This window comes from Triturus cristatus, chromosome 7 (assembly GCF_964204655.1).
Source record: "Triturus cristatus chromosome 7, aTriCri1.1, whole genome shotgun sequence".
Classification (NCBI taxonomy): Eukaryota; Metazoa; Chordata; class Amphibia; order Caudata; family Salamandridae; genus Triturus; species Triturus cristatus.
In genome coordinates, this window is record NC_140590.1 from 468176467 (window position 1) to 468320645 (window position 144179).

Here is a 144179-nt window from a genome sequence, read left to right on the forward strand (position 1 = left end):
AGGTAAGGCATTCCAAGGTATCAAAGGCCTTGGTTGCAACCAAAAAACCAGCAGCAGCAGGGAAGGAGTGATCCACCATTTGCATGGTTGCAAAAAAGGTGCGGAGGTTGTGAGAGGTGCTCCATCCAGGAACGAAGCAGCATTGATCCAGCCTTAGCACCGCTGGCAGGAGGGGGAGCAGTCTGGTTGCCAACAGCTGAGCAAGTATTTTATTGTTGAGATTGATCATCGACAGCGGCCTGTATGAGTCACACAACTGCAGATCTTTATCCGGTTTAAGAATGGTGGCAATTAACGCCTCCCAGAGGGATGGGGGTAGCATGCCCTGGTCCATTGAGTTCTCATTCATGTTGAGAAGATGAGGCACCAGAAGCGGTGCATATTCTTTGTAAAATGAAGCTGTGAGGCCGTCCAACCCACGGCCCTATCTCCGAGCATGACCCTGATGATCCCGATTACCTCCTCCGTCTCGGAGAACGGCTTGTCGAGATAGCTACGCTGTCAGTTGCTAAGCCAGGCAAGCTCTATCGATTCAAGGAGGGGGATCAAATCCAGGTGCGCAGCCGACTGTCTTGCCGAGTACAACGAAGTGTAGAATGTCAGCATTTCTTCCTGTACTGCCTCATGGCCGGTAATCACCTCATCGTCATCATTATGCAATTCACTAATATAATCACTAGCCCATGGTTTCCACAGGAGGCCTGCCAGCGTTTTCCCAGCCCGGTCCCCTTCACCGCAATGTCGGGCCTGTGCCTTTTTGCCCAGAAAATTTGTCTCTCTGTGTGCGGCCTCCTCAAATTCTGCTATTTTCTGTTTAATACGCCCCAAGGTTGCCGGTGAGTTTGACTCAAAGTACTCCAATTTGTGTCCTCGAATCTCCCCCTCCAAGCGCCAGAGATCCCCCCTGAGTGAGTGGAGCACACTGGCCTGCTTGGCAATGCATTTACCGCGAATCATTGACTTGAATGCCTCCCATACAACTGAGGGGGAGTCCACAGTCCCGCTATTGAGATTGAAATATTCGGTTATGTCAGGTCTAATTGCCTCCCGGAAAACCTAATCCTAAAGTGCACAAGGTGGAAGCCTCCAGCTGAAAGGCCTGTGCGCCCCGTTGGGCAGTGAGAATTCCAACATCGGAGCGTGGTCGGAGAGAGTCCTGGCAAGATGGGCCACCTTAAGCACCCAAGTGTCCACGTTGCACAACACAACCCAATAGGGGCTCATGTTTCCTGGCAAGCCGTGTGCATTACTGCATCAAACTGCTGTTGTGGGGGAACCAGAGAGAAAAAAAGATAGAAAAGAGGGAGAAAATATATAGTGCTTTTCGATGCATGAAAGCTAGCTCATTCCCAACAACTCCGCCCCCCACCCACTACAGCCCCCAACCTGTCTGATAGACAGTACGCCTACCCCGAACTGGCCAACAGTGGCCAAAAGTCAGAGCGAACATAGGACTTATCCTGGGGGAGGCTCCAGGTGCCTATCGGTAGTGTGCTGGGCGGTTGGACAAGGTGTCTGTGAGGTGTCTGTGAGAGGAAGGGCATCTCAGGCATTCAGGCCGGGAGGGTAGATCCCAGATAGTTGTTCTCAAAGTAAGCAGTCCGCTTTGTGGGAAGAGTATATAAGTCGTGGGGCATGATCCCCCCGGTTCAGCAATAGTGCTGCTTCGTCAGCCTGTTGTGATTCTTCCACAGGCTCAGTCGTTTTCATCAATAGGGTCTCCTGCTGCCAGGCCTCCGTCCGCCCATGCGGTCTGCGTGGGATGCCTGAGGGAGCGAACGTACTTGGTAGTAAGCTTAGGGTCAGTAAAAAACATAGTCTTGCCTGAATGAACAATGCGTAATTTGGCCGAATATAGGAGGGAATACTTGATGTCTTGCTGCTGCAACATTCTCTTCACCGGCACAAATTCTCTCTTCGCAGCCTGCACCGTAAGGGTAAAAATCGGGGGAAAAGGAGACTGCGTTGCCCTGGAATCTTGAGTCCTGCAGATCCCTGGCCCAGCACAGCACTGCATCAAGGTCCCTATAATTCAACAAGCGTGCGATTATTGGTCTGGCCGGGGCCCCAGGCGGCGGCCCCGAGGCCAAACAATCTGTGGGCTCGCTCCACGATGCAGAACGGTGAAAGTACATCCCCAAACAGCGCATTAAGCATTTCCTCGACATAGTCTTCGACTCATGTCATGACAGTGCACTCAGGGATACCCACGATGCGCAAATTGTTGTGGCGTGATCTCGCTTCGAGGTCTTCAGTCTTGCTGCGTATCGCCTCCAACACCTTTTCCATGTGGAGCAGCTTCTCCTGGGTGGCGGTACTCTTGTCCTCCAGCGTGGAGGTGCGTTGCTCGACCTCCGCCAGGCGCTCGTCGTGATTTGAGACTTTATCCCTGAGCCGGTCAAGGCAATCCGACATTGAGTCTATTTTCAAGTCTATAGCCGATAGGGAGTTCTTTAGCTCAGTGTACATTTCACATATGTTGGGTTCGTGTGCCACTGTGGGGTTCAGGACAGCCACCAGCATCTCTTCTACTGGAGGGTTCCCCCCCCAGAGGGCCCTGCGTTGTTCAAATTAGATCTTGGGCTGCTTGGCATCTGGCTTACCCAGGGCGCACAGTTGTCTCTGACCGCTCGGGATTGCCCAACAACCACAGCTCCCCACTCACAGTGTCTAGGTTTGAGGCAAGCTTCTCTCCTGCTTTCACCCCGCAGGCCTTGCCATCTGCCAGGGCCTCTTCTGTCTCAGTCTACTTGCCTGAGTGCTCCGGTCCCCCACCTCCGCACGGTCTGCGTGGGGCCACACACTCATCACCCCGTCCGGGGGGGGGTTTCTGCTCATTGGCCGTACTCCACAGGGCCACCGCCTCCTCATTAACTAGGGCACAGGGAGATGTCTACCAACGTGTGTCCCTGCAGGCGGGGGGCACAAATCAGTAGCGGTCACCCCCCACCCCTCGCAGCCGTTCTCACCGTCTCTGTTGCCCAGTTAGCAAGGGGAGGGTCGAACCGGATGGAGTTAGTCCCTCCATGACAGTCCATCTTGATACAGCCGAGCTGATGGCCAGTTCCCCCGTGTTGGGCCGATTACAGTGCCTGCCACCTTCACAGGCAGCGCTCTGTAGTTCCCCACACTCAAGGGGGATCAGTTGCACCCAGCCGCTTGCTTCACCGCGATCACGGCCTCTGCGGTCCTTCTCTGCCCTGCACCCGGTGGGCCCCACCTGCAGCCCCAGGCCTCTTCTGTACCAGGCACAGCTGTGGGTCCCGTGCTCGTGCAGCGCGTCTCAGGTCAACAGCCAGTTGAGGCGACAGCTGCCCTGTCACGTGTCCGTGCCTGCGACTCTTCAACAGTTTCAAGGTCAAGTGTCTGCTAGGCACCTCCTCCAGTCGCACTGCCGCTCTCAGGTCCCAGCGCGCTGGCCGCCTTCTTGCTCATTAAGGGGTGCACCACTCAGCAACGATTACTTCGTTCAGCAGGCAGTTCCATCGGGCCGATTACAGTGCCTACCATCTGCACAGATAGCGCTCGGTAGTTCCCCACTCTCGGGGGGGAGCAGGTTAACCCCGCGGCCTGTGCGGTCCTTCTCTGCCCTGCACCCGATGGGCCCCGCCAGCAGCCCTGGCCTCTACTGTACCAGGTCCAGCGGTTGGTCCTGTGCTCGTGTGGCTCATCTCTGGTCACCAGCAAGTTGAGGTGCCAGCTGGCCTGTTGCGTGACTGCGCCAGGCACTTTTTTACAGTTTCCAGGCTAAGGGTCCGCCGGGCACCTCCTCTGGTTTCACCGCCGCTTTCAGCTCACAGCATGCGGGCTGCCATCTTGCTAATTCTGGGCCGCATCACTTAGCATTGATTCCTTCGGTCAGCAGGCAGTTCACGCTCCCCAGGTTGCATCTATTTGCTGCCGGGGAGTTCAGGATTCCTTCCTTTACGGATTGGGTCAGGGATGTCTGCCCGTACCACCGGTTTAATGCCGGATCGTCTGTCCCGCCAGAAGATACTCACTATGTGATGGCCATTTTGCAGCTGGCACTCTAGCGCCCCCTGGGTTGGCACGATCCTTTGAGTGCACTGCAGAGTTGAAAGTTTTTCTTAGGAGTCCAATACTGTCTGTCAAATGCCGGGGTTGTTGCATACCAAAGCTTTTTAGTCTTTGTTCCACTTCTTGTCTCTTATCCCAAATGGATGTCCAACTATCAGTAGATTTCTAATAGCTTTACACTAAATGAATCGTTCCACCACCTTCCTGAGAGCATTATCCAGGGGTTCCCCACTAACCCAAATAATTATTTCTCTTACAGTTTCTCTTTTTCTCTCTGATTCTCCCTGTCTCCAATCTCTCTCTCTCTCTCTCTCTCTCTCTCTCTCTCTCTCTCTCTCTCTCTCTCTCTCTCTCTTTCTCTTTCTGCCTGGGCAGCTTCACTGGCCTCTTCATAGCAGCCCAGCTTCTTTGACTTTCCATTGTAAATGCATGGAACATCCTTGGTTCCAGCCTAAATGTTCTGGCATTTCACTTACATAGCACTGTCTAAAATAAATGAAAAAACACAACAGTGCCCAAGATGAGAAAAATGTGCAGATCTAAACTTCTTTCCTGTGACTTCCTGACCCATGCTCCTCTCCTCAACACCAACAATATCTGTGCCAGTCACCTTTCTTACTGTGCTGACCCTGGAAAAGGCAATCTAGCCCCTTTGCTCTCAGACATTTATTCTCCCCACATATTACTTGCTGTATAGAACACTGCACAAGGTTTAAACAAAAGCATTTTACTTATTACCATCATTTGAGAACGGAAAGAGTTGTATGAGTTATCTAAAAGTAATATAACTTGCTGCCCCATGAGGGTCAATGTAAGAGTTATTTCGGCTCCTTGCTCCATCGTCTTTGCTAGAGACTTGAAGAAGTGTAATTTTGATCCCATCTGGAGAAAATGTAGTAGTGCATCATACTCACGCAAAGTCAGCACTCAAATATATTCTGTTGTAACTAACATACTAAAAAGGGCAGAACAGTTTATACTAAAGGATGTTTTGTTTGAAATATGTATTTAGAATATGATTAATAACGTTATGTGACAATTTGAGTATTAATGTGACATGGAAAGAATAACTTAAAATGTCGTATTTTTAAGTACTTAATTAGGATGTATGCAACTAATGTTTAACATTTATACATGTAATTTGAATTCATTATGTGCAAATGCATTTCGTACCTTGAGATGTTGCATTTATGTTAGAAGGGTGCACATAATCTGTAACCCTGTGCATTTGTTAACTTATCAAACTAGTCCTCCAGTAGAAAACATTGAATGTATGCTGCTGCTGAGTTGTTAATGTGTGGATTAGCCTAATTATTTAGAATAATAAAGTTTTTGTTAATAGATAATAAAGCATGAGAAAGAAGAGTCTTCCAAAGGAATCACAGTAACATGTGAGGAGAGGAGTTCACTTGAGAAAGGAATGGCAAATGACGAGAAGAGATAAGGTGCTATCTGAATGAGAAGGGAAGCTGAATTATCCAGTTGTACCAGAGCTATGGAAGTTTCCCAAGGAGGAGCCACATGAGTCAACGGCAGATGATATTAGTGTTATGTTTTAGTTAGGGAGAGAGTCCATCTTGGGCTTCCCCAGGGAGGAAATGTATGCTATTGCTTGCGTGGGTTTATGCTACTTGACTCATTGTCTGAGTGTTTCTACTGAAGACTCTGATAGCTGACACCTTTCTATTTCCTTATTTGTTTTTGTCCTTGCTCAAATGCTATTAGTTTAAGGTTGCCCTTATTAAGGTAGTGTTGCAAAAGTTAGGCTATTCATGCTTGTTAAAGAGAATCAACTGATGCAATTTAACCTTAATTTCTTCTGATGACATACATCATTTTCTTAGAGTTAGTCATTTGCTCTGTATTATGTAGGGTACATCGCTTAAGGAGATTTGGACTTACTTTGATCTTTTTGTACTTTTATACAATTTGAGAATAAGCAATATTGACTTGTTTCTGAACTTATAAATTAAACCTACAAAACTCAAATCAAAGAGTCGAGTGGATTAATGTGTAGCCACATTGGTTGCACTGCATTTAAAAGATAAAATGTGATTTAATTTGTTTCACTGCTCACTCTGCCAGAAAGGCCTAACCACTCGGGAGAGAAATTGTGTAGATGGGCATGGACTTTAACAGACAAAAAACCCTTAATGGGAGACTGTATGGAATAAGAGAAATAAGCGGTGGCTCTTAAAGCATAGTTTTTTACCACAAAAGTATGTTTCACTGCCATGTCCACCCTATTATCTACTGCGTCTGCAGGAGTTGTGTCTTCTGAAATGATCATCCCCTGTGAGGCCAAGCCGACATCAATGAGTCAACCTTCACCATTGTCAGGAACTCATCCACAAAGTTCAAGATAGGGCACCCTTGAAAGAAATCTTGAAAGCAAATGTTTATCAGTCTCCTTCTACTCTGTTTCCAATTCAGGTTTTATAGAGCAGCGCACATAAAGTGATTCTGGCTCTCCTTTAATATCCTTCCTGACTCCCGCTGGGTGAGACTGCTTTTCCTCGCTGGATTTGTGTTCGCGGGACTGCGAGGACCAGCTTCCTTTGCGCATCCCCACCTACGGCACAGCTGGGTCCTCTTCCCGCCCTCCTCCTGCATCAGTGGAGCAACGACTCGCGTCCCCCGCTACGCGGGTGCTGCTCGCCGCCTATAAAACCTGCCTTGCTTGTGAACTCTGGTGGCTGTTACGAATCCTTCCTGACTCCCGCTGGGTGAGACTGCTTTTCCTCGCTGGATTTGTGTTCGCGGGACTGCGAGGACCAGCTTCCTTTGCGCATCCCCACCTACGGCGCAGCTGGGTCCTCTTCCCGCCCACTTTCATCCACCTATTTAAGGAATTACTTCCTCTCTCGCGTCAGCGGGACGCGTGCGGGACAACGACCGGGGCGAAGACCGGGCTAAGAGCGGGCCGTTTGAGGCCGTTCGAGACTGTACGAGGTAGGGTAGGGCTCTCTTCTTGGCTGCCACGCTCCCAAAGGTAACACCATTATGGCTACTGGACTATTGAGGCTGGCCCCCAAGGGGTGTAACGTTGTGGGGACTTTGGACAATTTTATAACCCGGGCTAGTAATGTTTTGGCTTATGAGATTGCTGCCACAGAACGTAGACTATCCCTAGACCCCATGCTAGGGAAACGATCCTCATTGGGAGCCATTATGTCCATTCCTTCTCCTGACAAATCCGTTCCCCAGTCTTCAACTCGTCCGCTAGGTGAGGTTTTGTTAAGTGAGTCACCTTCCACTGTCACCCCCACTCTAATTAACTCTTCGGTCGAAAGGCCAACTGAGGCTGATTTAGAATTAGTTGAACATCTCTCCCCAGCTTCTATTTTTAACTGTGCAAAAACAAGGTCCATGACGGACCGGTCTGTCAGAAGTAAACGCCTGGGGGCGAACCCATCAGCCTCAAAAGGGAAGAAGCGTGAAGGGGCCCCAACGAGATGTCCCCCCCCAAAAGAAACAGAAAAATATAACGCCTCTCACTAATCCAGACCCTAATATCCCCACGAAAGTAATTGATACACATAATATCCCCATTCGAGACCCTGTAGTATCCCCTATTTCCACAGCCACATGTGAGGAAGCTCTGGGGGGGATTGACCCCCAGCGCTTTTTGGGATAGAATGGTCGCGATTATCGATGGGAGTTTATCTCCTTTAGTTAAGCGCTTATCTTCATTGGAAAGTAAAATATCACTGCTAATAGATACCATCCAGCCCAATACAGTGGCAACAGCATATCCACCCTTGAAGATACCCTGTCACCAACCTGTTATATTACCTTCCAATAGGCCATGCGAGCAAGCCGTCGATCATTCCTCCCTTCACAATCAAGCCCTAACTGAAAGGGACCCATTAATTAAAAAAGACGGTAGGCTTGCTTCTCCTCCTCTCCCTCAACAGGCTCAAGTACTAAGCGAAGTTGGCTGTGCGGCAAGGCCTCCACCCCAACCCCCTCTCCTTCCCCCGGCCAACCCCAGCTCTGATATTTTTTCTAATACTAGGAATTCTTCAAGAATCGGCCTACCACCAGAATCTAGCCCATACGTGGTGGTTCTAACAGGTGTACCTGAACTTCCCCAAGACAGAGTTGAACCTTATTTGTCCTTGAAACATAAGGTAATTAATTGGTTGAATGCTAATAGACCTTTGCCATCCAATCTAAATGGGGAAATCTTGATGGTACGAAGAGTTTCCTGGGTAGGCCGGGGTGTGAAGACCATAAGGGGAGATTGTATTGTTGTAAATTTTAGAGATCCTAGGGTGGTAAAATATCTGGGGGAGGGGGGGGCGGCCTAATATGGCTGATGGAATTCATACTCGCTTTCTATCCTATTTTTATCCGCTAGGAGTACCCAATCATAGGAGGGACATAGTTAACTCTCAATGGGGAAGAGCGGGGATGGGATCTGGCCCCAGTGGAACCAAAGAGGCTGATACATATTCCATACGTTATAATATACCTTGCCATAATAGGTTTAGCCTCTTGGACTGCATTGATTGACTGATGCCCGATCTTGATTATGGGAATATTGCCCCAACGCAGATGGAGCCTAGGTTGAGTCGGGTTCCTTTTTCATACCCCCAGGTATCCCTGGGCTATGAAAAGTGGAGGACCCGGGAAGTTGGGAATGCTTTGAGAGTTGGGGGGGCACTCTCAAGACTGTCTGTAGCTACTCCTGAATGTCGAAAGTCTCAGAAAGAAGGGAACACTTCGAGATTAGACGTTGGTTTGAGAACTTCCCTTGCTTTGACCTCGACTCCCAACCGGGGCGGAAGCTGTAAAAAAGGGATAACCCACCAGATTCAGTTGAAGCCAGTGGAGACATTACCTTCTAAGCCAATTGTGTCCTATCCTGCTATTTCCCTCACCAACACGTTGCCGCCTGAGCCCCCCATAGAACTAGGGCTAGTATACAATACTAGGAACAATTCAAGCACCACCCTGGGAATTGTATCTACCCCCCACCGGCTACACCCCGTTAAATCATCCACCATGCGGGTTGAGGGGCTAAAACTTTTATACTGGAATGTGGTGGGATTATCTCGCCTATTAGAACTCCCCGATTGGGGGGAATTCATTGACAAACATGACCTTTGCCTATTTCAGGAAACCTGGGCACTGAAGTCTTACCATCGTTTAGGGTTCGCTACTTTCTGGGAACCCGCTGTAAGGCCAAAAGGGGGAAGGCCATCGGGAGGTTTGTCCATCTGGGTACGAACACATTTGGGATGTTCAACCAGGAAAATTAGCACTGACTCTCCGGACATTATGTGCTTAGCTATCACCTTTCGGGATAATCATGAGCTGTGCCTGATAAACATCTATTCCCGTCCAGTGAATTATGGCCAAGTGTCCCCTGCTTTGACTAGTTTAGAGGTATTTTTGACGTCAATTACCAACACTGATCAACTTATAATTGGTGGAGATTTCAACTGCCACTTTGAACCCCTGAATGGGTTGATTACACCAGTATCTCAGGAAGAGGACGAAGTGAGGGCAATCCCTCCATCTAACACCTATCCCACGAAGGCTTGGACTCCACTGGTTCTCCAGCTCACTTCAATTACACTTACCTTCTCGCTACAGGCATGTAATGGCAGGCTCCCAGCAGACAATCCAGATAACCCAACATTTGAAAGAAATGGCCAAACCTCCATTATTGACTATATTATGCTCAGCATGGGCCTGTGGCCAAGGATTATGGACTTTCAAGTTAATAAACGTTGCGAAAGTGACCACAATCCCATTGCTGTAACCATGGAGGGTTTCACCAATTGCCATATCTCTGTAAATGATTTACCCATATTAGCACCCTTGGTGATAGCCTGTGGTGCTCGAAGAGTTAGATGGGAGAAGATGGCCCAATCCCAAAGGAATCTTTGTGCCATGTACACTGATATTTATCCCCTTTTGGAGAAATCTATGAGAGAAGCCAACTTGCCAAAGGCTCACATGGATTTGGATCTGATCGGAGCAACTCATCTAGAACTCTGTGGTACTCTAGAAACCCATTTTAGTCGGGAAATCAGGAGAAATCCGGCATCTATGAGGGGGAACATCACCTGGTTTAACAAATCTTGCAGGGAAGCAAAGTCATCGCTCCTGATAACCATTAAGAATGGGGACAAGCCACTAATTAAGGAAGCGAGGGCTTACTTTAAGAAAATCACTAACGAGGCAAAAAAAGAATGGGAAATAAGTAGATGGGAGGAGATCTCTCTAGCACTTAAGAATAGGGACTCAAGATCGTTCTGGAGTTTAGTGAAAACAGGATCGTCACGTCCTAACCAAGCTTTTCAACCTAATCTTGGGGAAGAAATATGGCGTGGTTACTTTGAAGCCCTGTATGCTTCTAAGCCTCCGGTAGCAAACAATCTCTTTCCCAACCCTAACGCTTGTCCATCCCCTACTTCGGGTCTGGCCCAGAGGTGCACCCTTAGAGAGGTTAGAGTGGCTCTTAGTAAAGTCCTACCAAATAAAGCGCCAGGCCTAGACAAGATCCCAGGCGATCTCTATAAAAGCGAGCCTGACATCTGGGTTCCATATCTATATGGTCTCTTTAATGCAATCTTAGCTGGAATGCCGCTACCTTCTACATGGGCTGGTGCCGAGATCATACCAATACACAAAAAGGGTTCTCCACTGGATCCGGCAAACTATAGGCCTATTGGCCTAATTGACGTCGCCCAGAAGATTTTTGCGCGCATTCTTTTGGGGAGACTGCAAACCTGGATGGAGGACTTCAATATTTTAACCCCTCTGCAGGTGGGCTTTAGAGCCAAAATGTCAACTGTGGACCAACTGTTTAGGCTGCAAATGATCCACTGGAAAACTATTATTCTAGAAGGGGGCAGCCTTTATCTCACGTTTGTTGACCTAAAGTCTGCCTTCGACACGGTGGATCGTAGCCAGTTGTGGGAGCTACTAAAAGGGATGGGAGCACCTCTCTATCTCTGTGACCTACTCGAGCGGTTACATAAAGATACTTTTGCTAGAGTCAGGTTAGGACTTAATGGAGAACTTACGCACCCCTTTAGAGTTGAGAAGGGAGTAAGACAGGGGTGCGTCTTAGCCCCAACTCTTTTTTCCCTCTTCTTAAATGGGCTGGTTGAGGATATTCTGGCTCTAAGAGACATAGATGCTCCCAAGCTGGCATGTAGGAAAATTCCTGCATTAATGTTTGCAGACGACACTCTGCTTCTCTCCAGGACTCCCATGAGGATGGAAAGAGTCCTGGATGGATTTGCGACATTTTGCAGGAAAAGGAATTTAGTCATTAACGTGAGTAAGACCAAATATATGGTCCTCCACGCAGATACTATTAACCGCCCTATCCCAAAATTGGACGGTTTGCCCTTAGAACGGGTGAACATCTTTGACTACCTGGGCTTGACACTCAATAATAAAATGACCTGGGGCCCCCAGATTTTAAAAATAAATTTAAAACTTGCGCAGATATCAGGGGGAATCATAAAGATGTATAAAAATAGTCAATTAAAACTAATTAGCCCTTTGGTGGAGATTTATAAAACCCAGGCTAGGGGGGTGGTAGTTTATGGAGCTGAACTATGGGGCCATAATTCAGCCCAGATTTTATCCAAGTCAGAAAATCTATTTTTAAGACAACTATTTGCACTTCCAATGAGTACTCCCATCCAGCCGCTTAGGATGGACCTAGGTATTAATCCCATTGCGGACCTGGTCGCTTCCAGACCAGTAATGTATTGGCGCCGAATATGGAGCACCCCTGAACTCGCAAATTTTCAGGAGGAAATAAAATCCATCCTGCTGATATCAAAGGAAGGTGCCATTCCTTGGCTAGCCTACGTAAAAAAATTGTTGAGGGAGATAGGAAGAGAAGACCTCTGGCTTACACCTGAGGATTCTTGCCCTTCTCTTTCAAAAAGATCACTGGCAAAAACCTTGGAGGAACATTAACTGACCCAGGCTATTCGATCAGTTAACACTGCTAATTTGACCTCGGCTTTTTTCGAGGTAAAAACCGCCTATAGCTTTGAGCCAGTAATAGACCTGATCCACCCGGTTACTGCCAAAAAATTATTCTTGCAATTCAGGCATGGTTCTCTCCCGCTACACTCAAGAACGAATAAGTGGGCTGGCTCTGTTTGGAAACCCTGTCCTGGGTGTAGTGCTTCTGATGAAACCGAGGTCCACGCTATACTTTTCTGCCCAGCCTATAAAGTCCCCCGTCGAAGATGGATTATCCAACTCGCAAAAAACACGGGGGCTAGGAATTACAGGGATTTGTTCAGGCTGCTGAAATACGATTCTTCTCCCTTATATGTTACGGTGATTGCCAAATTCTTGTTTTCAATGTGGTTGATTAGAAGACGACTATTATCACATTAAGGCAACCCATGTGTTATTAACTATTCTAATCATTGTTTTTTTTATTTAACACTTATATTTAAAACTATGTATTATTCTTTTTAACACGGTTGGTACTGTTTTATGTGGCTCAACTTTTATGGCTTGTAGCCGAAATAAAGTTTTCTGACTGACTGACTGAATGAATACTAAAAGAAGAAATTATAATTTTCCTCTGCATTCCTCTACATGCTGCTGGACTTCCTTCAATTCCCCCCTTTGCAGATATCTCCCTCTGCCATGGTCCTCCTCTCTATCTGGGCCATCAGGTAAAGCAGTATCCAAACAATACCTCTTACGGGATGGATGGTGCACTCTGTCCTGAAAGCCAGCAAAACTGCTGTCATTGATGGTACATCAGCAGAAGTGCCTGGATTTTCCGCAAGATTGTTTCTCTTCTCCTTCCCTTTTCCTGAGCTCTCCATTTTGAAAGCTGAGTGAAATAAACACAAGAGAGCAGCACTTCCTGCTTCTTTATAATTACCAGAAAACGGACTATAATGTGACAATTGCACTTTCTCCATTTCCTAGTAACTAGGAAGCCACATCGATAATGCCACACCCATTCACAGAAGACGCAGCATCAGGAGAGTCTACACAGGAGGTATTCTTACTCCCTAGAAACAAATGGTAAGCAAAGACATGTGTTGTAATGTAATAAGTCCAGTAGCCGAGGAGTAGAATAAAGATGAAGGTTTATTGATCTTGGTTCTTAGGTGGTCTAGAAGTAGATCCGTATTCAGCCCCACCAGGTGCAGCCTCCATGCTGCTCAGGGCATACGCCAACTGACACTCCTCATCCAGACTTCCTCACATTCCACTACATCACCATGCACACCAACATTCCACAGCACATTCACACTGGCTGAGCAGTAAGGGCAGAGAAGCAGGAAAGATGCATTATACCATAAACCAGATACAACAACATGCTTCATTTTCTCCCAGCACAATGAATCCAGCCAGCTGGACTTCTCACCAATTACCCCTCTGAGCTTGCTAAAGCAGGGCTGTGAGTCACAGAAATAAATCAGCTCACACGGCCGGATATAAACACACCATCTCAATCTGCTATGGCAAGATCTCAAGCAGGGGTGTCATGAACCCTCCCACTTTAGCAGCCTGAGCGGGGTGGGTGCCATTGAGAAGTTCTGATTACTACAATACATTTTGGTTTACCACTTCTATAACTTTGATCAAAGACTGGTGGTATCCAAGCTGTAGCACATAAATACCACTATGAGAGGATAGTATGATGGAGCTGCGGTGGGTGGGGGGGCCGAGGGAACAAATGGACCAAGTGAGCATGACATAAAAGAAGTTTGGAAGGAGGGAGGACAGACGGCTGGCTTAGTGTATGGATAGAAAATAATGAAAGATGGAAAGACGGAAGGAATAATGAATAGGTGAATAAAAGGACAAAGACCAATGAAGAGAAGGAAGAGAAGGAAGATAGCAAAATTCCAAAACGAGGAAGGAAGGAAAGATTGAAAAAGATTGAAAGAAGGATGAAGAGAAGGAAAGAAATTTCATATTGTCCTTGAGCGGGGGAGAAATCATCCAGGATCACTCACGTTTACCATTTGGAGTATGATTTAAAGAGGGGATATTTTATTTTTATAGCTACTCCCTTGATCTCAGGACTTGGTATTCATTCTACTGTAGCTAGACGTTTACCCTCATTGGTGGTATTTAAATATCATTTAACATTTGACTTACCTGATAGTTGATTGGAGATCTACTCGTGCACAGAAACGGAAACAGCACTAAAGGAAAAGGAAGTCGTCTATCTTGGAGAATTGGCAATCTAGCTTGACAACCTTAGCTTTACGTCTGTCCGTACGAGCCATCTATCATCAAATGAGTGTGGCGAGGAAGATGGGCACGGAGGTAAAGACCTCTTTCATGCTTCTACGATTGTTTGAGGTCACATACTGTCAGTGCTTAATTTGAGCCGGTGGTTTCCGGTGCTCGACACCAGCACTTAATTGTCAACACCGGCACTTATGACAGTCTGCCACATGGTGGTGTTGTATATCTAGTTTAGAGATGAGGACTACAACAGTTGTTTAGTCATTCAATATACAGTGCAATTGTCTAATAACTGCCACCCAAGCCATTCTTATAGCATTGGGGCTTGGAAGAGTCTGAATTTTCACACTTGTAGGAGTATGATGGCTCGTAGTTATGTTGATACTGTCATTTGCAGCGCTAGAAGGGGCAATATGTGTCGCAAGCTGCAGGTGCCTCCTGACGAGGGCCCTGGCACTTATTTTATTCACAAATTAAGCACTGTGCCAGATCCAGTAAACTGCACCATTCTTCAATGAGGCAGTGACATGACAATATGGCCCCTCACTATCAGTGTGTTAAGTTAACGCGCTGTGGGAGTGTATTTTGGTTGTAGAGAGTCCCCATAGTGCAGCTTTATGAGTGATCTCAAGGTGAAAGATACCGTTTTCGCAGCTGCCTATAGGAAAGTAAACAAGATTATGGAATGAAAAGACGTCATGAGATTTACTCTCTAATCTCGCGATGTTGATGAAGACCAGTGAAGACACCGTCCTTGACATATTTTCATGGCAGAAGCAGAAGACAAAACATCCTGCAGAGGCTAAAGAATGTGAAATACAGTGAACCTCCCACGCCCTCTCAAAATCCCCCTTTCTCTCTTCTCTTTGCACATTTCACAACAATACCAGAGTGGAGATGCAAAATGTCTTTTTGTTCCTTTCCAGTTTTCTTTGCGTGTTCCTATTTTCCAATCGAAGTGTACTACCTTGACTCATTTATTTCAAATATATAAAATGTTTTTTAAAGCAGTACTAAATGTAAAAGCTTGTGTCCCCAAGGAGTCCTCTGGACGCAGACACTAGGGAGGACTGGGGAATGCTTCCTTGTTCACTTTTCAGGAGTAAACATCAGGACCTGGAGTATGGTTATGTCACATAGAGGTCGCCCCACCAGGATCGAGGCACTTGGCTGCTCGATTTCCTTGCCCAATTTTAATTCCCATTTCATAGTCTCTGTAACATACTTTTTTTCCATGCGCAACATTATCACGTTTTGAAAGGAAGTGGCTAAACTATCGCAGTATGTAAAAGACATTTCATAAATGTAGTTTTCTACACATTTGCATTGCAAAATGTTTATATTACATTAAATATAAAAATGTGCTTAGAATTTCTATATCACTTGAACATTTAACATGAGAAAAAAATTGATTAACAATTTAAATATTAATTAATTGTAACAATTTAGAGATAAATATTAGGATAAGGGTTTGGGTAGAGGATGGCAAAGAGTGAGATTTAGGATTATGATTAAATTCTAAATTCAATTGAGGGCACTCATCGCCAATACTCTATTCTGTATGATTCACTTGCACTGCTCTCACAAATCAATCTGAGGATACTGACAACTTTTAGCCTCGAATTTAAAATTTCTTCACATTTACAGAACATTTTAAACTTTAAAATTGTACATTGTGCTTCTTTATTTAACTACACTGTATTAATCTGCTAATATTATTTAATTTTCTAAGTAAAGTCGGACCCCCTCAGTAGTCATCGCAGATCACCAGGGGTCCCCGGACCACAGGTTGGGAATCACTGGTGTAAGGGGTAGGTTTGTGGTTAAACGTGGGGTTAGTACTAATGGATAGGACAAAGGGTAAATTGTGGTAGAGAGAGATAGGAGATTATTTCAATTTTGTATCAATACATGTAATACTTGTAATTGAAATACGTATAAATCACAACATTTTTGTGACAACCGTCACCTCAGACGTGTGCAAAGTTAACATTTTTCAGCCTTTGAGAAGCCCTATGGAAAACTTTGAACTTGATTTTTTGGTAGATTGCTACTTTGCCGCATCTGACTCAAACCCGTGAAGTGTGCTACAATTTATGCAGTGGTGTATCTTAATGCCCCTGCGGCCCCCGCAGTGTGGGTAGGGTCCTCAAGCTCCTGGGGACCCCCTCAGCAAAAGTGGTAAGTGGTGGGCCGGAGAGGGAGGGCCCCACGCGTGCACTTTGCAGGGGGGCCCTCTCATGTTTTGTTACACCACTAAATTTATGTAGCATATCATTTTATTTAACACTATTATAGGAGTTTGAAAACATATTTTGTATGTTATTCCTGTGACCAAAAATATCAAGAAACATTAATCTTACGGAGTCAAAATCTACATATATTTTCCAACATGACTGAGTTTGGATAGAGGAATAATTTATCCTCTACTGTGGGGAAAATGTTATTGCAACTTGAAAAACATTGCCATGAATGAAGGCCCAGGTCAACTAAGAATTTCATAAAGGGGAAAACTGGGTAGCTTGGAAAAACCTTTAAGGCAAAATATAATTTCACACACCTTTTCTGTATAGATCTGCATTTTTACATGGTACTTGATTACAATACATCTATAATGGCTACCAGATGCCTCCATGTAGGTTTAAATACTTTATGTCGGTTGAGGACCATAAAAGCAACACAGAATAGAATATACAGTGTGATATTAAACAAATACATGCATACTCAGATTTTCAAATAAAAGACCTACAATGTTAAAAATGTGTAGGTAGGGTAAAATCTGTGCATGAGGTCAATTTTAGGAATAATACACAATTTTAAAAACAGAGGTACTTTAAAGCATTTTATGTTTACTAATGTAAATGTGAAGTATTTGTATAGCGCACAGCTACCCTGAGGCATCCCGGCGCTTGTACTCATACCGCATTATTTCCTGTGAGATGTCCACTCCTGGGCACCCCAAGCTGAAAGCCAGGCATCCTTAGCACTGTGGGGGCCGTTGTGGAGATTAAGCAAGCTATTGCCCAGAGTTGCAGCGTGGGACCCATGATTAGAATAGGCACCGAGGCGAGAATTAACATGTCCGATGGAAATTGAATCCAATACCCGCCGAGGCGGGGGATTGAACTCTGGTCCCAGGCCAGAACTCTGCATCAGAGTCTGCCGCTCTAACCATTGAGCCACACTTCTCCACTGTTTACTAATCAGCTAGATAAAAATGTACAATAGCAGCTATCATAATTAAGTAAATTCCTGTACTCAGTGTTTAGCTGCTGACATCTGTGTGAGTATCCTGACACCAATAGGCCAAATTGCGTCAAAGAATTTGTCTATAGAAAAGACCACACAAGACCCAGTGTCTGACGTGCAGATGGCCAGAGCTTGTTTATGGAGCCGTATTCCAAAAAGTCTACACAGGGGTACTACCCAGTGTCTCCGTTGTCTGGTGTATGCTGGGCAGAAGAAGAGCAGGTGGGCATCTGTATCCTCAACTGCTCCGCAGGCCAGAGAAACTGCACTACTCTCTGGGAGAGACCTCCATTTACAGGTGAAAGAAGCGAGTGGCAGAGTACCCAACCTGAATTTTATATACAAACATCTGTTGAATGGCGGGTTGATCGCATCCAAATAGGTTTCAAACCTGGGCTCGCATTTGTGGCACAGCAAAAAGTTGGATCGACCACCACTACTAGTGGATGTCAATACCTCCCTCTGCTCATTTGTCCAGAAAGCCTAGCTGACCCCTTCTATGGAAGAAGTAGAGTTGCGCTCTGGGCATTGCTAAAGATCAGAGGCCCCCAATGCAAGTAGAAATTGCTTAACATAGCTTAGTCACTGCAAAGTATTAACACACCTGGGCTTAGGAGGACATTCTTTAGTCTATTCTTAAAACATTCCAGCTCGGGGACCAGTCACAGTCTCAGCCAGTATAAGACTGGTTTTAGTCTCGCTATGGCATCAATTGGGTGAACATTTAAGTTCACTCTGAAAAAAGCCAGGGGTGTTCCTTAGGGAAGTGATTTGATGTTACTATGGCCCTATAGTTCAGAGCCATAGGTAGCCGCAGCCACGGCTTGGGCTCTCCAGATTTTCAGCCGTGGGGACATTGGGTGAAAGGATGTATTTTTAGCAAAATTCAACATGGTAGCAGTCCTATGGTTAAGAAGTAACCCACTCTTGACAACCTGGCAATTCAATTAACTGGTACTGGACAGATTCATACCCAAGTAATCGAAGTCTGAGACTCGCTCCAGACTAATTCTGTTAACCTAATTATTCCTCTGAATTCTAGGTGGGGATGAATAGCCCTGGATTTTGTTTTATCAGCATTTATGGCTAGCCCATTAGTGGTTCAAAACATGTTACATCTTTCAAATAGTAATTCCAAGCCGATAGGGATTTTTGACACCATGAGGGTATCATTGGCAAATAACAGTGCCGGAACTGGGGAGTCATTTACACAACCCAGTAGGCATTTGACGCATCGGTTAATAAAAAGTAGAAAAGAGTTGGGGCAAGGACAAATCCTTGCCTCACACCCTTATATACTGAAAGGCAGTCTGTTGCTTAGGCCGTAGGGCCCCATTTATTTGGGCATAGTTTCCGGGTTGGAGTCGAACAATAATTTCCAGAAGCGCAGGGGGAGATACCTATGTCCCTCAAGGCTGCCCAGAGTTGATCTCTGGGGACCATGTCAAAGGCAGCCATAAGGTCCACTAATGCTATGTAAAGGCTCCCTCCATTGAGATCTTCAGTTTTCCACCTCAGCATCAAGGACCTAAAAACTTGGTCTATAGTACTTATTTTTGGGCAATATCCTGCCTGAAAAGGGGACACAATGTTATTATTTTCCAACCAACTATTTCAGTGGCCCAGGACTTGTTTGCAGAAGATTTTCTGAGCTATATCTATCAGACTTATTGGCTGATGATTTGCCGGTACCAATCACACAACTTTCTTGTACATTGGGAGTATTTCTGCTCCCTTCCAAGAATCTGGGATAGGTGCCCCTGCTGCAAGGGCATTACAGATATGATTAAAATATGGTGACCAAATCACTGGTGCAGATTTAAACAGATTACTGGGGAACTTGTCTGGCCCGGGGGCCTATCCAGTTTTCAATTTCGAGATAGCCAGTTGGGTGAATACCAATTTATTATTTGCGGACTCTTGCCGGGGCCTGGGAGAATCTCAACCAATGCTAGATTGGTCCTTGGGCGGCAGCTGCTGGGCGGGCAGATCCTGCTCGATAGTGGTTAGATTGCCCTTACCATAAAGAGATTGAAAATGGACCACCCAGTCCTTGGGTAAGATGGTAGCTTCAGGTCTAATTGTATCCAACTTGCTTCCATGGCTAAATACATGCCAAAAGGTAGCTTGATTTTTGATTTGTATGGATTCTAAGGCATCCCCCCCAAATTAGGGAATCCCAAGTTCTCTTGGCATTTTTAAGGATAACTTTATACTTGGTTCTTGCTTCTTGAATTAAGGATTGTTGCGCATTTTCGATAGATTTAATCTGGGAGGTTTTGGCTTCTCCACACTCTTTATTATACAAAGAGCGATTGTTAGTATGCGCATGATTAATATTTGCTATAGGCTTGGTAAAACAAATAGTCCTAAGTGCTGTGAAAAAATCACTGTGGAGCTTCATTACATCCAGGTGGGTAAGATCGTGATCGCTCAATGATGCCAATGCGGGCTCTAAATAAGTATATATTTGTCAAAGAGCATCAGGGTTAGAAGCAACAGTATCCCATCTAACATTTCTCCTGTTGTTATTAACAACCAAGGCCCAGCTGGACAAATTTGTGACACAATCTACTGGAACGAGGCTGCCCTCAAGAGATGAGAGCAGGGGAAAGTGGTCCCATCTGTTCTTGGCCCTCATATCAATCAATGCAGCCAATGAATAGAGGTCTAGAAGAAAGCAGTTGATGTTGCTTCTGTAATGTCCCCTTTTAACTGTAGGCTGCCTATTTAGGTCCAAAGGGTTGCAGCCATTGCATGTTCTCATTTGGCATGAGAGGGAAAGATCTATCAAATGAAGTGCAACCTTGGAGGTGGTTGGGATAGAAGCTCCTTGCTGCTGGGGCAAACCGTGATGGCCATCTTCGTTGCTAGCTATATCTCTGATTAATTCTGAGGGTTCAAAAGATATGTTAAAATCGTAACAGTGGTATTTCTACTAGGAACAGGTATGCATTCTCTCATTTTAGTTAAAACCTCTGAGTCTATAGTGACAGAGGATTTCCTACTGTACACATTACACAAGAATAGATTTTTGCCATTCCACGGCCCAATTTCATGCCCCAGAATATCTTTGGAATTAATGCTTAGCTGTTTCACCTGGCACCCAATCATAATACTGACCCATATTGTAAGGCCCCCTGAGGCTCTGTCGGATCGAGTTTTTTCTGTCTTGGGGTGAAAAAGCTTTTTAATCCATGCCTATTAGAAGCTGTGAAGTCTCAAGTCTCTAGAAACATGATAATATCAGCCTTGTCAATTAAAACCCCCCAATCCATTTGGAGACAATTTACCTTTTAAGTTAGCAATATTCCAAGATATTATCATTAAGTTATGAACCCCCTCCACATTAGGAGATTGAGCCCCGTCACTTGATGGAGTTAGTGTTGACAGGAGACCAACCTGAAGAGCACCTGAGGGTGCGACACCATTCCTTAAAACAAGGGGGGAAATGGTAACAAGCTGGGGTAGTTCATTTGGTGGTTCAAGAAAGGGACTGCCTTAGGCCCCAGTCAAACCAACCCATCAAGATTGCTTAAAGCGGAGAACCTGTTACTCTGTGGAAAACTGTGGCGATCAGTTTCATTGGTTGTAAGAACACAGTTAGATATCTGGTGCGTTGGGTTTATAGGAGTACCCTAATGGGAGCGAGCATATGTTGGTGTTCATTTGGCCAAAGGTCTCCTGTGGTCTCAACAATTTTCTTTCAGATTGGGGTCTGCAAATATTCCACACAATACAGGCTCCCACTACGTCTTTCGTTGACCTGCCCAACCAACCCACCCTTCGCACCATTATTACCTCTAATTTCTTTGTAATTGGCGATCCATCGCAGATTATATGGATAAGACATCAGAACTCAACTATTATAAGTTATTACAGTTGAGTTCTGGCGTCACAATGAATTCTGCCGGAGCTAGCTGCCAAGGTGAAAGGCAGGTCAGGCCACCGAGCATAACTGAAGCAGTTGTTTAAAGCAACAGTAAGTACTTTGCTCTAGAATACAATGACAAGCAGAGAGAACAATTTTATTTTTTGTACTCCTTAGACAGTTAGAGAAAAGATAGAATCTTTCTGCATATTTCTACACAATCCATGCTACTGCTTCTTTTTTTTTTTTAAACTGACTCGTATTGTACTGTTTCTACTACCTGTTTCCATCAACTAACAGGTTTTTGCTGTGTTTAATTTTGCGCTAGAGGTTTTTTCTTTATTCTTCATGTTTGCAAACATGCTCACTCTTTCACATGAAAGAGCTATGCAGCAAGTTTTTAAGTAGTTTTAAGTAGTTTGTTACAAAGGTGATGGTGTGACCATGTATTATAGGGGATAAAGTACCCCTTGGCGTACATGATAAGGCTATTGCAAGTCATCTCGGTGTTCCATACCCTGGTAAAGGAACTCAACCCTCAGCCTCATCCCTCTATATGGTTATGGAACTCCTCGGTGACATGCAATAGGCATATAATGTACGGCAGGGGATACTGTATCCCTTTTATAATCAACAAGTGCATGTCTCGTAACAAAAAAAGCTCCTTGCTTCCTAACAAAAATCATATTCACAAAACAAAATAAATTTTGGATTACAAAGAAAAATGCAATATTTTATCTTCAAATCTGGATGTAGAGAGCAAATAAATTCGATATGTTCTTGTTTTTATATCATTTAAGGGCCCACCGCTGCTTAAAGGGTGTCTAGAGCTTCCCTCGCTATTAGCAATGCTGCTGATTAATTTTATGCGATGCTATAAATATTAACAGTGTTTATGAAGTAAGGGCCAGCGGTGGTATCCTGTTCCAGGCACAGCATGGCATATCTCTAAAGGGTTTACAGCCTACAACACTATGTATACACACTGTCCCTCGCGTTTACTTTAGCAGGAAGCAGGCGAAATACTTCTGAGGATAGGATTTCAGACTTCTCGGGGGTGGCGGGTTAGGGCAGACTGTACTTCCTTTTTGCTGGGATAACCGAAGCACAGTGAGAAAGGAAACCTTATGGAAACTTTTAATGCCACTGATGCTGTGTGCCAGGGGCTATGTCAATTTCATGAAACTGTTGAGCGAGTATAGAACGTTAATTTCATTTTCACAACCCCTGTGTGATCATAAAGCACCGATTTTACTCCAGGTAAGGAAAAGGGACAGCGTTAGACTAGAAAGCTTCCTTTTAGTCTTTTGCAGTCCTCAAGTTTCTTATTTCTTTCCGGGACTCCAAGCCCCAGAATGCATTGTCCAGTAAATGAGACAAGCGGGTCTCTAAGGCAACGCAGGATAACATAGACCATTAGGGTCGAAGCACCAGTTTCCCAGACAGTCATTGTTAACCCAAAAAGTGGTGCCACAGTTCACTAAAACCGCAAATGTTTTTTTTGATGGGCTGAAATTGACCTGTTGCAAATGTATTGTTTATGAATAAGTGATAGTAGTAAGGGCAAGGCGTAGTTTCAGGGTTCGGGGGGGGGGGGGGGGACTGGGTGAGGGGGAGGAGCTGTTACACCCCAATAACTTCATTTTCTGGTAAGTAGTTGGGTACAGGTGCTTTCAGTCAGGTATGGTGAGGAAGGTTGGCTATTTTACTAAATACTGTGTTTTCTCTCTTAATACTCCTCCCATACATCGGTATTCTCCTTTGCATGCATTTTGCTTGTCGTATAACGTATTTTAACATTAAATGCCAGCGTGACTGTTAGAAATCTGAAGCTCCCCTCCCCCAATCCTACTGAGAAAGCTACGCCCCCGAATAAGAGGCAATCTATGAGCTCAGTTACGGATGAAACGTTAAGGCTGCAACCAGCAAAAGGAAAGGTGAGTACAAGCAATGGCACCGCATGGAAAATACTGCAAGATTACTGGGGGGATTAGAAGGGTGCTGGTACGGCCAGTGGTAATATTGCTTCATTTCTCACTGATGCATGTAATGTTGTGTGGGATTGAAGAAACAGAGGCGTGATCACTCAGGGAAAGTTGTGGCGGGGAGGATTTTGATGACTGGAGGCCGGTAACTTTGACCTCAATAGCACAAAAATTGATATTGCCTTTTTCTCTGGACCCCTCTCCTTCATGCAAAATTAAATCAGATTGAATATTTCACAAAAATGCTTCATTCCTTTCTGAACCTTCCCTTACCTATTGGAAAGTTCCATCTCCTTCCAGAATATTGACTTAACAGTGAACAAACACACTCAGCTGGACGGTGGGAAGAAACACTAACCCCAGTGGCTAAAGGAGGCGGCTGTGTATAATTGACAGTCCCTATGAAGGGAGCAGCGCCTTTAGGAACCCTCAAAAGGATCACTGAAGAGATTCAGCTTCATGAATGTCCTACTCCAGAGATGTTCCTCTCAATATGTCCCACTGAGGCAGCTGCAAAAAATCTGGAGGGTCCCTGGGAAGAATCGTGGTTATTTGCAGCCTGCAGTGATGCACTAGTCACTGCACACTCCAATTTGCAGGTCAATGGCTCATTTGCTTTTATGGCACTTGGCGCTTTAATTACCTTGATTGCCTAAATAACGTATTTCAAATTGAATTGGCTGGTTTGCTTCTCCATTCAGCCTGCATCACCAATGCCTGCTTGCCAACAGATCATTCTGCTTCCCAAAAGTTGCTGCTCCGCAAACTGTACGCCTATTCAACCCCCCTCACCACTCTTTACTGGGAGGCCCTGTGGGCGAGGGAGACCCAAGGCAGGGTTGTCCTACTGTCATTTAGGGCCAAGGTATGATTTCAGAAAACAGCTTTGAACTGCTTTGATTAGGTTTCCATATAGAATCATTATTCTTTAATTCGAAGTATTCTGGTGCGGTGTAATGCAATTTATCGATTACTTTCTGACCTACTGGTTGGACAACACGTTAAAGACATTAAGTTAACCTTTCAGCCAGCAGACTGCTTTAAACTGCTGCATCTTGCTGCCACACCCTTCATCTGCTCTTACTCCTGCCTCAGCACTGCTCATGGAATTGGCTCATCACTTAAAACTGTTCCTCCCCATTGTAGGGCTTTCCCAACAGTGCAGGAGAGTGACAGACCTAGTTTTGCATCTCCTGACAGAATACCTCACTGGTTCGTCCAATGTGCTGCACACATACACATTTACAGAATTATGAACACGTGACTCTTTTACCCCAGCTTGGATGCGTCCAGTACTCCTGTCACTTATGGAAGAGAACCTACTATCTAACACAATACTAATTAGAGGGCTTTTAAGCCTCTCATAACAAACTGTTATTGGATGTGTTCTATGAGGCCATGGTGCCAGGGTTTGAATATTCTATGATCCAGGTGGTGGCAGAAAACCACTTTCCTAAATCGCCTGTAATTTTTCCTTCTCTGCTACCACAGCCCTCAGAGAGCCAACAACGGGTCCAGGGCACTCGAGACATTGATCCTTCAGAGTCACCATCAGGCTGTGTTAAACTATTAGGTAACCAGGAGGCCAATGTGGTTCTTTATTGACAAAGCCTGTATTCTGCCACTTCATAAGGATAGTATACATATATAACGGGCACACAATACCCAACTTTGTGCTGAAGGCCGGCTGAAGATGTCTGGGCACTCTTACCGGTGGCCGGGCTGCAAAAGCAGTTACTGCCACGGGCAGCATAAGGTCTAGCTAAGCCACTGCTGGGAATCGCCACCTAGATGTCTCCAACGTCCCCTTATGGCTGCAGTCTGCATCCCATTTCCATATTGGACACACTAGAAACCCTACCCTTGTTTCAATGGACTACAGATGCCAAAATGCAAAGCCAATATTCACGATGCCTGTGAAACACTATGCAATGTTCTTTCAGTAGTGTTTGTCCTGCTACTCCTCAGCTCTGGATTCTCTCATCCAGGGGGTATGAGCAGGTGGGAATACACACACTGGTGCTAGTTTTAAACATTTGTGCAGCCAATTCATGTGACTCCACCTCGTGCTTGCAGCTGCATGTAACTGCTTGTAAGCTGCCATTGTTTAAAACTCCTTGTTCATGTACTGGTGCTAGAACCTTTGGGTAATACAACTCTTAATCCCTGTTTGGTGACCAAAAGCCTGCTTTGCTTCTGCTGTCCTGGTCCAGCATTAGGTGCAGGTATCGTTTGCCTTTTTGTGAATAAGGAAAAAAGCATCCAAGTGCTAGGCACCTCAGTGATTTAGAACTTATTCTATAGGTGCTAATACGCACTACACCGATAAACAGAAATGTTTTACAGTTTCACAGTATTGTGTTAAGATGAAAACACATTTACAGTTGACAATTGCTGCTACTTCATAGGTTGGTAAATTAAGGCATCATACGTGGCTGAGGACCAACTTTGGAGGATCAATGTCATGATTTCAAACAGCGAGGCTATCCCTCTGTCAACTTGACTCAAGCTGTGTCAAAAATTCAGAAGTTACAACGTCAGGATTTACTTTTATCTAAACCCAAGTCAACAGAATTTCGTTTGGTTTTTGTATCTAAATTCTCAACGAGATCATCCACCATCAAAAAGATCATTAAAACAAGATGGGAGTTGCTCAATTTTGAACCAGATTTCAACGGACTATATGATCAAGAACCCTTGTTTGCACATACAAGGAGTAGAAACATCAAACAGATGCTCACGTGACCAAGCCCATTAAAGATAGAGACACTGGTATGCGCAAGTGCTACAATTGTGTCAGTTGTAATAACATAATACCTGGCAACATAATCAACCATCCTCACTCCGGCAAAGAAATTCATCTCAGATATGCTGGAGATTGTAATTCGTCGTATGTCATCTACTGTATCAAATGCCCGTGTGGTTTATTATATGTAGGCAAAACTGAACACAAAATCAAGGTCAGAATCACAGAACACAAGAGCACAATCCGAACTTGTAGTCTAAAATCACACCTAGTGACACACTGGATAAAACACAAGCACACTATTGCACAATTGAGATACACGATTCTTGAAATGTTAACCTGCAGCACTGGCAGAGACAGTGCCAAATTACTTTCTCAATGAGAAGTGTGGTGGATTAAGTCACTACAGACGATGATCCCCGAAGGTTTAAATGATAAACTTGACATGTCTTGCTTTCTCTGATAACGCTGGTTGTTCCATGTTCGTCCCTTGGGATGACATTTTTGACATTATTAACTGTAACTCTCGAATCTTTCAGGTAGTTTGTAAAATGTGTCTTACTAATGGCAAAACTTTAATTTTATTTCATTTTTTACTTTCACTTTGAGGTTGCTATTACACTTTTGATGCACAACCTTCCATCACTCGTTCTTATGCTGTTCGCACCTTTTATACACAGGCTCATTCTCACATACATCATAAAGTCAGAAAGTGTGCGATTACATTGATTGAGGCAAGATCTCAGGTCAGTGTGGGGGATCCTCGGTATTTCGGATTATCATGGCCATTCATTACGTGTTCATTGTAGTGGCTCACTTGGTTGTTTTTAGGTCTTGCCTGGCGAAAAGCAGCGCATGCGCTGCTCTCGTCAGAGAGACCTTTTGGAATCAATTCTCCCCAACGCTTGCATGCACGCGCCTGCATGGACAAAGATGGCTGCTCTCGCCATCTGTCCAATGCAGACAGCATGCGTGTGTCCCTACGGACTGTGGACAGTCCGACGCCATCTTGTCTAAATAGCACATGCACCACGCTGCCGCGCTCACTGCCCCCGCTTCCCCCACCCACTCCCACCGCGATGACACACGGCGCGTGTACTCTGCCTGACTCCCCCCACTTCCCCCCACCCACTTCCACTGCGACGACACACGGCACGTGTACTCTGCCTGTGCAACCGAGATCTTGTTTGAAAAGCTGTGTGTAATAGGGGCCTGAACATTTTCAGGGGGGATAGCTAGGAATTAGTTCACAATAGCAAGGCAGCTTTCAAGTTTACTTCATGCCCTAGAGCGAATTCTATTTGCGCGCATGAGAATGTCATAGAAGCAAGGAGAACGGCAACCATGCATTGATTGGGTCAGTGCGCATGCAAGGCCGCCCATACCTCTGCGAGCTGACCTCCTCATTATAAAATGGCAGCAACTAAATCTGCACACACGCAGGCATATCATGATGCCGCTTTCTTTGCCCTCGCAAAAGATGTCTGTGCATCTTAACCACATACATTAACTCGAAATGTCTCAGAGGTAATGCATGTTTTGCTTACATCGGAGCTCGGAAAAACAGGGTGGGTACTGACTGTTTCCGATCTCTGCTATCGGATAAATCTGCATTAGCTTGGAGATAATTTCAGTTAATGATTGCACTCAAAAGGCTGCAGAGGCAACTGCGCAGGCGCAGTGCAGAAAACGACATCCTAGTACGGCCCCTGGAACGTCAGGTCTGAGACGAACATTTGTAGCAGGTCACAGTCAAATTCAAAGCATGTGTTCTGGATGGGAATGAAAGTCTCAGCTGCTACTGTCTGTTCCTTTAAGCCAGATGAGTGACCAGGATGGTTTAACACGCTGTTCCAGACAAAAGTTTCCACAGAGAGGCATTCTTTTGCAGGCTTTCAGTATGTTATTGGGTGGCGCAGCAAGGATGCCATTTACTCTAATGCAAGCACGATAAATGCCACCCAGCCTCTGTTTTTAAAGAAAAAAACGCCATTATTGGGGGTCACATGGGTCCCCTATATCCTGGTGCAACTGTACCTGTTGTACTATTGTTAGCTACTTTCCTGCAGGTATGCCACATTAACGGATACTTTTTGGTGATTTGTAGCGTTTTGCGTGACTCTGTCACATTGGGTTACACTTTGAGCCAATTCAAATGCCCAAGGACACAAGGTGAACCATGATATTGACAAAGTTGGACAATTCCATGATTTTGCGAAATACATCGATTTGGTATTCCATCACTCCTGGGTCAAACCAGGCAAAACTGAAAATCAAAATCAGGCTCTGCAAAAATATTCAAGCCACCTCCACACTGCACGATGCTGTGCTTAAAACTGGACTTTTAAGATATGGTTACGGCTATTGGCATTGTAAATGTAAAAGACAATGTAAATGACAATGCCTTTTATTTATGATTTAAAAACGAAAACAAAAAAAAGGCATTGTCATTTACAATGTCAATCGCTCAAACTCTCGTAATTGCGAGACCTATTGCATTGCAAATGCTTGTTTCATTTTGTCAGTACAGCTGGTTGCTTCGAAAGTCGAGCGATAGACAGCCTACGGTGACCCTGATCATAGTCAGCATCTAGGTAAGGGCGGCGTATTCAGTCCCTTGCACACCTCTTATAACCATTCATTGGGGGGGGGGGGGGGGTAGGGGGGGGGGAGTGTTTTGCATGGTCTATTAGTCCGTCCTGTTTTTCAGAGATACAGGCAACACAGTCTTCGTGTCAACAGCACAGCTTTTGACGTTCATCTTTCGCTTTCAAACTCCTCAATTGCAGGTAACGCTGCAATATCTAGATTACACTAGGGAGTATATAAATTGAACACGCCCATGGTGTACTGGGCTCATTGTTGCCATTGTCATTCCTTACAGGACGTCGGTTCTTGATACACAGGTCCATCGTGCACAAGGCATTCAGTGCTTCATCTGCTGCTGACCCTGGCACTAGTGGTTCCACTATATAGACGCCACGAGAGGTCATCATTTATCCTGACACCAGTTTTCTCGTCATTGGTTTGTCTTTCTATATATAGCATGCTGAGAGGGGTTTTTATTCTCTGCAGCTCAGACTGAGATCTGTCTCGGATATACTACTGCTAGCGGAGTCTGATCGGCACTACACTCAGTAAGCTTCTCTATTATCACACAATTTTTGTGTTTGCACCGGGATTTTGAGAGTTTTCACCAGGTTATGTTGCACTTGGGTTGACATTTTTCTTGGGTTATTTTTGTTGTCTGGATTCATCACTTTATCCTTTTACACTCATGATTTACGGGTGAGATTACACATCTTAAATCTTTGCTTCTCTTGATTTTGATTTATTCATGATTTACTTCTACAGCTTTCACTTCACTTGATGCCATGTGTAAGCACATTCAGATGGTTCTAGTATTTTGCCTCTTCTGTACGTTGTTGTCTAAAAAATTAGAATATTATTACCTTTGTTTATTCTAGTTTTGTTGGTCTATTCACATCTTTACAGTGGCCCCTGAAGAAGGGATGCATTAATTCCGAAATGCATTGGGCATACTATCCGAAGAAGATCAGACAACTTTGTTTGTTTTTCAATTACATTATCAAGTATAAAAATTGATGTTTGTTTTTGTGTATGCATTTGATGATTTTTCAATAATCAAATTGGATATCATGTGAAGAAAAGCCATATAAAGGCTTCATTGGTGATTTTGTAACAACACGATTTAGTTGTTTAGATGTTTCATTGTAATGTGTTTATTTGTACTACATTTTGTGACTAAGTGAATTAATACATCACTTTGTGCGCCCAGTATACAAGTGAACATACTCTTGCGGACATTGAGGACCAGGAATGAGCACAGGAATCTCCACCATGGACTTTGGGTCATGTCTGACCTATTGCCTGTCTCCTCACCGGCGTAGGAGCCCTATCAGTGATGACGTGCAATGCACCATCTTCTTACAGCACTACAGGAGCCTGGATTGTCTGTTAACTCTTTGAACTCCTTCCCACTTTCAACTCATCACTAGCTGAAGAAATGTGGTGAAACCATGAGAATTGTGGGGAATCAGCACATAACTCTCTTTTAAGCTGGAGCCATTTTGCGCCTGTTTTTCTTGCTGCCCTTGAGGCAGCTGCCTTGTTATAGCATCGGCCATGGGGATGGCTGATTGTGGTCCTGAAGCCTTTTTTTTTTAAATTTAGTTTTGCATTTTGAGAATAAAAAAAACAAACCCCATATACAATCAGTTAAGCTGTAGCAGTTGATGGGACACATACAGTTCTTACAATTTAAAAGCAGGATACAACGACCATAAAATAGATTACTTTACAGACAGACAATCTCTTGACAGTAATCAAACCCGTAATCAATTGTGGAACCAAATTTGTACAGTTCAACAATGATATGGGCAATCAATTATCATCTACAGTCAGCAGATATGCAGTAAGTGCGCCCCAGATATCGCGGGTCTTGGAGGAGCTAGGCAAATCCTCAGCATAGCACGTGAATTGATCTCGGCAATATACCAGGTCTTGTAACCTTTGTTTAGTTGTTGGTGCTGGCCTACCACCCCAGCATATCGAAACTCTGCGTTTAGCAATCAGCAGCGCCACTGCTACTAATTTCCTATGAGACGCTTTAATATCATTAACCTTTCCCAGTAAGCATAAGTGGGGGGTACAGGATATAGGTAAACCTACCATCAATTGTATGGTGCTTGTGACTGATTCCCAGAATGAGAAAACCCTTGGACAGGCCCAGGCTAAATGGTGGAAGTCAGAGTCGGGGGAACTGCATCTTGTGCAATCGACAGTGTCCCGCAAACCATACTTATAAAGTTGGGTTGGTGTGTAGTACATTTGATGTAGATATTTAAAATGCACTAGTCTTAAGTTCCCATTCGCTGTGAGTTGGCCTGTCATTTGGCAGCAGCTAAACCAGTCTTCCTCCGATAGCGGATCAGATAGGACTGCGTTCCATTTGTCCCTTACCGTTGTCTCCGCAGTAGCCGCTTCTTTCTGTGAAGCATGATATAGATGTGTGACCAGTCTAGCACGTGAAGGCATGGTATATAGGAGTTGCAGCGCTTCTAATGTCGGGGGTTCTGCCGGAAAGTGAGGGTATAGCACACGTATAGCGGATCGCAGCCGTGTGAACACAAACATTCGCATTGCAATATTGGACCCTTCAGTGAGCTTAGTTTTCGCCTCCACAAATTTGCCCCTGAAAATACATCTCCCATGGTGGACATGTCCATTTCCTTAAGAGTTTTCAGTGCACCTGGTTCCCCGGTGACCGAGAGATCAGTGTGGTGTATTAGTGGCATGTTTGGTGCATAAAGCAGTAGTTTGTGCGCCCGCCTCCCGAGCTCTTGCCATGCCCTAGTAGTAATTTGCACCATGTCTGTTTCCCCTTTCTCTCAGACGATATGCTTGTTGACTATCATGGCCTTCAGCGGTATCGGATGTGCGGCCCCTGCTTCCACTGCTACTTGGGGAATGTGGGATGGCTCCTGTTGCTATTAATAAGCATAATGGGTCTGCGCACATAGATAATATAAATGGAAGTCAGGGGCTGTGAAGCCCCCCTGCTCGTAAGGCAATGTCAGTGTTTCCCATTTAAGTCTTGGTTTTTGCCCGCCCCATGCAAGTGTGACTAATAAACACCGAAGTGTGTCAAAGAAGTGGCGTGTTAAGTGTACAGGAATGTTCAGGAATAAATATAAAAATCGTGGAAGGACCACCATTTTCATTAGTACTATCCTATCCGCGAATGACAACAGTAGTTTTATCCAGCGGGTTATTTGTTCTTCGAGGCACGAGATGGCGCCACCGAAATTGGATTGGACCACCACCTGTGCGTCTCGATGGAGCCACACTCCCAGGTATTTCACGGAGTCTCTGCACCAAGCCAGCGGGTAATCCAAGCCCACCCTGGGTGAGCTATCCATGAGGGGTAAGATGACTGATTTCGACCAGTTTATCCCAAGTCCTGAGGACCATTCAAACCGGATATACTCCCTAATGAGTTGCGCTAAATGCGTATTGGGATCACTCACATATAACACCATATCGTCGGCGTACATGGAGACTGTCAGGGGTAGCTGGTAAAATCGTAGTGCTGCTTGCGCATGACGCTGTCGCAGAATAAATGCCAATGGTTCAAGCATCAACGCAAACAACAAGTGTGATAGCGGACACCCTTGCTGCATGCCCCGCTGTATCTGAAAAAATCCGACAGTTGACCATTGACTCTCACACGTGCCACCGGGTCCGTATAAATCAATTTAATCCAATTTGTAAAAATGAAAGGCACACCCATGCAATGCAAAATAGCAAACATATATGACCAGGAGATGGAGTCGAAGGCCTTAGCGGCGTCGAGGAGGACTGCCACTGCCGGCAGGGTGTGTTCAAGGACATGTAATACCGCAAATAGTTGGAGCTGTGAGGCCTGCTCCATTGATCACTCCTGTCTTCCTACTGTGCACCGCTGAGGAAGTTTTTTGCTGTATGTATGTAATATGCTTTTGATGCTCTAGCGGCCGGCCGTGTGGTTGTAGGCCCATACCTGTAACTTCTATAAACTGCAATAAACGGTTTCAAAAAAAAAAAAAAATAAAATAAAAAAAAAATACCGCAAATAGTGTACGCAGATTATGGGACGTGGAGCGGGTAGGGATAAACCCGATTGATCAGGGAGCACCATAACTGGAAGAAGTAGTTTTAGCCTATTCGCCAGTACTTTCGCCAATATCTTTACATCAGTATTTATCAAAGACAAAGGTCTATATGATTTGCACCGGTCCAGAGCTTTATCAGGTTTTAACAGAGTTATTACAAGTGCTTTCCGTAGAGTGGGAGGCAAACTGCGGGTATCATATGCCTCCATATACATCTCCAGAAGGTAGGGGGCCAGAAGGTCGATATATTCTTTATAAAACTCAGCTGGTAGGCCATCTGTACCCGCCGCCATTCCGTTGGGCAATGCAGCAATGGCCTCATGAATTTCATCGAGTGTTAAGGGATGCATTAAAAATTCTTGCTGATGGTGCGAGAGCCACACTAGTGCGATGTCGTCTAGGTATTGTGCTAATTCTGCCTCATCTGCCGACTCTCATAAGTCCTGGTGTAGAATGCACAAAGATTCTAAGTATGTTAGGTGTGTCGCAGTGTGTGGTGTCCTCCTCTGTGATGGTTTTAACCATATCATTCTTTCCCCAAGGGTCTACTATTCTGCCAGCCAATGCTTTTCCTAGGCCTGCCTCCCTTCCCGTAGTATCTGGCTTTGCTTCTGTGTGACATGTGGTGTATTTCCTGGTCAGCCATGTCATTATACTCTGTAATCTTCATTTTAAAAGATGCTAGTGTGACAGGGTTAGCCATAGCGCCATATTCTCGCTCAAGATCGCCCAGCTCCCGCTCCAACCTAGTCATAGTGCCACGTAAGGATTTTAAAACGCCCGACTGTAACCCCATACATGCACCCCGAATAGTTACTTTAAATGCCTCCCATAGGGTCCCTATAGATTGCACCGATCCGGTATTATGCAGGAAATATTCCGATATAGCCTCACAAATCCCCTCGCAAAACACCTGATCAAGTAGGGAGGAAGAATGCAGGCGCCATTGAAATTGGGAGGAGGTATATGTCGGTAACGCTATGCTTAAAAGTACCGGGCATGATCAGATAGGGTCCTAGGTAGGTGCTTGATCTGTACAGTCCATGTATTGACATCTGTCGTGACCAGCCAATAGTCAATACGGGACCAGAATTGACGTGCATATGAATGACATGTACCCTCCCGAGTGTCCTCGTGTCTCAGTCGCCGAATATCAAGCAGCCCTAGATTCAGCATACCGTGATGCATGGCAGTTGTTGCTTTTTTCCGTGTGGGATCGGCTAGTGAACTCTATCTATTGCTGGGTGTAACACCGCATTAAAGTCCCCGCCACATATAATGGTAGATGGGTCAGCTGGCATACTATCCCCCATAGTGTTTCATAGAAAGGAGGGTCGTCAGTGTTGGGACTATAGATATTTACGATGAGGCTCATTTTGCCGTGTAGTGTACCTTGTACCAGTATATACCGACCCAACTTATCTTCCTCCACATGCACGTGTTCATCCCTCTGCGTCAGCATCCATGCCAACCTCCGCCTCCCGTGCCGATTCCTTCCGCTCGATCTGTCGCACATATTGCAGGGCTTCTTTAGGCGTCGAGAAGACGCGAACTTTTCCTGCATGTTGTATTCTCAGTCATGCAGGATATAACATTGCATATTGTATGTGCAGTATTTGTAGCTTTTTCTTTACGGAGTGGAATTCCCGCTGTGCCTGCTGCACAGCCAAGGTGAAATCAGGGAACAGCTCAATTTTCATGCCTTGATAAATTTTGGCCCCCTTCTCCCGGGCAAGACGCAGCGCCGTGTCACGATCTCTATAGTTTAGAAGGCGAGCTATAATAGGATGTGGTGGTGCCCCTGGTATAGGTCTGGCTGCTAAGGACTGATGAGCTCTCTCCACAATGAGCACAGTAGAGAAGGGTTCAGGTCCCAGCATTTCTTTGAGCAGAGTTTCTACGTATGTTTCCATGGCTCTGGTGTTGGTCGATTCGGGGATGCCCGTAATTTGTAGATTGTTCCAGCGTGAGCGGGCCTCGAGATCCTCGTTCTTCGCTTACATCACTTCCAGTATTTTTTCCATGCTGGAGCACGATGCGCTAACGACCTCCATTTTGTCTTCTGTTCTGGAGATACGTTGTTCAGCCTCAGCTATCTTTGCACCATGTTTGTCAAGTTTCGCCGCCATGTTGTCCATACGCAAGTTAAGATGGTCGATTTTCGCATCATTAGTGTGCAGACTTCGTTGCATACTGAGCATCAGGCGTTCCAGCTTGGAATTTGCGCCAGCTTCCAGTTCTGGATCAGTGTCCGAAGCAGCTGGGGCTTGAGACTCCGTGAGTCGGCGCGCTTCGAAATTGCGTTTGGCCTGGACTGTTCCCATGAGGCACAGGGTCAGACTGATTTGCATATGGCCATGTCTGAACTGGGGTGGCAGAGTGGGCTAAAGAACGGTGATGGATTAAACCCAGATCAGTTGACTGGGGGTGAGTGCTTGCAATGTTCAACACTCCGTCCATCATTTCCTTTGGTTTTTGCTTTGTTCGCCATAAGTTGGCAGGGTATGCTCAGACGTGAGTCCCTTGCTCACTTTGCCACTGGATTCAAGCAAGCCTGGCTGAAGACGGCTGAAATGCCAGAAACCGGTCCTAGGAAGCTTGTTTTCGGTCCAGGGAAGACATGGCTTGGCAGTTCGGGCTGGACTGTTCCCATGAGGCACAGGGTCAGACTGATTTGCATATGGCCATGTCTGAACTGGGGTGGCAGAGTGGGCTAAAGAACGGTGATGGATTAAACCCAGATCAGTTGACTGGGGGTGAGTGCTTGCAATGTTCAACACTCCGTCCATCATTTCCTTTGGTTTTTGCTTATCAGTTCTTCCCATGATTGTGCTTAATATTGGCTGGGCGGTGTGCACAACAGAGTCAGAATGTATTGGTGGCTGTTACCTTGCAGAAACAATGCGATGGAGAGCCATTGTTGTAGTGCGTCACTCGGTGCAGCGAGTGTGTGACCGCATTGCACACCGTGTTAGCGACGTTCTCTGCGCTGTTCTGTGGCGGCAGGGTAGCTGTTGGTTATCGACTACAGCTAAGCAGTATGACAATGCGGTGCTGATCAAGGAGCCTGTGCCCCCCACAGTGTTAGCACTGCCCAGTCTGCGCGTGATGGCGCCCTCAGCACCCAGCCAGTATAGTCATTCACGGTTAAGCGCAACTGTCCACATCAGCAAGCGCAACGGGTGCGGGGCGATTACAGGGTCTTGCACAAATTATTTGGCATGCGACTTCTAGGCGGTGTCGTGTCAGGCCTCCAGACCGTCAGCTTAAGTCGAACAGGTGGGTGCCATTTTACACTTTCAAATCCAAAGGAGAATACAACCGGGAAAGAAGAGAATGAAGCTCCTGAAAGGCTGATCTGATAGTGTTAGATAGTTTGTAAAAAACGGTCTGGCATGGATTCAGGGGGAAGCAGATCAACTAGATGCGAGACAGTTCAGTAACTGTGACCAATAATAACCATGTGTCTTTAAATAATGATGGCAAACCAAATGTGCGGTGGCTCTACCGTTGTTGCAAGTGAGCCTATATTTGTGGGAGAAAAAGGCAATGCGGTTTCCCCGATGGGATCTTCAATGTTTCAACTCCCCTGCATTAGCGTTCTGACCATACATTCAAGAAGCACTCTGGTGGAGGGGCGTACAGCCTTAGGGACGAGAGGACTCAGAAGCACGCCACCAGCCGCAGCCAGACGAAGCCCCGCCAAGCCAGGCACCAGCAGCAGCGATAACAGGGGACGTACAGGCACCCCCGCGATGAGTAAACAAAGCACCGATCCACGGCACTAGGTCCTGGCAGGTTAAGGCTCCTCACGATGCACTAAGGGGCTATGGCGTCCACCGCGGGCCATGTGTGACACGCCGTGGGGTCCAACATCCACAGTGTAACGGTGGCGGCCGTGGATGAAGTAGGTATGCCGCACGTTGATTCAGCTGCGCTGTGTAGATGGCGAACGTGTCGTGCAGGGAGTGCAAGCCGCAATGCACTAGCCTTACCGCCGATCACTGGTGGGAGTGGGTGCTCGCGTGTATCACTGAGGCCACTGCGATCCCCCGGGAGGAATCCCAGCCGCTGGGCAGCAGACGGCGGGCGCTGGGAGTTGCACACCGTCAGGCTTCAGCGCCAAGAGCACTCCGGTGCCGCCATTTTGTTGGGAGGTAAGGCGATGTTGTTTATGGCGAGTAGCAGCGCAGAATGGCAAAAACAACTGCACCGTTGTGATCCTCACTGGTTAAGGGCTCAGAAAATGTGTAGGTTGCCTAGGGATGGCGCCGTTGTTGCAGGATATTTGATGGATTGATTCCTCGACCAGCAGAGCAGCACTAGAAGGCGGCCATCTTGCTCTGGGCTCTCAAGCGCCCCCCCCGTGGTCCTGAAGACTTCCACTGCATTCTGTCATCAGAGTAAATTCATTTAAAACTATTGAGAGGAAGGAACGTGGATGAGAGAGGGGAAGAAGGATCACAAAGAAACTTAGAGAAATCCCGGACATGAAGAGATGGGTTCTTGGTGTGTAAATACATTTTAAGGAGAGAGATGGCTAAAGGTTGCATGTAAAAAGAGGATGTTTCTGGTAAGTGATGTAGTTAGGATACACTTGCTTCATCATGATGCTTTGGGCGATTACACTTTTATTAAGTAGATGTAGAAATTATGTGCAGAGTTTACCATGAATGAATGACCATAAAGATATCCCGTGATAGATGGTGATGAGACAATCCAAGACGTGCCTAAAGGTGGTATTAAAAAGTGTGTGTTCATATATATATATATATATATATATGTTAACACCGCACTTCAATGTGCTTGCAGTCCTCATGTCGGTGATCACAGCCTGACGCGTTTCTGGGCATCTTGAAGTGCGGTGTTTAGCCTTACCTGGACAGGCGCTGCAAGTGAGTTGCTGGGGAGTGCGGCCTTGCCTGCGGGTACCTTGGAGCCTAGATATATATATATATATATGTATATATATATATATACAAATAAAACAAAAAAACATTAACAATTCAACTGCAAAATTGCAAATCATTAAATAAATTACCAAATTAATTAAATATAAACAGCCATAAAATCCCCAAAAAGACATTTACTAAAAATATTCTAACAACTACATTCTCTCTCTCTGTCTCTCTGTGTCTGGGTCTCACTCTCTCTCTCTCTGTATATATATATATATATATATATATATATATATATATATATATATATATACTATACAGACACTCCATGTGAACTACACCTACCAGCATGCATTTGCTCAGCAAGGTGAGAGCTCAAGGGGCTAACACACCTTCTATTGGAGGAGGAGTGACGACATCACAGAGGGAGCGGTCTATTTCACAGCTGCATCTCGTTGGACCCCCTTACAGAGCACAGAGTTCGTGAAACCGGCACTGAAGAGAGCCATTGGAGGCTTGAAACGCGTCTGCCTGAGCGTTTCAGGAACTATGAGCATTACGCGCCTTTGAAAAATAAAGCCTTTGTCATTTTACCCCGGAGCTGTATCGCGCTTTTTCTTCAATGGGAGGAAGCTTTGGTTTGGATGTTAGAGTCAGCAAGCAGGTCGCTGACTAGCGATACACCCTCTCGTTCTGGAGCACCGTGAAGAGACCAGCACGTTGTGGATATCTTGCATGGACTGCATCAACACGGCGCCCTCCCAGCTGCCTAGATGCCCACATGGTTTGACAAGCGGCAAGGGGAGAGAGTAGGCGAAACGTTTCGCCTGATAAGGGGCTGGCAATAGACTTTGTCTCATCCCGCTGGGCTCCTGAGCTGACGTGTGGAACACAACCAACTTTGTTGGGGCATCACTTGTTAGGAGAAACGCTGTTACTATACAGACACTCCATGTGAACTACACCTACCAGCATGCATTTGCTCAGCAAGGTGAGAGCTCAAGGGGCTAACACACCTTCTATTGGAGGAGGAGTGACGACATCACAGAGGGAGCGGTCTATTTCACAGCTGCATCTCGTTGGACCCCCTTACAGAGCACAGAGTTCGTGAAACCGGCACTGAAGAGAGCCATTGGAGGCTTGAAACGCGTCTGCCTGAGCGTTTCAGGAACTATGAGCATTACGCGCCTTTGAAAAATAAAGCCTTTTTCTTCAATGGGAGGAAGCTTTGGTTTGGATGTTAGAGTCAGCAAGCAGGTCGCTGACTAGCGATACACCCTCTCGTTCTGGAGCACCGTGAAGAGACCAGCACGTTGTGGATATTTTGCATGGACTGCATCAACACGGCGCCCCCCCAGCTGCCTAGATGCCCACATGGTTTGACAAGCGGCAAGGGAAGAGAGTAGGCGAAACGTTTCGCCTGATAAGGGGCTGGCAATAGACTTTGTCTCATCCCGCTGGGCTCCTGAGCTGACGTGTGGAACACAACCAACTTTGTTGGGGCATCACTTGTTGTTAGGAGAAACGCTGTTACTATACAGATACTCCATGTGAACTACACCTACCAGCATGCATTTGCTCAGCAAGGTGAGAGCTCAAGGGGCTAACACACCTTCTATTGGAGGAAGAGTGACGACATCACAGAGGGAGCGGTCTATTTTACAGCTGCATCTCGTTGGACCCCCTTACAGAGCACAGAGTTCGTGAAACCGGCACTGAAGAGAGCCATTGAAGGCTTGAAACGCGTCTGCCTGAGCGTTCCAGGAACTATGAGCATTACGCGCCTTTGAAAAATAAAGCCTTTGTCATTTTACCCCGGAGCTGTATCGCGCTTTTTCTTCAATGGGAGGAAGCTTTGGTTTGGATATATATATATATATATATATATTACCTACTGGCGGTCGCCAGTAGGTAGTTATAGTTAGGACCACGTTTCCATAGGAAAACCTCAACATTCTATTTTGAATAACTTTGGCGCCGGACGACGAATCCTCACGAATTTCTCAAAATAGGTGGGGCGCTACGCTCCGCTCCTACCCTGAAAGTCTCGGGGGGATCCGTCAAGCGGGGGCTGAGATAAAAGGGGGGTCCCAAAACACGTTTTTCCCATGCATTTTTCCATAGGACCTTTAGAACGAGCTACAGCCCGAACGGCTGAACAGAATTACTCAAAATTTGGCAGAGAGGTAGTCCCTAGGTCAAGGAAGTGCCTTTTGTAGGTTTGGTGTAAATATGTTCAGTAGATTCTGAGAAAATAGCCTTTAAATCAATATATATATCTGAGCCAGCTTACGGTACGCTTACCGTACGCTTACGGTAAGCGTACGGTGGCGTGCGCGAGCGCGATTCTGATTGGCTCTTAGATCTTAGTAAACATTCGAATCGGCCGAAACCAGGAAGCGGCGGCCGCCATTTTGTGTATTTCACTCTGAAAAAAAAGAGTGAAAACAAAGAAAGGGGGCAATGAGGAGAGTTACAGACCCCCTAACAATTGTAAGGGGGTCAAAGAAGGACAGAAAAGTACAAAAAAAACATTTATTGATTTTAAAAAAAATCACGGGGTACGCGTACGGTAAGCTCACGGTAAGCGTACGGTAAAAAAAATAAAAATAAATAAATGAAAATCAGATTTAAGAGTTTAGAAATTAGGGAGCTCTAAAAAGAGCTGTTGTGTTTATGGAGTCATTTTTTTAGTGGTACTTACAAGTAAGTACCGATGCAGAGTCTAAGGTTCAAGAGGAAGACTCTGTTCCCTTCATCATTGAAGTGCACACCATCTCCTCTATAAATGTCTTGCATGTCGTAACGCAAGTTGTTGTGGTAAATGGCACCCATACCATAGTCACGGAGGAAAGCAGAAACAGATTTCTTGACGTGCTTTCTTGCTTTGTCAATCTGTGGACAGAAATGATTGGACCAGTTCCATTTTTGCCTTTGGCATATGTTGGAAAACACAAAGGCAGTTTTAGGGAAAAGTGTAAACAGTTGTGCAAAGGTGTCCTTCATAAGCATTTCCAGACCTACCCCAGTCAAAGTGCCTAGGTCATTGCCACCACAGTGCACTATTATGAGGTCAGGGTGTTGGATTTGCATGAAGGATTTCACCAATGGCATCAATTGGTGCCACTTTAACCCTCTCTGACCAATCCATTTAATGTCTACATTTGGCAAAGCAAGGTCTCTCACCATATCTGTTTTCTCTGCAAACTTTTCACTCCAGAAGACATAGCTGTGCCCTACAATCCACACTGTGAACATCTTCAAAGGAGAACTGGATGCACTCAGGAGGTGTCTTTCAGTAGAATGGCAATATGAAAATAAAGACAGTTTGGAAATGGAGGCATACATATTTTTTACAAAACAAAAAGAACTGATTGGCTGTTTCATACCATTCTAGAATAAAAACTAGGCTGTATGTGAAAATTAATAGAAGCATGTTTTGTATTGGTACAAAAAAATGTGTAACCAAAGAACAGTACTATGGATTTGCAGTTAGGATTGAAAAGTCAAGCACTCTTGCTCTGTGGAATTGAAACATTGTGTGTCGAACTTCTGACCTAACTGCACACAGCAGTGTTCCATGAGCTGTTGCTATGGTAGCAGGCAGAAGTCAAGTTGGGGGAAGGGTACTAGGCAGAAGTCAAGTTGGGGGCAGGGTACTTTTGGAAAAGGGTTGGTTTTCAACCAATAGAAATGTGTCATTACATTTGAAAAAAAGGGGGAAGCACTGAGATTTGAAACTTACATGTATATGTGTGGAAAAATAGAGGGAAAGTTTGCCATTATCTGGTTCTGCTGAGAGGAGAGAGGTGTACAGAACAGAGATCCTGGCTCTGATAATCTGCTGTTTGAGTGACACATTTCTTTCACAACTAACTAAATTTAAAGGTGAGTTTACAGTTTGAGAGGGGATGTATGTGGTAACTTAAGAAATGAATAATAGAAATGGGAATTGTTTTTGTTGTAGTTACACATGGTGGATTCATAATGTGTCAGTCTGTAAAAGAGATTTTCACTTGGCCCGAAAAAAAAAGAGCAGTAAGTGTGCTTTCAAATTGGCAAAGAAATTTCGTTTTGGCACTTATGTGAAAACATGACTCTGTGTGCATAGAAGAATTATAGGCAGAAATGTATTGCGTCTTGCTCTGGTGATTTCACAGTTGCAGTAGATGGAAAAGAGGAGCGAATTTTTGGGGGAAGAAGCAGAGGCTTAGCACACACCCATGTGCTTGCCATGTATAGTCATGCACAGTAATTAGAAGCGAGTGGGGTTTTCAGGTTTAAGTCTGTAATGCAAATACATTCAGCATCACTAAGGCTGGTTGCCCCTGCTGGAGTGTAGGCAGTCACAGAGAATACACACGGTGGTGGTCTGAAAAAAAAACAGCTTGGACATGTGCATTTAAATAAATTTAAAAAAAAGGTTTCAGAATGTGTCAGTCTGTAAAAGTGATTTCAAAGTGTAAAAAGAGATTTTCACTTGGCCCGAAAAAAAAAGAGCAGTAAGTGTGCTTTCAAATTGGCAAAGAAATTTCGTTTTGGCACTTATGTGAAAACATGACTCTGTGTGCATAGAAGAATTATAGGCAGAAATTTATTGCGTCTTGCTCTGGTGATTTCACAGTTGCAGTAGATGGAAAAGAGGAGCGAATTTTTGGGGGAAGAAGCAGAGGCTTAGCACACACCCATGTGCTTGCCATGTATAGTCATGCACAGTAATTAGAAGCGAGTGGGGTTTTCAGGTTTAAGTCTGTAATGGAAATACATTCAGCATCACTAAGGCTGGTTGCCCCTGCTGGAGTGTAGGCAGTCACAGAGAATACACACGGTGGTGGTCTGAAAAAAAAACAGCTTGGACATGTGCATTTAAATAAATTTAAAAAAAAAGGTTTCAGAATGTGTCAGTCTGTAAAAGTGATTTCAAAGTGTAAAAAGAGATTTTCACTTGGCCCGAAAAAAAAAGAGCAGTAAGTGTGCTTTCAAATTGGCAAAGAAATTTCGTTTTGGCACTAATGTGAAAACATGAGTCTGTGTGCATAGAAGAATTATAGGCAGAAATTTATTGCGTCTTGCTCTGGTGATTTCACAGTTGCAGTAGATGGAAAAGAGGAGCGAATTTTTGGGGGAAGAAGCAGAGGCTTAGCACACACCCATGTGCTTGCCATGTATAGTCATGCACAGTAATTAGAAGCGAGTGGGGTTTTCAGGTTTAAGTCTGTAATGCAAATATATTCAGCATCACTAAGGCTGGTTGCCCCTGCTGGAGTGTAGGCAGTCACAGAGAATACACACGGTGGTGGTCTGAAAAAAAAACAGCTTGGACTTGTGCATTTAAATAAATTTAAAAAAAAGGTTTCAGAATGTGTCAGTCTGTAAAAGTGATTTCAAAGTGTAAAAAGAGATTTTCACTTGGCCCGAAAAAAAAAGAGCAGTAAGTGTGCTTTCAAATTGGCAAAGAAATTTCGTTTTGGCACTTATGTGAAAACATGACTCTGTGTGCATAGAAGAATTATAGGCAGAAATGTATTGCGTCTTGCTCTGGTGATTTCACAGTTGCAGTAGATGGAAAAGAGGAGCGAATTTTTGGGGGAAGAAGCAGAGGCTTAGCACACACCCATGTGCTTGCCATGTATAGTCATGCACAGTAATTAGAAGCGAGTGGGGTTTTCAGGTTTAAGTCTGTAATGCAAATACATTCAGCATCACTAAGGCTGGTTGCCCCTGCTGGAGTGTAGGCAGTCACAGAGAATACACACGGTGGTGGTCTGAAAAAAAAACAGCTTGGACATGTGCATTTAAATAAATTTAAAAAAAAGGTTTCAGAATGTGTCAGTCTGTAAAAGTGATTTCAAAGTGTAAAAAGAGATTTTCACTTGGCCCGAAAAAAAAAGAGCAGTAAGTGTGCTTTCAAATTGGCAAAGAAATTTCGTTTTGGCACTTATGTGAAAACATGACTCTGTGTGCATAGAAGAATTATAGGCAGAAATTTATTGCGTCTTGCTCTGGTGATTTCACAGTTGCAGTAGATGGAAAAGAGGAGCGAATTTTTGGGGGAAGAAGCAGAGGCTTAGCACACACCCATGTGCTTGCCATGTATAGTCATGCACAGTAATTAGAAGCGAGTGGGGTTTTCAGGTTTAAGTCTGTAATGGAAATACATTCAGCATCACTAAGGCTGGTTGCCCCTGCTGGAGTGTAGGCAGTCACACAGAATACACACGGTGGTGGTCTGAAAAAAAAACAGCTTGGACATGTGCATTTAAAAAAATAAAAAAAAAAAGGTTTCAGAATGTGTCAGTCTGTAAAAGTGATTTCAAAGTGTAAAAAGAGATTTTCACTTGGCCCAAAAAAAAAAGAGCAGTAAGTGTGCTTTCAAATTGGCAAAGAAATTTCGTTTTGGCACTTATGTGAAAACATGACTCTGTGTGCATAGAAGAATTATAGGCAGAAATTTATTGCGTCTTGCTCTGGTGATTTCACAGTTGCAGTAGATGGAAAAGAGGAGCGAATTTTTGGGGGAAGAAGCAGAGGCTTAGCACACACCCATGTGCTTGCCATGTATAGTCATGCACAGTAATTAGAAGCGAGTGGGGTTTTCAGGTTTAAGTCTGTAATGCAAATACATTCAGCATCACTAAGGCTGGTTGCCCCTGCTGGAGTGTAGGCAGTCACAGAGAATACACACGGTGGTGGTCTGATAAAAAAACAGCTTGGACATGTGCATTTAAATAAATTTAAAAAAAAGGTTTCAGAATGTGTCAGTCTGTAAAAGTGATTTCAAAGTGTAAAAAGAGATTTTTACTTGGCCCAAAAAAAAAAGAGCAGTACGTGTGCTTTCAAATTGGCAAAGAAATTTCGTTTTGGCACTTATGTGAAAACATGACTCTGTGTGCATAGAAGAATTATAGGCAGAAATTTATTGCGTCTTGCTCTGGTGATTTCACAGTTGCAGTAGATGGAAAAGAGGAGCGAATTTTTGGGGGAAGAAGCAGAGGCTTAGCACACACCCATGTGCTTGCCATGTATAGTCATGCACAGTAATTAGAAGCGAGTGGGGTTTTCAGGTTTAAGTCTGTAATGCAAATACATTCAGCATCACTAAGGCTGGTTGCCCCTGCTGGAGTGTAGGCAGTCACAGAGAATACACACGGTGGTGGTCTGATAAAAAAACAGCTTGGACATGTGCATTTAAATAAATTTAAAAAAAAGGTTTCAGAATGTGTCAGTCTGTAAAAGTGATTTCAAAGTGTAAAAAGAGATTTTCACTTGGCCCAAAAAAAAAAGAGCAGTAAGTGTGCTTTCAAATTGGCAAAGAAATTTCATTTTGGCAATAAAGTGAAAACATGACTCTGTGTGCATAGAAGAATTATAGGCAGAAATTTATTGCGTCTTGCTCTGGTGATTTCACAGTTGCAGTAGAAGGAAAAGAGGAGCGAATTTTTGGGGGAAGAAGCAGAGGCTTAGCACACACCCATGTGCTTGCCATGTATAGTCATGCACAGTAATTAGAAGCGAGTGGGGTTTTCAGGTTTAAGTCTGTAATGCAAATACATTCAGCATCACTAAGGCTGGTTGCCCCTGCTGGAGTGTAGGCAGTCACAGAGAATACACACGGTGGTGGTCTGAAAAAAAAACAGCTTGGACATGTGCATTTAAATAAATTTAAAAAAAAGGTTTCAGAATGTGTCAGTCTGTAAAAGTGATTTCAAAGTGTAAAAAGAGATTTTCACTTGGCCCGAAAAAAAAAGAGCAGTAAGTGTGCTTTCAAATTGGCAAAGAAATTTCGTTTTGGCACTAATGTGAAAACATGACTCTGTGTGCATAGAAGAATTATAGGCAGAAATTTATTGCGTCTTGCTCTGGTGATTTCACAGTTGCAGTAGATGGAAAAGAGGAGCGAATTTTTGGGGGAAGAAGCAGAGGCTTAGCACACACCCATGTGCTTGCCATGTATAGTCATGCACAGTAATTAGAAGCGAGTGGGGTTTTCAGGTTTAAGTCTGTAATGCAAATACATTCAGCATCACTAAGGCTGGTTGCCACTGCTGGAGTGTAGGCAGTCACAGAGAATACACACGGTGGTGGTCTGAAAAAAAAACAGCTTGGACATGTGCATTTAAATAAATTTAAAAAAAAGGTTTCAGAATGTGTCAGTCTGTAAAAGTGATTTCAAAGTGTAAAAAGAGATTTTCACTTGGCCCAAAAAAAAAAGAGCATTAAGTGTGCTTTCAAATTGGCAAAGAAATTTCGTTTTGGTACTTATGTGAACACATGACTCTGTGTGCATAGAAGAATTATAGGCAGAAATTTATTGCGTCTTGCTCTGGTGATTTCACAGTTGCAGTAGATGGAAAAGAGGAGCGAATTTTTGGGGGAAGAAGCAGAGGCTTAGCACACACCCATGTGCTTGCCATGTATAGTCATGCACAGTAATTAGAAGCGAGTGGGGTTTTCAGGTTTAAGTCTGTAATGCAAATACATTCAGCATCACTAAGGCTGGTTGCCCCTGCTGGAGTGTAGGCAGTCACAGAGAATACACACGGTGGTGGTCTGAAAAAAAAACAGCTTGGACATGTGCATTTAAATAAATTTAAAAAAAAAGGTTTCAGAATGTGTCAGTCTGTAAAAGTGATTTCAAAGTGTAAAAAGAGATTTTCACTTGGCCCGAAAAAAAAAGAGCAGTAAGTGTGCTTTCAAATTGGCAAAGAAATTTCGTTTTGGCACTAATGTGAAAACATGAGTCTGTGTGCATAGAAGAATTATAGGCAGAAATTTATTGCGTCTTGCTCTGGTGATTTCACAGTTGCAGTAGATGGAAAAGAGGAGCGAATTTTTGGGGGAAGAAGCAGAGGCTTAGCACACACCCATGTGCTTGCCATGTATAGTCATGCACAGTAATTAGAAGCGAGTGGGGTTTTCAGGTTTAAGTCTGTAATGCAAATATATTCAGCATCACTAAGGCTGGTGGCCCCTGCTGGAGTGTAGGCAGTCACAGAGAATACACACGGTGGTGATCTGAAAAAAAAAAAAAGCTTGGACATGTGCATTTAAATAAATTTTAAAAAAAGAGCAGTTTGTGTGCATTGAAAATGGCAAAGAAATTTCGTTTTGTGACTATTGTGAAAAGAAATGTAGTAATATATTTAAATACAATAAAGGATTTTTTTTTTAGTTTTTTTCAGGTATTGCTGAAGAACAGTGAACAAAATTTAAGATGCCTACAAAATCTCGAGTTCAAAAAACGCTAAAAAAAAAACTATATTTGAGGACAACTGGAGGACCAAAGTTAGTAGAAGATGCTGATGTTGGGAAAAAGAAAAAATCTTCTGGTAAGCAAAAAAGACAATTCCTAAACAAAATATTGAAAACAAACAAAAATGTACAAAATGTCTGTTCTCGGAAAAATGTAACAAAACCTACAGAACAGCAAAAAATTGAGGATTTAGTTAATGCAAATATACCTTCTGCAATTGAAAAGTTTAACATAAACAGAAAAACAGCATTTAAAGAGATACGTAGAAAAATGTTTCAGAGAAGAGTTATGTCCAATTTGATAAAGGATATAAAGAAATATAAGCAAAAGGCTAAATATTATAAGAGAAAAAAAGAAATTGAAGCCATTGCAGCAAAAGCATTAGAATTAAAAAGGAAACTATTCATATTAATTTTGAATAGGATGCGTACATTAGATAAAATGGTTAATGTACTGAAATCACAAAGCAAAAGCAAAAGAGTAGTGAACAGAACAAACTTTTGTAAAGTGTTTTTAGGAAAGTGGATGCATAGTTCAAGTAGTGAACCTTTTTTTAATGAAGAAAGCTATTTTCAAAGTAATAGTTTGCTGCATGCAGTTGACACCAGAGGTCGTTCATACGAAGTAAAAAATGGTTGCATAATGGAGAAGGAGATAATGGTTCCAAGAGATGAGGTACAAGTGATGGCAGATGAGGCAATGGGGAGACGTCCTAAAGCCCCAGTGTACACTTGGAATTGTAGTAGTATTTGCACTGTGCGTCAGGAATCTATTGACAGATTTCGAGAGTTTCTAAGAGAATATAGTAAAAAAAGTGTAAAACAAAAGATTAAGGTGCTTCAAAGTCTGGATCCATGCAGAGTGAGAGAGAATACTGGTTTGCAGGGTCATTCTCTTGCTTGTCTATCTAGAAAAGTGTGCAATAGTGTTTTCCATCATTTTAGGATGCTGGCTGTTCATCATACTGAAATGAGAAAGTTTGTGAGACGGTTGTATTTTGCCAAAAGTCCAGCAATAAAGTTAAATGAATTGAATAGGGCTCTGTTCCGAGGAACGGTATCAGATGTAGAGAAGGTTGTTGATGAAATTCAGTTTTGTTACTTTGGTCCTGAACAAAACAGTGCAGAGAAGGACACAATAAATGAGGCAGAAGTGGAAGAGAATGTAGAACCCTCTGTAAGTAACACATTTAATGATCACATAACAAAATTTGCAATAGTCTCTAATGAAAGACCAAATGTTACTTGTATTTGTTGCCGCAGAACTCATTATAGAAAACAAACTAGGAATGTTGATCTCTACAGAAAGAGTGAAAATGAAGATAATTATAAGTGGATGGATTTTGCCACATATATATTTCTTGAAAATTGTTTTGAATTGGGTGAAGATCAGCGTATTTGCAAATACTGCTACAACAAGTTAGAGGAAAATAGAATGCCAACCAGAGCTGTACATAATAATTTAGAATTGGATGCTATTCCTGCTGAACTTTCTGAATTAAATACATATGAGTCTATACTCATTCAATGTGTTCATCCGTTCCAGACCATAGTACGTATGGAGCCCAAAACTGGTAAATTACCTCCTTCAGATTTACTGAGAGGTTTAAAAGGTAGAGTGGTGTATTTGCCCTTGGATTTGAAAAAAAATATGGAAACTATTGATGCAGATACTTTGGAAACTGAACCATTAATTATTCTGGTTAATGGTGTCCCTACAAAGAATAAGAAGATTTGGCAGGAGCTGGTAGATGTGCGGAAAGTACAAAGAGCAAATTTGTATTTGAAAAAAAATAACAAATGGTATGAATCAATTTATATAGAAGAAGAAGAAGAAGAAGAAGATTTACAAGGAGACACAGAAACACCAACTGGACAAATTGAAAAAGTGGACAAGTCAAAGGAAGAAGAAATTTATGAACATTTTAGCATACATCCTCTCCATTCGAAAGAAGCTATGGGAGACAATATTGATCTCTTTCAGATGAAGAAAGCAAAAGGAAATCCTGTGAGTGTATGGGAGGAGAGCTTGGAAGCTCGATGTTTTCCCCAGCTGTTTCCTAAAGGAAAAGGAGGACGATACGATGAACGTCCGGAACAGATTCCAGCTTCTGAGTATCGGACTACAAGACTATATGCTGAAGATCCCAGATTTCGACAAAGTATCCCTTATTTGTTCCATCTTTTATTTGAAAGCGACTTGTCTGCACTGTCTTATGCAGTAAATCACATTTTAAAAAGTGGAGTACATTTACAAAATGTGTCTGCTAAGGATTTTATGGAGAAAGTGCAGCACCGAGATGATCATTTGGAAACACAACTGATCAATCTGATGGCTTGTCAGCGTGGGACAAATGAATATTGGTACCGACGCCATGGTGAACTAAAATGCATGTTACGCAACTTAGGAACACCAACATGGTTCCTTACCCTAAGCTGCGCCGAGTACGCTTGGGATGATTTACTGGATTTTCTACGAGAGGCCAATTCAAACATTGAAAACATCGAATACAAGACAGCAGGAGAACTGTGCTCATTGGATCCGGTTAATGTTTGCAGATATTTCAATCATAGATTTGAGGCTATGATGTCCTTCATCTGCAATAAAAAAAATCCACCCCTTGGAGAAGTAGTGGATTTCTTTTGGAGAAAAGAGTACCAGGCAAGAGGTGCTCCTCATATTCATATGCTGCTGTGGATCAAGGATGCCCCAAAGTTTGGAACAGATACTGATGAAGCAGTGTTATCTTACATTGAAGAATATGCAACATGTGCTATACCTAAAAACACAGAAGAGAACAAGTTAAAGGAGCAAGTTCTACGTTTCCAAAGTCATCGGTGTGGAAAATACTGTCGACGGAAATACAAGAGCAAAGAAAAATACTACACTAAATGTCGATTTGGATTTCCTAGACCTGTTCTTACAAATGGAAGAGTCAACAGTTTTATGTCAGCTGTGAGACATACTATCACAAGAAAATCACCTAAGAATACCTACAACCTTAAAAGAAAAGAAGAATCAAAAAATATAAATGACTACAACCCAGTCATTTTATCCATGTGGAACGCTAACATGGATATACAGTATGTTGCTGACAATTCCATTGCTGTTGCTCGATATGTAACGTCTTACATTACGAAATCAGAAAAAACAGAATTGAAGGAAATGTGGGAAGAGATTTCTCACGAGAAGACTGTCAGTAAGAAGCTGTACAGTTTTAGTTTGAAGATGTTATCGCATCGAGAAATTGGATCCTACGAATGTTCAGATAGGTTATCTTCTGCAAGTCTCTACTCGAAGTCAAGAAGAATAATTTGGGCAAGTTTAGGCCTTGCAGCAATGAGAAATCGGGTACTGAAATCTGTTGGAGAAATTGAATATTTGGCCGAGAATGACCCAGAAAGTACAGACATATTGAAAACAAACATGTTGGACACATATTATCCCAAGAGAAGTCATCATCTGGAGAACATGTGTCTCTATGAAGTGCTGCAGAACTACATTTATTCACGGAAAGCTGCAGAAGACATCAACAGTGGAAAATATAAAGTTGTTGGTGAAGAAGGATGTTTGGTGAAGCAAACCAAAGGAAGTTTGATAAATCACCGGAAGCTGAGTTGCGACACTACCGACAAGAAAGAATTTTACTACTTGGCTCTTTTACAGTTGTTTAAACCATGGCGTACAGAGGATGAACTACTGGGAGAATTCCAGAGCTATGAAGATTCTTTTAATGCTTGCAAAGACAGCATACAATGCAGTACATTCTCAACTTATCTGCAAATGTTAAATGAAGAAATTGAACAGGAAACTACAATTGCAGCAGAAATAGCTAGAGACAGTTCTCAGGACAGCCAAAGTTCAGGAACATACAGTCAAGATCCCCTAGGACAACCAATCGTTGAAAATGAAGCATCAATAGCCATGAATGAAGTGGAAACGGCTATGAATCAAGCTCAAGAAGAATTTATAGACTTAGAAAATTTGGAAAGACAACTGAATCAAGAGCAGCAACAAATTTATGAAGAGATCAAAAACAAAATTGATCACGGATTTCTACATATCAAAAAAGAGTGCTCATGCACATCATTTCATCCAATCAGGATGTATGTAAGCGGACAAGCTGGCACTGGAAAAAGTTTCCTAATTAAAGTCATCAGAAGCTACCTAAAGCAAAAAACGGATTCTACTTTGTCTTGTGTGGTTACTGCTCCAACTGGGTTAGCAGCATATAACATAAAAGGAATCACCTTACATCGTTTGCTAATGTTACCAGTGGAGCATGAGAACAAAATACAATTCAACAAGCTAACTGGAGAAGCATCCTTAGAAGTGTCAAGAGTATTGAAGAAGATGCAAGTTCTCATTATTGATGAGGTGAGCATGGTATCAAACTTAATGCTTGCCTTTGTGCATTTAAGAATGCAGCAAATTTTGAAGACAGACTATGACGTGTTATTTGGTGGAAAACACGTCATAGTTTTTGGGGATCTTTTGCAACTTACTCCAGTTAAAGGACAACCAGTGTTTAATACTGTGACACATGAAGACACGAAGAAGTCATTGGGAAGCATTGGAAATACAAATATTTGGTCCTTCTTTGAGTACAAGGAACTTACAACTAATATGAGGCAAGCAAACGATGAAGAATATGGAAGTATTCTGAAAGATATCAGAATTGGACTACTCACAGAAGTTGGCAAAAAAGCATTACAGAGTCGGCTGCTACATAACTTATTTCCAAAGGAAGAAATAGTTGCAGAGAAAATATACAAGAATATTGCAGAAAACAAAAGTGTCATCTGCTTAATGCCAACTCTACGTGAATGCTCAATATTTAATGAGGAGCTTTTGAAATTGGAAAATGAAGACATCATGAAATTGGAAGCAGTGGACAAAATTGAGGATGGAAGAATTACTGTCACAGTAACAGGCAAACTGAAAAATAAATTGGACTCACTAGAGAAGAATATCTCCAAAACAGCAGGATTAGAAAAAAATCTATATGTTTGCATGAACTGTAGAGTGTTTTTAAGGAGAAATTTGGATGTTGAAAAAGGCTTAGTGAATGGAGCGATGGGAAGAGTTGTGGGTTTTATTAATTATCAGAAAAAAGATGGAATTGAATGTTTAAAAATAAAATTTGATCAGATAGAGGAAGTTAAAGACATTTGTCGTTGTTCAGTTCGTTTCATGCTTGTGAAAGACTTATATGTACGTAGGAAGCAGTTTCCGTTTTCACTAGCATATGCTGTAACTATCCACAAGTCTCAAGGATTGACTGTAGATTGTGCATTTGTGAACATTGGTTCAACTGTGTTCAAAGAAGGTATGGCATATGTAGCTTTGTCACGAGTCAAAACATTATCAGGTTTATTCATGATTGACTTTGATGATTCAAAAGTTAGTGCTGATACAAACTGTGTAAAGGAGTATAATAGATTAAGAAGAACCTATGCTCCTCATTTAGGTCAGTATCCTGTGTTGGAGAAACGTGTAGTTTCTCGTAAAAGGAGAAATGAGAATATCTGTAATGAAGATGTAGAGAAGAGGAAAAAAAAGAGGAGTGATGTAATTGCAAGCAAAAAGAATAAGGAAAATGAAGAACAGGTTGTAGGATGTCATTTTGAAAATAGCTCTGGTGTCAACTGCTACGCTAATGTAGTGCTGAATGTTGTATTTTATCTGGAAAGTTTGCAAGAGCAGATAATAGTAAATCAGGGAAAAAGATTCTGTTCAGAGCTCAGTCTCCTTTTTCAAAAGCTGAGTAAAGATAAAACTCAAATAGAAAGTGCTACTGACATTAGAAAACTTTTAGATGTATGTTCAGGACGAACACAGTTTTCTCAAAATGTACAGCAAGACGCACAGGAATTCTTGTTGTTTTTTCTTCAGGTAGTGGAAGAAGAAGGAGTTCCCATTGACATTTTTTTTGGTCTCTCTTATAAATGGGAACATAGTTGTGAAAATTGTTATAATATATGTGGCTCTATTGTTGATAATGAAAGGTTTATTTATTTGACATTGCCAGAGAGTAAAACAGTCACTTTTGCAAAATTAGTTAAAGATGCTAATCATAGCATGAAATGTGGTGAGTGTAATTCTGACATGTTTTCAACATTAATTTTAAGGGAATACGGACAGTATGTAATTTTAATGATGCAACGATGTAGAGCTGATGGTTCAAAATTGGATACTTTAATAAAGAAGTTTACAGGACAGCAATTATCAATTTCAGGAAAAACTTTTGTAACTGTTGCAATAATTTTCCATGATGGACCTACTGTTACTTCTGGACATTACACAGTTTATCTAAAATGTGAAAAAGGCTGGACACTGTGTAATGATTCCCAATTGATTTTCAAACAACGTTTGCCTTTTGATTTAGCAAATTCCTATCTAATCTTTCTGAAACCTAAATTTTAGAGAGACTTGGCAAGATGTGGACAAAATAATTTTACCATTTTACTGGATTACCATTGCAATTTTGTAGAAAAAATATTTTTTAAAATTATCATTTGGCCTAAAGGAAAGATAACCAATTGTAATGTGGACTTTTTAAATTTTTCATGCAATTTTGAAAAACCAATAATTTAGAGATAAACGGTAACTTCTGCACATTTTAAATTTTGGAATGCTATTGGACTGCCATTGGAAATTTTTACAAAAATGATTTAAAAAATTACTATTTGGCCATGTGGAAAAGTAAGCAATTCTATTGTGGACTAAATAAATAATTCAAAAAATTTTTGTGAACCAAAATGTTACAGAGAATCGGTGAGATCTGGACAGATTAAACTTTAGAATTTTAATGGTTTTCCCTTGGAAATTTATTCCAGGGAAAAAAAAAATACAATTTGGCCTAAAGGAAATAAAATCAGATGTATTTTTGAGTTATTTGAGATATAATATTGTGATTATACTCCTGAAACAAAAATATCAGACGGTATTTTAAAGAAAAAAGTATTGTTTTTAGATGATATTTTTTAAGAATAATATGCATTTCTGTAATGATAAGTTTAAGTGAGAAGAGATTCTGGGCTTTTTTAATACAATCTTTGAGATTGTTATTTTTTTTTGCCCGCTGTAAAATGATGAATGCAATTGCTTTCACAATTTATAGTGAAATGCAATATATTCTGAAAACAGCAAAAATAAGGCAAAAATATTTTTTGGAAAAAAATGTAAATATGTGTACTGTATTATAAAATGTTTTAAAAATATTAATACTTTTTTCTTTTTTTTCAGATCGATATAGAAAATTTTCGTAAACTACAACCATTTTAAAAACTATTTTTTAAAAAAACAAATGAATAAATATTTTTTTCAGTTAGTATGGTAAGTCAATAGTAATAATTGTAGTCTTTCAAGGACCTTGTAATGTGAAAAATGATTTTTAGTGTTTTTTTTAAAAAATAAAAAAAAGGTACGCTTACCGTACGCGTACGGTAAAAAAAAAAAAAAAAAGTTTTTTAAAAAAAATGTAAAAAAAAGATGAAAGATAAGGTTGGCTCTTAAAAGAACCGTTGTGTTCATGCAGGGACAGAGGAAAGGAACCATGGGAAAATCATTCAAAGCTACAAATGTGCTGATCTATTTTGTTATTCACTAGGGAAACACTGGTCTCCCTATAACAAATTAGAGCTTTACAAAATGTGCAATGAATATCAACCTTCCGAAATCGAGGGTTCATTTCCAGAGGGCCAGCAAAAGGAGATTCTCCCCCCACAGATGAAGGGCTCACCTGAGCTGCAGAAGAAGGAGTAAGCTCTGCAGGTGATGGTCCAGGCTGAGCTGCTGTGGATGTACTGGCTCGTCTTTCTGAAGAGTTACCTCCAAAAAGTTGAGCATGTGTCCTTTTGTGTACATCCTTGAGGTGCCTCATCATGGTGTGATTCCCAAAGGAATACTTCCTGTCAGGATTACCTCTAGAAAGTACACGCTGACACAGCTTGCTTGCAAGTAACTAAGGGTGCATTCACCTTTTGCTGGCCTTCTGGAAAAGTAAAATAATCCCAAACATAAGAAGGTTTTACTTTCCTCGCTCTCTGCCTCAAGACAGTGCTGCTGGTGCTAGCCTCACTCTCAGAAGAGCTCTGCTGTTCTGCCATCGTATCCCAAAGACAAACCAGCTCCTTCTCCCAAGGGATCACAAGCAGAAATGAGGGGAATGGGTGTGGTGTAGGAGAGTTCTAGAACTGAAAGTAGTTTCAACCAATCAAAAGTTGTGTTTCAAGATCACATGACCTACCGTACGCTTACGGTACGCTTACGGTACGCTTACGGCAAAAAGTACGCGTGCGCGTAAAAAAGACACGCGCTTGCGCGCATGCGCATAACAGTCATTTCCCGGCACTTCCGCGTAACGTGCGCGTGTTGCGTAAGCGCGCACGCGTCCCACGCGCAGTACGCGCGCTACGCAAAGTACGTAACTATACGCAAGCAGCGTAGATAGATTACGGACGGTGCGTAAACCGTACGCTTACCGTGAGCTTACGGTACGCGTACTATAAAAAAAAAAAAAAAAAAAAAAAAAATCTGGAAATAAATGTCACTTGTTTATTTTAAAAAATTTATATAAAATAAATATTTAATGATTTTAAAAAAATAAACATAGTCTTTATAAAAGGTAAAAAATTAAATTAAAAATATGTTTGAAAAAAATGAAGTTAAAAAACAAAAAATAGCATTTAAAAAACCTTGCAAATTCACTGAAAAAAACATGGGTTTCACACACGTTATAGTTAGGAATTAGCATTTAAAAAACCTTAGAAATTCACTGAAAAAACCATAGGTTTCACACACGTTATAGTTAGGAATTAGCATTTAAAAAACCTTAGAAATTCAGTGAAAAAACCATAGGTTTCACACACGTTATAGTTAGGAATTAGCATTTAAAAAACCTTAGAAATTCAGTGAAAAAACCATAGGTTTCACACATGTTATAGTTAGCTGGACATTTTACTCGTAAAAAACCAATGAAATTGCCCCGTTATAGTTAGTTCAGCTAACTATAACTCGCGCGCCCGCAATGCACTGCTGATGACGTCACATATTACATCACTCATGACATGGTCAGTGACATCACTCATGACATCACTGATGACATCTCAAATGACATCACTGATGACATCATCCTTGTGATAGAGTGGCAGACCTCCTCTCACCTTAATATAAGCTTTGATACACACATTCAAAAATAGAGACTAAAAATTTCAAAAAAATGGACATACCAATACCAGTTACAACAACCTCTTCAGTAATTCTAAGATCCACATACACATCCACTCATTCACCAACAGTCCTATACAGTCACTCATACATGTACTCACTCATCATATGTACTCATACATCTATACATCCTGTTACACAATGCCACTCATCCATAGAGTTACTCACACACATAGTCACTCATGCTAATAAAGAATAAAACATACATTTACTTGCATATACAGTAATACACACACCACCATACTTACTTCTACGGAAACTAACACATAGTTAGTCTTTTAAACAATCACTTATAGATACACATACTTATTCATACAGGAACTCTTTCAATCTCTCCCTCTCATATATACTCACATATATACACCAATACTCACATATACTAGTTTAAAACATATGTAGTTACTCCTGAAGACACTATTGAGACAGTCATTCACTCACTAACACACCCATACACACACTCATCCACCCATACAGTCCTGCACACATGCTGTCTTCAACACATACAAACAGTGAGTCACTCATTCATGCATCTATGCACTACGTAATACCCCCCACCGTACCATACAGACACTCAGACTGATACTCAAAAAAACAACTAATAACCTATATAGACAACCATGTAGCTACTCACCAACCCATGCAGCCACTTATACACAAAGTGAGAGATACACTTAATCAGTCAGTTACACAATCAATTTTTCAAAAACAAATCATCCATTTAGACACTTATATACCCATTTATTCTTCCATCGACCTTGAGATATACATATATAAAACATATGTAATTTTCAGAATAACACACATTCACTGGATGATGTCATCAGTGATGTCATCAGTGATGTCATTTGAGATGTCATCAGTGATGTCATGAGTGATGTCACTGACCATGTCATGAGTGATGTAATATGTGACGTCATCAGCAGTGCATTGCGGGCGCGCGAGTTATAGTTAGCTGAACTAACTATAACGGGGCAATTTCATTGGTTTTTTACGAGTAAAATGTCCAGCTAACTATAACATGTGTGAAACCTATGGTTTTTTCACTGAATATATATATGTATGTATATACATATGTATTCACTGAAAAAAGCAAAGGTTACAGGGACATTAGTTTGGGCCCAGATTTCACTTGTACAAAACCAGAGAAATTCGTCAGTTATAGTTACCTGAGCTAACTATAACTTACACCTCTACAGTGCACTGCTTATGACCTCACATATAACATCACTGATGACATGGTCGGTTAGATCACTCATGACATCACTGATAACATCTCAAATGACATCACTGATGACATTATTCACAGAACCTCTCACACACCTACTCACACCCCATATAATCTGTTGTACGCCCATTCACACACCCGTACAACCACTGACATACCCGATATTTCTGCATCACAATATTTTTGTTTCACAATATTGGTGATCTGAACTGGGTAGTGTCAAAAGGCATTTGAGGAACTGAAGAAGGCACTTTGCGCCTATAGTGACAGTCAGCCTTTCATTGTACAGATGGATGCCTCTGACAAGGGCGTTGGAGCTGTGTTAGCTCATCTGGATGACAAAGATAGAGAACATCTGGTAGCCTTTAATAGTAGGAGGTTACTACCCAGTGAACAGAACTAGGCGGCTACTGAGAAAGAGTACTTTGCCATAGTGTATTCCTTGTGTACGTTCCACCCTTACTTGTTTGGCACCAGGTTTGTAGTGCAAACAGATCCTAGGCCATTGAAGTGGTTGATGGCTACAAAGGGAGAATATCCGAGGTTGTTGATATGGTCTATTTCACAGGGAGAGTTAGATTGTGTAGAAGACCACAGAGCTTGGTTGAGCCACAGGAAAGCTAATTCGCCTGATAAGGGGCTGGCAATAGACTTTGTCTCATCCCGCTGGGCTCCTGAGCTGACGTGTGGAACACAACCAACTTTGTTGGGGCATCACTTGTTGTTAGGAGAAACGCTGTTACTATACAGATACTCCATGTGAACTACACCTACCAGCATGCATTTGCTCAGCAAGGTGAGAGCTCAAGGGGCTAACACACCTTCTATTGGAGGAAGAGTGACGACATCACAGAGGGAGCGGTCTATTTTACAGCTGCATCTCGTTGGACCCCCTTACAGAGCACAGAGTTCGTGAAACCGGCACTGAAGAGAGCCATTGAAGGCTTGAAACGCGTCTGCCTGAGCGTTCCAGGAACTATGAGCATTACGCGCCTTTGAAAAATAAAGCCTTTGTCATTTTACCCCGGAGCTGTATCGCGCTTTTTCTTCAATGGGAGGAAGCTTTGGTTTGGATATATATATATATATATATATATATATATATATATATGTATGTTTATACATATGTATTCACTGAAAAAAGCAAAGGTTACAGGGACATTAGTTTGGGCCCAGATTTCACTTGTACAAAACCAGAGAAATTCGTCAGTTATAGTTACCTGAGCTAACTATAACTTACACCTCTACAGTGCACTGCTTATGACCTCACATATAACATCACTGATGACATGGTCGGTTAGATCACTCATGACATCACTGATAACATCTCAAATGACATCACTGATGACATTATTCACAGAACCTCTCACACACCTACTCACACCCCATATAATCTGTTGTACGCCCATTCACACACCCGTACAACCACTGACATACCCGATATTTCTGCATCACAATATTTTTGTTTCACAATATTGGTGATCTGAACTGGGTAGTGTCAAAAGGCATTTGAGGAACTGAAGAAGGCACTTTGCGCCTATAGTGACAGTCAGCCTTTCATTGTACAGATGGATGCCTCTGACAAGGGCGTTGGAGCTGTGTTAGCTCATCTGGATGACAAAGATAGAGAACATCTGGTAGCCTTTAATAGTAGGAGGTTACTACCCAGTGAACAGAACTAGGCGGCTACTGAGAAAGAGTACTTTGCCATAGTGTATTCCTTGTGTACGTTCCACCCTTACTTGTTTGGCACCAGGTTTGTAGTGCAAACAGATCCTAGGCCATTGAAGTGGTTGATGGCTACAAAGGGAGAATATCAGAGGTTGTTGATATGGTCTATTTCACAGGGAGAGTTAGATTGTGTAGAAGACCACAGAGCTTGGTTGAGCCACAGGAAAGCTAATTGACTTTCCCGTGGGTTTTAGTGATATGACGACCCAACCTATCAAGGTTAGGAGTTGATTTGGGGTAGTCTGACCTGGGAAGGGTGCCTTTTGGAATGGAAAAGTCCCTTAAATGGTGGCAGCTGTGTCCCCCTGCCCTGAGTTCCCCAGCTGCAACAATATCCGGATCCATGGTGCTGATTTTTGGTCATGGGTGAGCACAGATCATGCATGTGTGCCATGACCTAGACCTGTCTCATAGAATGAGGTCTTGCTTAGACTGGGAGGGGCACCCAAAGTACTACCCTCATTAGTAGTACAGGACTGCTGCCCTTACCAAAGTGACAAGTAGCATCAGCGCGATGGTGGCAGTGTACTGTGTTTTAATAAAGATGAGTAGTGTGAACAGGCCTTTTTACCTGTGTCACTGGAGTGGGACCTACCAGCCTACTCATATAAAGTTCCGCAGTTCTGTGCTTACCTTACCCTTGGCCCACATGGTTTTAGCATGTAGCATTGTGCAGCGCATGTGTGTGTTTGTGTGCTGTGATGTCTGTGTGCCTGTGGGTGTTACAATAGGCCTGTTGGTTCCATATTGACGTCCCAGGGTCTTGAGGGAGGCATATGGAGGTGGAGGAGGCACCGAGACAGATCTGTGGTTTACCACTTTTCTGAGAGCTGAGTTGGATACACACTGAAGGAACTGAGAGGTAGGGCCTCCTGTCCATTTCAAAGGGACTCTTTGATTCTGAAAAGGTCACTGGTCAGTTGAGACTGGGCACATCTCTGGAAGGAGATGGGCTGCTAAGGGAATCTTATAGAGTAGAGCTGGGAAGCCGTTGTAACCTTTTGTTAGGCATATTTCAGGAAGGCTGATGATCAGGCATGATCCAGTTACAGTTGCACCTCTGTGCAGACAAAAGTCAGTGACCAACCCGAATGCCAGAGGGGCCGCCATGAAAAAACTGCTGTTGCACCAATTGGGCTGTTGTCCACATGCAGACTTAAGTCAACGACCCCATATGCCAGGAGGCGTTCCCTAAAATAAATTAGTAAGGTGCTGTTGCACTGATTTGGCCAGTAGGGGCCACCGTGAAGAGCAAATGCCGTCATCCTGGTGCAGCATATGCCAAAAAGAGCTATCACTGGTGCATCTTGTAAATGCGAGGAAGCAGCACGTTCTAATCAGTGACAGCGGTGCCTCATCTGAAGCATCGGATGCCAAGTGACTGCACCCGACCTGCCAGCGGGACTAGAGGAACTTACAGCATCATCTGAGGTAGCACCCCAGACCACCAGCTGCTTGGTCTTCAGCAACAAGACTACTGCTCAATATTGGCAGCTGCTCCAGTCCACTGCAACACCAAAGTTCTGATTGCTCCCTGGGTATTCTGTATTGCAACACCATCAGATTCATGTAAGACTAACTATCAGGCCAGACACCCCAGGGGGAACTTGTTCTACATCATAGCGCTATACGTGGAACACTTTGAAATCTGAAAGCCATGGTGGGACTTCAAAGCTCTGACTCATAGCGTAGCCTAAGTAGAATTTTGCCCATTGTAAATTGGGAATAACCACTGCATGTAGACAGGGGACTCAGGACTCTGCTGGAAAACACTAGCTTGTCGGCCTTAGGAGGGCTGTGTACATTGTTTGTGTCTGTCGTATTTCACTTTGTGTTTGTATATAAATACTACTTTTTTTTAATAAAAGCTAGTATCTGGCTGATCATTCATTTATTGTGGTTGCTGAATGAGTTTTGAGTCTTGAACCTGTGTTCACCTTGCACCTCCCCTCCCCTACACCAAAGCCCCACACCTGACAAGCTTTGGACTGCTCAATCTGCACTACCACTAAGAGAGCCAGGCGCTGAATGGGTACTTGACCCATTGTAGGTCAGACCCAGGGATCAGGAGTAAAAGGCCACAACCACCACAGTTGGGTCCAGTAGCTTCTGCTTGCCTCATGGCCCTCTGAATGGGGTTCTGACAAGCCTGTGATTCCTGGTGAGTTGAGAGAAGATAAAGGTGAAGGATGGTCAATGGTGTCAAAGGCTGCTGATATATCTAGGAGTATGAGGATGCAAGACATTTAATCATGTTGGTGTTTGGCGATGAATCTGGATGCATGTCAAAATGCTATTTCAATTGAGTGGACGGTATTTAAACCAGGTTGCAGGCTATTCAGTAGGATATCAAACTATAAATATAGAGTGTGGCAGTTGAAGACCTGATTCATAAAGCCATTTAAATCTGATTGTGTTTCATAGCAAATGGTTTTACTACTGGGTAATTGTTTGACATGATTATGTAGCATAATGCAGTATTAAACCCCACAAAGGGGACTGAGAGCGGAGGAATGAGGTGTGATTTGCCTTGTTAATTTGCTGTTTAAACTACAAACTTGTGAAGTTGTGGACATTCAGAAACTCCAGCCTAGATACCCCAGGGGGTTTATGTGCATTATTACATGTTAAGTTTGTGTGTGCCAAAAGTTTATGCATGGGAGTGTCTCTGCACATGTATGAGTGCATATGTATATGAGCTTGTGAGTGGGTGTGTCTGCATGCCAAAATGGCTGGGGTAGCAGCCAGCAGTTCAGAACTGAGTACATTGGCAAAACTGTTATTTTAGTACTTGGATTCTAAAGGTAAGCAGTTAAGTGTGTTGGCACATGTGCATTCATGGGTATGTCAATCCAGAATTGAATCGAATGGGTTGCTGCACATTAAGAGACTGCTGGAAAAGCTCCTTGTGAGTTACAGACGTATGGAATGCAGTTTTGCCCATTCGTTCTGCTTGTTCCGATTGCAGAAGAAGTGCCTGAAGTAACAGGCGCATCCCCACATGAGGCAATCAGTCCTGGAATGTCCACACACTGCACCCTGGAGACTGCAAAACTGATCCAATGGTCCAGGGGAGAATGTCAACTACGGTCTATAAAAGTGTAGGTGATGAGTTCAAGAGTCATGACTCTCTCTGGTGAGCTTGTTACCCTGCATCAGTGAGAATACCTTTGAAGAGACTTTAGAGTTTGGTGGTTGCAATATAAATCACCAAATTGGGGAATGTCCTCACCACTTTATTTAGGCATATACATGTCTATATTTAGAATTCATACATTTTTAAAGATGCCACTCTGAATAACCACTTTTGCCTTCCATGTGCCAACAAGATTCCTTTCCTATGTCACAGTTTCCTTACCTGCCTTCATCATACAGCGCATCATGCCTAGGAATCCAGATCTTCTCCATTGTGGGCTTTGAGGGTGCATTAAGATACCTAGGATTTTATAAAAACTTTAGGAAAATAGAAATTACAACATTAGTAACCTCCTGCAAGCCCTTAACTGGAGATGCCTGATTCCCTTCTGGTAAGTCCATGTTCTCCTTCCTTGAAAGTCACTAAATCTATCCAAAAGTGTACCATGAACCCTTCTAGATCCACAGATAAAATAATTGTTCTGTATTACAGCTGGTTCCCAAAATATTTGGCTTTGATATATTGCCTGCAGGCCCACCAGCAGTAACTGGAAAACATGGACCCCTAGACTCACAGGGCATTAAATTCTAGTCGCTTTAATATTCCATGTTCTGTCTATCGTGTACACTGCCTTCCAAAGCAAAGGACCACACTACCTTCTTATTTATCAACTACAAACCACAGAGGATGTGACTCCCTAACAATCTGCCAATCAATATCACAAAAATATAGGAACAGGTTTGATAAGAATGCAGGGATTGGAACCGTGGGTTGCTCTTGAACAATCCCTAAGAGAATAGCCAAGGTGCCTTGCTCTTTAGGAAACTCTTGAACACTGATTGTTCAAACAAGCTTTTAGCTTTATTATGCTCTTCAATAAAGAAACAGACCACATTCAGGGGCATCCCTCCAGCCCCCACTATGGCCAGGTGGAGTGCCCCTAATGCATGCAAGATAAAAATCTGGTAAGATGAAAAGTTGTTAATTAAGGACAAAAATATTTCCCCCTGAAAATAATAAGCTATCGTTTGGGAGAATTATGTTTTGTTTTGCCAACATGAAAACATGGCATTTGATAGCAAAATATATGAATTTTCATAAACGAAACAGCTGATGTTTGGGTAAAAAATGTTGCACTAGTCCTATCTTAAACTTTAACCTCTAAGAACTATTTGACCCATCTGCTAAATAAACCTGGAAGTTTTTCATGAAACGGGCGACACTGCTACTGAGTTTACAAGGGTTCTCTATGCCTCACGTAATGCCTGAGATTGCGAGATGTTTGTAACTTTTTTATTCTTCTAACATTTCTGTGACATTGTCACTTTAAGGTTTAGGAATTATTAGTCTGTGTTAATTCTAATTAGAATGTTATTTGTGTAACAAGTGAGAATTCTGTTGGGGGGCAGTTGGTATCTACTTGTTGATGGCTGAGGTGATTAAATCCTAACTTGATACAGACTACGCGTTTGAAGAAGCTTTCTTCCGGTGAAGTGACAACTTTACATTGGCGACGATCGTGGGATCATAAAGGAACATCACCTCAACATCCAGAGCATTCGATTCATACCTGCAGATCTTTGTGTGCAGCACATCCGTTTCATCGCAGTGAACTCTTGCTTTGCTTCTTCTTTGACGATCGTGAGGAGGAGATTTCTCGTCCGACGTCTTTTGACGATACCCCGAGGGCTAATCTAAACAGGATTAGGGGTGTGAAGTGCTGGCGGAGTTCGTCTGTTACAAGCGTTTCAGTGACGGAGTAGTAACGGCTTGGTTTGCGTTCCAGTGACGATGTGCCATTGTTCTTCAAGGGGGCGCGGCAACCAGTGACGTCGTCTGTTCAAGGAGGCTTGTAAAGAACCTCATCTGCGTTCCAGTGACGCTCACCGCTTTGTTTGCGCATGCCAAAAGAACAAGTACTCTGAAGGGCGTCTCTCACGCATGCGCGAAGTGAGAGGAGCGTGTACACTTCAGTATCGTTCGAAAGGTGTTGGCTGCCTCTCACGCGTGCGCAGTGAGAATACAAAGGACGCTTTACAATCTCTGGTTGCGCAGAGGTTTGAGCAGGCTGGTAATTGAGGAGAGAAAACAAAAGACGTTTTACAGTCTCTGTTTGCGCAGATCGAGTGGGCGAGATTCTTCAGTGTGGCATTTTCTTGTGGAGGAGTGTTACATGCAATTATATTTTTGAAAGGTGGGCTACATATACTATTTTTTTGAAAAAAACATTACTTTATTTATATTTTATTGGCCATTTGCAGAAGTCAGCATACCTAATTAATTATTTTTTTTCAACGCTGGTATCTGTTGGAAGTGGTTTGAGTTTTTTTTAGGCACTAAAAAAAAAAAGGTAATTTAACATGCAGAACGTTACACAACCCCCATTTTTTTTGTCAAGTCCGGGTGAACCAAGTATTAAATGGCAAAAGTGGAAGAAAATATTCGTGAACTACGCCAGAGTTTGTGGAACTAATCTAAGTGCGGAACGTAAGCATTCTCTCTTACTGCATTGTTTAGGTGGAGAAGGTCAGGAGGTTCTGGAACATTTACCTGACCTTACTGTTGCAGAACAGAGAAACTTGAATGAATATGAGATTTGTATGGAACAGTTAGATCGGCATTATCTTCCACGTCTAAGTACTATCATGGAGAGGTATCATTTTGGACTGCGTGAACAAAAAAAGGATGAGTCTGTGGAGGAATTTCTTTCTGCTTTAAGAAAGTTAGCATCTTCATGCAAGTTTGGGGGTGCTACGGAAGAAAGGATAAGAGACCAGTTTGTTTTGAAATGTGCTCATGATAACATAAGGAAAGAACTTTGGCTGAAAGATGAGCCACCTTTACATGAAGTAATTACTATTGCAAAACAGGTGGAACATATGATGAAATGTGTTGATGAGTTGAGTGGGGAGAAAAACAAACCTAATGCAAATAATACTAGTGTCGAAGAGGTTGTATGTCAAGTAGTAAAAAAAGATTTAGATGTAAAAGAGAAAGTTAGCATAACGCAGGGTAATGAGAGCGCTCAAGGGAGTTTTAATAAGGCAACGTGCTATAGGTGTGGGAGGCTAGGTCATCTAGCTAATGCACCCTTTTGTCCTGCTTTAAAGATAACGTGTTCTACGTGTGGTAGGAAAGGAAATGTTGCAAAGTGTTGCAGAAGTAAGGCAAGGAAAGGGGATCAAGTAAAAGTGCAGCCTCAGGTCAAAGTAGTAACCTTTCAAGTGGATGTTCGGGAAGCTGTTCATCCTTCACACCCAGTAAGTATAGAAGGTGTGGAATTAGAATTCAAATTTGATTCTTGTTCTCATTTGACGATGATGAATGAAGATGTCTTCATTAAGCATTTTGGTAGCTCTGTGAAGCTTTTCAAGAGTGATGTGTCTCCACAAGGATACGGTGGGGCGACCATTAAAATGTTAGGGTATTTTTTAGCAACTATTGAGTTGTGTGGACGAATGATTGCTGGGAAGGTGTATGTGGCCAAATCTGGTGATGCGCTTTTGGGTTGGCCTCATCAACGCCTTTTGGGTGTTACTCTGAATCCTAACATGGTTCCTCAAGTTCAAGTACAACAGGTGGGTGATGTTGGCTCGATGTTTGCTGAGCAATTTCCTGAGGTGTTTGAAGACAAACTAGGTTGTCTCAAGGGATACAGACATTGCATCCGATTGAAAAAAGGAGCAATTCCGGTTGTGGCAAGGTGTAGAAGGATACCCTTGAATGAACAAGCTGGTGTGCAAAAAGAGATTGAACGGTTGGTCGATTCGGGTGTCATTGTGCCAGTGGAAGCAACAGAGTGGTTGGCTCCCATTGTTGTAGCCAAGAAGGCTAGTGGAGAGCTTAGGCTTTGCATTGATTTGCGCTCTCTAAATAAGGAGGTGATAGTAGATCATTTCCCGTTACCTAATATAGATGAGATGATTGGGACTTTGGAGGGTGCAAAGTTCTTTACCACGCTGGATTTAGCATCGGCCTATCACCAGGTTGAACTGGAAGAGTCTTCACAGGAGTTAACGGCGTTTGTGACACCTATGGGCACATATAAATTTTGTAGGATGCCTTTTGGTTTGGTTTCTGCGGCTGCAGTTTTTCAACGAATCATGAATAGGATTTTGAAAGGCGTTGGAGGGGTCAGGTGCTATCAGGATGATTTGCTGATTTATGGAAGATCAAAGGTGGAGCATTACTCGAGGGTGTGTGCCGTGTTAAAACGTTTGAAGGAATCAGGTTTGACATTAAAGAGAGAGAAATGCAGGTTTGGTGTCGAGGAGGTGAATTATCTGGGACATTGCATTACTGGTCATGGTGTGTTTCCAAAGAAGGAGTTGGTGGATACTATTGTGAATATGAAGGAGCCTACCAACAAGGAGGAACTGTTATCTTTCCTTGGTATGGTAGAATTCTATAGTAAATTTATTCCTGGTTACGCTGACAAGACTCAGAGTTTAAGGAGTCTTACGGGCAAGAGTGTTATTTTTCAGTGGTCTGCAGAATGTGGGAATGAGTTCTGTTTGTTAAAAAAGGAGTTGATGAAAGCACCTTCGCTACAGGCATTTGTTCCGGGACAAGATACGTTTATTTTTACTGATGCTAGTATGAAGGGACTAGGAGCTGTGGTGGTCCAAAAGCATGATGGTGCAGAGAGGTTAATTGCGTGTGCTTCGAGGTGTTTGAGAGGTCCTGAGTTAAATTATTCGGTGATTGGAAAAGAGTCATTGGCCATTTTTTGGGCTCTGAGAAAATTTAAGAATTTGATCTGGGGAACCAGGGTGAAGGTCTTGTCGGATCACAAACCACTTAAAGAGGTATTTTCAAAGAAAGGTTTGGATTCTATCTCTTCAAGGATTAGGAGATGGATCATTGCTCTCCAAGAATTTAATTTTGAAGTTGACTATATTCCTGGAGTGGTCAATAAGTCTGCAGATTGTCTGTCTAGGCTGGTTGATTCTAATGAGTCTGTGGTCAGTGATGATGTCAGTAAAGAAGAGGACTCTGTTAATGTTTGTGAAGTGACATCAGGGGCTGTAAGTGAATCTGATTGGAAAGAGGAATTGGAGAAAGATGGAGAGATAAAGAAGGTGATGGAAACTTTGAGATGCAATGGTCGGTTGGAGAAACCATGGGCTCTGGTTGGAGATGAACTCTCAGTTAATGAGGGTCTACTTACTCGTGGTACTAGGCTTGTTCCTCCTGCAGGTGTAAGGGGCAAACTCCTTGGGTTAGCTCATTCTGGACATCTTGGGATTGTTAAAACGAAAGAGTTTATAAGGTTACAATTTTGGTGGCCAGGCATGGATCTAGAAATTGAAAGGATGGTTAGAGATTGTCTGGAGTGCTGTGCGAGTGATAAAATGTTGAAGACTAGGCATATTCCTATGGTATGTAGAAAACTACCGAAATACCCTTGGGATGAGATAGCCATTGACATTGTGGGCCCCCTACAAGATGTGAGTGACACTCCCTATCTAATAGTTGTGTTAGATCTGTATTCTAGATGGATCGAAGTGGGTGCTGTGAGAGAAATCTCATCGGGATGTGTCATCAAATTTTTGGAAGGGATTTTTAAAAGGGAGAGTTTTCCCAATAGTATTCTTTCTAATAACGGACCACAATTCTGTTCTAGAGAGTTTTTAAGTTTCTTGGGTGAGTGTGGGATTGTCCAAAAAAGAAGTGCAATTTATCATCCAGAAACTAATGGGGCTGTGGAACGAGTAAACAAAACTCTAAAGGAGAGTATACAGCTTGCGAGGGTAAACAATCTAAACTGGAAGGAGGTTTTGCAAGAAAGAATAACAGCTTACCGCATGTCTCCTCACATGACTACTGGGAGATCACCTTTTGAACTTTTCAGAGGTAGGGTGCCAAATTCTAAGTTGTGTCCAGGTTGGATGAAGCTTAACAAAGGTTTGGTTGATAACCAAATTGGTTCCTGGAGAGAGAGGGAACTGGATAAACAGGTAGAGAGGAAAGTTTATTTTGATAGGAGGAAATCTGTACAACCTAATGTGGTAAAAGTGGGTGACTTAGTGAAAATATGAGCTCCGGTTGGATCTCAACCTGGTTCTAAGTTTTCTAGGTGCATGTCAATAGTCAAATTGTTCAAAAATGCTGTTAAAACTGATGATGGCCGGATTTGGAACAAAAATCGTGTTGTGACTGTTAATCACAATTTGTCTTCCTTCAATGAGCAGGGGGTTTCTAACGACTCGTCAGGTTCTTTGGCGAGTTCGTCGGTTTCCACCTCAGTTAGGTCTCCTAGGACAGTTACAGGTGTTAGAGAAAGGAGTCAGAGGTTGCGGAGACTTCCGGTATACATGAAAGACTATGTGTGATTTATTTCCTTACTTTGTATACTATATTGTTATCCTGTGTATGTAGAGATGTTTATTGTTTATTATTATAAAGGGGGGAAGATGTGTGACATTGTCACTTTAAGGTTTAGGAATTATTAGTCTGTGTTAATTCTAATTAGAATGTTATTTGTGTAACAAGTGAGAATTCTGTTGGGGGGCAGTTGGTATCTACTTGCTGATGGCTGAGGTGATTAAATCCTAACTTGATACAGACTACGCGTTTGAAGAAGCTTTCTTCCGGTGAAGTGACAACTTTACAATTTCCCCTTCCAAGAGGATTTTCAGTCACAAAATACGATTGAGAATCTCTTTGAAAGAGCAGGAAAGGAAGTGAATGGTGGAAGTAAAACTAGATGCTAAGATAAATAATAGACCATATGACATTGCATTTAATGAACTCCCGCAGTTAACTATAGCGTCCACTAATCCAGCGCAGAGTGCAAAATCCCTCCCTACTGCCACGGACTAAAGGATCACACACACACATACACTCATACACATACACACATACATTCTCTGGTGGAGCCCATAACACCAACGTACACTTACCATTAGTCTGTGCGAGAGGCGATTTATCCTTCCAAGCGCTGGATAATGAGGGAGGAAGATACCACTTTACCCTAATGAGCAAGACACCTACAAATCCTTCTAATACTCATTAGGCCCTAGATTCCACATTTGGTATTATCCTCCTAAAACCGGGATGGATCTGTTAGTTGAAGGTTTTAGTGAAACCCTAATTCCCTAATTAACCTTTACATTAACACATTTCAATGAATAAACAACCCAACTCATTTCTGTTGTTATTCAAATAAAATTTTATATTAATATTGCAAATTAAATCATGCATTCGATCAAGTTGCCATTCATATTTACCTATTCTGGCTAAAGTCATCCTCTATGTCAAATCTGGCAGTCTCGCAAATCTATGCCCATCAATTTAGCAGGTTAAGTTCATCAGGAATTTGGGCATTAATTCTGTCCGTCAGAGATTTGGGCTAACAGCTGTCCTGCAGTGTCACCGTCCTCTCCGTCAGCATATCATCAGGAAATCGATGGAGCGACTCTCGACCTCTCTATTCTACCATAATTTATAGTAAAAATCACATTCCAAAAGTATCGAATATTATTTTAGAATGTCTCTGATTGGTCAGTTAAATTTGTTCAACAGGGTTACCATACGCAAAATGTCTCTTTAGATGTAGTTCATAATTTTCCCGGTCCAATGTATCTTTTTATTGTTTCTTTCAGGGCATCTGGCTTGTAGCCCAGAGCGTCCTTGAGGGGCACAGCCGAGTTAGGGTCACAGGAAGGCCACTGTATATCTTGTCAGTGCAGGCGCACTTCACCCAAGCCTTTTTCAGCGTTGGCAGTCGGGTTAGGCACCAAAGTCAGCCATCTTTAGGCAGGCCAAAATGGACAATTTAGGCAAAGAAACACAAAAACGTAATTAATACATAGAAATGACTAATTAAATGTTATTCCCTCGCTAATACCCATATGTGTGTGTATTTATCTAGCAAAGCAACACTCATTGCGGGTTATACTTACAAAATAAAGCACGAATCACAATTACATCACCAAAGCGACATATATCATGCAATGTTCTATTTATCTACCATTAGTATGCGTACGGAATTTAGTTCACTTAATTAATTAGGCCATGCAGATGCAAATCCCACGTGTATTTCGGTCATTAATAAGGCTGGTTAGTTATTTCCACATCACTCCAAACCATTAGTACGATTTTAATTAATTAATTAATCTAATTAATAAAACGACATGCAAAATGGGGTGGGTATACAAAATTTTGCATAACCCGCTCCAGCACCACCATGTAAACTTTTTCATTGGGACCCTGTAATGATTGGCTGTTTTACCATCAGACTTGAATCTTGGAGGCAGACAGCCATTGAGTCAGACAATTGTAGAGTTCCCTGTCTAACCTACTTTTGTGTTTTCAATATTTGATAGGACTAAATGGTTAGTGCATTACTTAGGGTTCATACAGGAGATGGTGTTGTCATTGTAAAGGCATCAAAGATTAGGTGCCATTTGTACTTACTGCATTTCTTTAGGTTTATTGTTTGTAAGCATGCCAATGTATGCCATGTGAATGAGCATTACATTGTGCCACTTTGTAAAGCGGCACTGTGGGTTGAGTTGGCGCCTGCCCCATTCCGCCATTGCTGCTTTGCCGATTGCGCAGAGAATGGAGACAACCTTCCCACTTCCCTCACTTCCCACTTCCCACTTCCCTCAATTCCGGTCACCAATCATTTCCGGTGGGTCGCGCTCCAGTCCTTCACCAGCGCCAGTGTATTTAGGGGCTAGATGGTGCGGACGCGCAGCAAACTCAAGTAAGCCCTGCTCGCGCATCGCCCGAGATTTCCGACCTCACTTGAAACCTTTTTAACTTTATTTTACGCTGCTTGCGAGTGTTTTATTCCTTTTAAATATTTTAAACTTTATTCACTAACCTTAGTTGTTGGGAGAGTGTTCTGATCTGGGCAGCACCTGGATTCGCCATCCTCGCTACGCTTACTCGCACTGCTGGGTTGAGTTGGCGCCTGCCCTGTTTCGCCACGGCTGCTTTGCCGATTGCGCAGAGGGTGGAGTCAACTCTCCCACTTCCCTAACTTCTGGACAACAATCATTTCCGGTGGGTCACGCGCCGGTCCTTCACCAGCGCCACTGTATTTAGGGGGTAGATGGTGCGGACGCGCAGCGGACTCAAGTAAGCCCTGCTCGCACCTCGCCCGAGTTTTCCAACCTCACTTGAAACCTTTTTAACTCTATTCATTAACTGTAGTTGTTGGGAGAGTGTTCTGATCTGGGCAGCACCTGGGTTTGCCATCCTCGCTACGCTTACTCGCACTGCTGGGTTGAGTTGGCGCCTGCCCCGTTCCGCCACGGCTGCTGTGCCGATTGCGCAGGGTGGAGCCAACTCTCCCACTTCCCTCACTTTCAGCCACCAGTCATTTCCGATGGGTCGCGCTCTAGTCCTTCACCATCGCCACTGTATTTAGGGGCTAGATGGTGCGGAGCACAGCGGGCGTGCCATTGGTGCGCCAAAGGTGCGCCTAAGGCAAGCCCGTCTGTGCCCGTCCACGCCTGGACCGGGCCCAGGGCTATAACCACTGGTCCACTTGCTTCCCTGGTCCACAGATACACAACTAAGGAACTGCTACAGTTTACAAAGGCCAATAATAGTTGTTGTATTTTGACTCCTTGTGGAGATAGGGCAGATTGCTCTGTGGTTTTTCACTCCCACAACAACAGACTATTAGAGCGCTCCACTCTCCCCCGCTTCCTCTGAGCAATGATTCGCTGAAACACTCAGCGATGATGGACATACACTGCGGTCTCGCCAATGTCAGGTCCCTCGCTAAGCACAAGTACGAAATTGCACACATGATTTCCAGTTTTAAATTAGATATGCTTTTTATTACAGAAACCTGGGCAGATGCTGCCTCGGACCCGTACTTTGTTACATCAACCCCTACGGGATTTCGTTCTTTTAGAGTTGATAGGCCGATCAAAAGAGGGGGCGGAGTAGCGATCATTTTTTAGGGAGCAGTTTGCAGCAACTTTTTATCCAACTTCCACCCCCTTTTATGAGGCCCTACAGTTTGCCTTCGAACTCAGCCCTAGGAAAACCTTTAGAGGCATATTACTCCATCGCCCTCCTGGCGCTAGAAGCGCATTTAATCAGAATTTAGACAGTCTTCTAGAACCAACTTTCACCAGTAACGAGTTCACAATTCTGGGAGATTTACATTTTTATCTCGAAGATATTGGGAACAAGGAGACTGTCGCCGTACTAGATACACTGGGGGCCTTGGTCATATCTCAGCTAGTACAAACACCCACCCACGAGGCAGGGCATACACTGGATGGTATTTTTACCTCGGTGCAGGGACTAACACTAAAAGAAACTCTCCCATTGACATGGACAGACCACTTATTAATCAAGTTCGACTTAGCAGTCCCCCTTGTCCGGCAGGGTAGGACCACAATAACCCACACTCTCACCTACACAGCCTGGAAGAAAGTAGATAAAGTTACTCTCCAAACATATTTGGAGAATATACGACCACTGCTGAATGTCCCCCCGGAGTTAGCTGTCTGTCACGACACAGGCCAGGTGACCATGAACCTTGTCAGCCGGATACAGCAGGAGCGATGAGATGATGCTTGATTACCCTTTCCTCAAGCGTGGAACCGCCTGCGAGTATTATAGAATCGCTCCACAGGCAACTCCACCCAGGGAAAGGGAAAAAAGGGATAAAGAAACAATAAAGGTGCAGCTCCGAAACCATCAATGGGGTACTGACCCAGAGTTGAAGACCTCACTCCTCCGCTAGCCCCGTGTTTCCTGCAAGTGAGACAAAACACTACAAGCATAAGACACCCCCCCCCACACACACCCTAGACATATATATCTATCTGCCGTATGTGTATCCACTTACTGCTAACACTGCTGCACTTGTCCAGATGTAAGCCAACCATAAAAAGTTAAAATAAAGTAAATAAATCAAAACATGGCTTCTATGAGGTTTCTGCGCTAAAGCGTGATTAACCATACAGTTTCAGGCCTTTTTCTTCTTTAGGGTAAGGGTAAAGTACTTAGCTCAGGGCAGGCAGTCTTCTAGTATCCACAAGAAGAGGCTCCAGGCTCCACAAGAGCTGATCAGCAAGAGGCGCGCCAACACGGATCCTTGTAGTATTCCGCTGCAGGCACTAGCGCTCCAGCGCGGGAGAAACAAAATATGGCCTGGCCCGGGGGGGTCAAAGAGAGTTTCGGTTGTGCACAACCGATACGCGCTTCAGCGAGGCTGACTCAAAGAAAAGTTCTGCAGAGGAGGCGCGGATTTCCAGCGCGGCTCAGAACAGCACTGCTGCACAAGGACAACAAAAGCAGCTATACGCGTCTCTCTCTCACCATCCTCCTCGACTACAGAAGTGGCCAAGGCGGAGAGGAGACGGTGTAACATGGATTTTCGAAACAGGAGCTTGGCAAATAGGCTCAATTCCCTTCCAAGACCATCGGCAGGAAATCAGGTGACAAGCATTGAGTCGAGTGCAGGAAGAGATTAATAGACAGCGAGGCAGGACAAGCAAGCTACGCCCTAGGCATTATGGGAGATGAAGTCCCAGAACGTGCATGCTGCATTCCCTTCCCATTCACACATTTGTGCTCGCTACTGTGATTTTCTAGCTAACCTACGCCCGTACGTGACACTGTCACTAAATACACAGACTGGCTTAACGAAGTGATTAAGGTCTTGGTGCCTACTAAGAAAACTTCAGGGAATCGGAGTGCTCCTTCGGCCCCCTGGTTTTCTGACACTATGCGGAAGGAAAAACAAAAGTGCCGTCGTTTGGAAAGACGCTGGAGAGTGAACTACGAAACAGCGGATAAAGAGGTCTATAAAATTGCACTAACCCAATATAAAAACCTACTGATAGCTGAGAAAAATGATTTTTTCACTAGGCAGATTAAGAAAGCTAAAAACTCCTCCAAAGAATTATTTGGGGTAGTAGACAAGTTGGCCTCTCTATCTAAGAATGTAGGTATTAAGGGCGATCAAAGGTTTTGTGATAGGATCACAGTAGAAAAACACCCTCTATTGTTTCTCCCCAACATCATCGGAGGCAGTGGAAAAATACATAAGAGACGCTAAGTCGGGCTCTCCTTTTGACCCTTGCCCACCTGCTTTTTTTAAAGAGATAGCTGAAGTGGTGAGCCTTGAGCTCACAGAAATCTTTAACTCTATGTTCAGCTCAGGCAACTTCCCATCTAGATGGAAAGATTCCTCCATCCTCCCATTGTTAAAAAAAAACAACCTGGATGTGTCTAACCCGAACAACTATCGTCCCATAGCGTGGCTGCCACTCCCAGCCAAAATAGTCAAAAACATTATGAATACACAACTATCCTAATTCATCCAGGAAAACGAACTGCTGGATCACTCTCAGTTTGGCTTCCGTTACGATCACAGTACGGAAACGGCACTCATTAAAGCCACTGAGGAAATCAGGGCTGTGATGGATAGAGGGGGCACAGCCGCCCTGGTCCTCCTCGACTTATCAGCCGCATTTGATACTGTTGATTCCATTCTCCTGCAGCAGCGGCTGGAGACGTTGGGGGTCAAGGGAGCGGCACTAGCCCTGCTTTCCTCCTTTCTGAAAGATAGGAGACTAACAGTGACGGTAGATAGGTATCAATCAGAGCCATATGTCCTCCCGTGCAGAGTTCCTGAGGGATCTTCGCTGAGCCCATCTCTTTTTAATGTCTATGTCTCGGAACTTGCCCCTTTGATGCGAGAATTTGGGTTTAGCTTGATGTCTTACATTGACGAAACCCAGATAGTAGTAGCAGCATATAGACGTCATGCCTCTCCTGCTCTACAGTTTCATAACTGTATGAGAGAAATAAATAGATGGATGGGAACACATTGTCTTAAACTCAACTCTGAAAAGACCGAGGTCATAATCTTCGGTAACCTGCAACCCAGTTGGGACAACCTGGGGTGGCCAGTGGAGATGGGTGAACCACCAAAACCAGCACAAAAGGCAATAATTTTGGGAGTGTGGATTGACAACAAACTATCACTCTCATACCAGACTAATGCCATCGTCTCTGCTTTCCACTTTCTCAAAAAGAAATTAAAGAAGATCCTACTTTACATCCCTCTTGACACTAGAAAGACTATGGTAACAACGGTAATCTAGTCAAAACTGGATTATTGCAATGGGCTCTACTTGAGAATACAGAAGCAATATCTGAAAAAGCTTCAGACTGTTCAAAACACAGCTGCTCGGTTGTTGGTAAACATCCCTAAGTACAAATTCGTTTCTAAAGAGATCCGCAGACTTCACTGGCTCCCGGTAGCACAACAAATCAAATTTAAGGCACTATGTTTAGCATATAAGGCAATGAGCTACACGGGACCTTCCTTTCTCAGAAATCTCTTTGTCTGGCACGAATCGGCCAGACACCTACGCTCCACAGGGGCTAGACCATGAAAGTACCGAGAATTCGATCTGCAGGCTGGGGCGTCCATAGTTTCTCCTATGGCACCGCAAAACTCTGGAATATTCTGCCTATTGAGCTCAGAAGTGCAAGATCCTTCACCATCTTCAGGAAAGGTAAAAAAATCTAGCTATTCCAGAATTAGACACCGGGCTAGGCTTACTGCGTTCATAGCGCCAAGACACCTCCGGGTATTCACGTGTTCAATAAATCTCACTAACAATAACATTAACATTAACACAAAGAAGTCAAAGCAAGGATTTTTTATATGACACCTGACAGCATAAATGCATTATTTATTTTTGGTTGCAGAAAAGAAACAATGAGAGAAAAAAGTGGTCAAAAAGAGTGCGCATATGTGGAATTTCAACAGAGAAAGGAAGGAGGCAATAGATGTTTTAAATATATCTTAATTACTACAGAGAAGCCTATCTGTTACATTTATTATACAACATAAATATGATCTTGTTAATACAGGGTAATTGTTTAATTCATAATTGCCCCTTTATGGACCAAATATTCAATCCAGCCTATGTGAGGTGTCAACATTTCGACCCAGCGAAAGGAAGAAGGGCCAATCAAAGCCTCACCAGTGGGTCTTCATCATGAGTGAATGATTGGATAGAAGAGAAGCAACTTAGAGATATCAACCATCCATGAGTAATCTGTAGAATTATTCTTATACCAGATGAAGGCCAGCCGGCTCCTCATCTGCACGGAATGTAATCAAGGCCCTTAAGTATAGTGGCCTTCCTTCCTATTGTCCCAATAAATCTACCTACACACGCAGCGTAGATAGGTGCCTCTTAATGCAAAAGTTCCTCAAGCACTCTGTCACCTGCCAAGTATCTCATTGTTTCTTTGGAGTGACTTCGTAAATAATATATTTATGCTGTAAGTTTTCATATAAAAAATCCTTGCATTGACTTCTTTGTGTGTGATAAGAGTTGATATTATTATATAAGCTCTGCCGGATTGATAGAAATAATATTTCACCCCTTTCCTCAGAGTAAGAGGATGGTGTTTGGGATAAATGAAAGTAGGATAAGTTTATTTAGCTTTGTGCTTTCTGTTTGTCTCTACAATTGGACCACTGTTGTTACATATCAACTACAGGATGGACCAGCTATTGATGGGAGGGGAATTTCTAGCCGGATAGCTGTATGGTCTGAAAAACAATTAGGGATATGCGTGGTCATTTCTTTGGATACAGAGTTCAATATAAGAAAAAAAATCAATCCTTGAAGTTTAGTGCTCATCAAGGATCTTTTAGACCTAGCTATTTCTTTAGTCTATTAATGGCCTTCACCACTTTTGGTTGTCGTTGAATGCACTTTGGGGAACTTATCCCTAACTCCAAAGATTGAACAAAGTTGAAATCGCCTCCAATTATGATTGTTTTTGAAAACTAAGCTAGCTGAAAGGACAATTAATCGATGGAACCTGGCTCATTCAGGATTGAGTCATATAATAAAACAAGCATAATCAATGCTGGCCTATTAACATTTTCCACAATGACCCATCTTCCAGCTTCACTTGACATTGATTTAACTGTGCTGCCAATAATCCTTTTGCTTGGCAACACTGCGACCCCCCTAAGGGACACCGAACCAGACGAGAGCTGCAGCAATTCAAAGGGGGCCCATTTAAACAGCTTTCTATTACTCTTGCTAATGAGTCCTTTGAACAAACACTATAGATGGTTCATGCTCTTCCAGCCAGCCCAACATTGCTTTCTGCTTCCTTGAAATATATATACACCATTGACATTTGTAGATATAACACTTAATTTAAACACACCTGTAAAAGTCGTCTTCTATAAGGGTATTCCTGCCCATCCCTGTACCTGTATCCTTCTCAGCCTTTCTAGACATCAACCAGTCCTTAAACAAGCATTGGCAAAGCCAATTGGTCTCGTCTATGAGTAAACTATTGGGTTTGCCAGTGACTCTTCCATGTTTTAGAACAGCGTGGCTGCTGTGCAGAATGGCTATGAGTTATAAGCAAAGGCTGATCAAAACACATTCACTGTAACAACTGCGAAGTGGCCCAAATTGCATACAAAATAATTGCTGCATGTATTTGACACTGAATGGAAAAATGTTTTTTTCTGGAGCAAGTCCCTTCAGATTACATGCCGCTAAATTACAACAAGCAGCAAACAACGAGCATACCAATAGTGAAACCCTGTCCAACAGTATGCAGGGCAGGGGTTCATCACAAATGCAATGCACTTTATCATAACTAACTTGCCCAGAATCTTCTTGCAGTCATCCCTGCTCAGATGCAGGATTGTTGGCCATCCCTGCATTCAGGTTACAGAACTACCCCTTCCCTGCGAAAGCAAGTAACAGACCATGAGGAGGACAGGTGGAAATCTTTAAAACAGGGACTTATCCCAACTTTTGAACACCAACTGAGATTAAACTGTGATGGTTTAGACACGTGATATGTAAGTGGCCTGTATTTTATTCATTTGGGGTTAGCCCTGAATATGTATGTTCAAACCTCTGCCCTGCTACCCAATCTGTATGACTTGCTTGCCACTGGCATCAAACTTATGTAAGTGGTTGTGCAGCATAGCTAAAAGTAAAGTTAGTCAAAAACATGCTATAATGCGGCTGGCGCTGGCACTGCGTCATAGAGTTTTTTTTCAGATGAGACGGGTAGGGCGGGATGAGCAAGCAAAGACGGTAAAGGGGTGGGGGTATGGGTAAGCAATGGTGGTGGGGGGAAGGGACAGCAGCACAGAGAAGTGGTGTGCTGGAGGGAAAGCAGCAGCACTGGAAAGATAGTACCTCAAACCCAGTGTGAACAGCGAACTGAGGCTATTCAGGTGAAATCAATCTGTGCTTGGTCTATGTGCCAAAGAATAAACAGGAAGTGACACCAAGGCACAGGCTGGCAAATTAGGAGGCTGGAAAGAAGAGTGACAATGAAGCCAGCAAACAGTAAGCAATGGGCGGGCTGCAAGCCCCTTATAGTACACAATAGTGTCTGGCAAATAAGAGCAAATGCGAGAGTGCATGCTGCTCACACAGACTCAACCCTAAAATTGGTATTCTAACTTTCTGGAAATCAGTTTTTTTCTGTCCCAGACTGCCCTTCCACCTGGCATCCCCCCACGCTCCCAACCACCTCATCCGTTCTCCCCACCTTTCCCCAAGTTACCCCTCCCTAGTGCCCTACCAAATCCCTCAGCACCTTCACCCTTACCACCCCTCTCTTCTACCCCCCCCCCACTCAGTGAGGCCTCTCTCTGCCCTCACCATGGACCCTGTCTTTCCTCTCTGTGGAGCGCTTGTGTGCACCTTGTGGTTGTCAATGTGTGAAGTGCCACTCCCTATGGGGAACCACATTCTACCAAACAAATCACCCTTGTGTAACACCCTGTGATTGCTGTTCAAGTAACCTCTATCTAGCGTGGTTGCGTTCATTCCTATTAATTTTCATTGGGGTATTTGATTAATCCTACAAATCATAAAGAGTTTTCCCATTCACATCCACCTCAATTCTACCTCAATTGGACCAGACAACTGCAAAATTAACATTATTGGCATTCTTAAAAATTCATCACAGTCTATTAATTATCTGGGTGACATTTTGCTTTGCTTTCCCCTGTTCCCCCCAAATCCTTTCTGCAATTCACTGCCAAAAGGCTGACTCACATCAATATCTGTAAAAACTTGAAACTGTCCTTTTCCAAGCATTTTTAATTTAGCTGGCTGAAGCTGTCTTGCCTGAGCACTCACACACTGAAAAGCGGAAATCATCTGTTTAAACATTCGCCTTTTCCTTGCTGACATGTCTGAGAATATCTGAAGGCTGTATCCATTCGGATCCTTATATTCCTTGTGTTTTATAGCTGTTGTCAGTATTCTTTGCTTTATTCTATAGTCTCTGAAGTTGGTGGGTATTGTTCTGGGACATATAGGGGCTTATTTACAAGCTCCTTGCGCCACCTTTAATTCACTTTTCCCATGTTAAAAATGACGCAAAAGTGGCGCAAGGGGCTTGTAAACCTGCCCCATATTGTTTAACTTGGCTGTGGATGGAACTCTGCTGACTCAATAACCCCTTCGCTGCTAGGCCTTTTCCCCCCCTGTGCTAAGCCTTTTTTGGGCTATTTAGGGTAGTGCGCGCTTAGGCCTCTGTAACTTTTTGGCCACATAAGGTATCCACGCCAAATTTGCATCCTTTTCTTCAACATCATGGGGATTCTAAAGGTACCCAGGGTTTGTGGATTCCCCTGAAGGGGTCCCAGAAATTAGCCAAAATACAGCAACATTTTGTTTTTTTGGGGAAAAATTTGAAAAACGGGTTTCAAATGAAAGCGTCTGGGTTTTTCTCTGCAAATGGTATCAAAAAAGGGTTTGTGAGGCTGAAATCACCATTTTCCCAGCTTTTAGGGAATGATAGACTTTTGTCAGAAAACCAAAATGTTTTACACAGTTTTGGCATTTTTCTGAGACATAGCCTATTTTTGCTATTTTTTGTGCATTCAACCACCTTCCAGTTAATGGTAGAAATGGGTGTGAAAGCAATAATGGATCCTGGAAAGCTATACATTTTAGGAAAGTAGATACAATTCTGAATTCAGCAAGGGGTCATTTGTGTAGATCCATCAAGGTTTCTTTATAGAAACTAACAGTTAAATATAGGAAAAATTCAAAATGAGTTGAAAAAAAACAGCCTTTTGTGTCAACGTTTTCACCTGTAACTTCTTCTAATTTTTCTTTGAAAACAATATACCGTTACATCCGCTGGAACTTCCTGGTTGTGGGGATATATAGGACTTGTAGGTTCACCAAGAACCTGACGAACCCAGAGTCAAAAACTGAGCAGCAATATGCAATGGTTTTTTATTATGTTCCGGGTATATAGCAATTATTGTGGGAAAATGTATACATGGAAAAATCGGTATGAAAGACACCTATGTATTTCTGAAATGGGAACAAATTATAGAGTTTAGAAACAGTACATATTTGCACATTTTCGAAATTGGGAATACTCATACTGCAATGAGAATTATCAGTCATTTTTCAAAATTACTTCTTTTTTACACAATGTCTTTCATTTGGAAGGCAGAAATGCATCAAAAATCAATAGGTAAGAACAGTTGCTTTACAAATCTGAATTACCCAAAGTCTCCCGATAAAAATGGTACCTCACTTGTGTGGGTAGGCATAGTGCCGACAACAGGAAATGGCTCAAAACCCAACGTGAACACACCACATTTTCACCATGAAAATTTACCCTTTTTTTGCGAAGTGTCTAGCTGTAGTTTTTGAACACTAGCTCTGCCAGCACCTAGGAAAACGTAGCAAACCTATATATTGTTCAAAACTAGACACCCAGGGGAATTCAGGATGGGGTGACTTGACTGCCTCCCACCAGGTTCTGTTACCCAGAATCCCTTGCAAACCTAAAAGATTGACAAAAAACCCACATTTTCCCCACATTTCTGTGGTGGAAAGTTCTGGAATCTGCGTGATCCACAAATCTCCACCCACCCCGCGTTCCCCAAAGTCTTACGAGAAAGATGGTACCTCACTTGTGCGGGTCGGCCTAGTGCCCGTGACAGGAAACGGCGCATACGCAATGTGATCACACCTCAATTTTGCAGTGAAAACTGACCCTTTTTGGCAAAGTGCCTAGCTGTAGTTTTTGAACCCTAGCTCTGCGGGCACCTTGGAAACCTAGCAAACCTATACATTTTTGAAAACTTGACACCCAGGGGAATCCAGGATGGGGTGACTTGACTGCCTCCCACAAGGGTCTGTTACCCAAAATCCCTTGCAAACCTAAACAATTGTAAAAAAAAAACATTTTCCCCACATTTCTGTGGTGGAAAGTTCTGAAATCTATGTGGATCCACAAATTTCCACCCACCCCACGTTCCCCAAAGTCTTACGAGAAAAATGTTACCTCACTTGTGTGGGTCGGCCTAGTGCCCGCGACAGGAAACGGCGCAAAACACAACGCGGGCACACCTCAATTTCGCAGGGAAACATCACCCTTTTTTGGCAAAGTGCCTAGCTGTAGTTTTTTAAACTTAACTCTGCCGGCACCTTGCCTGTCGCGGGTACTTGGGCCTCCCACACAAGTGAGGCACCATTTTTACTGGGAGACCTGGGGGAACGCTGGGTGGTGGGAAATTTGTGTGAGCCCGGTGACGCCACAACTTTCCCACACAGAAATGTGTGAAAAAAGTGATTTTTTCTGCTTAAATTGAGGTTTGCAGGGAATTCTGGGTTAGGAAACGTTGGGGATCCACGCAAGACATACCTCCCTGGAAGCCCCCGGGTATCTAGTTTTCAGAAATGTGTGGGTTTGGTAGGTTTCCCTAGATGGCCGCCGAGCACGGGGCCAAATACCCAGGTGACCCCCCTTGCAAAACCAGGTGGTTTGGAGATAGGCAAATTTGATGTCGCCTCACTACGTTTTGGGCCCTTGCCTGTCGCGGGTACTTGGGCCTCCCACACAAGTGAGGCACCATTTTTACCGGGAGACCTGGGGGAACACTGGGTGGTGGGAAATTTGTGTGAGCCCGGTGATGCCACAACTTTCCCGCACAAAAATGTGTGAAAAAAGTGATTTTTTCAGCTAAAAATGAGGTTTGCAGGGGATGCTCGGTAAGGAAACGTTGGAGGATCCACGCAAGCCATACCTCCCTGGAAGCCCCCGGGTGTCTAGTTTTCAGAAATGTGTGGGTTTGGTAGGTTTCCCTAGATGGCCGCCGAGCACGGGCCAAAAACCCAGGTGACCCCCCTTGCAAAAGCAGGTGGTTTTGAGATAGGCAATTTTGATGTCGCCTCACTACGTTTTTGGCCCTTGCCTGTCGCGGGTACTTGGGCCTCCCACACAAGTGAGGCACCATTTTTACCGGGAGACCTGGGGCAACACTGGGTGGTGGGAAATTTGAGTGAGCCCGTGATGCCAAAACTTTCCCACACAAAAATGTGTGAAAAAAGTGATTTTTTTCAAGTTAAAATTGAGGTTTGCAGGGAATTCTGGGTAAGGAAATGTTGGGGGATCCACGCAAGCCATACCTCCCTGGAAGCCCCCGGTGTCTACTTTTAAAAAATGTGTGGGTTTGGTAGGTTTCCCTAGATGGCCGCCGAGGAAGGGGCCAAAAACACAGGTGACCCCCTTGCAAAACCAGATCGTTTTGACATAATTAGTTGTTTATTTCTACAGCGTTAGAATTTCAGCACAATATTGCAAGGAAAATGTGACAGACATTTTGAGGTTTGCAGGACATTGTGGATAAAATAACTTGTTGGAATTCACAAGAGAGACATCACCATGAACTCCCATGGGTTTACGACAATATCTACAGTTGGTAGGTTATTCTTAGATGGAATGGACACCTTGGCAGAGAGACTAAAAAGACAAAGATTCCTGCACAGGCATCTATTCCTCAAACACACACACATACTGGTTGGATTTGGCATGAGGGCGAGTGATGGTTGAGTATATAAAATGTTATTAACAAAAGATTTCACAAAAATGAAATGCACTGTCAATAATTAAATGGACAAAAAAAACGAACCAGTGACTCGCAGCTCGTGAGCTGTAAAGCCATGACAAGGCACCACCCGCTTTACAGGCCATTCACACACCTTTCAGACGTGATACACACAAGACCATTCACACCACCAGGCACAAATACAACACATTACAACATTCACAAAAAGGGACAAGGTACACCCTGCTTCAGAAAGACAAATATTACTGCACAGCCATCTAATCCTCAAGCACACTCACATACTGGTTGGATTTGGCATGAGGGTGAGTGATGGTTCAGTATATACAATTGTATTAGCAAGTGATGTCACAAAAATGAAATGCACTGTTAATAATTGAAAGGGCAAGAAACTGGACCATTGACTCACAGCTTGTGAGCTTTAAAGCCACGACAAGGCACCAACCTCTTTACAGGCCATTCATACACCTTTCATACGTGTGACACATACAACACCTTTCACACTGCCAGCCGCGGGCCCATCACATTACAACACTCACACCAGCAGACAGCGCCATTCAAGGGCCCATCACTTTCACACGCCCACATTCCTGACACAGCAACGACACAAGCTGATGGATTGCGTGGAGTGGCACTCAGCTAGCAGTGTGTGTTGTGACCAGCAGCAAGTCACTACTCACACACCGCCAGCCGAGCGCCAGTCCACGCACACCGCTAGCCAAACACCAGTCCACGCACACCGCCAGCGAAGCGCCAATCCACGCACACTGCCAACCAAGCATCAGTCCACGCACACCGCCAGCCAAGCGCCAGTCCACGCACACCGCCAGCCAAGCGCCAGTCCACACACACCACCAGCCAAGCGCCAGCCTACACACACCGTCATAACATTTAGGATTTTTTTTAGACAAAAATAAAAACACAAACAAATTGCAAATAGATACAAATCTACTAACACAAAATCTGAAACTAAATACATTGCACTAATGCCAACCTTGAAACAGAATCAAATTTTTTAAAGAATACAGACCAGGCAGTTCACTTTACCACTCATGGATGCTCCCAAAAATTATTTTGCGTGTGGTACGCTCTAAAACAAGCAGAGACACACAGCCCAGGGTTAGAAGGACACTCGGGGCAGTACATACGAGTCTCCTTACACGTACCTTTTCGCCAACAGACTCTACATTTCCAAGTGGGAAAGTCTTTTGAGGATGTGGGAGGAATGTAATCAGGAAAGTGGCGATCTTTCAATCGAGCCACATCCTCCACCACTCCAACTCTTGCCTGTTCCACAACAACAAGGCTGCCTATCACAGATTGCTGAAACTGAACAAAAGTCAACTTTGATGCAGGAGAACACTCCTTGAACACAACAAAAGCATTGAAAGTTGCTAAATTAAAGAGATGGATGGCCATCTTCTTATACCAAACGTAAGCCTTACGAATAGCGGTGTAAGGTTCCAACCTCTGATCTACTCTATCAACACCACCCATGTGCTTATTGTAGTCTAAAATGCACACAGGTTTGCGCACTTCAGAAATCTGACCCCAAACAGCCACAGGTGAAGTACTCGCATCATGGATGGTAGTCAGCATGTACACATCCCTCCTGTCTACAAATTTCACAGCTAGTAGTTCATCACTATGCAAGGAACTGAACTGTCCCCTCTGAAGTTTTCTGCAAACAAGCTCTTTTGGATAACCTTTACGGTTAGAGCAGATTGTGCAACAAGCAAAAGTGTCCACTTTGAACAATTCCTTAAACAATTGCACAGCAGTGTAGAAGTTATCAAGGTACAAATGGTGGCCTCTGTTAAACAGTCCTCTAGTAAGATCCCACACAATTTTCTCAGAAACTCCAAAAGTGGACGGACAACCATGGGGGTCAATAGTGGAATCCCTACCAGTGTACACACGGAAATTAAAAACATATCCTGTCCTACTCTCAGACAACATATACAGCTTAATTCCATAGCGTGCCCTCTTGCTAGGGATGTACTGCCTAAAAACCAAACGGCCCTTGAACAAGACCAAAGACTCATCAATAGATATTTCTTTCCCTGGAGTATAGGTCTCTGAAAATCGATCTACAAAGTGATCAAGAACAGGCAGAATCTTAAAAAGACGGTCACATTCAGGGTGATCTCGTGGCAACGCCAAAGAATTATCAACAAAATGCAGCATCCGTAGCAAAAGTAAATACCGATCACGAGTCATAACTGCAGTAAATATGGCCGTTGCCATCAAGGGACTGGTAGACCAATATGAAGCCATGGATGGCTTCCTTATCAAACCCATCAATAAAGTCAACCCCAAAACTCCTTCATCTCTTCCAAATTTGTGGGATATCACCAGGTAGCTCTAGAGTGGGGCCTAAGTTTGTCACTGTTGTCCCTCAAATATTGTTCAACATACAAATTAGTCTGCTCAACAATCTCACCCAAAAATACATCATCCATAAACAACTGAAAAAACTGTATAGGCAAAAAATGTTCACAATCCACTCTACACCCTGCATCACCACTAAAGGCAGGCAACACTGGCTGCACCATGTTTGGATCAACACAGAGTCCAGCACTTCCAGTAGGAAGCCTAGCAGCCTCAGGCTGCAATCCATATGCCTCTTGCACCATCGGCACAGCAGTATCCTCCTCTAAAACAGGCACTTCATCCGCACTGAGAGTAGCTTCATCTGCACTGAGAGTACCTTCATCATCCGATGATTCCATGTGGAGAGAAAACTCACTGCCTGAATCTTCCCCTGCCTCCTCTCCCTCAGACGCACTGTCAGTCTCATAATCCTGCTCAGAGGAAGATTCAAGAAGCATACCAACCAACTGCTGAGCAGTCATTCTACGGCTAGCCATACTGCTTACTAATAAAAGTAACTTGTCAAACAAGTCAACAACAACAAACACTTTGTAAAATAAGTAATACACAAAATGCACCTTTATCAGAAATACCTATATACTCCAAAACGATACCACTCACTTGCCAGAAGCAGCTAAATTCACCACCACCTACTCTGCACAGACACAGTATGGATCAACAATATCCCACTAAAAAAGAAAGAGAAAAGAAAATTACACATAAGACAATGCAAAACAGATTGCAAAGAATTCCATGCACAAAACACTAACTAAATAAGCTGCCATTATGACACCACTTACAAAAAAGTTCATTCATACATGACAAAAATACTCATTTGGAGAAAATACAACAAAAATGCTCTTCTTACCAAAAAAATGCAACTACGCAAAACTGCAGAACACCACTGTCAAAATCTTAAACAGGAATCAAAAGCTTTACAATAGAATAAAAAAGAGGAAAAAACATTACAATCACATATGCAAATAATGCACCAGTCCACACACAATCCACCAGCCAAGTTAAGGGGTAGGTGGGCCTAAGAGTGTAAATAAAATATTCACCCCGTAAAAGGGGAGCAACCCTTGCCCTTGAGGCCACTCCCAAACACAAAAATAAAAAATAAAACAGGTGTCTAGTGGCTTCTGCCCCCCTTGAGGGCAGATGGGCCTAAAAACATACTGCTATTCTCCAACCCAAAGAGTGCAGAAATTACCACAATCATCCTCCCATAAAGGGGAGCGACCCTTGTCCAAAATATAATAAGTCTGCACCCCCCCCCTTTTGGGGGCAGACAAAGCCAGAATATATTGCCCCCAAAAGGGGGAGCGACCCTTGCCTAAGGGGCCGCTCCCCCCAAACAGTACAGACTGACAGTCCCTTTAAAAAAAAAAAATCCCTGGCGTGCAGCAGGAATGCACAAAAGAGGCATCGAGGGAAAGGAAAACCCTTTCCTTTCCCTCGATGTCTCTTTTGAGAATCCCCCCCCCGCCCAGCCCCAAAACGTACCTCTTTGTTCACTGACACGCAGGAAGCAAATGGCTTCCTGCGAGTCGGTGATCAAAAGGAAACTTCCCCGGTTACGAAACCCAGATCTACCGCCCATGGGGGGAGCGCCAGCGCTTCCCCCGTGGGTGGGTGTCATGGCGAGCTGGACTCGTCATGAGCACACGACGACTGTGTGCCATGACGAACTCAGCTCGTCATGAGCACACAAAGGGTTAAGGTTAATTCCCTTTCAGCTCGGGAAGCACTAGGGAATAGACTAATGGCTCAATTACCTCTTTTTGTTAATTAATTTTGATCTTCCAGCTCAGGAACACCAACAAATCTCAAATTGGACCACTGTGAACTATTTTCCGGGTTGTCTAGTTGAGTTTCAAGCAATGCAATTTATTTTGTAAAGTGAGAGGTTTGCTGTTAAAGTGAGCTTTATTTATCTTCAGAATTGAAAATCTTATGCTGAAGGTCAAGCACTTGATTTCTTCTCCAAACTTTAATCTGTGCACCCAGGGCTGTAGCAAATATTGCTTGATTTGTTTACCAACTTATAACTCCATCATAATTGCCTGAAATATGGAGGTAGTTCCATTAGCAGCTTCCTGTATTGCATTTTACAGTGCCTCTTCTTGGCTTTGATCTCGCCCTTGGTTAGCTCCTTGAATAAATATTGTACTGGGTAACTTTGAAACGCTTGTCTGTTCGGGGCTACGCTGATTGAAAGCCTGTGATCTAGCCCCACCCAGGTGTAGACTAAAAAAAACACAACTACCTGCCCAGGTTTCTTTTGTTGCTGTTGTCCTTTGAAGCTCTTCCATGCTGGTGATATTGCCCCACATTTTAACTAGAAGTAGAGCCTGAACATGGTAACAAAGAATATTTCCTAGTCACTGAGCTTTTGTCCATTCTATATTGTCATCCAACAAACTGGATTGTATTCCCTTGCTAGAGTTTTCTAATCTGCCTCTCATAAGATTGCAACTTTTCTGTTGCTGCTTTTTTTCCCTGTTGCTGAACAATTTCCTTGGGGCCCACACCCGGCTCTTGTGCTTGGGTTATTTGTTCAGCCAGAGATTCTTTACTAGCCCCTTCTGATTTGTTCGATGAGCTTATCAAGTGTTAAATATTCGTACAAAAGGTATATAAATATGAATATAATTTATTGGAGATACAATGAGGAGGCACAGCACGTAACAAAATCCTTGAAGTACTGTTCAACTGTAGACCCTGGAACATGGAAATACAAACGTACAACGCAGGTATTTGATTTGATTTGATTTAGGTTTTATAGAGCGCGTAGCTACCCTCGGGTGTCCCAGCGCTATAGTGTCGGCCTGAAAGTACTCCTGGTATAGGATTATTGGGGGAAGAGCCAAGTTTTCAGTAACAGGTACAGTGTTCCATGTTCCAGGCTAAGAAATGGAGTTAAAGAATATAGAGAGCCAATAAAAACCAGAATGTAACACATCTCACCTCTAACACAAAACAAAACAATCAAGTTAAATATCTACCAGGTAATATTCTTGGACGGGCATTGTTTTTGACTCTTGAAGCTACAGAAGGTGTAGATACAAACGTATCAGAGGAAACATTCTCTGAACTGCGTAAGAAAGATGAATCATCACTGTTCAAAGCTTTACACTTAGCAACTCTTCTCAGATTCCAAACCCTACCATCTTGGGTAATAACACTATTCTTACACACTTTAACAATCTTAATAGGTTGATCAAATTTGGAGTAACCTTTTACCAAAAAACCTGTTTTTTTTATTCTTACCCGTTCTCCCACTACAAAATCATGAGTTTTAACCTTCATTTTAGAATCAAATGCTAATTTCATTTTGTTTTGTTTTTCTTCCACACGTTTAGCAACCATGTTAATGTCAAGAGTTTCATTATTAGAATTGATTTACTTTATCCACCATGGACATATATCAGAAGAAGGTTCTCTCCCTTTCAATAATCTAAAAGGGCTTACACCAGTTACAGAATGTGGAGTGATGCAATACATCCATAACTTTCTTCTCACTATGTCCATCCATGGCTCAGAAGATCCATTAGCTGACTGAATGCCGTCCTTAAGAACACGATTAAAACGTTCTACTTGACCGTTTTCTCTTGGTTCATAAAGTGATGTGGTATAATGTATAATATTACACACTAGAAGAAAATCTTTCATTTCTTGTGAAATGAGTTGAACACCATTATCAGTTACTATCACTTCTGGAGCACCTTCACGGGCAAAAACTTATTTGAAAAAAGTGATAATTACTTGAGATGAAACACTTGCTACAAACATGACCTCAGGCCACTTAGAATGGTAATCCACTATGACTAAGGCAAAGCGTGCATTCAAAGGCAATTGTTTGAAAGGACCAGATATATCAAAAGCCACTTTCTGCCAAGGATAAGTAGGCCAAGTGACAGGATTGAGAGGGGCAGAAGAGACTTGGAGCATTTTGTCACTACTAATACATTCTGGACATTCCCTGACAGTTTTTTCTACCATCTTGTCAAGTCCAGGCCACCACATATTTGCCCTAATGAGTCGTTTCATTGACGACATACCCAAATGTCCTTGATGAGAAAGTGACAAAATCTCTTTTTGCATCTTAACTGGAGGAATAATCTTACCCCCTTTGAAAAGTAAGCCACCATCTTCTTCAATTTCATTAGAAATATCACAAAATGGAGCAATTTCAGCGGAAACCAGTCTTTCCTTGGGCCATCCTTTTCTTATGTACTCAAAGATCTGTTGACACAAAACATCATCATTCATTTCCCTTGACCACTCACTTTCCGACATTTTCGTAAATTCATTGGAAACAAAATCTTTTACAGTAGCCACGATATCCCCATCTTGTGTGACTGTGGAGACACATTCTGCAGAGCATGGTAATCTAGAAAGGAAATCAGCAGTAATATTACTCCTACCCGGAACATATATCACCTCAAAGTCATATTCTTGTAAACGAGACGTGAGACGGGCTATACGGGCAGTGGAATTCCAACCACCTCCAGGAGATAGAATTCCCACAAGAGGCTTGTGATCAGTCCTGAGTATGAATCTACTTCCCCATATGTAATTACGAAAATGTTCAATAGCCCAGATACATGCTAGCAATTCCCTCTCAATTACTGCATATCTCCTTTCTGTTGCAGAAAGAGTTCTGGAAGCGAAAGCTACATACCATTCATCTCTCCCAGAACATTGACTAAGAACACCACCCAGTCCATAAAGACTGGCATCCACCGTGATGATGCACTTCTTATTAAGGCAAAAGGATTTAAGAGTGGGTGCATTGACAATCTCTCTTATGATTTCCCTAAATGCCATTTCTTGTACATAAGACCAAATAAATTCAGAAGATTTTCTAGTTAACTCTCTGAGAGGCTCCATTTTAGTAGCAAAGTTCTGTATAAACTTACTGTAATATTTGCATAAACCAGCGAAAGAAAGAAGCTTTTCCTTATTGTCAGGTGCTGGAGCATTTATAATTGCATCAACTAATGCTTTTTTTGGTACAACACCTTCACCAGAAAGAGTATGCCCTAGGTATTCAACTGATTTGCAAAAAAAATTACATTTAGAAGCTCTAAGTGTTAGACCAGATGTAGACAATCTAGAACATACTTCTTTTAAATGGTGAAAATGTTCATCCACATTTTTTGAAAAGATGAGAATATTATCTTGGAAACACTTAACAAACATGTTAACATCCTTGAAAATATGATACATAGCTCTCTGGAACACAGATGCTGCTGAAGCTAAGCCAAAAGGCATTCTTTTAAACTGAAACAATCCATGGGGTGTGATGAATGCTGTGAAATGTTTGGAATCACTGGTGAGTTCAATTTGGTGATAAGCAGACCGAAGGTCAAGGGTAGAGAAAATACAAGCACCATCTAACATACATATCATTTCATTGATATTGGGAAGGGGATGACAATCAGTAATCAAATTAGCATTCAATGCTCTCAAATCAATACATAGCCGAATACTATTGTCAGGTTTACGAGCCAAAACGATGGGAGAAACCCATTCAGATTACTCAATCTCTTCAATGATATCATCTTTGACCATAGAATCCAAAATGTCTTTCAGTTCTGCTCTAACACTAATGGGAACACCCCTTAGCTTTTGTTTTACTGGAAACGCATTTGACTTGACTTTAATCCTATGGCTAAAACCTTCAAGTTTACCTAACTCATCCGAGAATACTTGAGGATATAAATCTGTAATCTCTGTTCCGGATAATGATAACGCAAGTACTGAAACTGGTTCTGTGTTTCTGGGATTCAAAACACTACCTAACTTAGCTTGGTCACGCCAACCTAAAACATTGACACCTTTGAAAGCAATATATAATTTGATGACAGCAGAATTTCCTTTAAATTTAATAGGTACAACCTTGAACCCCATAAAATCAATTTTGGAACCATCAAAATTGAACGCAATGATATCTGGTTTACAAAGAGAATCACAATCTACTAACTCTCCTAGGCCTTTAGTGCAATAATCCAGTGTAATTATGGTCCAAGGGGAACCAGAATCTGCCATAAATTCTAACTCTCTTTCCATGATGTAAACAATACACTTGGGCGAAGGGATAGTGTCAATCTCACAATCCTCAAGGTTGTTTTGAATGGAAACTACAATGCCAGACTCTATGCCACCCTGAGACTGATCCTCTACAGAGCTACTGTGAGATATATAAGAAACTTTCCCTTTATTTAAACTAGATGAGGAGGATTGAGGATTTTTTGTTAAGCTGAATTTAGATACATTTTTACACATTTTCGAAAAATGTCCTGTACGTCCACATTTATTGCATTCTTTACCCATCGCAGGACAATGTGGAAAGGACGCTATATGATCAGGGTTACCACATCTGTAGCAATAGAACTGTTTAGATATGTTATTACTCTTGTAACTGAAAACTGGTTTAGACGTATTAGGATTAACAACACTGACTTCACTGGATGTACTAGGCTTGGTATCCTTGTTGAGAGATTTAATCCATTTATCAGATTGTTCTAAAGCCTTAGCTGTACTAATGGCTAATTCCAAACTAGGATCACCCAAAATCCACAACTGCTCTTGAACCTTCTTACTCTTGACATGAACAATTATTTGATCCCTAATCATTTCGTCTGTCATCAACCCAAAATTACAATGTAGGGACAATGCACTCAGGGCTGTAAGAAATTCATCACAGCTTTCATTTTCATCTTGGGCTCTGGTGTAAAATTTGAACCTGTTAGGTGCTACACTAGTAGTAGGTTTAAACCTACCTTCTATACGTAGAACAGCTTCATCATAAACATTATAGTCACCACCAGATCTAACTGGAGGAAGAGTTCTGTACACGAGTTGACCTTCTGAGCCTAAAGAATGGAGGAAAATATTCTTTTTTCTTTCAGCTGACATACGTTCACCATCAATGGCTTTAAGAAACGTGAAAAACTCCTCCTTCCATCTTGTCCACGGAATAGGTGGTTCTCCTTTTGATTGTAAGAATTTAGAAGGTGGGTCAAATTGCATTGCAACAATTACAAAAACTATAACCCAACAGCTAATAATAATACCAGACTATATATGTCTCCGTAAAATATTGATGATCAGGAGTACCTGTCACCAAAAAGAACAAGTAAATACTCTTTACAATATATCTTGATAATACAATATAAATACTACAGTAAGTCCATGTGCACATGAGACGTTACTTGGCTATGCAGTGTACCTAAAACTAAGAATACAGCATATATGCAAAAGTATAGTTTGTCGCTGTAAAAAAAACTATACAGTTTGGTGCTGTCCATAGTACAAATAGTAGTTGAAGATTGTAATGAATCTGGTTAGTCACAGTATCTCTCAGCGAAATCACCACAACCAATGAGGATATGCTATTAAATCAAAGATAGCTATAAATTGTAGCAAATTCTTCTGCGTTACCACCAAGCACGTAAAATTGCACAATGTAAAATGCTCTGTTTAAAATATGTGCAGCAACAGAAGTGAAATCAACTTATTGTTCAGGAATTTCTTCAGTAAGATAACTGTAGATTATCATAAAATCTTTTGCTCAACTGCCAATAGTAATGTTTCCAGGAAGGGAAGTGCTTCGTTTAAACACAGAAATAGGAGGCAGCGGCAGTGAATTCAGCGTTGTAAATGAACTAATTTTACCGTAGCGCGAAGAATCTCCATCCGCAATTATCCTTGTTTGACGATTTCGCCGATCCGCACTATCCTTGCTCGACGATATCCCTGACGTAATATATTCCTGCCGCTACGAGAGAAAACACATAACTATTAGTTTGTGTCCCTGCTTAAAATGGCCGACTGCATGATGACGTGTAACGCAGCCAATAGGGTGTCGAGGTGAAGAGCGTCACCAGTGGTATCCAAGCAACCCCGTTGGCAGGGTGGTGTCGTCCTCGGAATTAGAAAACTGCATGAAATCATCAAAATTCATTAAAATCTTTCCCAAAAGGCGTAGAAAATCGGGACTTCGTCGAACAGGTAGAGCGTGCGAAACAGGTGACTCGCTTCCACAGGCTTCCCGTCTTGAAGATGAAATCGGGTTCGGAAAACTCTAGCTGACCTGTGCCTTGAAACATGGTAAGTAGAGTCTTCTTCCACTCGTCGCCAAATTTGTTAAATATTCATACAAAAAGTATAAAAATATGAATAAAATTTATTGGAGATACAATGAGGAGGCACAGCACGTAACAAAATCCTTGAAGTACTGTTCAACTGTAGACCCTGGAACATGGAACTACAAACGTACAACGCAGGTACAGTGTTCCATGTTCCAGGATAAGAAATGGAGTAAAAGAATATACATAGCCAATAAAAACCAGAATGTAACATCAAGCCTGTTGCTAAGGTTCCTAGATCACCTTTAGATGCCAGGGACAGCTCTGCATTATTTTGTGTGTGTTCTGCTAGAGAGCTCAGAATGTTTATGCAGTTGCCCACTCACTTCATTTTGCACCTGAGAATTAGAAAGGACGTCTGTGGCATCTGCAGGGGGCACTTACAACTCCTTACATTTTGTATGTTGATCACCTAAGCCTCAGAAGATACAATCTTATTAAAAGAGCAGAGTGGATTGACCATTTTGCCTTTTATTACCGGGTAGCCAGGCCCTTTTCTAACTGCAGCCGGTGTAGATTTGCCCTTAGCCTTCAGTATCAGCTACCATGTATTAAAGCAAGATAGAGTCTATTTAGGTTGAAGGCCATTTACCAGGAAAGTACAACCACCACCTACTACAAACTGCAATCAAATATATCACTTTCTCTACTCTGATTAAGGCTTTTCACAATATACAGTTCGTCTCGCATGCCAAAAATCTCCAGGTGCCTTAGCTGTTGAAACAACTGCTCCTACTGGTGGTCTTTCCCGATCTAAATTAAAAAAATGGGTCCCTCTCTTCACCGTAATGGCTCCAAAGGTGAAGTACAATTGAGCCGTAGAACGCAAACAGGAAGGCAGCCAGGTGGAAGAGCGACTAGCGCTGTATAGAAAAGGTTGGGGTGTGCAGAATGTGTCATATCAGCTCCTTGGATACTGGTTTAGCAACACTTGACGCCCTGCATCGTTGATGTCCAAACCACAAGCTAACCTTTTGCCAACAAAACCACAGCAACGTCAAGTGGTTTGCATTCCTCCAGCAGTTCCTGCAGCCAAAAGCTACCAAAGTCTGTAGCCGAAAACCTCTTCACACTCAAATTGGCGTGCTCCTTCTCCGTCTATAAGCCCTCCACCCCCGAGGCAGTCTGAAAGTAGACATCCTCCTGTACTGAATCTCTCACCCCTGGTCTTGCTTCCAGTCTTCAGCCTTGCCTCAGCCCGAGTCTGAATCTGCGAGTTGGGAAAAAGCAGGAGAGAATATCAGAAACATCCCTCGCTGACTGCCATTTTGCCTAGGGGCATGGCCTTCACAACGGAAATGCATCAAGTAGATGCACTTCTCATTGCCTTCTACTCAAAGTCTCTTATTCTGATGGTTTGCAATAAAAAGTATGCAACAAAGTAATTAGATTATAGGGAGGAGTCTTTAATATGTGATCCTGGTGGGAAGAGAAAGTTTGCTGAAGGTGCGTGCAAGTTGTTGTAGGTAAAACTAGAGTGAGCTAATACTCTTTCAACAATAGGAGGACTTGGCATTTCGAGGGCATCAGACATTTTAAGCAGGCCTGGCTTGTACATATTTAGGTGATCCCGCCCTTGCAACATTTGCATTAAAGGACATTCATTTTGATTTGGTTTAAAAAAAGAGAAAATTATATCCTTATACCACTAGAAGTGTTGGCAACTTTCAGAAGACCGCTCGATCGATCTGTCCACCCTACGGTCACTGCATTTGCCTGGGTTCCTGACAGACACGAGACAGGACCTTCACCTCTATCGGTGCCTTGGCGTAATCATTGGAATGCTTGACCAATTCCCAGGTATCTGCACCAAATTGAAAAGTCAGTCCATATAACAGGTGGGAAGCCCATTTCTGAGCCCAACTCTGACCGCCATACCCAAACAGACGCCCTTACCCTTCTACCTTCGGGAAAAAGGGATCTCTCCACTTCTTGCAGATTTATTTTCTTGCAATTAAAATCAGATAGAAAAGCAGCCCACTCTGCTGCCTCCTCAGGAGGTTGCTCGTTGCCTCATCCACTCCAAAAAGAACAATCATTGAGTTCATGCCAATCTCCATCGCAAAAATATCTTTCAAAGAGAGTTCTATTCCTCCCCAAAAGCCCCTTAACCTGAGACATTGAAAAAAGATGTGTACATCATTGGCTTCCACGCAACCACACCTTTTACTCTTGGGAAAAGGCAGGTGGACAAACTTTGCAATTTTGAATGGTATCCATCAAAGTAGATTAATAGTAAAAAAATGGTTCCTCTACAGATTAGCTGGTTTGAAAGCAGAATCCAGTAGCCTCAGGGAATTATCCCAAACAGGTTGGAGATCCATCTCCCGTAAGGCTCCTCGCGAGACTAAGTATGGAGGTGTTAGCTTTTTCTCTTCAGCATCCAAAAGATTCTCATACCACCTTGCCACCTCTTTACTCTTAGGTCTTACATCCTGAAGGAAAAGCTCGAACTCCCAATTGCCCCTATCTCCTATTTTGAGGCCGCAAACAGTTGGATAAATTTGAACCTAGACAAACTATTACCAGCTTTTGCCTTTAAGACTTTCCAAGGATGCAGCTCCTCGGTTCTCATCAGGTCTGCTCATGTTGCGATACCCGCGCTCCTTGATGGAAGAATTAAGCCGTCTTTCAGACATGTCGGAGTGCCAGGGGAGTCCCACACTGGGGCAAAGTCAGAATAATAGCCTAGACCCAACATTCCCCTGATCTTATACCATAAATTTAATGCAGATCTCAGTACTTTTAGGCGGATTTTCTTGAAAAATCTGGGGGCACCAAACTTATACAAAAATCCCTCCACACTCGTTTCTCTCACCATTTACCCAAGAAGCTTCCCCCACGTGGTATCGTCTGACTTCCAAACAGCATCTGTACGTTTTTAAACTGAAATGCTGCGCAATACAAATTCAAATTGGGTAACGACAGCACTCCCTTATTAAGCCTACGTCTGAGCTTTTCCCAGGCCAGCCTAGCTCCCTTATCGGCCCAAATAAAACTGACTACCTTCCCCTGAATTTTATCAAAGCCTGATTTTGGGAACACAAGAGGAATAGAATTAGAAAGATAAGTCAATTTAGGGAGGATCACCCTCTTTATCAGATTGACACGCCCAAAGATTTTTAACAGTAGATTTTTCCACCTAACAAGCAGGCGATCAATCTCTCTAGCTACCCTTTGCAGATTGCGCTGGGGGATTTTATTCACCTTATTTACGATTGAAATCCCTAAATAACTGAGGTTCGTACTTACTCTCCTGCGCCAATCTTTAACATGCCAGCACATTACCTCAGTTTTAGAGGCATTCACTGAGTATCCTGAAAGAGCACCAAATTCTGCTAGAATGTGTTCTACTCTCAGGATAGTTGTGGAGGGATATGCTGTATAAATCAATAAATCATCTGCGTACAGCGCAACCTTACTGCTGTAAAAAGGGGAGCTAAAAGGGGCAACCTGTTCATCTAATCTTAAAAGTTGCACCAAAGGCTCTACATATACATATTAAACAGAAGGTGTGTAAGGGGGCAACCCAGCTGTGTTCCTCTTGATATACTGAAAGTGGAAGTCAATGTGCCATTTAAAAGAATCTTAGCTGATGCACCCTCATACTTCATCTGGAGTGTATACAAAAAACCTGGACCGAACCCCATAGCTCTCTGTACCCCCAGAGATACACCCAACACACTCGAGCAAAAGGCTTGGCCGCGTCTATAGCGACCACTGCCAAGGGAGCCAAGCGTGCTGTAGCAAGATCTATTGTGCCAAAGAGTTGTTGCGTCAATTCCTGTATCTGCCTCTTAGGGATAAAGCCCTTCTGATCTGAGTGTATCAACTGTGGAGCAAGCTTTCCCAATCTCCCTGCTAAAATACTCATATTTTATAGTCCGCATTCAGCAGGGAGACTGGTCGGTAGGAATTGGCCCTATTGGGATCTTTGGAGGGCTTCATGATGAGGACTATTGTAGCCTCCTTCCACGATCTAGGGATACATCCGCCCTACCAATAGATTGAATTAAACAGATTTTCCGGGACTGAAACCAATTCCTCTATGAAAAGTTTATAGACTTCATTCGGCAGGGCGCCTGGTGTTCGCAGCCTTGCCGTTCCTACTCTTAGCTAGGCATAAACGGATCTCTTCCTTAGTTATGGAAGCCTCAAGTACCACCCAACACTCTGCTGTCAAGCTTGGCGGTTGTACCTTACTTAGCCAGGCTTTAAGGAGATCTTGATTGGGACAAATCTCCTCCGTGTATAATTCAGAGTATAAGGATACAAGACAAGCTTGCATTTCTTCTGTCTTGGCTGAAACATCCCCCCTTGAATTTACTACCAATTGTCTGATGAGATTCCTTGATCTTTCTGCTCTAGCTTTCCACGCTTGTAATGCTCCTGCTTTCTCCCCATATTTAAAGTTCTTCATATAACTGACTTGCCACTGCGCTCTGCAATTGTCGTCCATTTGAAACCTATAATCTTGCCTTGCCTGTTCTAGGAGTCGCTGGATCTGCTCCCTCGCGGCATTTGGCCAAGAGCCAATCTGAAGGAGATCAGCTTTCAATGATCCCACTCTATCCTCTATTCTCTTTAGGCTTAATCTCTCAGCGTTTGTTTTAAGCTAGGCCAAATTTTGCAGCACCCCTCTAATAGATGCCTTAAAGGCATTCCAAACAACATCCAAAGAAGTGGACCCAATATTATCATTAAAATAGGCCCAAACTTGCCAGCTTTAGCGCCTCACCAGATCAGTAGGGGTGGCCTTTTTTAATGTCCAACTTGGCCTGGATACTCTGCCATATCCCTCTAGAGACATGATAATTGCAACATGATCCGAGATATGACCAGGCAAAATACGCATTGTTGTTATTTCAGCTATAATAGCCCTGTCCACAAAAAGGTATTCTATTCTGTAGAAATGGCCATACTTTTTGCTATGAAACGTGTAGCCTTGTCTGGCTCCCATTCTGTGCCTCCATACATTTCATAGCGCCAAATCATGCAGCACATTTTTCAGGGCCTGGCGCACATGAATGCATGATCCTGACTCCTTATGTTAGGTCTATCTTGTGTTGGATCCAGTAGAACATTAAAGTCCCCCCTGATTACTATTGGAGATGTTACCTCCATTAAATTCCATTCTAAATTAGATAGGTGGGACGGGTCGTCAATATTAGACCTGTCCCGTAGAAAACGACACATACTAGTTCAGCCCCTCCACAACCCAGGGTTGCATTTATCCACCTCTCAGACTTGTCCGTTTCGGAAGTTTTTATGACACATCCAGCCCTCCTTCTAATTACAATTGCAACACCTTTACAGTGCTCAGTCTGCTCTGAGACTAAAAAGCACTCTATCCAACTGTATTTTAAGAGTAGGGCTCGGCTTTCGCTAGCATCTAAAAGAGTTTCCCGCAGCCCTGGGCGTAGTGGGTGTAGTGAGGCTACGTGAAGCATTACGGAGTGGGGGCAAATCTACACCCACTCGCACACTTCGCGTAGCCCCACTACGCGCCACCCGCCTCCCTCCCGCCCTCATTTTACAATTATTTAGAAACATTACATAAAGAAAATTACTTACCTGAGCTGCCGCATCCCGGGGCTCCATCTTGCTGCTTCCTGGATAGCTTCTTCCTCACGAATGCGCATGCACGGGCACTCGCGCATGCGCATTCGTGGGGAAGAAGCTATCCAGGAAGCAGCAAGATGGAGCACGGGGACGCGGCAGCTCAGGTAAGTAATTTTCTTTATGTAATGTTTCTAAGTAATTGTAAAATGAGGGCGGGAGGGAGGTGGGCGGCGGGCAACTCTGCTCCGCCATGGGGTGTGCGTAGTCTGCCCCTGCTACGCCTACTTTGCGAAGCGTGAAGTGGGCAGTACTACGCACCCTCCGCGGGTGGAGCGGAGCACTCCGCCCACCCTTAGTTTCCCGTAGCAAACTTACATGCGCTTTACTTTCTTCCAGGTATTTCATTACCAGCCTCTGCCTACGCTTACACCTTAACCCATTGGCATTCCAAAACAAGAATGTTAATTCATTAGCCCCCCTCATCTTGATGGTTCAACGTTGATACTACACAGAGCTGCCACTGGGTTTCCATACATTCTGTTGATATTGAGGACTTTATTTTTTAAGATTTTTTCCCACTGCTCCCCACCTCATGACCATCCTAACTCCCTTCCCTAACCCTAAACCCGTGCCCTCAACTCTTGCCCCTCCCGCCCCCTCGGGGAACCCTCCCTAAATTTTTAGGCATATTGGCAAGTGGTATTCTCTCATCTGGAGAATATAATACATACTATATTGGTCCTAACCTCACCCCTTCCTTCCCGCTTTTCAAGGACCTGCTCCTTTCCTAATTTCATCTAATTTCATCTATCAGAGCGTCCACTTCCTCCACTGAACGATGATTATACATGTGATTGTTCTACATTATTCGGAGCGAGGCCGGAAATGTTAACTAAGCTTTGGCTCCAAGCTTGTTCAGCTCCTCCATCCTCTTCCCCAATTCGCACTATTTCTGGGCAGTGGCATGGCAGACATCCGATATTATAGAAAATGAGTAGGCTTCAGCAGAGTAAGAACCTTCCTTTAATGCCATGGTCAGAATCGCCTCCTTAGTTGTGTAAGGAAGGAAATGAATTAAGATCTTCCTCAGTTTCTGCCTCCGGGGGTTCCTCTTAAGAGGGTCCCGATGTACCCTTTGAATCTCAGAGGTAAAGTCAATATCCAGCCTATTTTTCAGAGTTGTTTCCTGCAGCAGAGAAACAACAAAGGCCTTAATATCTGAGCCCTCCACAGTCTCAGAAACATTGAGAAGTCTGAGATTATTCCTACGTGAATGATTTTCAAGTCTTTCTAGATCCTCTTTCAACTCCTTGTTTTGTCTGATTAAACGACTCACACCTGCAGTGTTCTTATCAATAACCTGCTTCATTTTTGGGATCTCCTGCTCCAAGATTTCAGTTCGGACAGAGACTTCTTAAAGCTTCTGGGCCAAGGCTGATCAGGAACCGCCTGATTCTGCTCCAATATCTTAAACCTACTCTTCATCTCTTCCTTAAGCCCCAAGAGAATGGAATCCAAAGAATCATCTGGCACCGCTTGAGGGGTGCTACCTATATCCAGCTCCTGCTGTGGAGACTTCTCCTGATTGTCCTCTTCCTGGGTTGCAAAAATTTAAAACCTATTTGACGTTGGAACTATCACCTGGGGACTGCTTCCATCAAATGGTGGCAATTCTGAACCACAGGTGGAGTAGTGGGGTGCATCATGTTGACCTATGAAGCTGACCTGGCATTTCACTCCATACTGGTTGGGTTGATAGCCCCCCTTACGATGCCTTCTGTAGCTAGAGCCAGGGACGCAAGTACCTTACAATATGACTTTAAAGACAGAGTGACTTTCACTTTAGATTGTGGTACCTTCCTTACCCTACTCCTGCTACTGGGGCTCTTCCCTGCATCAGGTAGCCCAGCTTTCTCCACTTTTCCACCTGAACCTCTCTCACTCCCTGTCTGTCCAGGCTGTATGCTCTGAATCTTAGAAGTAATAGTTGTATTATTCTCAGGTGCCAGTCCGCCGAGTGGAAGAGTCTGTACTGACCTTGATTCTGGTGTAATTAAGATGCCCCTGGTGCGCATGGTGTATCTGCACACTTTTCCCACAGGGTTGGTACTCCTGTTCTGGAAGCTTTTGCCCTTCTGCTAGCCCCATACTGTCCTGGTACAGTCCTCAATTATCCAGCCATCCTTAGTGGAGTACAACTTGCCCCCTCCTACCTCTTGGGAGAAAGTACTTGCCTGTCCCCCACCCTGGGTTTTTTCTGGAAGAATCACCACCGCCTTGATGCTGCCTGAGGTCTCGACCGCATCCCAGCTTGTGCTGGCACTACCTCCACTAACCCGGAACAATACCGCAGCCCTGCGGCAGCGACGCAGCTCCCTCGCAGCGCCCTCCCAGCGTGGGGCCTGCAACGAGGAAGAGCCACCATCTGCCACAGACAGCATCCGCGCCAACAGCATGGAGGTAGGGAGGAAATAGGATAAAACAGAGCCAAACCGGTAGGCTTTAGCAGGGCGGGAGGAAATCCCAGTTCCGCATGAATTAATCGCTTCCCGATGAGAGGACCTGCGGCTGGTTAGTTGGCGGCCGCCATGTTCCCCCGTCATTTCAACATCCTCATTTTGGTTTTAAGATTACAAATTGTATGTGCTATCCTGGATGTGTTAGTGAGGTATTGTGGGAGAAGGTATATAGAAGAGAGTGTGCATTAAAGGCCTTCTTAATAATATTATTGAATATCTTGTTTGATGTATTGTTTGTCACTAGGTTATGTATTTGGTTTAACAATGCAAGGAGGGAATCAAGGGAGTGTTTCCTTTTGGAGTGGGGTTGTCAGTTGGAGAAAGGAATGTTAATTAACATGAGTATGATCTCATGATTGGATGGAGAGAGGTTGATTGTGTGTTTATCACAAGATCTTGTGTTAGATAACAGCATATAATGTAGGGGATTCTCAAGGCGTTATTTTTCTTGGTGAGCGGCAACGCAGTGCTTATGTGTGCACACTTTTCTGAGTCCAGTGAGCAGCTGAGGCCTAATACAAATCACTATGTGAGTGAGTGTGCTACCAGTACCTTACTATCCTGTGGTAACAGTGCAGGGAAAACTGTTATTTCAGCATATCGTCTAATAAGCAGAAGTATTTGAAAAATAAACATTTTAATTAGAGATTTTGTGTGAAAAGCATGCACTTAAGTTACTGTACTGGTCTATCAGTTACACAAGGTGAATGACGAGACTATTGGTCCAACAATATCGAGTTTCATGAATATTGTGTCAATAATATCGTCAATACAAAAATATGGAGGTAAAGAACATAGATGGTAAGCATTTTGTTTTTCTATGTATATAATATATGTGTTTAAAATATTGTCGTACATCTTATTGTTTATTTTAATATAGGTGCATTCACATTTTTTTAATTTATTTAATATTTTTAGTACAGTTTGTTGTTATGAATGTGTATTTAACTTTCTACATTTAGTTAGTAATTTATAATTTAGTAACAGTTTTTTAAGCTTGTAGCAAAATAGGGTGGGAAGCTAATTAAATTATAAATGTTTGTTTTTACAAATTAATATTTATGTTAGTTAATTAATTGGTAAATAATTAGCTACATTATTTGCTGTGTTTTAATTAATTATGAATTCATAACATTTGCAAAATTTATGTTATATTGCTTACTGTTTTTAACTTACTATTTTAATGTTATTATTGTTTTATTTATAATGATATTTTAAATCTTTTTGCCGTTAGTAGGTTTGTTTTATTAGTACAGAGGGAAATATACTTATATAAAATGTATTTATTTTGTTGTTTATTTGGTAAATTATTTTTGAATTACATGTTATGTCAGTTACATTCAATATTATTTATTTATAAAACATATATTTGTTTTATTTTGAGTATATTTTAATAATTTTATGTTCTTAGGTATTTAAATGTTTTTTAAATGGTTAGGAATTTCAATGGCATATATCATACCCTGAATCCAACACTTTCCCAGCTACGTTACTTTGAAATGGGAATAGTAAATGTAAAACCTCCAATGTTCATCACTTTCCTTACTGTTGCTTAGATTAGAGTAGCAATAGTAAATCTAACGTGCCCAAAGTCCAACACTTTTCCTGAGGTTGCCTAGATTGGAGTGAAAATAGTAAATCTAACCCCTCAAAAGTCCAACACATTCTCTGCTTTGCTTATGTGAGAGAATGAATTGTAAATCTAACCCTTCAACAGTCCAACACTTTCCCTGATTTTGCTTATGTGGAAAGAGTAGGAATACTAAATCTAATCCCTTCAAAGTCCAACACTTTCCACCTGAAAATGTTAGGGTCAGCCACTTGTGCATCCTTCTTCTCACACGTCCTTCACACAAGTCCCTATTGGCAGCCAATGCCAGAGTGGGTGGTGTGCATTTGATGCATGTGTGACTACTGTATCTCAGGGGCCGGACCCGAAACCAAAATCAAACCTGGCAAAAAAAATTCAAACCTCATCCACACTGCAAGAGGCAGTGACTAGACTGGGGCAATAGGGGCCTTCAGGGTTGGGACAAAGCAGCCCATCCTGCTCAAAAAGCAGCCCCCCAAAGTAAAATGCCAGAATGGCCAGCCTGGCCATGGGTATTGCACCTTTGCAAAATTGTTTGTGCTGCTGATGTTGGATGTGTCTGTGCTCTCACACTGAGACATGCTCTTTCACTCAGTCTCTCTGTCCTACTCACACTTTCCCCTATTGGAAATCACTCTTTTCAACTTTCTGATTTATCATTAACACTTGTTCACTCTCCCTCATTTATTTTCGGATTCCGTCATTCTTTCAGTGAGACGCACTCTTATGCACTCAGGGGCATATTCACTATACTTTCATGCAGCTCAGTGCAGCAAGTCACCTTGCTGCGTTGTGCTGTGTGAAATGGAAAGGACAGTAATGCGCTGTATTTAACATTATACACCGCATTCCTGTCCTTTCCTTGCGCTGGCTCTATTTTGGCTGCCTAGCTCCAATGCAGGCACCTTTGCGCTGTTGAGCTGAGTGACTGCGTTGTCGGCAGAGTTGTTTTTGTGCAGGAAGGAGGACCTTCCTGCACAAAAACAACCCTCAGAGGCATTTTTCTCCTTCTAAGTCTGACTCTTCATTGTGCCTCCCCTGGGGAGGAGCAGCATTTTGATGCATTCTCAGGTCTATCAGTGTTGATAGATCTGGCAAGGTGCCAAAATCCATGGGTGGATGAGTGCGAATACTCCTGGTCCACCCATTGAATGCCTCCCTGGGGCAGAGTAATGCAGAGATTTGTGCTCTGTTGTGGAATTCCAGTATAATATCAAACCATGTTGGGCCACGCAAGGTAGCTTTTTGTGGCTGGGTAAATTTTACTTAAGTGTTGCCTCGCTCTTGCTTCCCCCTTGCGTGGAGCAAGGGCGACACAACACATTGATAAATATGCCCCTAATTTTCTCTAATCTCAAAAGTCTTGAGAAATTAGATATTAAGGTTGTCTGGTCAGACAATGAAAAGAACAGATGGAAATGTGTAATTACAGCACATTTACATTGCCCATTAAATTGAGAACCTGCCCTCAAGACTAGCTAAAATAGCTATAAAGTAGGATGTTAATGGTTTGCAGGTCTGTTTGGTTGAAGTCCAGGAGGTCAGAAATATAAACAACCAATATTAGTTTGGTGTCTGCACATCCTTCAAATGCAGCTAAAATGAGGACCATTGAGGTGGGTAAAAATAAAAATCTGTTATTTAGGGACAATATGTCCCATGGAGTGAATATACAAGTTATGTTAGCACTGGAGCCATTATTATATTTGTCACATAAATAATGCAACAAGTCATGCACAAATATGATAAAGGGAAATTACAGTAAAAAAATTAATTCCTTTAACATTAGGGTCTCAATTATTATGTCAGGTTATATCACCATATAGAGCGAAATGTATGCAAAATTATAGTTTAGAGCTCCCCAGGTCGACCCGACGATTATTACATCAGTGAACTAAATCAGTTTGTCTTATAGACTGCATACATGGAAACCAGCATTATATGGAGTAAAATTATGCCTTTTAAACCTTATACAATTCGATGGTATATGAGGCACAGATAAGTAAGACTGTTTGCCTAGGTTCACAAAATTTGAGGAAATGATCAAGGTGAGATTTGTGTCCAGGTTTCTTGATCAAATAAGTCAGGAATATTTTCTACTCCGTCCCCTGATAATACTAAAGAACAATGCTTTGGATTTAATTATTTCAGGAGTTTCATTATTAAACTGTGTCTAATGAATCTATGTATAAAAAGTTTAATTAACATGACACAAGCAGTCTTTCAGGAAAAAAAAGTACAACAATAAGTGTGAAGAAATACAAAAATGCCAATGTCTTCCCTGACTTAACAAACACAATTACTTCAGGCTAGGCACAACAATAAATGAAGGCAGCTACACAGAGCAGTACAACATAGGTTGTTTGACCCCACAGGACATATTCTTATGTCATGATAAGCTATCAATGACAGACATGCCAATTGGATATGCACACGCTCATATATACATTCTCTTTTTAAACTCTAGTAAGTAATTAGGCAGTATAGCACACTACATTGATAGAGCAAGGGGATCCAGACTGAAAATACATTTGAGTGTGAAACCAAGTAGTAACAATATGACCCTAACATTTTATTAAACCAAAAGCCTAATTTTCATGGTTATGTCGGGTGGGTCTTTTGTTTACTTTTAATGCCTGCCATCTACTTTGGCTCCCAATGAACAAAAGAGTCAGATTCAAGCTCCTCATACACGCTTACAAAGCCCTCCACAACGCCAGACCAGCATACCTGAACCACCGCCTCTCATTCTTCAAACTCACCAGACACCTCCACTCCACCGAACTGGCCTTTTTCACCGTCCCTCGGATCTGCACGACCAGAAGTGGAGGAAGATGCTTCTCCTACCTCGCCGCCAAAACCTGGAACACCCTGTCTCTCCACCAGGCTTTCCCCGTCTCTGACCCACTTCAGGAGGGACCTCAAGAGTTGGGTCTGCGACAGAACCACAGCATCCATCAGGACCTGCAGCCAACCTCCCCCCAAGTGCCTTTTGATCCTCACGGGTGAATAGTCGCGCTTAAAAAACAATGATTGATTGATTGATACTTTGTACCAAGAGCTCTCTTGCTGGCCAGCAGGAGTATCCTTTGCAATGCATGCTCCTGATGGTCCATTGTGAGGAGAGCAATTACAGCTTTAGCAGGTGCCTCTCCATACATCTTAGAGGGAACAGTGGTTGCTGCTGATTAGTAAGAAACGAGGAATGTCTCCATGATGGATGATTAGATTGGTAGGTATGAGAGTGTCTAAGACTGAGTTGAGTTTTCCAAAGAAATGACTGGTCTTTTTTGGGTGTTGGGGAGGAGTAGATGGTCGGTATGTTTGCTTTTAATTGGGCAATGACTGATGTACAGCGATATTCGAAAGAGGGTGCAATGGTAAATGGTGTGTGAGTGGGGTCAGTGTTGTGTTGTATTTAGGAGTAAAACTAAATCCTTGGGGGTGTGGTTTGGACACCGGAGAAGATGGCTGCCTAAATCGCGGGCTCCGCCGAGGGAGGAGCATTTGGCGAAAGCGACGCATGTACCTGACTTGCAAGGGCTGCAATTTTGTTGACTTCTGCCTCGCTGCAACCTGGGGAGACGTTCTGTTTGGGTCCCGAGGCTGTGTGGCGTCCCAAATGGCTCCCTCCATCCTCGCAGCTTCTTGAGGTGAGCGCGACGTCAGCCGGCCTTCGGCGCTCCAGGAATCCTCGGTCCTCGCATGCGCAGAGGCCGAGATTCCTCTCACTGTCTCCACCCCTCTGGACGCGCCTTCAATGCCTGATGAGATTTACGGGCGGAGCTCTGAGGCACATTAATGAAAATAGTGAAAGGCTGCTGCAATTGTAACACAAGATAGCTCCACAGTAATGCAATATAATCAAAAATGAGGCACATTAGTTATACAATGTAATAGCAACAATTTGTGGATATATTTTGTTGTTTAAATTTACATTTATCGACCTGTGTTCTGATGGACGAAATGGGGCTCGCTCCCCCTGATGGGAACCCTTTTTGTGCTTTCAGTACTTATCGCCTTGCTTGTGTTTAGGTTTGGGTTTGTGTTTATTTAAAACAGAACCTTTGATTCTCCTGTCAGTGAAATGTGGACGCTCGCATGTGTTGTGTTTCTAAAGCTGCCGTACCTCCGGGTTGTCGGCTGAATAGCTGTGTCACTGATTTAAAAGAATAAAGGTTTTTGGAAAAAAAAATAATAATAATAATAATAATTTACATTTATCGCACAATATCTAACCAGTGAAATGTACATTAATTTCATTTTTGGTGCTTCAGGATCCTACAGTCTTCACATACAAGGACACTGAGGCCTCTGTGTTTACCTCAGTTTCTCTGAAAATTCCTCCTACGAAGAAGAAAGTTCTTGTCCTCACATGGAACTTACACCTCACAAAGCATATCGAATTTTAGAAGTTACCTGGCATTTGTGACATTCTCAATGGAGTAAAGTAAGGAGCCTAGAATCAATAGTCAGGCTTGAGTTGATTCCTGTTAGTAACGTCTTCTAAAGTTTCATCCTCTTTAATACTATTTCTCACCAAAATACCCTCAACAATCTAGATCACCTAATAAGGGCATCATTTTGGAGAAACACTGTATAGAACTAAATTACGTATTTACACATTGTTGTGGGGTTTGATCTTAATGTCAGACAGCAAACACTGGAATACTTCTCTTAAACCACTTCTATTTGCTGACGGTCTTAAATACCAAGCAAAATGCCAATGAAAGGGAATAATCCCTCTACAAAAGAACCACCTCAGCATGCTAGCGCTTCTCCACAAGGTGACACAATGAATCATATACTGCAGGAAATTTCCACTGTCAGTCGACGGCTAGAGGATATGGATGCTAATATATTAGCCCTGACAGCTGAAACCAAAACTATTAGTGCAGAACTTGCGGGATTTCATACAAAAACGGACAAATTAGATTTGAGACTGACAACAGTGGAAAGTCGTCTTAATGAAGTACAAAACAAGGACCAAGAGCTCTTATTTCTTCGCAGTAAGATAGTTGATTTAGAAGACCGTGGCAGACAAGACAACATTCGCTTCTTTGGATTTCCAGAAACCATTGAGGGTCAAAATGCTCAACTATTTCTATGCAATGTTCTTCCAATATTAACTGGTATCACCTTTAATCCTCCATTAGAAATTCAAAGAGCTCATCGTATTGGACCTCCACAAAAGGATCAATCAGTTCGGCCGAGGCCGTTTTTCGCTTGCTTCTTGAGGCATAAACAAACTTGGCATCTACTATCTGCAGCAAGATCGCAAGGTTCCTTCTCATATAATGGACATGTCATCCACATGGCCGCAGACTTCTCCAAAGAGACCAATGAGCGATGCAAAGCATTCCTTGCCATCAGGCCTCAGTTACGACAGATGGACATTAAATATGGCTTGTTTGAACCAGCTCGCTTTCGTATTACAAAGAATGGCGATTCTAGAGATGTCTATGATCCAGTAGATCTACAACAATTTCTAGGTCAGATGAAAGTACAAGACATGGCTATGCTAGACGCTTCAGTTGATCCCACTCATGCAAGCTTGGATCTTTCACAACAATCACTTGATAACAGAAGGCGTACTTTTAGCAATCCAAGGCACAGAGGAAGAGATCTGGAACGACCTGTCTGTATTCAAGATGACAAGTCTTCAGCGTTGCACACTGTCTCTGCTTTTACACAGGAACAGCGCAGAGATAAATCTCGCTCTCCTCTGAAACAAGCCTCGGATGAAGACTGACAACAGTGAATTATCAGACTTAAGCTGACAACAGTAATTCATTTCATTTAATTAAAACTAAGATGAACACTTGCATTTCTGTCACTAAAATAGGGTTGATTATTCAGCTACAGGCTTTATGTTGCAAATTGAAAATAAATTCCAATTTCAGATAATTTCATATAATTGAATATCATCTTTAATATATCGTCTTACTATACATTTGAATACATTGTTTTGCTTGGATATTATATTATGAAATATTATATAATACTGTTTATTCCAATTTATATTTCGATATATATTCTGTTAAGCATATTTATTATGTTATAGTTACTCAACCACTTTCTACCTTGTATGTATTTATACACTCTAATGAATGTTTTCATATCTGCTATATAACGTATTTATTATAACTACAGGATGCCAATTCCATCATCCTTCAATACCCTTGCCATCTTATTCTATATCTGTACTTATACTTTATATTTACATAAATGTAATGTATTATTATAATCTGCATTATAGCAAGATGTATATATTACCCAGCTACAGGTTCTATGCTGAAAATTTAACATATATTCCAATTTCATATAATTTCTTAATATATATTAGAATATATTGTTTTCTTGGATATTATATTATGAAATATTATATAATATTGTTTCATCCAAATTATATTTCTCTATATAGTCTATTTAGCATATTTATTATATTATGGTTACTCAACCACTCTCTAACTTGTATATATGTATGCACAACGCCATCACGCCATCGCAAGACCTCTGCGACTCCCTCGCCACGTTCTTCCACCGTAAGATCACCGATATACACGACAGCTTCGGCGCCCAGACTACGCACCCATCCACCGAACCAACGCCCCCACCACCACCCTCTGCACCTGGAACCCCGTCAGCACGGATGACACCACCCACATGATGAACACCATCCACTCCGGCTCCCCAGCCGACCCATGCCCACACCACATCTTTAACAAAGCCGACTCCATCATCGCACCCCAACTCCGGGACATCATTAACAACTCCTTCGCAGCTGCCACATTCCCGGAGAGCTGGAAGCATGCGGAGATCAGCGCCCTCCTGAAGAAACCCACCGCGGACCCCACAGACCTCAAGAACTTCCGCCCCATCTCGCTCCTCCCCTTCCCCGCTAAGGTCATCGAGAAAACCGTCAACAAGCAGCTGACCACCTTCCTCGAGTCAAACAGCTCCCTCGACCCATCACAGTTCGGATTCCGAGCAAACCACAGCACCGAGACCGCCCTCATCACAGCCACCGACGACATCAGGACCCTGCTTGACAACGGTGAAACTGCCGCCCTCATCCTCCTAGACCTGTCGGCCGCATTCGAGACTGTCTGCCACCGCACCCTGACAACCCGCCTCCACCGCGCCGGGATCCAAGGAAAGGCCCTGGAATGGATCACCTCGTTCCTCTCCGACCGAACTCAGAGAGTCCGGCTCCCGCCCTTCCGCGCAGCGGCCACCAAGATCATCTGCGGCGTACCCCAAGGATCCTCGCTCAGCCCTACACTCTTCAATGTCTACATGAGCCCCTTCGCAGCCATCGCACGCAAACACAACCTCAGCATCATCTCCTACGCCAACGACACTCAGCTGATCCTCTCCCTCACCAACGACCCCGCCAAAGCCAGCCTCCAGGAAGGAATGAAAGATGTCGCAGAATGGATGAAGCTCAGCCGGCTGAAACTGAACTCAGACAAGACGGAAGTCCTCATCCTCGGACCTTCCCCCTCTGCCTGGGACGACTCCTGGTGGCCCCCGGCCCTGGGCACCGCCCCCAAGCCCACGGACCACGCACGCAACCTGGGCTTCATCCTTGACTCCTCCCTCACGATGTCCAAGCAAGTCAACGCCGTCACTTCCTCCTGCTTCAACACCCTCCGCATGCTTAGAAAGATCTTCCGGTGGATCCCCACTGGAACCAGGAAGACGGTCACCCAGGCCCTCGTCACCAGCCGACTGGACTACGGGAACGCCCTATACGCTGGGACCACCGCCAAACTACAGAAAAGACTCCAGCGCATACAGAACGCATCGGCACGCCTCATCCTGGACATTCCCCGACACAGCCACATCTCGGCTCACCTGAGAGACCTGCACTGGCTCCCCGTCAGCAAGAGGATCACGTTCAGACTCCTCACCCATGCACACAAGGCTCTCCACGACATGGGCCCCGAATACCTCAACACCCGCCTCACGTTCTACACACCCACCCGCCAGCTCCACTCCGCCAGCCTCGCCCTCGCCACCGTCCCACGGATTCGCAGAACCACCACCGGAGGAAGATCCTTCTCCTACCTGGCGGCCAAGACGTGGAACTCCCTCCCCACCCACCTAAGTCTGACCCAGGACCATCTCTCCTTCAGGAAGCTCCTCAAGACCTGGCTCTTCGAGCAGTAGCGACTCCCCCCACGCCCCACAGTGCCTTGAGACCCTCGCGGGTGAGTAGCGCGCTTTATAAATGTTCTTGATTGATTGATTGATTGATTGACTCTAATGAATATTCTCATATCTGATATATAACGTATTTATTATAAATGCAAGGTGCCATCATAGTTCAATGACCTTATCATCTTATTCTATATATGTACTTATACTTTATATTTACATAGATTTAATGTATTACTATAATTTACACTATAGTAGGATGTATATATTATCCAGCTACAAGTTATATACTGAAAATTTAAAATATATTTAAATTTCCTATAATTTCATATAATTGAATATCATCTTTAATATATTGTATTACTATCTGTTAAAATATATTGTTTTGATAGGATGTTATATTATGTAATACTCTATAGTGATGTTTAATCCAATTTATATTTCTATATCAATTTTATTTAGTTTATTTATTATATTATAATTTCTCAGCCAATTTCTAACTTACATGTATTTATACACTATAATGAATGTTTTCATATCTGATAGATAACGAATCTACTATAAATACAAGATGTTAATTTCCTCATAGTTCAATGACCTTATCCTCTTATACTATATATGTACTTATACTTTATATTCACATAAATGTAATGTATTATTATAATTTACATTATTGTAGTATGTATATATTCTCTATACCCAATCGTACTTCATATCCTTTTGTCGGGGCTCCTCTCTGCGGTGGTGCTCTGGGAGAAACGGACCCGCGGTTAACAGTTTACTATTTTTAAGTGTTTGTTTTATTTTATAGTAATCTACGTATTTTACTCACATTCCCTTTCCAAATTTTACTACATCTACAACATTCTTTTTCCAACATTTTAGACATTCTTTGTTCTACTAACTATATATATCTCTGTTAATAACCAGGGATTCCCTTTCCCATTTTCCACCCCCGCCCCCATACCTATTTTTAATTTTTACTATTTCAGGACGTACCTCTGACTTCGGAAATTCTATAAGCATATCTTTAAAGTTTTATTCAACCTCATCTGTACTCTTTAGGTATGTCCAACACGATAAACACACACCCTCTTTCTGTATTAACATGGAATGTCCATGTTCTCACTCATTACATCAAATGGAAAAAAGTGCTGTCATATCTCCAATCTAAAACGGCGGATGTGGCATTACTTCAAGAGACACATCTAGATGCATTGGAATCAGAAAAACTGTGTAGAGACTGGGTGGGTAAAGTGATCCATAGTAGTGTACAGAAAGGTGATCCTGCACATAAAGGCCCCCCTCGTAAATGTGGAGTAGCGATCCTCATCCGCAAATCTCTTCAAATTAAGATATCAAAGTCATGGACAGATCCTGAAGGTTGTTACGTATTCACCAAGCTACGTATAAGAGATACATCTATTTGTGTAGGTTAAATCTATGCCCCAACTGGAGCAAAAAAATAATTTTTCCTTCATTTGAATCGCTTATTAATGGAGATTGGTGCATCACAGTATCTTATAGGTGGTGATTGGAATATCGTGAGAGACCCAATTCTAGATAAAACAGGTTCGCCAGACAAAAGTAATACAGCAGATAGAGCATTAATGGATGACGTACTAGCAGACAATGGCTTACTTGATTACTGGCGTCTCTCCCATCCATCAGATACTGAATATACATTCTTCACTCCAGCCCATAGCACCTTGTCTCGTTTGGACTATTTTTTATTATCCCATGGGTTGATCCAATCGATTTAAGACTCTTGCTTGATTTAAGAAGCAGCATTATCTGATCACTCTCCGGTTTTCTTAGCTCTGGAAGTTAATATACCTAGACCAGGACGCACACCTTGGCGAATGAATATACAACGACAAAAGTCTCCCAAGGGTAAAACTCAATTACAAACTTACTTTCAAGACAACCTTTCCATAAATCAGGGTTCTGGAACTTCAAGTAGAATGATGTGGGCTGCGGCTAAAGCTACTATTAGAGGACAATTAATACGCGAGGCAGCACTGGCTAATAAGTGGAATGCTGCGCGACAAAAAGAATTAGAGCAGGAAATACTATTATACACTCGCTTATATACCAAAGAACCAACCTTACAAAATCGTAAATCTTTAGAACAAGCTTGAATGCCATTAAATGGACTTTTTACCTCTACGGCAGAATTTGCTCTCCAAAGAATGAAAACGAGACACTATGAGCAAGGAGAAAAAGCAGACAGATTATTAGCGGCACAATTAAGACAAAGAGAAGCAGCTATGGCCATCTCAGCTATAATGTCATCTCAAGGTAGCATTCTTACTAAGCTGCAAGACATAGTAAACAAATTAGCTTCTTTTTACCCTCTATACACCTGCGGCACAAATAGACACAGAAGGCTTGACTAACTTCCTTTCAAAGGTAGATCTTTCTTGTCTTTCTGATGAGGGTAGGGCCCTTCTTGAGGGAGAGATTAGCAATGATGAAATTGTGCAAGCAATATCCAAATTATCACATCATAAAGCCCCTGGAGAGGATGGATTTCAAGCAGAATTCATTCTATCGATGGACTGGGTATAATGTGGTTGATTCACTACATGCTGCATTCCAGGAGGCTGAATGCGATCATTCCTTCGGTCCCATCTCTAACAAAGTAAATTGCAGTGCTTCCTAAACCTGGAAAGAATCCTCAACTTTGTGCCAGTTATCGCCCTATTTCACACTTGAAGTGCGATATCAAAATATTTGCCAGAATTCTAGCTTCTCGTCTTCAGAAGGTATTACCTTTCTTAATTCACCTAACCAGGCGCGTAGCTAGGGGGGGGCGGTGGGGGCGGACCGCCCCAGGCGGCACTGTTTTTAGGGCGGCCGCTCAGCACTGGTTGCGGCTGCGGCGGCCTTTATAATTTATTTAGGGACAGATTTGACTGTCCCTAAATAAATTATAAAGTCAGCCGCGGCCGCAACAGCGCGCGCGGCCGGCGGCCCAGTTAAAAGTTAAACTTGTCTTGTCTTCAAGCAGCGCGGTGAGCGCGCTGCGCACTGCACGCACCTGACGCTGACCAGCAGACCTACTTGTTTGTGGTGCGCCAGTGCGTCAGCGCCTGCTGCAGTGCTGCCTTGCCATCATGACGTCGGTCGGTTCCGGTTCGCCAAGACTAGAGCCAGGACTTCGTATTGGTCACCCAGCCTGCTCCAGGGCCTCGCGATGAGAACGTTACGTAGTGGTGACGCGTCACGCGCTTCACCACTACGCACTCGTGAGGACCCAATTCTGTGCTGCACAGGTCGGAGTCGGATTGTCGGAGAAAATAAGTTTGTTTATTCCTATTCCCCTTTCCTGACCCCTGCAGCTGCTTATCGCATCAGGCTGTGACACAGAGTTCGACTAGTAGGTAAGAGAATGTGTTACTATTTTTTTTCTTTTAAAAATATGTGCAGGCCCAGCAGGACACATACTTCTGTGCACGTCATTTAAACAGTTTTTATCCTTCTCATGGCCGATGCAGGACACAATATGACAACGCAATTCAGAATGCCCAGATAACGCTAGTGATTAATGATCCTGCTGGAGAGCAATCGTTTGTCTGTTGGTAGTTTTTAAGTGCAGATGAACTGTATTTTATGTGGATAGCTCAGTGGGTTACTGCCTTTGTCACAGAGATCCTTGTGTTACTTGCAGTTCAGAAGTTACAATCCTAATATAGGACAGTGACCAATGAACTGTCATCAAAGAGCTGCATACAAACATGAATGGTATCGTTTTTTTTGTTTTGTGATATAGTTAGAGCTTCCTCAGTCTTTCATCATTCTAATGTTGCTAAAATGAGTATGTTTGAGCAGAGATACATTTTTATCAGTAAAGCTGATCCCCATGGAATACTCTTTTAAATCCTAAGGTTGTGTTTCCCCAGACCAAATCCTCTCAAAATATACTGCCCACCAGTATGGATGACATGTGATTCCTACACCTTGTAATCCTCATTGGCTTATGTGACATTCCCTGTAGACTGATTTACATACTTGTATGATTGATTGTCTCTGTATAATGTGTTTGTGGTGTAAAGTGCTGACACACTACACTACACTGATATGAGTAGCGCTAAACAACAAATGCATATGAGAGAGGGGCTGCGGAGCGATGAGAGGCACTGGTGGAGGGTGGCAGTGAGGGAATCTGAGGAGGAGGTAGTTGGAGGGGCTGTGGAGCGATGAGGGGCACTGGTGGAGGGTGACTGCAGGGCTCGAGTCGGGGTACCAGGCGGGTGGACGGTGTCCCCTCACTTATTTTAACGGGAGCTCGATTACTGGAGCAAATGGAGCCACACATTTACTCTTTGGCCTCTCTGGGGCGAGATTGGAGCTCATTCAGAACGCTGCTCACGCGCTGGCTTCTCTGATGCAATGGCATCTAAGGGGTGAGCGAGGGGAGGCAATGAGTCTGATGGTGCAAGCCACTTTCGTGACATTACTTCCTGTTGTGACGTCAGCGTCCCCATACTTCTTTTTTTAGGACTTGTGCCCTGGGTGACAGTGAGGGAATCCGAGGAAGAGGTCATGGTGTGGAGGGGGAGCTAGGGTGAGATGAGGAGCACTGGTGGAGGGTGGTAGTGAGGGAGTCTGAGGAGGAGGTCATGAGGGGGAGAGGCTGCAGAGAGATAAGGGGCACTGGTGGATGGTGGCAGTGAGGGAGTCCAAGGAGGAGGTCATGAGGGGGAGGGGCTATGGGGAGATGAGGGGCACTTGTGGCGTGAGGCAGTGAGGGAATCTGAGGAGGAGGTCACTAGGGGGGCCATGGAGGGACGAGGGGCACTGTTGGAAGGTGGTAGTAAAGGTATTTACAGAGAAAGAGGTTATTAGTGTGGCGCCAAAAAAGACTTTCGCATCAGCGCTAAAGCCGGCCCTGTCATGGCCTTTCTGTTTTTGTTTATTTAATTAGCAGTCGGGTCATAAGGGCTACTGTGGAACATGCTTTAAAGTGCTGCTAATTATATTTACTGCTATATTCAATGTTTTAAGTTTTAAGGTGATTTTACTAATGTTTTTACCGGGAAAAAGCAAAGTGGAGCTCGATAGTGCCTGATATGGGGCTGGGGCCCAAGGACAGCTGTGAGAAAAGGTGCACTGGAGAGAGGAGTAGTGGATAATCAAGCCTGTAAGGGAGAGCGTTGCCGAGTCCGGGGTCAGCTGGAGGTAGTAATGAAGAGGGATCCTCCATGAAGGCTCAAACAGATGGAGCCTGAGTAGTATCACTTGCCTGATACTCCCACCTCAAAAAAATCCTCTTCCCATCAAAGGAACATTACATGGAAAAAGCACTTTTTGTGAGTGATAATATTTAGAAAGAGATTTGGAAAAGAGTGAGTTTTACTGGTCCTTATAAGGCTAAGAAGAGATAAAGGAGGGCTCTGAAGCAGGCCTGCCCAGACATATATGCGACAAATCGAGCCCGCAGTGGCCCACCCAAATGCACCCTTGGCCCACCCAAATAAAAATTCCTGGAGCCAGGCCTGATGTGTGGCAAAAATATTTGTGCATGTTTGTTATGTGGCATTGCTCTGTGGTGGTGACTGTTTTTAAGCTGCCTCATCTGGAGGCATCCGACTGGGCCTCAGTGGGTTTATCCTGCTGGCTACGATGCATGCTAGTATTTTACAATGAACATTTATGTGCGATGGGGATAGTGATATGTATGGTTAGGGTTGAATGGCCACACAGTGTTAAAGATCCTCAACCCTTTACGTTCAAAGAATGGGTGAGCACAGCTCTAAACGGTTTGAAGCTGAAAGGCTCTCCACAGAGAAGAGGCATGGGGCTTCAAAAAGCATTCCATAAGCGATCAATGACTGGGTGTATAATAATGTTAACAGACAAATCTTGTGGTTCCAGCATCTGAGCAGTACTTCCAAAATTAAGACCCATTACACACATTAAAATCCCACTCCACATTGAGGAAGAATGTAACAGCTTGGACCCAGGGGCTTAGTTGATCCTCGACCATTTACATTCAAACAATGGATGTCTGGAGCTGACAGCATGGCACTCCACAGAGCAGCCCTGCCCTGGCACTGCCTCCCAGCCCGTGTCTCTCTCGGCAGTGGCTCCCTTCCTGTGTCCTGGGTAGACTTGGGGGTAAGTTACAGGCTCAGCCCACAGGACAGGCGGCTCTCAGCTTCCCACCATTGGCTGCACTTCCAGCCCATTAGGAAAATGAAGACCCCTCTCCGGTTGCCCGAGCGGCTAATGCCGTTTTCTGGAAACCCTCCTCATTCTCTTTATCACTCCCTGGCCTCTCTCCCTCACACTGGCCCTCCTCATTCTCTTCCTGTCTCGCCTGTTGGTCGCCCCCCCTAAGTATGTGCATCTACAGTCCCTCTACCAATTTGCCTGCCTCTACTCCTTCATTACCTCCCGCTGCTCTCTGACACAAGCCTGACCATGTAATTGCACGTTCTTTTTTCTTCCTGCATCGCGTCCTCTTCCATGAGGTTCCCTCCCTGTCCGGAGTGTGTCTTGCTGTGCATTGCCCTCCCAGGTTCTTTTGTGTCCTCCGTCCCCAGACGTGAACCAACCCCTGCCATAGAGACCCTGGCTCTGGCTGCCACCACTGTGGAGTGCTGCTGGAGGCTGAGTGAGGTAAGAGCTAAACGTTTTCAGAGGGGATATTTAGTGAGTGGCAGAGTGGCAGCATAGCTGCCAAGGTTTCAGATGTGTGACATTTTCTCATAACTTCAGTGTAATTATGATTGACATTTCAACGATTATGAGCATAGCTCCCAAGGTTTCAAATTGCTATGTGTGACATTTTCATAATTCAATTGTAGTTGTGAGTGACATTTCAACGACTATGAGTGACACTTCTTTGCGAGCAAAACTCAAGCAATGAAGACGAGGGAAACATATATATATATATATATATATATATATATCAGTAATTACACCCATTTGAGCAATGAGAAACTCTAAGAAGACTAAAACTGGTACAAATGTCTGCGGCGGCGGACTCATAATTGCAATAAAATTATGAAAATATCACACCCAGCAATCTGAAAGCTTGGCAGCTATGCACTTTGAGGCTGCTATTTACCAACTGACGTTGGAACTACTCAAAACAACAATGTACAGTAGAACTCTTCTTACTGTGTATCATCTGTGACTTGTCCATGCACATCAAGGGTTGGATCTCTTTGGCAGTACCCCCATATAAGTCATATAGATTGCACAATTTTCTTCTCTAATGTATAATTCAGATGTAGCTTACTCAAATTATTTTAACTTATGTTGGTAATAGATTTTAATGGGCACATATAACAGGGGGGCACAGTAGTATAGCACAATACAGCCCATCCCATAATCTCCATGATTATCTCATGTACATCCAGGGTTCGATTCCCTGGCTTTACATCCCTTAATTTTCAGTTTGATTGTTATTGTCTTCTTTAATTTAGCCATAATGTATGTGTGGTATTAGTTTGGCAATATATTTAAATAGACACACCTAACAGCATCTCATGTAAGTTTAGCATAATGCAGCCTACCTGGTATGCTCAAGACTCACCTCTGTACATCTACTTCCTTTAATCTAGATGTATTTCACTTAAATTTTAGCAGCTGACAATCACACTTAACATGCTTGATGTCGTCTTTGTCTTGTATCTATTTATTTGCCCTGCACATTTCTTTATTTCGAAACATTGACCATTCTAGGCCGACATCACTGTGGTTTAATATTTCTTGTTTCTTCTGAATATTCAAGGAGTGCCGCAGCGCCGGAACAGTTTGTCCCGGGTCTTGGATAGAGTTGAACAAGTCCCCATGGCCCCCACAACTGTGTTTAAGGATTGTGATCATAATGTGTCGGCCCTCCCTGTATTTTAGCTTTGGGCCCCCAGGCAGGCTGTGCACCATGTGTGTGCTGAGGCTGCTGTGAAGGAGAGATGCACTATTACAAGCTGGTTTTGGGTACCAAGAGCACACGTCTTTTCATTCCCAGGGAGTTGGTTGCTGCTGCTTTGAAGTAATGACAGGGAGCGGCCCCTGGATGTTGCCTTTGGGCCACCAGAGTGGGCTTTGTATCTGGTCTGTGTTGGCAAGGTGGAGCTGACTGACCCCTTTGTGCTGCGTTTAGTTTTAAGGGCACACAGTGAGTCATTCCCTGTGAATAATTAATTTGCTGTTTTTGAAAGATAAAGAATCACAGGCTTCGACACTGTTAAGTTGGTTTTGGGTCCCCAGAGCACATCACGTTCGTGCAGGTCCCCACTGCTTTAATGGTGGGACCATGATGTATGGTCATTTAATGTCAGCTGTAGATGAAGGTTACATGAACAGTGTCATGTGTGTGCATGTTTGCATTGTGTTGAGGGGATTACCAGGTAATTGTTCACGCAGCTCTCTGATGGATGTCATATGAGGTTTTTCTGAGTCCCCAGATAGATCATGCAGTCTGTGTGTTCTCTTTTGTACTGCCAGTCACCGGTGTATTCAACTGTGTAGCCTTGGACCGTGTCATGTATGTGCATGTAACTTGCATGATCAAGGTAACAATTCGAGGCGATATTACGTCTTTTTCGGACCTCTTTGAAGTGCATGCCCTCCCGCGGGGGGGGGGGGCGGCAATCTGAGGGATAGCCCCGGGCGCCACAAGCTCTAGCTACGCCACTGCACCTAACCCAAGTGGGGTTTGTTCCAGGGCGTTCCCCAAGGAATCATATACGTACATTGACACATACATTATGGAGTGCTAGGAAGCTCCCGCAAGATGCATTAGCCTTATCATTGGATGCCGACAAGGCCTTTGATCGCATAGAATGGGAATATTTTTTTTAAGTGCTGGAACGCTTCGGACTAGGGAATCAGTTTATTAAAAAAATATGTCTCTTATATGATAATCCTTCTGCACAAGTAAACTGTGTTTTTTTTTATCACACCCATTTCCAATCCTAAGAGGAACTCATCAGGGTTGTCCTTTATCCCCACTCCTTTTTCTTTTGGCATTAGAACCTTTGGCAGCTACTATTCGTCAATCAGAAGAAGTCACAGGCATAAATCTCCCTATAGGTAAATCCAAACTTTATTTATATGCGGATGACATCTTACTTACCCTCACTACTCTCTCTCGCTGTTTACCATCTCTACTCCAAATCATAGTCAACTTTTCATCCTTATCAGGTTATAAAATAAATTGGGACAAAAGCGAAGCTTTGCCAATTTCTGATGGCACCACAAAAGCGGCTATCCGTGGTTTCCCTTTCCAATGGCAAAACTCATGTCTTAAATATTTAGGTATATTAGTAAACAAAGGTATGGAATGCATGGTTCCAGACAACCTAAATCCATTGATCACTCAAATGCAGCGTGATTTTGATAAATGGTAATTTCTCAATCTTTCCTTGTGGGGAAGCGTTCAAGCTGTTGAAATGGTTACTCTTCCACATTTTTTTATATACCTTAGGAATGCTTCCTGTTCACATTCCCTTATCTACGCTGAGAGTTATAGATTCTAAAATAAAATCTTTTATATGGGGTACGACATAACCTCGTTTAGCTATAACGAAACTAAAAGCACACCACTCTTATGGAGAAATGAGTCTCCCTTCAATTGAACATTATAATTTGGCATTACAAATCTCTCAACTATCATATATGTTACCGGGAATCTCTGATGTCCCACAATGGGTTCATATAGAACAACATCTCTTATCTTCAGATCCAGGCATTTCCGCATTATATGGTATTAAAATCAATTGTCTAAAATCTAAAAAAAACAGTTTTATCAGCAATGCTCAAGTCCTGGCAAAGAGCACACCGATTATTAGTCTTAAACCCAAATATTCATGAAAAAGCACCTATTTGGAACAATACCAGTATTCGTATTAATAGGAAAGTACTATCCTGGTCATTGTGGAACTTAGTAGGTATTCAAACGCTAGATCAGCTCTTCCACAATGGTGATTTTAAATCATTCGCACAACTACAAGAAGAATTTGATCTTTCAATTCATCAGTCTCTGAAATATAATCAGCTTAAACAATGTTTGAAAAAACACTTACCTTTATCTTCTTCAGTTCTTCAAACCTCACACATAGTATCATATTTAAATCTTTGGGGCAAACATAAAGGAGTCATATCTGGTCTTTACAAAATTTTTACAATGCACCTTTACTCTCAACCCTTATCACAAACTCTGCAACTCAAATGGCCGAATCGACTTTCAATGTCTTACACTGCTGGGGAATGGGAGGAACTACTGGAAAATTTAGACAAAGGCACTCGTGAAGCTATACTAAAATGTTGCCTCTTCACAATCCTTCATGAGTGGCATTGGTCTCCTGCAAGACTACAGAAGGCTGGTCTACTCTCACATGCTAACTGCTGGAGGTGCTCTAGCACCAATTGGGACTCCACGCACATTATATGTGATTGCCCAATGGTACAACCTTTCTGGACATATGTGGGTGGAATCTTACGTTCTACAATGCCTTTATTTCTCCTGCTTATGTCTGCTACTATCATTCTTCTTGATCTACGACTCTCCCCTAAACTCTCCAAACCCCAATGTCGTCTTTTCCATAGAGCTTGGCCACAGCAAAAATATGTATCTTACGTCATTGGAAATCACCATCTCCTCCTTCACAAGAAGAATGCTGACAACAATGATACACACAGCATCCCATGAAAGAGTGATTTACAGTCTGCAGAATCAAACTGACATATTTCTTCAGGTTTGGTCCCCTTTCTTGAATATGAATAGTGGTGTTGATATTGAAGTTAATACCTCCAATACTGCTAATCCTAACTCTTAGTTCAACACTGTTTTTTAGGTCTCGCCTGGCTATCGCGTAAGCGATTGTTCAGCGAGACTTATGTAGGGGCTTCAGAAAATGCTCCCAAAGGATTCCCAGGTGGATCGGGTGGCGGTTACGCGCACAACCACGCGCATTCCATTTGCCACCAGCTACTTCCTGCGCGTGCGCCGCCTCACTCATTCAGAGAGATTTAGTAAGGGGCACAAGACCTTAGGAATGCGGTTTATGGCCAGTGCATGTGAGGCATTCAAGTGCGAAGCTGGCATCTGGCTTCGGACTTGAAAGCAGCAGACTGCTTTCGCCAGCGCGCGCTCGGCCTCACTTCCTGCATCCCCTCTTACAACAATTAACTTTCGTTATAACTCACACCCCATATGCTCGTTCCCTCCCACCCTTCCTTTGATGTCCGCTTTTCTTGTTGTTTACAAACCACGCCACACACTGCTGCACGCCACACACTGCTACACGCCACACAATGCTGCACGCCGCACACTGCTGCACGCCACACACTACCGCACGCCACACACTGCTGCGAACACTGCTGCATTACACACTGCTGCATTACACACTGCTGCACGCCGCACACTGCTGCACGCCTCACACTGCTACACGAAACACTGCTGCACGACTCACACTGCTGCACGCCTCACACTGCTGCACGCCACACACTGCTGCACGCCACACACTGCTGCACGCCTCACACTGCTGCACGCTTCACACTGCTGCACGCCGCACACTGCTGCACGCCGCACACTGCTGCATGCCGCACACTGCTACATGCCACACACTGCTGCATGCCACACATTGCTGCATGCCGCTGCGCGCCACACACTGCTGCATGCCACACACTGCTGCACGCCACACACTGCTGCACTCCACACACTGCTGCACGCCGCAAATTGCTACACGAAACACTGCTGCACGGCACACACTGCTGCATGGCACACACTGCTGCACGCCGCACACTGCTGCATGCCACACACTGCTGCACACTGCTGCATTACTGCTGCATGACACTGCTGCACGCAGCACACTGCTGCATGCCGCACACTGCTGCACGCCTCACACTGCAGCACGCTGCACACTCCTGCGTGCCACACACTGCTGCATGCCACACACTGCTACATGCCTCACACTGCTGCACGCCACACACTGCTGCACTCCACACACTGCTGCACGCCACACACTGCTGCACGCCACACACTGCTGCACGCCTCACACTGCTGCATGCCTCACACTGCTGCACGCCGCACACTGCTGCATGCCGCACACTGCTACACGCTGCACACTGCTGCACGCCACACACTGCTGCACGCCACACACTGCTGGACGCCGCACACTGCTGCATGCCGCACACTGCTGCACGCCGCACACTGCTACACGAAACACTGCTGCACGCCACACACTGCTGCACGCCACACACTGCGGCACGCCACTTACTGCTGCACGCCACACACTGTTACACGCCGCACAATGCTATACGAAACACTGCTGCACGCCACACACTGCTGCACGGCACACACTGCTGCACGCCACACACTGCTGCACGCCACCCACTGCTGCACACTGCTGCATTACTCACTGCTGCATGCTGCACGACACTGCTAAACGCAGCACACTGCTGCACGCAGCACACTGCTGCATGCCGCACACTGCTGCACGCCACACACTGCTGCACGCTTCACACTGCTGCACGCCTTACACTGCTGCACGCCGCACACTGCTGCACGCCTGACACTGCTGCACGCCGCACACTGCTGCACGCCGCACACTGCTACAAGCCACACACTGCTGCACACCGCACACTGCTGCATGCCACACACTGCTGCATGCCGCTGCACTGCTGCACGCTGCACACTGATGCACGCCACACACTACCGCATGCCACACACTGCTGCGCACACTGCTGCATTACACACTGCTGCATTACACACTGCTGCACGCCGCACACTGCTGCACGCCGCACACTGCTGCACACCTCACACTGCTACACGAAACACTGCTGCACGCCTCCCACTGCTGCACGCCTCACACTGCTGCACGCCACACACTGCTGCACGCCGCTCACTGCTACACGCCACACACTGCTACACGCCACACACTGCTGCACGCCACACACTGCGGCATGCCGCTGCACACCACACACTGCTGCACGCCACACACTGCTGCACGCCGCACACTGCTGCACGCCGCACACTGCTACACGAAACACTGCTGCACGGCACACACTGCTGCACGCCGCACACTGCTGCACGCCACACACTGCTGCACACTGCTGCATTACTCACTGCTGCATGCTGCACGACACTGCTGCACGCAGCACACTCCTGCACGTCGCACACTGCTGCATTCCACACACTGCTGCACGCCTCATACTGCTTCACGCCTCACATTGCTGCACGCCTCACACTGCTGCACGCCGCACACTGCTGCACGCCGCACACTGCTGCACGCCGCACACTGCTACACGCCACACACTGCTGCACGCCTCACACTGCTGCACGCCACACACTGCTGCCCGCCACACACTGCTGCATGCCACACACTGCTGCACACCACACACTACTGCATGCCTCACACTGCTGCACGCCTCACACTGCTGCATGCCGCACACTGCTGCACGCCGCACACTGCTACACGCCACACACTGCTGCACGCCACACACTGCTGCACGCCACACACTGCTGCATGCCGCTGCATGCCACACACTGCTGCACGCCACACACTGCTGCATGCAGCACACTGCTGCACGCCGCACACTGCTACACGAAACACTGCTGCACGCCACACACTGGTGCACGCCACACACTGCTGCACGCCACACACTGCTGCACGCCGCACAATGCTACACGAAACACTGCTGCATGCCACACACTGCTGCACGGCACACACTGCTGCACGCCGCAAACTGCTGCATGCCACACACTGCTGCACACTGCTGCATTACTCACTGCTGCATGCTGCACGACACTGCTGCACGCAGCACACTGCTGCACGCAGCACACTGCTGCACACCGCACACTGCTGCACGCAGCACACTGCTGCACACCGCACACTGCTGCACGCCGCTCACTGCTGCACGCCGCACACTGCTGCACGCCGCTGCACGCCACACAGTGCTGCATGCCTCACACTGCTACACAAAACACTGCTGCACGCCACACACTGCTGCACGCCGCACACTGCTGCACGCCACACACTGCTGCACGCCACACACTGCTGCACGCCGCACACTGCTGAATGCCTCACACTGCTGCACACCACACACTGCTGCACGCCGCACACTGCTGCACGCCGCACACTGCTGCACTCCACACACTGCTTTTATGCGAGTTTATGCTACTGACATTGTAAATGACAATGCCTTTTATTTGTTTTAAAACCAAAACATAAATAAAAGGCATTGTAATTTTACAATGCCAATAGCTCAAACTCTTATAAATGCGAGACCTATTGCATTGCAAATGCTTGTTCCTTTTACCCTTCACTCTTTCTCACCCTTGGTCCTTTTATCTTATCTTATCTTCTCTTCTCTTCTCTTATCTTATCCTATCCTCTCTTTCCTTCTATTATATTATCTTCTGATACCTGATCTATTTCCTCTGCTTGTTCCCATTTTCTAATTAAGTTTCTTTGTACTTATTGAATTATTATTCAAATATTTATACACATATATATACATATTCTATTTATTACGAAATAGTATCTATCACATGTGTTTATTTCTTCTTATAATATACTTATTTCTCTATTATGCCTTGCTACATGTTAAATGCTGTTATCATTACTGCTCTTGTGATTATTTTTTTGCAAAAATGCTAATAAAAAGTTACAACACAAAAAAAAAAACAATATCCTTTCCTTTAAGGTTGTTAAGGCGTGAGGAGGAAGAGGTGGCAGAGTGAGTGTTTAGTGGTGCTGGTCGGGCTTGGGGTCAACTCATGCCTTAGTGACGGCAGTGAGGTGTATGGAGTTGTGAGAGGCAAAGTGGTCAGTGATGAACAATGTTTCATTGCAAACTTGGCCTGTTTTCCCTTGGAAGCATGATCTCAGAATCTCATTGGAGGTAAAATGTCGGTACTCAGAGATTATGTGTGGGGTTCAGTCTATGCAGGGAGATATAGTGACTAATGTCTGGTTTGATTAGATGTAGCTGTGTGAGGACATTTGGCATGATGTATGAAAAATAGTAGAAAATCTGTCTGCCTTTGCTTGACGTTTGGGGGTTACAAGGTGATGGAGCAGGTAGTGCAAAATTTTATATACCTCCTCTATTCTTGCATGAAAATACTAATTATATAATCTATTAACTATAATCTTATTAAACGAATGTTGCATGTATACTAATCAACATTGTTAAAACGTAAACTACACATGGGATTTGCTATTTGCATGGCTAAATAACTCTAATAACTAAAATCTGTACGCATATTATTGAATAGGATATGTGGTAATAGAATATTGCATGATATATGTTGCTTTGTGATGTTGCGTCATCGAGGAGTATCGAAAAAGGTGAATATAATGGCTTTAAATGTCACTATATGCTACAAGCACATAGAGGGATTAGTAAGGGGTTAACATTAGAATCACCATTTCTATGTATTAATTATTCTTTTGTGTTTGTTTCGCTTAAGTTGACATCTGGGCCTAATCCAATATGGCCGCTGACATCGCACGCAGAAGTGGCCACTGTCTCGTGAGGCGCGGAGTGAACTGTGCATGTGCGAACAGTATCGTGAACCTCTTAGCGACCTTTGCTCATCATGTTCCCGGTCAAGGATATGAATTTGGTGGTCAGCCAAGATAGGGGAACAATCAACCTTACAGTAAACCGGAACAAGCCGACACTTTGGCTGACAAGTGACCTCACCCCTCGAAGTGTACTGAAAATCTGGGAATAAGAATCGGACGATCCCAACCAGCCAATCATGACTGTCCTAAGCCTAAAAATGTATCTTCTTTAACCTGATATTATTATAAAAAGGGTAGTAGAATAGAGAGACAAAAAAAACCTTATACGTTGGAGTTCGTGACGCCTTTCCTGATGGTCCAGATGCTGCCCGACCATTTGATGACTGCAAACTTTTTCCAAATCCACGGGCTATGATAGATGCTTGCACGATTTCTGGTCCTTTGATAAAATTGGGGACTGTAACGTGCTGAGCAGAGGACTTTGAACTTTGAGCCTTGGCCTGCTTATTCGGACAATTTACGACAAATTTGGTTATGCAGAGCCAATGAATTAGAGGACTCCAAAATAGCCAGTTTAGGTAATCTGTCTGCCTTTGCTTGACGTTTGGGGGTTACAAGGCAGAAGAGGAGGAGAGATAGCAATAAGTGGAGTTTCATGGTGATGAGAGTTGAAATGGAGCGCGCTTGAGCAAAATAATCATTATTTTAGCATAGTTAGGATATTGTTAAGCATGGTCTTCTGTGGGTAAATCTTGCAACAACAAAAACCTCAAAATAACACGTTTTTGTTGAAGTATCAACTTATTTAGCTTGTACAGACGTGAATATCAGGGCAGCACAGCTAGCGTTTCATCTGATGCAAGGTAAATCTTTACATTACAATGGGCATTTTATTACTTGTATGTAGTGTTTTCTGTACTGCTACCCCCATATCATAGATGGATCATCCGTGTCTACATTCACACCTTCTAACTTCAATACTCTTGTAAAATTTAAATATAAGGTGCAATGTCTTTCAAAAAAATCCTACAGTAGAGTTGGGGTTAACGAGGCTACTACCTAACATTTCATTTCTGAGATCTGTTTTAGAGATTAGTAAGCAGGGTGGTTTTTTGTTGCTGACAAAGTGTAGCCATTCTTCTTCCATGTTCAAGCATTCTCTGATGCAATAGCATGGAAATAGGTGTTTTATGGAAACAAATAACTTTAGGGGACACATGGAGGGCAGTTAGCACATGCTGCTATGCGGTTTTGCACCAGGGATTTCCTCACAATAGAAACTGTAATTAATTAAATTGCTAGAATGTTCTTGCTTTTACTTTGCAGATGTAATTCGAGCTGAAACTCTGCTCACAATCTCAACATGAACATTTAGGAAAGCGTAGCGCCTGCCAGAAGAAGGCCTAGTCATCAATTGACCTTCAGTTTGTGAAGGAAAGCTGCACACTGAAGAATCCGAAAGAAGACATGTAGTGATATAAAAAAAACTCGAAAAGAGAAAAAATTAGAAATAAAATTCCACGTTGATCTGGTCCTAATTTAATTGTTTAGATATAAGCAATTAATAATTGTGAATTGTGTCTTACATGGAAGGACAGAAACGGCAATTAATTTACATTGCCCTGTCTTCCTCTCATATTAAACTGACTGTGTGAAACTAATGGAATGTTTCATGCAGTGGTTCCTCTGCCCTCATGAGGCAGAATAAACAGATTATCAGCTGTGCAGATCCATCCAACAAAACACGCACGAGTATCTGCTCCTAGTATCCCAGCCCACTTTAGGAGTCTAAGATTCTCCTAATGCGGAAATTAGTGATCAGACCCAAATGTGATTTTCTTTCTTGGAAAGATAGTCGGAAACACTTAAAAGAGTTAGCATAGAGGCCTTAAGGCCTATCAGAACAGGCACCTTGATGTTGCAGGGCCCCTTGTTAAAGCCTTAGATCTTGCTGAGTCTATGGCATATGCTCAGTTTCCACTTGAGTAGATTCTGCAAAGAGTTGTCTGCAGCATGACGTACATTATGTGACAATGCTAACACGGACATCTCTGAAAAGGAGGAAAATTACCTTCAGTAAAATAAACCCAAAATTGACTGAATATGCCTCTACTAAGAAAAGTTCTAACACCAGTGGAAAGCTCTCTAGAACTTTAGGACCATACGAAAAAACAAGGGTATGCCCAATGCACTAAACTAGTCCTATGGGAAATGTAAATATCACAAAACAGTGGTATTTCCAACACAATACTTTATTAATCGGGGATGTGTAATCCATCCACTATAAAACAAATTCAAACGAATAATTCAAAGAAATGCAAGTAAATGTATTTGGCAAAAACCAATCAAAGTAAAAAAGGTGCTTGGTACATTTGATTTCATAAAAAGAATTCAAGTAAACGAATTGAAAAGTGTTCAGACAGTGATCACACAGTGTAGAAAAAGTGAACAAGTGACGTGCGCATACATAAAAAAAGATGGACGGCTTTTGACTCCACAAAGTGAGTTAAATTAGGAGTCAGTAGAGTCTATGTATCATCCGGGGTCAACAGAGTTTCGACCTCAGGGTTATTATGAGGTCATCATCAGGACGAGAAGTGATATCAACCACAGTGTAAGGGCCAAGGCGGAGAAGAAATCAATCTTAAACCACAATGGATTCAATATGGGCAGAGTTCATTCAAAAAATGTTGCACATTCCAATTACAGCCGAAGCAGCATTCTGGATGTGTGGTGGAATAATCCCAAAAGGGGGTGGGGAGTGTCTGAATTGCCCAGCGATGTATTAGGCCCATGAAGATACAATTAGTGGGCCCAAATAACAATTAAACTCAGATCAAGGAATAAACCTGTGTGTGGCAAAAGTGCAATCACATTTGTGCACTAGGAATGAATCGATAAAGCCTTGAGGCAGAAATGTTTCTAAAATAGAGTTCTAAATATGTTGGCACCAACACCGGCAGTCACAAAGCACATAGGGACATGCATCATGTCTTCCTCAAAGATACTTAAATTACAGACTGGGAGCCTCCAGACAGTCAACACCCTGGCCATCAACGAGAGGTGTAATTTTACAAATATTTCAAAATGAATAAATGATTGTATTCCAGGCAGCAATGCACTTTTTCGCAGATATGCCATTGGCACTCTTTCCAGTACCACGCAGGGAAAGGCCAAGTGACTGCAGGCCCGAAAAGGAATCCCATTATAACGAGCCGTTGGTGTGGCATGCGAGGTATATGACGTGGGTAGGTTTGTGCCACCCCATGGCTAGTTCACGTCTCTCTTTGCTAGGAACCAAAACTGGCATTTGAAAAGACCAAAGGGTTTCTGCCCTGAATGGACCCAGCAGTCTGGTGTCCTGAATAGCCACTGCACAAAACGCCTTCATATCCTGCTAAAATGTAACCAGGGCAACCCGGTTTCATGACGTCATTTTTTAGTCTGTGGAAGGACTCGGCAGACGAGTCTAGTCAGTGTCCGCCATGGCCCCGGCGGGACCGCTAAAGTTTTACCTCAGTCGGGCTCAACTTCTATTAAAGCCACGTGAGTGATGAGGTAATGATGGCAGCCGCGAGGCCTCGGCTCCCAGTGGGAATCAATGGCCCCTCTCGGCGCCCCCGGCAGCAGCTTTGTCCCGGGGACCCTAAATCTGACAGACAGTTCCCTGAACGCCAGAGAAAAGGCTGCGATGCCTCACGAAATAATTGCGTGGAGTCCACACGGATAAATTAGCACGGGGGGCATTGTTGGGCCGAAAGAGAAAAGGAGCTGAGCCTGAGAAGAGACAGCGAGAGCAAACACGGAAGGAGAACTCTGACCCCGGCGGAGGGACAGAAAAGGGCCATGGATGTTATACTCTGTATGCGTCGTGTTCACATTAGACGGATTGGAGATGCTCTTTTTGGGAGAATAGGGCATCATTTTCTGCCGTTTAGAGCCCAGGATTGACCTAGGAAATGCCTTTTCCAAAGTCATCCATGTGCATGACAGTGACTGCCATAATTAGCCTAGTGGCACCTTGTGATCCATACAGTGCATAGTGCCACAGTCCTGCCCCAGTGCCCATCGCGGTGCTGAGCATAACGGAAGATACTAATGCGCGGATCTACGGTGCGAATTTTAGCAGCCTTGAGAAGAAAAAAGGTAGAGTCGCCCCTTGCTGCTATAGACAAACCCGAGATTTCGGATGATACTCTGAGAATGTATGCATGCGCGTGTGTTAAATGATATTCATGAAGGACACGTTCTCTGATGAATTTACTAATAAAATGAGATAGCCTTAAAAAACTGTGCGGGCGGTTGACCACCAGAGGCGAATAACGCTTATGGGGTACCAAGTGTACCTGCGTGCCAACTGACCTCTTCGCCCAGAGATACCCCGATAACCACTTCATGAAAGCCGCCCACGCTAGACCATTCGTTTATTTAATGGTTTCTGATATCTGTGTTTAATCCACAGACTGTACCTTTGGAGTCCAGCAGGGCCGACTCGCAGCCTTCATTCTTCACAGGTTAATACTTTGAGTACAGTTGGGCAATAGTAATAGTAACTATTTTAATCACTGTCCAGTGTAAAAGTAGGAGAGTCAACGCTATAAATACGGAAGGAGACGTGGATCAGAGCTGCTGACTGGGGAACTAGGCTAGAGTCCTGGGTGGACTCAACGTGGATTTATGCTGGATAAATCCCTTAATCTCCCCATAACGCAAAAATAAAAAAAGTCAACATCTGACTTTGCGTTTGTGTAATGCATAGCCTGGTGCTCACGTAAAGCACGTTATACCCCTGGGCCAAGTTCGCGCTATATTAAACTGCCATAAATTAAAAAAAAAAAAGTTATTATACCAACAAAGGAGCCTTTGGAATAGGGCGATTTACAAGAATGATGGTCTTTCAAGTGACCTTTAACCTTTGACCTTCTTGGGGAGGGGGAGGGGGAGCTGGACTGTGCTCCGGTCTCCCGGCCTACTCCTATCAGACTCCATCGCTTGGTGTTGGCTGAGTGGCCTGAAGCTGCTGGAGTGAACTCAGTCTCACCCTGTAAACGGAGACTGCTGCTAGGCAGAAGAAAGACCGCTGCTGACATACATGTGGTGTGTGTTTTAAGATATATGATAAAAACAAATGGCAACCCATCAGAACAGTTCAAGAGGTAGAGGGCAAGCAACTCGTTACGGTTTTTTGTTTTGCTTCATCAATCTTTTTTAAGTGACGGTTGTTTAGGCTAAATTCGAGAAGTGAGCCAAGTGGGTCGGGGTACAGTGACTCTTAACGCGGGGAGCTTCCGGTTACACTCAGTGCAGCGGCGTTTCGCTGTGCATTAGGGTTATCAGAATGCCCCTAGCTCGTCACGTGACTAGCATCTCCCCAGGGGCGTAGCTCACTCAGTTACATAGGAGGGGGTGTGAACAGAAATTTCCTAACCATCACTGTCATTGAAGTGGCAAAACATGGATGAAAATAATGTAACATTTGAAATGCAACACGTAAGAGTCTTCTCTAGGCCTTTGGTTATTCTCGGCTTGTTTTGTGTGAGGGAGGCGGGGGGGGGGGTGTATGCACGTGCTGAAAAGTGCTATAGAGATGTGTTTCTGTGCTATGAGGGCTACTAATCCGAGTGGATACTCGACCACGTGTATTTCTGGCTGACTGCAGGCCCCTGGCCTTGACCCAGCTGCACACACCAGAATCCATTTATTGGGGGTCACACCCCAAGCAACCACTCTGGAGCTACGCCCCCACCCCCATTATGGGGAGTTTATCCTGCTCAGTCTGGCGGAAAGGCACTTTATGACTCTAAGGGCCACTTTTATTTTTGTCTGGTTAGGGTGGGCACATGACTCCATAGTACTGGAACCAAAGGATTCTGGATTTCTCACTGCAAACCATTGTAAACTCAACATTTTAGGATGATTGGTCGATTGAAGTGAACACGGTCTGGAATTGTGCAATGCATCTGTTTGCTGAAGGAAGGCCTGTGACTAGAATGGCCTTCATTCAGTAGGGCTTTCCGTCGGTGAATCTGGGTATACAGAAAAGCGAAATCATTCTCCCTCTGTAATGACTTGCAATACATTTCATATTAATTCAAAATATGCTTGAGGGCCTTTTGTAAAACGTCATATCCAGGTATTAAATCCATCCAAGACCATGAGTATGGATTGCCCTATGCAATTCTGCATCGCCTGACCATGAATGGGCCCGTCTCTCTGCGCCCGGTTTTCATGGGTGCTGGAGTACCACACCCGATTTCACTGGGCGGGATTTCTGTCCAGTAAATTCACATGAGACTTTGGCTGTTTCTTTCTAGTAGGGGAAGCATGTATTCCCTATTCCACGGGTGTGAACTATTAGTTGCATGCTACTATTGCCCAATTACTGCATGGTAACATACATTTCGTATGTGGATTTACCGCCTGCCAATACCACGCAACTCGTAATCAGGCCTTAAGTGGTGAAAAGTGGAGGCGTAGAATGAAACTGAACAAGTAGTTATTTGAAAATATTGCATATACCTTATATTAGGAATGCATAATTTTGAGTGGCTGAAAACCAAACTTACTGAAAATACATGTGCCACAGTGCTCGGCGTCATGGTGCAGAGTTCCAGTCCATGAAGAAACAAACATGTGGAGTAAGCCTGTCTGTAAGTTCAACAGATGAAACCAGTAGATGAGATTTACAGATGTCATTTAAGAGAACCAAATAAAACAAATGATATTTGTTAAAAAACAGTTTGTATATTTACCAAATGTAAGTACAAAGTGTTAAAGTTTCGAACTTCTCTTCCAATTTCTCAAAGGCTTTCACAGGACACAAAAAGTACAAGAAAAACACAGCCACTATGTATAGCAGCAAGTTAGGTAGGGGTCTACAATCAACTGTAGGCATGATATAAAAAAGGTATCAGAGGCCCAAAAGAAAAACTTCATGCAGAAAAAGAGGATGTTTTAAATAATCAGAACGAAGCACGTGTGATAGGATCTCACGTGCCATGCAGTGGTCAGTACCATTATCGATCCACAAGACTCTGGGTTAACCTCATGACTTTTTTTTTTTTAAACCAATTTTATTTATTTTTATCAGAGTAGTAAAATACAATACATGTCAACATGCTGAACCCCTCGTTGGTTCTATACAGATATGACTGGGTCAGTATCTAGCAGGAGCAGTTGGTTCATAACGTGAATGCATTAAGGGTTACAAACCTCAGACCACAACAGTGGGAATCCCGCTCAGTGTATCCAAGCCGCCGTATTGATGACCTCCTCAATCTTGGTGCCCCCCCAACATACATAGATATACTGCAACGGGGATATAGTCTGTGCAACACCACCACACTCCCTTAAGGTCCTAAGGGCTTGACCACATGGGAAAGAGAGAATGGGGAACACATGCAGAGGAAAGGGATAGGCCGGCTGGTGAGTACGTGGTGCAAGTTGTGCAATAGGACATCCTGTGAAGCTTCTATGGGAATCTTATGCAGACCTCGGACCTCTTCCCGCCGAAGCGCCATTAGCTCAGCTTTACCCCATTTAAGAGCTGCAGTGCGCCAGTGTTGCAGTCCCGGAAGTGAGTCTGCTTTCCAGTGCATCGCTATAGAATGACAAGCAATGAGCAATGCCAGGTCTATGAATCGATTAGTGACTCTTTGCACCTTTTTCCTCTTGAACAAGCCTAGTAATACACTCTCCATGGTGAGCAGGTCCTCGCGACCCCACCTCTGACAACGCTTCTATAACCTTCCTCCATAGGGTTTCAGCAGCGGGGCAGTTCCATAACTGGGTTAACCGCATGACATGGGGCTATCCGGTCACCCTAGATTATGATTTCCATTGCCCACTGTTCTTCATTAAAAATTCACACCTATAAGTATTGTGTTAATTTCAACTTTCACTTCAGGATTCACCTTTGACAACATATGTTTGTAGATATGGAAATGCTCAGGGAAGAATGGGTCACTTCTACTTTGGGTATGCAAAGCTCTGCATGGTGGTTGGACATTATATGCTAGAGTAATTATTTTTCACCGGCATCGCCCAGCAACCAAATTTGCTGCGCTGTTTTGCTTATTGGGGAAGAAAGTGCAGTGCCATATCTACTGAGATTAGCCTGATGCTGCTGTCACCCCCTGTGTTGGCGCTGTAATAAGGCTGCTTTACACATCACACAGCCTCGCACCATGGTGCAGTGGTGAATGCGGATGCCTCGCATTGAATTTGTACTGGAAGCATATCCCTCAAGTACAAATTCCTATGGTTAGACAAACTCTTAAGGATCCCACACATTGGATGTGTGCTGTGCAATTCGGCACACATAGAATGAGTGTTTTTGTTGTTGAGAAATCAATAAATTTCTCCTTGTTAATGCATGTTCCAAAGAGGCATTATTTTTTACTCTAAGACTGGGTTCGCCATCTTAGTAGATCAGGATTTGCATAAAAAAACTATGGGTATTTACAGTGATCCACACATGTAATTCCCCGTTAACACCCCCTTGATGCAAAGTGACACAAAGCAATGCAAATAGGTTGTTGGACTCAAAAAAGTGCCCCTTTCCAGTGCAAAAGTAAATACAAATGAGTCACTTTATGTCCCTTTGCATCAGTTTGTAACAGTGTAAAGCAATAGTAAATCTGGTCAGATATTTCCAAATCTGAATTTTCATTATTAAAACTGCAGTCTTCATGAGTATCAACTAATTTGATTGGAGTAACACAACTGAAACAATGATTAAAGTCGGGAAAGACCAGGGCATGTTCATTTGACATCGTGCTATATATATCAGAGGGTTTTAAAAGGGGTCAATCGTTACTGTCTCTCTTTAAAGACAGACATTTGAGCTTCTGAAATTATTATCCTGATAACCTGGACTAGGCAAAAAGTTCTACATAGGAAAGAGCGACAGCATCTTTACTTCGGTCATAATGGGATGCAAGATGTTCCACGCATGGGCGGCCAATGCTAGGCGGGATCTCTCAGACTGACAGCGTTTCCTTCATCAGGAACTTTGAATAATATGGCATTTAAGACATCAAGGATCTCGAGTGAACTTAAGGAAGTGCCTTCTTCTGGAAAAGAAGGGTTCGCTCTGTAGTATTTAGCCTCCTGCAGCACTGCATCCACTCAGGCACATGAGATGATTTCTGCTTTCAGAGTCCTGTGGTACTCTGCCTACTCGGGCAGCCCTCACATTCTTCTTCAAGAGCCTCTGTCCAGGTGTCAGCAGAATTCCATACCTCAAGCGTGTAGCAGCATTTCTCTCGCCCCACAAGCAGGCGCCTTTCCCTTCTGCCAAACACATCATGTCTTTGTGTGCCTGCGTCCTTTGTTCATAGACATGCATCCTCCCTTCTCTCCGTGTTCCTGATGTCTTTGGATTGTCTGTAACACTTCCTCTCTCAAGATCCCAGGCTCAACTTTCTCCATTCAGGACAGACAGTACGCCGTCCACGGCCAGGCTCCTGTAGGGCTCCATCCTTTCAAACACCAGCGTGACTTGTATTATTGACGACCTCTCTTACTCCCAGTACCTCTCATTGCTGCCAATTGGTTTCACTTGACACCTTATGCTACTCATGATCATCACTTTGCATTCTGGAACATGTAGTTTTGCTCCTTTGTTTGAAGCATTGGCTTAAAAATCGAGGTATGTAACAAGGTGTCAGCTAAAATACCAGGGCTGACTAAAGGTGTTGCATGGGACATTCTGCCACTTGCCAACTATGTTGCAGGCACAGATCATCACTCACTCATTGCTAGTGCTGTGCACGTATTCCAGGCTCCTCTGCAAGTTCAGTAGGAGTGAACCAATGATGAATCAGCTTTACTGCTCCTGGGAATTAATGATGTCATGTGTGTTCAGGAAATGTACTGCCTGTGTCATTCCTCTCATGATTATACCACCTTCCGCACCATGTGGTTAATATACGGCTGATTCAGGATGTTGTTGCCCAGATATACTCTTAGCCTCCATACTGAATAATTATACCACTCAACACACCATGCGATTGATATACATACACTCCATAACTCGATCGTTTGGGCTCCACACCTCAGCGTCACATCAACAGCTAACACAGAGTGACGCGGGACGCCCGCGATTACAATAACGTTGCCATGACAACAAGCGGGTGTACACTATCTTAAGAACTCCTTACTGTTTACCAATCACACCTCTGCGTCAGATCAAAAGCTGACACAGAGTGACGCGGGACGCCCGCGATTACAATAACGTTGCCATGACAACAAGCGGTTTTACACAATCGTAAGAACCACTCCTTACTGTTTACGAATCACGTGTACCCCCCACGTCACTTTCAGGTAATGATGCGGCACGCTCCACTACACATGAGCGTCACCAGGCGAACTCCCAAGCTCATGTGACCGGAAGGATACTCTGCTTACTAGTCTTTACCCTTCCGATCAATTAGTTGGTTCTCGTCCCCCATTAGCTCCCCACCGCTATGAATTCGACCCGCCAGGTTTTGACAGTGTCCCCCGAGCCGGCGCGGACACAGGGTAGGTGGGAAGGCGTCCCGCATTGCGGACTTGAGTAAGTAATCCTTGAAGTCGTGACACCTTTACTTCCGCGTTCTACTAGATGCGGACTTTGTCCTGGTATTTTTCTGGGATACGCTCTTTTTTAACAACAGATCCCTGCGGCTACATTGTCTTCCTCCTCCATCTTGTGCCCCCCCCCCTCCTTTTTTGTGCTTACAGGACACTGTACTATTCGGTGTCTCCTTCCAGCGCCACCTCGTTGAAATTCGCAGCCTTGCTCTGCAGGGTGAGTTGATTATTCCAATTAACCTTTGGATCCCTTAGTTTTGTTATGATTATTCCCCGTAGTAGGCAAATTGTAGTTTCTACAAGAGCACTCATCACACTATGGGCATGATTAAGTCACTATTAAAGTTGTTCTAACATATCGCTACCACACAGTTGGCCACCACTGTAATATGAATACTGCATGACACCCACTGGTTGCAGTTTTTTTAAAGGCGATTTCTGTGATACCTATGTTATCAAGTTGATTGATTGATATGTATGTTTGTCCCCCTGTATTTCCTTTGCAGGCGTTTTATCTCCCCTTCATAAGTAACCACTTATTTGGGTGATGTACCAGTGGTAAGAGCCCCACTAGTCGCTACCACTACCAATAAGTGTGTGAAGTACTTGGTCCTGAAGAATTGCGGTTACATTTAACCAATTGCAAGAAACATGTTGACCACACATCACTATAGCGTAAAACAGACATCACAACTGTAGTATTACGCACGTTATTGTTTTTAATTAAGAGTGGGACCCCCTCTATTAAATAAACTTTGTTACTTAGGATTCCCACTACTTACTTTTAACACACTTTTTTCACCACACACTTTTTTCACCTTAGGGCCCTCACCTGCACTCACCTACCGGCAACTAAAAGGAATAAAGATCTCCACTAAAAGGCGCCACTAAGGTCGCCGATCGGGGATTGCAGCGCCGCCCCGATTCGGAGCAGACCTAATGATGAAACTTGACATCTGGGCCACGTGCTGACGATATATGACAGCCAGTCGGCCGGATGTGTGAGGGTCTTTTTCCTAAAAGGAGGATTCTCCTCCTGACTGTGTGGACTCATACATTTCTTTACTAGCTCTCTTTGAGGAACTGCATACCTTTGTATTCATATACTTTCACTTGGGCCTTGTATGCTGGACCTATTATAAATAGCCCTTGTTCCTTCCTTCTTTGGTTCATTCCTCTCTTTGGTCAGGTTTTTTCTGATACCATAGATTTTTTTAAAGATGTGCACACCAATTCAAGGTCCCTATTTACGCCTCACTACTTTCATAGTGCACAAGCCACCACCACACAAGATATGTGTTTTGTATGCTTGACCATGCATCAGATTGCCAGACAGCTCCATTTTCCAGTCCTATGTTGCTTTTAGAGATCACCTTCAGTGAATTACATTTGGAGGGGACTCTGACTACAAATGGCACAATGCACTAATGCCAGCACTCTGAAAGTGAGGGGTCATTGGTGCTTAATTTGTGTGGTGATTACAGGTGGTGGGCACTGACACTCATTTTTGCGAAGTAGGATTTAAGTTTCAGCATTAAGACTTTGACCCAGAGCAAGAGAGAGAAAGACAGAAAGGAAGAAAAAAGGAGGAAGAGAAAGAGAGGAAAACAGTGAGAACTGGAGAAAGTAGGGATGAAAAAGAACTTTTCAAGAGGGAGATGAAGAGAGATTAAGTGTAGGGGGAAGAAGGAGGCATGAGGTGGTTGTTGGAATCATAACTAGACAGTCTTTGTATTCAGCAACCCTAGCACTGGGTGAGTGTATTCTCAAGAAGAACTTTGGGCTGCTGAACGTATTTTTTATTAAAGCAGATTGACCTAGCAATCCTAATGCACTTGGCATACAGATGGCATATATTAGTAGGTGGCACCAACTGGAAGAAAGTCAAGATCAGTTCTCCCCTCAAAGCCCGGTGTTAGACCTCAGTGCCTCCCCGGCTCCTAAAAAACATAGCCTGTAAATCTTCACGGAGGAAGACAGCGTCTCAAAGTGGAAGTAACATAAGCACTGTGTCAGCAAGATTTCACAACACTCCCAACTTGACAGAAAGTTCTAAAAAAAATACAAGCCTTGCCGCTTGCTTCAGGAAGCACCTGCTAGAGGCGGGGCCTCCCAGTAAGCCTTCGCATGCGGCGAGGCCCGCGCGCCGGCGACTGCTATCGTTTATCGCCGCTCTCGCCTCCTACTGGCCTTTCGCAGCCTCGTGCCTGCGCGCCCAGGCGTGAGCAACACGGGGGCCGGAGGTCTCCAGCGTCCCTCTCCGGATTTCCAAAAGGCCAGCACAAATAAACATCTGAAAGAGGGAAGCTGAAAGAGCATTAAAAAAACACACACACTCTGGAAGGCAGCAAGCGTCTGTCTGGCCGCGGCGTTGGGAACGGCCAGTTCTCTGTGGGTTGTTAAGGAACGAGGCTCCGGCACACTGGGTTTTAGAAAGAGATTTTTTTCCCCATGGAAACAGTGTTGTCATCCTTAGCAGGAAACCAGTACACAGACCCTTCACTTTCACTAGACTGCTCTCTGCACATCAGTGGAGTGTGGCAAGATGGCGGAGGCCCCATGCTAAGGGGTCTTTGACACGGCGCACACCCGGTTCATAATGAGTGACTGCAAACCAACCATCAGCCCCACTCTGCTAAAATAATAGTCTACTCTCTGCTCCTCTCGCGCTTGGGCCATCGGTTTAAATGACGTGCCACACTGACATGATATCTCTGTCTGGAGTTTTTGGGGGCACAGCAGACTTGCAACCCTAAAGGATTCGAATTCCCCAGGCCCTGGCCTGACAGGAGTGTGTATGACGCCTCTGCAGCAGGTCCAAGAAATACCCTGGGCAGAGGGAGATGATCTGAATGGAGGTCAGTGATTTCTTGAGAGCAGTCTACGCATTGAAGGCTGGAAGGGCCAACCGAGTCAAGCAGTGGGTGACCTTTTTTCAGTGGTCCAAGGGAGTGCATCTATTGCTTCCCTAAACAATGCAATTCTCGTTTTCTTTATGAAGCAGTACGGCTATGCGATATTTGTGTATAATAGAAAAAACTTCCCAATTAGCAAATTATCTGGGTAAATTCACAGATTATGCGATAGGTTTTCCGAAATTTCTTTAAATACAGTAAGATTCACTACTGGTTTTAGGATCCTTCTGGAGATATATATGTGTACATGTATGTATGTCTGTGTAAGGCCAGACCAAATGTTTCCACTTCTCAACTTCTATTTAAGAAGTTAATGCATTTGGGTAGCTGTGGTCTTGGTTCACTATAAAGGAACTGCATGGGCTAAGAAACCTGGTAACAATTAATTGTTAAAGGAAAGCCTAGCACTGGATAGATACTGTGTGTTCCTGTAATGTGAAGCCGTTCGGCAGAGCTCTTGTTTTTCCACGGTCCAAGCACGAATATCTCATCAAGTCCAAGTTTTGAATTAGCATTCTAGGAAATTTTAATCCTGATTTTCTAATGGGATAAACAGGACTTTAAGGCCCAGAAGGCAAAGCAAAAACATGGCTTGGGTTGGCTACTGACATATGGAAAAAGGAAACTTGACAGCTCTGCCATACAGTAACCCTATCTACATTGCTTATTTTGAGCGGGTGGTTGCCAGTAGGGCCACCGCCATTAATGTTTGGGGACCAGCACTTATTTTTCCTCATCCTACTTTTCCCGAGAGCAAGAGCGAGAAAACCCACACATGGAAAGAAGGAGGAAGAGAAAGACGGGAAAACACTCACTAAGGGAGAATGCAGGAACCTGCAAGAGTGAGATAAGGGGGCGTGAAATGTCTGGCAGTGCATTTAAAGAGACCTGAGGTGGATTCAGGACTATGCAGCCTTGTTTTGGGGCACACAGAAATTCAATAGCACTGGCCAGGGAATTCTGAGCAGCAATTTCGGCACCAGCACTCATTATTTTACAAATTAAGCACTGACTATCTATGTGTAACATGTAGGTGCGGGTCCGAAAAGGGCAGGGTTAAAGCACCACTGCAGACACTTTTATGGAATTTGAAGGTCACAGGCAACATATTTCTGCAAGGAAACTTATAGGCTTCAGTGTTGGGTGCAGAAACGTGTCTGAACACAGCAGGTCACTGTAAGGTGGCTCATTGGCAGTTGCTGTAGAGTTGTGTGCAGCAATCAAGTCCCGGGTGCCAGTCCCAATAAAAATGGGTCGGCGTATTGTGCTGGGTGCACTGCAGAGGTCTGTATGTACCATCTAAGTGAGGTCAAATCAACCTTTTATTCTTCCAAGTTCAGTAAAATTAAAAATGACAGCTGCTATCGTAGCCTGAGGAAACTATTCAGTTTTTGCTGACACTATAAGAGGGCTTTGTAGGTTCACATGCTATCTACTGAGAGCTGTTGTATGTAATAAGCAGGTCACAAATTGCAATTCAGCCAGAGCCTTTCTACACAGCCAGCTCAGGCTTTCTTTCTTCTAAAGTCGTAAAATGAGTACCAGTGGGTTCAACTGTCATTGGAAAACACCATGTGCCTATAAAGTCATTTGTAATATACATCTGTCTCACAGGAGGCAGGATAGTGTTCCATGTCAGTGACCTTAAGCATTGCTTTGCTGTCATATTTATCAGGCTGTTTGGTCTGTTTAGCATGAAGGATAGCTTTGGTGCAAGATGCCTCGCCCTTTGCGATCCAGATAATACGTTGGATAGCTAGCTCTGCTATCATAGGCCTGAGCTTGTAGAGTTTGTGTAAACTTTTAGATAGCTCTACTGTGAAAGCATGAGCCTGCGAGATCCGTGTCACCCAAAGCACTGGTTCGTCGTAGGATACCTGATTCGGTAAAATGTGTAACCCACTGGACTTCTTCCAGAATACGTATCCAGGGATCCACTGAGTGTCAAGGAGATGCCTGGAGAAACCACCACTGGGATGGGCAGCTTAGTTGGTAAAGAAAAGGATCTGCGTACCAATCTGAAGGCCTCAACTGAATTAACCAATTACATGTTCAAATTCAAAGCTCCGTTTATTTTGTTTTGTTAAAAACCTTAAAAATAATACAGAAAAAAAGATAGGAGGCGAAGCTTGCCTGACCTCAAGATGGTCTCTGCTTAGACGAGCTCCGAAGGCAGTCAGCATGATCCTGCATAATCGGATGACATCGCAACAGAATAGGCGCTGAGGATAGCATTATATCCTTCATGTTTTGAGCTGCCTGGGGGACCAGTTGGTTCTATGTCTGTTCATCCCTGCACACCTCCGTAAACATTAGAGGGCAGAGAGGGCCACGTGGCCTACTTGAGGGGCAGCACTGGTGCAGAGGATTGAATGCTGGTAGGTAGACCAGAGCTGTGAGGATCGAGGAGCGAGGACTGTGGAGTGTAGTAGAAGGGCTTCGTCTGACTCTGGCCTGCATGTGAATTAGCGGCGGTGAGTAAGACGGTGGTTGGAGCCTACCCGGATACCACCGGCGGCAACTGCGTGAGCGCTCAGATTACCTGGGGTGCCCCGTGACTCGAGCTGCCGGCCCGAGCCTGCGGGTCTTGGCTTCTTAGACTGGATTGCTGTCTCGCTGTGAGCCTCTCTCTGCAGTGGAGGGCGAAGAGGAGAGACGGGTGGCGGCACAAGCAACGGGGCGGCAGTGAGGCACGATGCACCGTAGTAATGCCCCGGAGGGGCATGTGACCATCCCAAGGGACTTACCGGATCACAGGAGTAGTGAACAGGACCGGCCCCCCTGCGAGCGTGACGGGTGCAGCCGTAGGGACTGCAGCGGACCCCGAGAGTGTGACTGGGGACCATGCGTGGACAGAGGGCGGCCTCCCCGACTACACTTGCATGGAAGAACGCCCTGCCGGGCCGGAGATACCAGCGGCTCACTGTAGGAGTGCCATCAGCCTAGTAATCAGGGGCACGGTATGAAACAGCCCAGCTACTCCTCATTGTACTGTGTGGGTAGAATACAACTCAGGCTTTAGGGACACTGAGCTGCTGACCCTAACGTGGTGGGGGACCGACACTGTGGTGCTGTGGGGGTGGACCTCGATCCTGACCGCGCAGTGCTGACAAAGCCGACAGATATCCAGCTTTTCGTAGGAGTGGATGACCCTGTGGGCGCGATGGGAAAGCCGTACAAAGATCTATCAAAACTACATTTAGAGCAGCGCAAGTCATCAAGGGCGCCTGAGGAAGGGACAATGGTGCACAACGTGGACCCTGATATTCAAGGAGAGGAGTTGGGGGGACTTGCGGCAGATCCTAACAACTGTGCAACAGAGTCTCAATACAATCGACGGCAAGATCGACACTCTCTCCTATAGGATGGACAGAATGACTGAACGTCTAGATAAGCATGCAGAGGCTTGATATGGTGGAACTCACAGAGGAACAACCTTTGGATTATGGGCCTGGCAGAGTCCACGGCTACTGGGAACATGGAATCCTTTGTGGTAAAGCTCCATATAACTCTACTCAGACATTAGACATTCTCGGATAGCTTTAGAATAGAACAGGCCAATCGCTCCCTGACGCCACGGCCAGTGAAGAACCAGAACCAATTGGACCTGGCGGCGCAGGGTACGCCTTAATCTCCTGGGTTCTCCTGCTTAGCTACACAGAGACACGGGGACAGTCTGTCTAAGTAAAAGA